Consider the following 124,449-nt stretch of genomic DNA (forward strand, 5'->3'; position numbering starts at 1 on the left):
TCAAGTCCCGTAACACACGGGGACATCGCACAAAAGGGAAATTACTCCTGCGCAAAAAAAAAATGGTGTCTTGTAGGACGTGGGGGTGTTCATCACGTGACCTAATATAATATAATAAAATAATCATCCAATCTAGCAGCTGTTTGTTCTTGTGTCATACACGTTGTTTTTTAATTTCGTAATTCACTTTACAGGGAGATAATAAGGTGAACGCTGAGAACAGACGAATATAAGCTTGTCAATTGGCTACTCGGCGACTAAAATCTGGCCAATAGGCTACTCGGCGAATATAACCTGGCTTTTGTCACTTTCTTTCTGTCCAAAAAAAAGCTGAAATATTTAGGGTAGTCTAATCTAGCTGGTCGTCACGTGGTACGATAGGGTAAGCGATAGGGTAAGCGAGAGGGTAAGCGATAGGGTAAGCGACAGGGTAAGCGATTGGGGTAAGCGAGAGGGTAAGGCGATAGGGTAAGCGATAGGGTAAGTGTTATGACAAGCGATAGGGTAAGAGATAGGGTAAGCGATATGGTAAGCGATAGGGTAAGCGTTTTTAAAATGTGGCTAAAACATCGTGATGTCATTGATCGGGACACCCTACTCCTCATCCCTCCCACGAACACCTTTATAACTGGTCAAAATACCCCCTCCCCAACAACACTTTGTAACGCTACGCTAATGTTAACATACATTTTAATATACGACATATACAACATATTTTCATGTTATAAATCGACCTCTGGAGAATTCACATTCGCTAATATGTCGATCGCCAAATGTGCCAAAATTGTATATTTGTATATATTTTGTGTGTGTGTGTAGACTTGAGTCGAAGTAGTTACATCTTACAAATGTCAATCGTCTCATCCGATTGTCCGTTTTATTTCGATACAATTATTTGAACACCGTTTATCATGTCTAATGCGTCCATTCGCAATTTGAGAATACTATTACTTAAGCCTAATTCTTCGCATATTCAACGAATTTTATAATTTCTCTTTATGTAACCTGATATAATAAAATGTGTACCGTTCTTTTATCCCCAGGCATAAAGGATTTAGAAAAGATTGTCCGGATGGAAAACTGACTTTAGAGGTAGGTCAAAATTTACTTCATAGTACAATCACATCACCTCAAACAAAATTAACGCTTTAAACGCAACTGATATAAAGTTTCCACGCTTGTATGTCCAATATGTTAAAATGTCCACGATTTTATGTCCAATATGTTAAAGCTACCGCGATTGTATGTCCATTATTTTAAAGTTTCCACGATTTTATATCCAATATGTTAAAATTTCCACGATTTTATGTCCCAATATGTTAAAATATCTACGATTGTATGTCCAATATGTTAAAGTTTCCACGACTGTATGTCCAATATGTTAAAATTTCCACGATTGTATGTCCAATATGTTAAAATATCCACGATTGTATGCCCAATATGTTAAAATTTCCACGAACGGTTAAAAAAACAAACAACCCACAACTTACATCAAACACAAATGTTGACTCGCAAGGGAGAGCATCCGACTTCTAATAAAATATCGTTGCCTAATAAGGGAGCTAACTCAATTTTTAGAGGCTCTTGCCCGCGGCACTTTGGTCAATTTAACATAATTAGCCCAATTAGCCCAATTAGTCCAAGGGCTTATGTGTACAGTGTCTCCTGCTCGCCTTCCCCTTAGTATTCACCAATAATAGTCTAGGGAAAGGAAGTTTACTCTTGTCTATTGGGAGATTTTTATTTCCCTATCAGAACTTAAAAAAAAATTAAGTTAAATTATTTGCATCGATTTGAACCCACGGAGGGTGATGTTCTCTTTGTAAGTTTAAAAATTAGTTTAGAATGTTTAAAGTTTCGTGGGTGTAAATACCTTTCTGGTAGTTTTTGACAAAGTGTATGTGTATGTAGCCGATGTTCAGACTTAGATTAAACTGTCGTATCTTTTTTTTTTATTCAAACGTAGATTCTATTTTTGAATTATCGAGCATGAGTATCTAATCGCCGGCTTCCAAATATTAACTCGCTCACTAAATCTCTTACACATTATAACCACCAAGTTAGAAAGGTTCTTTTTTAAAATTTATTTTGAACACTGGCACAGAGGCGTAGCACCCGGTTCCTGCGCCCGGGGCGAACTATACATTTTTGCGCTCCTCTCTCCCATTCTATTTATAGTTATTCCTATGAAAAATCGTCCGTCCCGTCCCTCCTTTTTAAAAAAATATATAGCGCCCCCCCCCCCCCCCAAAGTAAATAAAAAAATAAAATTGGAAAGGTTTGTGGAGCTTCTTACCAGTTACTATCCAATTAGATTTTCTATGTCGGTGCCACAAAATTGATATAGAAAACAGTTAAATCAATGTGAAAAGCCTTGAAGTCGTTTATTTTTTCGTAACTTTTACTGCATATAATGTAATACTTCATCTTAAAGTGAATTTAAAAGCTTATTATTATAAAGGGTTTTCAAATATGTTCTTTATTAACACTCTAAGCGCCAAAACATGGCAACTCTGTAGACCATGAAGTTGATTAACTCTTTATGGACTACATCGTATACCCGTACTGTGCTATGTATGGGCCTGTGACATGTGTGGGGGACGTCTTGTCCCACGGGGTAAGATTAACTATAATTGATCCACCAGCCAAATGACTTAGTTCTAAGTGGAAGTGTTTTTCAGAGTTACCCGACAGTATTTAGCTAATAATATTATTTTGTTGAGCCCAATTTGTAAGAATGGGTTATGTCTTATTTTTAGATTGCAGAAAAAAAGGTCTGTATGATCAATCTATTCTTCCACAAACGATATATCCAGGTCAAACATGTTCTTATACAACCGAGAGCTACAACAAGTTTTTATAAAAACGGGGGCTACAACACGTTTTTATACAAACGAGGGCTACACCATGTTCTTATACAAACTAGGGCTATAACATGTTCCCATTCAAACTAGGGCTACAACATGTTCCCATTCAAACTAGGGCTACAGCATGTTCTTATACAAACGAGGGCTACAAAATGTTTTTATACAAACGAGGGCTACACCATGTTCTTATACAAACTAGGGCTATAACATGTTCCCATTCAAACTAGGGCTACAGCATGTTCCCATTCAAACTAGGGCTACAGCATGTTCCCATTCAAACTAGGGCTACAACATGTTCCCATTCAAACGAGGGCTACAACATGTTCCCATTCAAACGAGGGCTACAACATGTTCCCATTCAAACGAGGGCTACAACATGTTCCCATTCAAACTAGGGCTATAACATGTTCCCATTCAAACGAGGGCTACAACACGTTCTTATACAAATGAGGGCTACAAACTGTTCTTATACAAACGAGGGCTACAACATGTTCCTATACAAACTAGGGCTACAACACGTTTTTATACAAACGAGGGCTACAACATCTTATACAAACGAGGCTACAACACGTTTTTAAACAAACGCAGGCTACAACATCTTCACATACAAACGAGGGCTACAAGTCAAACATGTACTTATACTATAGTATAGTCCAAAATGGGTTAATCGATTTCATTATTAACACTGTAGCCCTATGTTGACGCTTAGAATGTTTATAAAACAGATATTTTTAAAAAAATTATAACCATGATTGAACACATATGACACAAAACATGTTTTGCTAATAATATCTTTAATTTTTCATATCTTTTTTTTCTACAGAAAAAATAATACCTGTGGGTGTTGTTTTTCTATTAATAATTATAAATTTATGAACCGTAAAAGCTATACATTTTATACATTTTAATTTAAATTTTCATAAAATATTTTTAAAATATACGTTTCGTTTTAGTTGAATACTAAATCCAACTAAAACGAAACGAATAGTTTATTATTTTGTACTTATCCAGTTTGGTTGCTTAACTAATCTTTGGGAAAAGTAAAGATACAAATGTCTATTATTAAGTAAACAAAAAAACAAAATAGGTTAAAAGTTAAAAAAATAAAATAAAAAATTTCAGTCGTTAATACGCTGTTAGAGCTTGAAGAGTTTCACTAGAAGAAAAAAAAACGTTAATTTTTTTTAACCCTTTCTCTGAGCCAATTTGATTGGCCCCAATGTGACTCTCTCCCCTCATTGAAGGAAACCCCATAGGGTTAATTGTAGCAGCGAGTAGGGCTTCCATGGGATTGATCCATTTCCGGTTTAGTAAAGGGAGTGACTCGACTCTGTTCTTTGGGTAGGGATGAAAGCAATGTTGTAAAACAAAAGTTATGTAACACTTTTTTATAAAGAACGTAGAAGAAGTTATGGAAACTGAACACACCACGGTAATACAATTTAGTGTATACCACCTCACCAATTAATGTTTTATTTTAAGATGTTGTGGGTATCCTTGAAATAGAATAATAAAGACATAATATATTATTAAATTGTGTAGATCTAAAATGTCCTTTAAATAGATTGTAAAAATAACATTCCTTTAGATTTTTAATGTATATTTTATTGTCAAACGTAAATATAGTAAACTATATAATTTTTTGTCAAAGAATTTCTTTTTTAGCAGTTATCTCAACTTGTTTGATTTACACGATCATCTCCCCTTTATTCCAGCGGTGTTTTGCTACTCTGATATTTGTAGGTCTGTTCCCAGGAGTGTTGCTTCCAGACTTTTTTCTCGAGGGGTGGGGGGGTGGGGGGCATTTGATATTTAATGGGGGGGGGGGCGGACATTGTCTTCTTCTTTAGTGTTGGATTGAGCCTTATCTACAAGAGGGTTGAACTCCAGACTTTTTCGAATTTATCAACCATGACTCGACCACGCCTCCATCACAATTAAGGATACGTGTCAACTGGTTATGCCATTGAGGCCGTTGACTCCGATTTCAGCCTGCTTTTCTTTTTGGATTTGCTTCCATAGCCTTTGTTCAACCAGATCAAACTACAAGGCAGCAGTTATTTGATTTTGGAGTTGCCTCTCCTAGAAGAGTGGCTGTCGAGCCTCATCTGCCCGAGGGTTCGACCTCGAGACTTTTCGGTTTAGCAACCATGAGCTTTACCGACTCGGCCACGCCGACCCCTGGGTTAAAAGTATATATTTTCTATATAAATTCTATTTCGTTCGGGTGTCGATAGACTCCCCCCCCCTCCCCGAGAGATGCCTTGAAGAAACTCTGAATCTCTGTACACCCAAGACTGAGTAGGCAGCCTGAGCCCTTGAAATTATGTCCATATGATCATACTCTAAAACTGGTTTTAACTCTTAAAAGCTCCGCTACTGTCTCATATTTTGTTCGTTAGAATATTTTCTAATCAATTTCACAAAAATCTACGGCTATAGGCCATAACCCCCCCCCCCCCCCTCACCCCCTTTTCCACCCATTGTAGGCTTTGGTCTACTTTTAACGCAATTTTTAAATAATCAACTACATTTTGGGCTATTTCGTCGACACTTTTTGTGTTTGTTTTTTTTTTATTTTGTTTTACGAATACATAAAGTCGAAACATTAAAAAAAAGTTATTTTTAAAAACTGCTTTCATATTCCCAAACAAGTTTTTGTTTTCGTTATACTAACGAAGACTTGTGTTGAAAATTCCGTGTGTTTTCAAAAATAATAGACACTAATACTTGAGCCTTTCCCTTAAGATGGTATAACATTAGTACCAGCAACTCATAGAACACACGTTCAATAAATCCCCATTCTTCCTCGCCACAGTTTGACAACATGGAACTATTTTTTCACGAAACTCTCCGCCGTAACCCTGTTATCCAGCTAAACATTGTTTGGGCGGAGGTATTTTTTGCGTGTGTGCGTGTTGGCTGCGACTGACGTCACGTCCTCTTGTCGCGACATAATGCGCCCCTAATGATGCTCAGTTTTCGCTTTATGTCCTTTATCACGGAAAAGGCACACAAGTCGTGCGGTGCTATTCGACGACTTCACGATATTTTTTTTTAAAGTCACCCCAAACTGACTTCAATAGTGCGACCATTAGGGGCTTTAAAATAAACCCATAGAATTCTGGGTAGCTCATTATTTAAATAAAAAACATTTTTAAAAGCTTTAGAAATACCAGAGGCGTAGCGACCCTTCCCGGCGCCCGGGGACAAACTTTTCGATTTGCACCCCCCTCGAGATTTCGATTTGCACCCCCCTCAAACTTTCGATTTGCACCCCCCTCGAGATTTCGATTTGCCCCCCCCCCCCTCAAACTTTCGATTTGCACCCCCCTCAACCTTTCAATTTATTTTTCCTACCCATTTTGGCGCCCCCTAAGGTCGGCGCCCGGGGACATATGCCCCCCCCCCCGCTACGCTACTGAGAAATACGACTGGTTAAATAAAAAAAAAACAAGTACAACAACATCAAACTCATTTACATCATTTCAAACATAGTGGTTTACAGTGTTCCCATTAGGGAATAAATAAGCTCCAAAGGTTATTACATAAATATATTGAAGATGGATTTACAAATATATACATATGAAAAAACAAATAGGCTGTTTAGACAATTTTTAACAACATGTTATGGACCATGTGTATACAGGGAGGTAATAAATAGTAAGGACTTTCGATTGAAAATTTAAAAAATCGAGCAAGAGGAGGGGGTCAAGGGGGCAAAAAACAATGAAATGGAGGGGGGTATGATAAGGTTTTGGATTTTTTTTGTTTTTCCTCTGAACATTTGTCTGTATTTTTATTGGTAATACCTCGATAGTGTTGTGTTCTATTTATAGCGTGTGAGTTGGTGTGTTGTATTTTTCGAGTCGTCAAAAACCGGATTGGACACTAGTGGTGGGGTGGTTGGGGGTCATGGGGGTAGTAGTGGTAGGGTGGTTGGGGGTCATGGGGGTAGTAGTGGTGGGGTGGTTGGGGGTCATGGGGTACTAGTGGTGGGGTGGTTGGGGGTCATGGGGGTACTAGTGGTGGGGTGGTTGGGGTCATGGGGGTAGTAGTGGTGGGGTGGTTGGGGGTCATGGGGTACTAGTGGTGGGGTGGTTGGGGGTCATGGGGGTACTAGTGGTAGGGTGGTTGGGGTCATGGGGGTAGTAGTGGTGGGGTGGTTGGGGTCATGGGGGTAATAATGGTGGGGTGGTTGGAGGTCATGGGGGTAGTAGTGGTGGGGTGGTTGGGGTCATGGGGGTAATAATGGTGGGGTGGTTGGAGGTCATGGGGGTACTAGTGGTGAGTGGTTGGGGGTCATGGGGGTACTAGTGGTAGGGTGGTTGGGGTCATGGGGGTAGTAGTGGTGAGTGGTTGGGGGTCATGGGGGTAGTAGTGGTGGGGTGGTTGGGGGTCATGGGGGTAGTAGTGGTGGGGTGGTTGGGGGTCATGGGGGTAGTAGTGGTGGGGTGGTTGGGGGTCATGGGGGTAGTAAGGGTTGGGTGGTTGGGGTCATGGGGGTAGTAGTGGTGGGGTGGTTGGGGGTCATGGGGGTAGTAGTGGTGGGGTGGTTGTGGGTCATGGGGGTAGTAGTGGTGGGGTGGTTGGGGGTCATGGGGGTAGTAGTGGTGGGGAGGTTGTGGGTCATCGGGGGTACTAGTGGTGGGGAGGTTGTGGGTCAGGGGGGTAGTAGTGGGTAGGTTGTGGGTCATCGGGGGTACTAGTGGTGGGGAGGTTGTGGGTCATGGGGGTAGTAGTGGTGGGGTGGTTGGGGGTCATGGGGGTAGTAGTGGTGGGGTGGTTGGGGGTCATGGGGGTAGTAGTGGTGGGGTGGTTGGGGGTCATGGGGGTAGTAGTGGTGGGGTGGTTGGGGGTCATGGGGGTAGTAGTGGTGGGGTGGTTGGGGGTCATGGGGGTAGTAGTGGTGGGGAGGTTGGGGGTCATGGGGGTAGTAGTGGTGGGGTGGTTGGGGTTATGGGGTTATAGTGGTGGGGTGGTTGGGGGTCATGGGGGTAGTAGTGGTGGAGTGGTTAGAGTTGTAGTGAGATCGTTGGAGCAGGGAAAGGATTATGGGGTTATAAGGGATGGAGGTCATGGGGGCAGAGGCCGTGGGTCATGATGGTTGGCGAGGCGTGAAGGGAGTGAATATGTGGGTTTAAGACGAGCTAGACGTCAAAAGCAGTGACACGTGACCTAACTGCTGATGTGTTACTATTTATAACGTGTGTTAATGTGCTGTATTTAAAAAAAAACTTAATTTCTTCAAATACTTTGATTTATGTTTTTGATTGCCGTGAGGGGATGTTCGGGTTCCGAGGTTCGAACTTCTGACTTACTGGTTGGCAAGCACTCATACTACCACTCGACTACGCTAACCCCTCACGGTACATTAGAAATCGATCAAAATCGTATTACAAATTTTTTCCCTAAATAGACATATATTCTGATCGAACTAAAAGCTAAAACAAATATTACTGTGTGGTGTTTATGAATACTATCGCACAGGTATGATTCATGTTTCAGAATTGCAGTAAAAAAACAACTAAACCGTTATCTCTACGTCTCTGGCATGTAAAAAAAATTGTAAGAAAAAAAATGTTTTACATTCGACTGTACTTACGGTTAATGTAACAAACAATGAAATGGAGAGAGAGTTAACCTATTTTATATCCAGGGGAGTTAACCATCGAGTTATATCCCTTAAGGGGCGATTTTTTTCCCCCGTTCTTGTGCTACTCGCGAAAGAAAATAGTCTCACATGGTACATTCTGTGGGAGAACTAAGGGAAGATAATTCAGACATCTGCAGATTAATTTCCCTGCTGGATTGTCTCGCCATGTGATGCCACATTTGGCGCTAGAATTTTTTTTTAGTGTCTCTGGAGCTTCATATTACGTTTGCGGAGTTTCTTTCAGGTATCTCTTCATCTGAATGAAGTAGAAAAAATATATAATCTATAGTTCTATACAGTAAATATAGACTTGACCTTGTTTCTGTCCACCCATGCCCCCCCCCAGGAATTTAAGTTCGCCCTCTCTCTCTCCCCCCCCCCCCCCCACCCAGTACAAGTTTTAAATGAGTTCCAGATGTGCTATGTGTTGACAAACTAAGGTGTGTTTCAATTGTGCTATGACAAACTAAGGTGTGTTCTATGTGTGCTGTGTGTTGACAAACTAAGATGTGTTCTATGTGTGCTATGTGTTGACAAATGTGTGTTCCAGATGTGCTATGACAAACTAAGGTGTGTTCCAGGTGTGCTGTGTGTTGACAAACTAAGGTGTGTTCCAGGTGTGCTGTGTGTTGACAAACTAAGGTGTGTTCTAGGTGTGCTGTGTGTAGACACGATACCCATACACAATCAGGTCAAACTTCTTATTGTGGTATATTAGATAAGAGAGTGCTTGAGGGTCCGCTGTGTATCCGTACATAAATAATTAATTATTTCTAGAAACCGTTGAATCAAATGGTGAAGAGGGAAGTTACTGAGGCTGTTGAAACTGGGTTTTATTTATTGTGTTGAGAAGATTTGAAATTGAAAAAGCTTTTAATAGTGTTTGTAATAGTAAAAGTTTTGCTCGAATTAGTTGATGTAGAATTTTTTTTTGAAACTATTCGTCAAATTGTTGTTGAAACTATTGTTGAAAATATTGTTGAATCACTTGTTTAAACTATTGTTGAAACTGTTTGAAACTATTTTTAAATTATTATTGGAAGTAATGTTTAAAATATTGTTGAAACTTTTGTAGATACTGTCTTTTAAACTGTTGTTAAAACTGTTGTTGAAACTATTGTTGAAACTATTGTTGAAACTATTGTTAAAACTATTGTTGAAACTATTGTTGAAACTATTGTTGAAACTATTGTTGAAACTATTGTTGAAACTATTGTTGAAACTATTGTTGAAACTATTGTTGAAACTATTGCTGAAACTATTGTTGAAACTATTGTTGAAACTATTGTTGAAACTATTGTTGAAACTATTGTTGAAACTATTGTTGAAACTATTGTTAAAACTAATGTTCAAACTATTGCTGAAACTATTCATCAAATAGTTGTTGAAACTGTACAAGCTGTTACGCTTAGTGTACTCAAAGTCTAAAACTACAGGAACTTCCCGTTGAGACAAAAGGAACCGTTATATCAGTCACGTTACTCCCTACACTTGGACCAAATGTTCACTTAATTATTCATCATCCGCCCACCCACCTCAGACTCGAGTCTCGGCTCTCGTCCGCTCTCGCCTGCTCTCGTTCACCGCTCGAGATTTACCACTGCGAGATAAATCACAAGGGGAGATAAAAAAACACCGGAAAGCTGAACTGTTCTAAGGTCAGAGTCTAATGGAGTGGCCCATCACAGGGCGATAAGGCCACTGTTGTTGGGGGGGGGGGGGGGGTTGGCCCTGTCCAGCGTGGGCCATATATTACAGGGCGCATCAGCTCCTATCGCGCGATTGAACCTGATCGGTGATAGAGTCGCGACTCTTGTTTGAAACAGTTGTCAGAAATCAATTGTCAGCCACTGCGTTTGGTGCGAGCGGTGGAGGATAATGGAGGGGGCAGACTGGACAGCTTCCAGGGGCCTTGGCGTTTTCAGGGAATAAAAAGTCTTAAGTTTAAGACGAAATATTAAGTAATTTTAATTGGAGAGCCTAAGCCGCCCCTCCCACCCCCACCTCTTGGGCTACTATTTCAACTATGGGGCGACGTGGCCTAAGCGGTAGAGCGCTAGGCTGCTAACCAGAACGTTTCCAATTCGAATCCGGTCCAAATGAGTACAGCTTCCCCGAGTCCATTCAGGTCTGATGGGTACTGAAGAAATTAAATTAATTAAATACCTGTTGAGGGGTCGGCGTGGTCGAGTCGGTAAAGCTCATGGCTGCTAAACCGAAAAAGTCTCGAGTTCGAACCCTCGGGCAGATGAGGCTCGTTAGCTGGGGACAGCCACTCTTCTAGGAGAGACAACTCCAAAATCAAACTACTGCTGCCTTGTAGTTTGTTCTTGGTTGGACAAAGGCTATGGAAGCAAATCCAAAAAGAAAAGCAGGCTAAAATCGGAGCCAATGGCCTCAATGGCGCATAACCAGTTGACACGTAATCCTTAATTGTGATGGAAGCATTGTCGAGTCGGCAAAGCTCATGGTTGATAAATTCGAAAAAAGTCTCGAGTTCGAACCCTCTGGCAGATAAAGCTCGATCCCTCCAAACACTAACAATTAAGAACGAAGAAGAAGAAGAAATAGCTGTGGGCATAGTAAACAGTAAAACTCTAACTGTCAACGTCTTAAATTGTATAATGCATTGTATTAAATATATAATCTAGGTTTGGGAATGTAAAAATGTTCAATCTGTAAATACAGTTTCAGCTCTTGTCGGTGTTTAGTTAAATGCAGTTTACATCCTTCCTCTTCGTTCTTAAGTGAAATATTGAAGGGGAATTCCTCCAACACAATATAGTATTACATGTCAACATGTTTTGTGTCATATTAGCTGCTATTTCAGCCTGGTTTCATTTCTGGATTTGCGTCCATAGCCTTAGTCCAGCAAAAACAACTTGCAAGGCAGCAGTTGTTTGATTTTGGAGTTGTCTCTCCTGGATAGGTTGCTGTCCTCAGCTGTCTAGCCTCGTCTGCCGGGGTTTCGAACTCGCGAGTTTTGAGTTGACAACCATATGCTATCCTGCCCTACCACGCCGTCACTCTAATGTTTAGAAAAGAACATTTATTTCTTGTAACTTTTCTGTCAATTTTGAGATATCATGTTTATTTGAGGAAGTATTTCAAATCGATGTAACTTTTCTGTCAATTTTGAGATATCATGTTTATTTGAGGAAGTATTTCAAATCGATATAACTTTTCTGTCAATTTTGAGATATCATGTTTATTTGAGGAAGTATTTCAAATCGATGTAACTTTTCTGTCAATTTTGATATATCATGTTTATTTGAGGAAGTATTTCAAATCGATGTAACTTTTCTGTCAATTTTGAGATATCCTGTTTATTTGAGGAAGTATTTCAAATCGATATGCCCGATGACGACTGGTAACTGTTTACTTATGCTCAAAGGTCACACATGTATCCGTGTAGAAATAATGTCTTTGTTTTCTTGTGTTATGCAGTGTACTAGTATATCTACTCATCTTTCAAACAACTATAGAGTATTGTAGTACCCATTCATAATCAGGTATTAAAGTACTCATCTTTCACATAACTATAGAGTACTATATTACCTTTAATAATATAATAGTACAGTACTCATTTGTTATTCAACTATAAGTACAATAGTACCCTATTTCTCATTCATTCACTCAGTACTTCAATTCCCACCCTACAACAACTATACAGTTATGTAGTACTCTTATCTTAACTGATATACAGTACTGTAGTACCCATCTTTCATTCAGCTATGCGATACTGTAGGACACAATTTCGTTCAGCTATGCAATACTGTAGTACCCATCACTCATAAATCTGTAGAGTGCTACAAAAACCTCATCGCATGTGCTACCGTGTAGTGCTGAAGTACTCACCATATCAATAATAAGAAAACATCAAGAGTAATGCAGTCTACTTTATGAATAATAACTCATTGACAACAAATATTTATTATCCTAAATATGTTATAGCAGCATTCCATCTTTCCTCACAAACGCAACGACCAACATATATAGCAACCACTACCACAGATAGAAATTACTTCCACAGATAGCAACCACTACCACAGATAGCAACCATTACCACAGATAGCAACCACTACCACAGATAGCAACCACTACCACAGATAGCAACCACTACCACAGATAGCAACCACTACCACAGATAGCAACCACTACCACAGATAGCAACCACTACCACAGATAGCAACCACTACCACAGATAGCAACCACTATCACAGAGAGCAACCACTACCACATATAGCAACCGCTAACACAGATAGCAACCACTACCACAGATTGCAACCACTACCACAGCTAGCAACCGCTAACACAGATAGCAACCTGCACTACCACAGATTGCAACCACTACCGCATTTAGCAACCGCTACCACAGCTAGCAACCACTAACACAGATAGCAATCACTACCACATATAGCAACCACTACCACAGATAGCAACCACTACCACAGATAGCAACCACTCACTCAGGTCGCCAACCTTGGAGATAGAAAAAAAAGGGGAATTACCGATAACTAAAGGTTAATCGGCTGAGCTACCCTGAGCAACCTATGGGGAAAATGTCGCCTGGTCGCCGTTATTAGACTTGTCAATCTAAAACTCGGTTTGGCTCTTTTTATATTATTTTTATCTGGCCATCGACGAGAGATGGATGACTTTCTCTGCTTTTTATAAGGTCGAGAGTTTTGTTAGGGTGGATGGAAACATTGCGTTCATTATATCATCAGCATAGATTTTTGGAGCACTTGTTTTGAGTTGTGACTTGTTTTCTTTGAGATATTTTCTTGCATAACGTCCTTAAACAGCACACCCTTTCGTCTAGCATTAAACCACAAACACTATTTTGTCGGGTATTAAAGCAATACACTAATTCAGTAATACAGCACAGGCTATTGTCTTTGGATCAGCTGTTTCCATTGAGCTTTCATTTAAAACACAAAACAGCTGGGGCTGTGTAGGAAGCCGGGCTGTGTGTTAGTGGAACTTCTCCAAAGAACAATCTGCAAGGCAGCAGTTGGTTTTTTTAGTTTTATCTCCTAGTTGGTCTCTCCTAGTTGGTCTCTCCTAGTTGGGCTTCAGTCAACGATACTCATCAGCCCGAGGTTCCGAACTGGGGACTTGTGTGCGTTAGCGTGTGGGTTATATCCTTTCGCGCCCGACCACGCCGTTCCACTATCTTCTAGTTTTTTTTTTTTTTTTTTTTTTTTTGTTGGTTTTTATTTTATTTTATTTATTTATTTTTTTAATTATTTTTTTTAAATTTATTTATTTAAACAATTTTTTTTTTGCTATAACAAACCTCAATAGACAGCGGAGGTCTTAATTTTTTTTTTTTTTTTTTTTAATACTTTTATTTGCAATTAAAACAAGTACATCAACATCAAATTTTTTAACATAATTTTGAACACCAAATGAAAACGAAAGGTTTTGCAAATGTACATAATGAATATTTACATGATGTCATGTATTTGATAATAAAAAAAAATTGCAAAGGATGACAGTAAAAGGGGTGAAGGTCAAATGAAAGTGTCAGAAGTCTGGGTGGGGAGAGGAAAGGAAATTTTTCAGAGAGGGTCAATGGGACAGTGAAGCATTTTCTATGTAGGGAAACAACTTAAGTTGACTAGTTGAAAGGGTGTTGTAGTGGTCGCATTGAGTTTTCAAAAGGTTGCAGTGTGAAAGATGAGGGGAAAGAGACACGATTTAGAACTTTAAATAAGTTCTGGATATTGATGTTGCGGTGGGTGGTGGGGTCGTTGGAACAGTTAAAGGGATTGTGGGGTTATCATGTCTGGGGGTAAAGTGGATAGAGGGGGAGAGAGGAGGGGGTAGTTTTTATTTTTTTATTTTTATTAATTCAATTGTTTTAAACATATAAATCAGTAATAATAATATATTTGATAGATTTTACATAGCATCAAAGACATGAACCATGAACATCAATTGCATATATAATAATCAAAGGGAAAAAATAAAATGGCATAAGAACTAGATTAAAATAAGGTGTGCAAACTAGGTTTCTCTTCACTACTTAGTTTAGTGTGCTGCGGAGTCAAAAGTTCACACTGTAGCCACCCATGGACAGAAATAGAAACGACTGTAGGAGAAGGGTCTCTGTAATCACGTAATGATCTATCATTCCAAAACTTTCCATGACATAAAATTGACCCTTGGCAATGAGGGCACGCTACCTTGAAATGTCCGCCAGTCCGGTTGAGTGGGGGGGGGGGGGGGGAGTGTGTGTGTGTGTTGGGGGGGGGGATGAGGTGGGTATCTCTTTCTACCATTCAGGTTGTGCCACTATCTTCTAGTGATGTTTAATTTTGTTTTAAATATTTCAATGCATTATTAGAGGTAACTAATAACAAAAATTGTCAGTTTACAACTCTATACAAATAAAGAATTTACGGTAGCTGGTGTTTTCCTATTTAAATTGGAGTCAAATTATAATTTATAAATCTATAAATAATTAATGATTTTGCAAGTATTCTACACGAAATTGATATCTATGTTTAAATAAAATAATAATAAATAAAGAGTTTCATTATTACGATTTGTCACTATTTAATGTTTTTACATTTGTTATCACTTGGAATATTGTGAAAGGTTCTTTCCCCTAGCCTTCATAGAAATTGTAATGGGAAGTAACTAATAAAAGTCAATATTCTTTGTACAAAAGTTTTACTTTCCCACCATTGAAACTTGTGGAAACATATTAAATAATGATGTAGTAAATCATCATATGGATAATAGAATCAATTTGAATATATATATATTTAATATAATATATATATATATATATATATATATATATATATATATATATATATATATATATATATTATATTATATTATATATCCTTAGTCCGACTTCCCTACTTGTCCCTAACGGTCTATCCTAGACTACTACAGTACAGACATCTCGTGGCTTTCCATTAGCTCACAGAGACGCCCCATATCCGTCTCCTCACTCCAGCTATCCGAGTCAGTGTGTCCGTGTCCGAGTGTCTCCAAAGTCTGCCGTCTACCCCTCCTAAAATAGTCCTGTCGAGGTGCAGGGCTCTATGTCCTGACTTAACCTCTCGTACAATAGGGCATTCCCTTACGGCTTTTCCCCACATTTACATACCAGGCCAGGCGATTCAGGTGAGAAGGGGGTGGGGGAGGAAACCTGCTAGCATCAGCAATGACTCAACTAAACTCAACAACAACATCCCACCCTTTGTCTCTTTCACGACCTCCTGCGCCAGTCCGTGTCATCTCTCATTACGGGCTGGCCCGACCACGAAAAACGGCGGTGAACGTCGAGAGTACCCCCATCGATTAATGTTTTGGAACAATCACTTTCAAGAACATTGGCACCAAACGGTTTTATTTATAAAGTAAGAATATTATATTTTCTTCCTATATTCAGCCGAATAGATAAAAGGAATATTAAACTTGTTAAGACGAACATCTTGTAGCATATTCAAACCTGGATTATATATTTAATACAATGCATAATACAATTTAAGACTTGATGATAGATGTAAAAGTTAAGTAAAGTTCCATTTCAAACCTGACTGTCTATAGGGCAAGTGAAGTAGCGTTCACTTGTTTCTGTGACCTCGGCATATGAAGAGATAGTGTGGTCAGCACTATGCCCAGCCGTATGATAGATGAAGTAGAGTTAATTTGATTCTATGCCCAGAACGATTTAATTGATTTATTTTGTTCAGTACAAATTTTAAGCGTATTTTTTCGTCTTCGGTCAAACACTCATCGACTCTTGGAGAACTTGCTTGCTCTCTGTAAAGATCATTTAATTTTATATTAGTGTTTTCTAGTCTACTGGACACAACGCTCTGTAAAGATCAGTCAATTTTATCTTAGTGTTTTCTAGTCTACTAAACACAACGCTCTGTAAAGATCAGTCAATTTTATCTTAGTGTTTTCTAGTCTACTAAACACAACGCTCTGTAAAGATCAGTCAATTTTATCTTAGTGTTTTCTAGTCTACTGGACACAACGCTCTGTAAAGATCAGTCAATTTTATATTAGTGTTTTCTAGTCTACTAAACACAACGCTCTGTAAAGATCAGTCAATTTTATCTTAGTGTTTTCTAGTCTACTGGACACAACGCTCTGTAAAGATCAGTCAATTTTATATTAGTGTTTTCTAGTCTATTAAACACAACGCTCTGTAAAGATCAGTCAATTTTATCTTAGTGTTTTCTAGTCTACTAAACACAACGCTCTGTAAAGATCAGTCAATTTTATCTTAGTGTTTTCTAGTCTACTAAACACAACGCTCTGTAAAGATCAGTCAATTTTATCTTAGTGTTTTCTAGTCTACTAAACACAACGCTCTGTAAAGATCAGTCAATTTTATCTTAGTGTTTTCTAGTCTACTAAATACAACGCTCTGTAAAGATCAGTCAATTTTATCTCAGTGTTTTCTAGTCTACTAAACACAACGCTCTGTAAAGATCAGTCAATTTTATCTTAGTGTTTTCTAGTCTACTAAACACAACGCTCTGTAAAGATCAGTCAATTTTATCTCAGTGTTTTCTAGTCTACTAAACACAACGCTCTGTAAAGATAAGTCAATTTTATCTCAGTGTTTTCTAGTCTACTAAACACAACGCTCTGTAAAGATCAGTCAATTTTATCTTAGTGTTTTCTAGTCTACTAAACACAACGCTCTGTAAAGATCAGTCAATTTTATCTTAGTGTTTTCTAGTCTACTAAACACAACGTTCTGTAAAGATCAGTCAATTTTATCTTAGTGTTTTCTAGTCTACTAAACACAACGCTCTGTAAAGATCAGTCAATTTTATCTTAGTGTTTTCTAGTCTACTAAACACAACGCTCAGTAAAGATCAGTCAATTTTATCTCACAACAGCAATAGAGGTAAAAAAAATGTTTTTTTTGTTCAACTCAACAAATATTTCAAACTATAACAATTTCAACGAAATCCTTTTAAGAAACGCTGCATAAATAATGTTTTCAATGCTTGGCATAGGAGTTGAAATTCTGCGCTGAAAACAATATTGTTGCCATCAGATTATTTTTTATCCTGCTTTCTCTTGGCTTTGTTAATTTTTTTTTTACAAGAAGTGAAACACAATTTTTTTTAGAAGATAATAATATCAGATCATCTGCTTTAACGCTCTCTGACCCCCCACCCCCTCCCACCCCCAAAGGCTGGGAGTAGCACATCTGCTACATTGACAAAGCTACGTCAACGATGAGTAGCCTGTGGCCATAAAAAAAACCCTCACCATCTCTGATTTAACAAAATTTTCCAGCAGGTTTTCCATAAAACAGCTAGCGGATAAATCCTTTTAAGTTGAAAACATACAAGAAACCTAAACGGATTTTCCCGGACAGGCTCGCTTTTGTTTTTAAAAAAAAATATTTAAAAAACATATTTTATATTTCTAGTCGAAATTTAAAAGAGAAAATAATGTTTAAATTTTTACATAAATATAAACACACCCGAGTTTTTTAATATGCTTGTCGTCTCATCTCGTCAACGATATGAAACACATTCATACGATGGATATTATAAATACATAAATACACGTAACATGCCTTCAATTGATTAAAATAGTGGACGCTAAAACTGTAAAGAATTAAAAGATAATTATTAACAATCTCGGTACCGATTCTGCAGGCTTCAGAAACTTTAAGCCTGGCCTAATTGAAGCACGGGGAACCGAGTTGTTTATCTTGCTAGATTAATTTAAGCTTTTTTGTTTTTTTTCTCCAAATGTTTTCATTCTAAATCTTCAATCTGTTTCTATTTCATTAGAATTGATTTCCTTGGCGTCACAGCGCCCTAATAAAACACATAATTAACAAATACCCAATTAACAAAAAAAACAAAACAACAACAACAACAACAACAAAAAAAAACAACAACAACAACAATGTTCTTATTTCGGAGCTCATCCTTCAACTTACTCAAACAGTTGGATATGCTTTAACCAATCACACCGGTGGGATTAGAGTGCGGTGGGTGAGGTAAAGATGGACGGGAGGGGGGGGGGGGTAATTTGGGTTAAGATTTTAAGCCAATTAGCTCGTTTAGAGCGTGGCGTGTCAGATGGTTTGAAGCCATTCATCAAAAAAATTTGTGTGAGTCCTTGACCTGATTTTTTACTTTTTAAAGTGGAGGAGTATGGTGGTTAGTGAGTCTAGGGCGGTTCTCAAACTAGTGTCTATGGTGGTTAGTGAGTCTAGGGCGGTTCTCAAACTAGTGTCTATGGTGGTTAGTGAGTCTAGGGCGGTTCTCAAACTAGTGTCTATGGTGGTTAGTGAGTCTAGGGCGGTTCTCAAACTAGTGTCTATGGTGGTTAGTGAGTCTAGGGCGGTTCTCAAACTAGTGTCTATGGTGGTTAGTGAGTCTAGGGCGGTTCTCAAACTAGTGTCTATGGTGGTTAGTGAGTCTAGGGCGGTTCTCAAACTAGTGTCTATGGTGGTTAGTGAGTCTAGGGCGGTTCTCAAACTAGTGTCTGTGGTGGTTAGTGAGTCTAGGGCGGTTCTCAAACTAGTGTCTGTGGTGGTTAGTGAGTCTAGGGCGGTTCTCAAACTAGTGTCTGTGGTGGTTAGTGAGTCTAGGGCGGTTCTCAAACTAGTGTCTATGGTGGTTAGTGAGTCTAGGGCGGTTCTCAAACTAGTGTCTGTGGTGGTTAGTGAGTCTAGGGCGGTTCTCAAACTAGTGTTTATGGTGGTTAGTGAGTCTAGGGCGGTTCTCAAACTAGTGTCTATGGTGGTTAGTGAGTCTAGGGCGGTTCTCAAACTAGTGTCTATGGTGGTTAGTGAGTCTAGGGCGGTTCTCAAACTAGTGTCTGTGGTGGTTAGTGAGTCTAGGGCGGTTCTCAAACTAGTGTCTGTGGTGGTTAGTGAGTCTAGGGCGGTTCTCAAACTAGTGTCTATGGTGTGTACTGATTCAAGGGCGGTTCTTAAACTAGTGTCTATGGTGTGTACTGATTCAAGGGTGGTTCTCAAACTAGTGTCTAGGTAGTGCTGATTCTCAAAATAGTATAGAGGCTGTGGTGATTCAAGTGTGGTTCTCAAAGTAGTTTCTGTGGCGATTCAAGGGAGGTTCTCAAGATAATGTTTGGGGTGCGGTGATTCAAGGATGGTTCTCAAGATAGTGTAGGGTGAGATTATTCAATTGTGGTTCTCAAAATAATGTCTATGGATATTTAAGGCGGTTCTCAAAATAGTGTGTGGGATGTGATGCTTCAGGGATTGTTCTCAACCTAGTAAGTGTTGTGATGATTCAAGGGTGGTTTTCAAAATAGTGTCTATGGATAATCAAGGCTATTATCAAAATAGTGTGTGTGGTGTTATGCTTCAAGAGTGGTTCTTAAAATAGTGTATGTGGTGTTGAGGTTCTCACGGCCACTACACACGTGTGGTGGTGACTCAAGAAGGTCACGTGGTGATACATTACGGTGATACACTACGGTGAAGTGTGTAGAAAACCAAAGCTGGAGCTCATAATAACCGTATTAAAAAAATTCCAAGGTCGATGTATTAATTAATCTTTAGCCTTCAAGTATTAAAGTTATAATTCTTTTTTTAAAAATGCAATGATTAATTAAGTTAACTTCAAACGTAATACTGTACTTACTTTAAACTGCAAAAAAATCTGCACTAAATTTAATGATATCTAGATTCATCCGTTCTTACACCGAAGAAAATAATTGAAGGCCAACGCGTTTTTATAAACATAATTACATTTAAATAGTTTAAATGTAATATGTTTTAAAATATCTTGATTGATGTGAATAAAAGGTAAACGTTGTTTCTAAGTGCGAGATAGTTGTACAAATTATTTCCTAAATTCATTTTTTTAAAAGAGTGAGAACGAAAGTTATAATTGAATTTTAAAGACATTCAAGTCACTTAAAATTGTTTATGCAATTATCTTCCCTTTGAACCAAACTAAACAATCATCTGATAAACGTAAATTTTCTCTCCTGTCCTGTAAATAGTTTAAATATCATGTAACGGGTGCACTGAACGACACATGGCCCAAATGTTTAGTACCCGAGCGACTCTTCGATAAAATATACAATATTTTCACTTTCTAATTCGTCCTAATGTTAGGGTTTTTTTTAAAGGGGGTTGTATTTAGGTGAGAAAATGTGTTGGGATTAGATATTTAAAATAAAATATTAATTTTGTCGTATACCACGGTGTTTAACGGTTTCCAGCAATTTACCGGTATGTGGTATGTACCAATAGAGCGTGTATTTAATGTAAGGGCATGAGGTCTTGGGTTAACGCAGGTTACTTGTATCATAAATTCACCACTTAAAACTTTTAAAGTTTCTGAACTGGCCTCAAACACGGTGGATTATAACACATCTCACATACATTAATTAATTGCGCAAATCGCGTTTACAAAAAATTGGATCTAGCTTTATAATTTTATAATCACTACTCCTACAGTGTTTCTTCCAGACTTTTTTCTCCAGGGGGGGGGGGGGGGAGCACTTGAAATTTTCGAGGGGGCGGTAGACTTTCTTCGGGGGGGGGGGGGGGGGGGGCGGCGGACACTTTTAAAAGTGTATATTTTCTATATAAATTATATAAATTTCATTTCGTTGGGATGCCTGGAAGAAACTCTGAACTCCTATTTGTAGCCGCCTCGACCAGGCGTCGCACCTGCCTCGGCTGGTGAAACGATAGTTTTCCAAATGTTTTTATTTTCCGCGACTCGCAATATAAACCTATCGAAACTAGATAGACACAGACGCGTCCTAACTACTAGAACCCTAATTCAGGCCTTTCGCGTTCGTTATTGTTAGTTCTACCGCTAGACCACACTGCCCATTGTTTGACTTAATGAATGAGTTAACTGTTATCATATTATATTAGTCATCTTTTATTAAAAATGCACAATGCAACCTGAAAAATAAAAAAAATCAGTGTTTTTTGTTTTTTACATATTAGAGTTAAAATCGAAAAATTATACCTTTGTAAAAAAAGCAACAAAACAATAAATTACAAAGCATACATTAACCCCCCCCCCCCCCCCCCCCCCTTTAAAGACGAAACCAATTCAAATCGCGTGCCTACATGACGTACTACACATCTTGCCCTTATAACATAACCAAGAATCTCGCGTGTGTCGAGCCCTTGTCTTCCCACACACTATGACAGAATCGTTTATCTATTTGCCAGCTAGAGATTTCCATCATTGTCCTTCTCTTACTTGTAATTATAAACACGTTAATGTTTTTAGCTTCTAATTGTCCTAAATTTAAATTAGCGAGTCAAATTGTCATCAATCACGTGACTGGATTTTTAAAAAAAAAGAATTAACGATTTGTACAATTTTACAATTTTTAAAATTAAAATAATTTTTTGGTTGAGAGATGTTGTGGTTGGTTTATAGAGCTTTCTACTGCTAACTGAAAACTTTCGAGTTCGAATCCCAGGTCCGCGTCTATATGAAATCATTGAGTCCACCCAGCTCTGATGGGTACCTGCTTCGCGTTAAGGAAACAAAAGCGACGGCTTAGTGCTGACCACACTTACCCTTCATATACCGAGGTCATTGAAACTCTACTTCACCTATCCCATGTGTGTTGGGCACGATCGAGAAAAGAAGATTTTGATTTCTTACGTGTTGAGTATTGTGGTAAAAACTTTGCATGAGTGTTTTTCATAAAATAAAAAATCCAGTGTTTGAGTATGCAAGTCTAAATAATACATTATTTAAGTAAAATGTACAATTTCGTTTTACTCTGTATGTCAAAACAGATTTCGCTCATTCGGGAAATTTTTCGTTCTGGGAGTGGTGAGTAGTTATTAGATGAGCTATTTTTAGACAGGTCTTGCAAGGGGGATAAATCCCAAACTCCGTGTTTTGACGTGCCTGAAGGTACATCTGTCAGTCAACTGTCATCTTTGGTTCCATCACTGGCAGCAGACGTGTCTACACGCTTCCAACTTTTGCTTCTTTACTGGCAGCAGTTTGTCCATACGCTTCCAACGAATTTGTCCCTGCGACAACATTGAACATCTATCCGAACAACTTATACCTTTTTACGCACCCCCCCCCCCCCAACCCATCTCCATCCACGTTCTACCTACAACATCAAGTATGACGTAACACCCCACCACCACCACCACCACCTCCCCTGTCATTAAAACGCCCCTCCCCTTAACCCATCTCCATCCACGTTCTACCTACAACATCAACTATGACGTAACACAACACCACCACCACCATCCTCACTGTATTTAAGATATCACAGCTCCCACCATTTCTCAATGATTTCACTGACAGCACCTTATTCTTGTCACTACAGCCAATACCATAACCACCTCCCCCACTTCAACTTTACCCCCTGACCCCCACCTTTTACATCTCCCCCTAACCCTACCCCTAGATGCTACAAATACCACAGGAAAATATTATTCTTGGACGAGTAACTATGACTACATATTTGCCAAGTCTGTTTATACACTTAGTAACTGGTAGGTGTGTTTAGTGCCAACAGTACAGCAGGCTTGCCTATATGCACGCTGTTAATTCACCTTAAAGTTCCTATCTAACATAACATAACAGCTGGACGTGGAAAGTTTATTCTTGCTACTTCAAGTAGTCATATCTATCCAGAAATGGCTCTCTAAATACCTTAATACCATATACATTGTAGAATAGCCTTTGAATTAAAACAGTACTGAAACCTGACGTGAAAAAAAATTCTAAGACTCTACAGTCAAAACTCGTAGAGTCAGATTTGAATGAAGTTAGTCTATCTGCTATCATATATATATATATATATATATATATATATATATATATATATATATATATATATATATATATATATATATATATATATATAAATATATGCATATTCTACCTGCTTTGAATCGTATGCTAAAACATGTAAAAATTCCATCGCTTTATCAAAATGATAGACATTCAGTCTATTTAATCATCTTATCTTATTTTCTGTTTGTGTAAAATTCACGTTTGTTAGATAAATGTGATATCTACATTTTCTGGCCTGTTTTTTTGTGGAGCGGTTCCCTTGATTTGGGCCTGTGGCGTCAGTAGGTCAGGTGTCATCCGGTGCAGTAGCATAGTGTATCACCCCCCCCCCCCCCCCTCTTCTTCCCCCGCCCTCCTTGCAACAATTTTGCAAATATCGTTCGGATGTTATTCCTCTCTTCCTAGTATTTTGTTTGTTTAGCTAATATAAACATTGTTTTGACAGTAAACTTTAATTTTTGTCGACCTGGTCTCACACTCCAAATTGTGCCACTAAGTGCGAACCTCCCCCCCCCCCCCATTGAAAACATCATTCGTCCAAAGCTGACGATACATGTTATTTTTTTCAAAGTTGTAATCTTTTTAAAAAAATGTAATGTGAAAAGAGTGCTTCAGTACGACAACGTGTGAAAATAACCATAAGATCATGCAATAATTGCACTGTATTTTTTCAATCACATAATGCAACTGTGGTATAGGTGCCAGTGGCGTCGCTAGGTTGAGTGTCACCCGGTGCGGCACTTCGTAGTGTCACCCCCCCCCCCCCCCAAAAAAAAAAAACAACAAACAATGTGTGTCACTCCCTTGTATAAATGTCGCTGTGTGCTTTAAAGACTATTTAACTTTAATTAATTATTAATGGAACTGGTAAAAAAAGCACATTTCTTCTGTACATTTTGCAATTTTTTTTGCCTTGGTGTCGCCCGCTTAAATGGTGTCACCCGTTGCGGCCCGCACCCCCCGCCCCGCCCTCCCTACGCCTCTAATAGGCGCGCTTCTTGGTGCAATGCACACTGAGGTTAAAGCGTATTTCAACAAATGTTAATCTTCACTCTAAGTACACTGCACATCACAGATAGAGGTAAATGAAAGCACTACGTAATTGATCATTTTTACCGAGATATCAGGGATTTTCACATTTTATATTTAAATAAACCGGGAGTGATCTCCCCTAAACTTTCTCGAATATTCTTATATAAAACAACAGGGGATGGCAACTCGGGCTATAGACATGATTTTTAATCCATTTTAAATACTTAAAGTTTTAGAAATAGAATAAAATCTCGTAGACAAAAGAATTGCACACCAAGTGAACGCCAAATAAAAAAGTGCATAAAAGCGCGCAATATTATTAGTTCTTTAAAAATTTACATTCGTTTTTTGAGAAATCGGAAGTAGCGTAAATTACTACTTCCGGTCAACGGAAATTACTCAAAATTTAACAGAAGGTAGAGAATTAGATCTTTTACTTACATGTGAAATTTCATTTATCTATCTGAAATAGTACTCAAGTTATAGGTTTTTGAAAAATTCAAAGTAAAAAAAGTACCACTTCCGGTTATCGGAAATCGCTCAAAAGTTGATACGGATCTACGATTTTGATAAAATACTTATATATGAAATTTCATGAACCTAGCTGTAACGGTACTCAAGTTATCGTGTTTACACACGGACAGACACACACACACACACAGACACACAGACATACGGACAGAATTGCAAAGCCCAGTTTTCCAGACTGGATAACGCATAAAACCTCTTAATTTTGATAAATCTGGATTGATAATTTTTGCCCGATTAAAATAAGTCCTCTATACTTCGGATGTGATGAAGGACTGAGGTGTAATACGGTGAAAATTGTTAAAATTTCAATTGATTTTTGTGCACGATTACAATACTTTCTCTATACTTCGTATATACGAGAAAGTAAAAACTAAGCAAGTTAGACCCATCCTTACCCCATATAACTGTACACAAGATTTATGCAGTCTATTCTTATAAAAACACTTCTCCCCTATCTATTTTACAATTACAAGACACAATTTTGAGCTTCAATTTATTTTAATTATCTTTAAATGTTTTTTAAAGCTTTTCGCATTTTTCAGTAGAGAAAATGGCTCGTTATATCTTCATTAGGAACAAGCATTTACCGAGTTGAATATAATTAAAACATTTTTCAAGATCACAGTTTTGAAAAAAATGGAAACAAATCTTTGTGATCATTTGGGTTTTTGTTTTACATAATTCATGAATTCAACTATACATCGTTCACGCGAAATAGCTGATGACTTACAAATAAATGTTGTTTGTGTTAGAATCATAATCCCCTATTTCTACCATTCAGGAAACTACTTGAGTCTATTTAACTGGTATCCTTTTACCCCAACTATTCTTTCGCCGCCCCATCTCCTCACCAACTATTGTCCCGCTCCCCTCAAGTGATATACAGTTTATTTATCACCCCCCCCCCCCCACCCACCCACCCCACCCCACCCCAGGTACCAGAATATGAGAACCGTTAATCTAGAATTTTACATGTCTAACCCGCAGTTAAGCCAAAGGGAGATAAATCTAACAGAAATGTATTTTTTACATTGAAACGTTACACCAACAAGTAAAGGTCTATGACGGGCAGGCGGAACTCTTACATAACCAGGCAGCAGACGTGTTGAGATGTTCCAGATGGAGGTGATCGTCTGCTGGAGTTAAGGCACCGCCAACTGGTGTGATTTGTTTTCACTCTCAGACCTTACAGTCGTTACGGTGGATGTTGATTTGTTTTTACAATCTACGTACCACACGTTTGACTAGTACCTTCTCAGTCCTTACAATCGTTACGGTGGATGCTGATTTGTTTTTACAATCACAATCCTACACGTGTGGCTAGCACCATCTCAAACCTTACAATCGTTAAGGTGGATGTTGATTTGTTTTTTACAATCACCGTTTGACTAGTATCTGCCTAGACCTTACAATCGTTAAGGTGGATGTTGATTTGTTTTTACAATCACAATCTTACACGTGTGACTAGTACCATCTCAGACCTTACAATCGTTACGATGGATATTGATTTGTTTTTTGCAATCACCTTACTACACGATTACTAGTACCCTTTCAAACCATACGGCTCATTTTATTTATAACCTCTGTATAGAAAAGAAGTTTGTTGTCTGGATCCCACAGCCCTACCCTCCCAACCCCAACCCAATTCTAATTACTCTTTGATACTTAACAGCCAATCTTATTTTTTAATAACCGCTGTAATAGGAGCAAAGTTTATGGTCGCACCCCCCACCCCCCTACAAATGCTCTCTGCAACCTGACAATCCATCCGGTAGATGATGTTTATTTCTTTGTTTTAAAACCTCTGCTGTTTGGGGGGAAATTTATGGACAGGATGCGCGTCTGTCTTTATTTCCCACATTCACGCCAGGTACTCAAATAGAGCTGGGTGAACTCAGGGACATCCTAAAATGTCCCGGACCTGCTTTTATAAACAGTTTTATCTAATAAGTATTTTGGTAAGATGTTAGTTGTAAAGTGGTATCATCTTTTGGTCAAAGCGGGGTACGGTTTAAATTTGGCTTTAATGATTCTAATATTCAGTTGTTTCAGTTCATGTTTGGTACTTGTGCAGAGGCGTAGCGACCCTTCCCAGCGCCCGGGGACAAACTTTCAATTTAGCGCCCCCCTCGGCAGTGGCGGATTAAGGGGGGTGCTGAGAGGGCTGCAGCCAGGGGCCCCCGATTTTTAGGGGCCCCAAAATTTCCTTTTAAAATCATAGTAGATTTCCCTTTAAAGCTAAATTGTTGGTTTTTTTTTTTAAATACCAATGTATTAATATTCAAGAACACACTTTAGTTTAAATAGCGGTCGAGTTCTGACACATGAGTCTATGATTGACGCCTTTTGAAAAATGCACAGCACTTGAAAGTTTTTAAGTCAGATTGTGTAGCGAGGTGGTAACAAACATTAAAATAATACAAATGTTAGGCATAGGATCTACATGCTGAATTAGGTCTCACTAGCAAGCATCCAGACAAGCAACATTATTGACCCGCCTTAGCAATCAATGAAAAATTGCCTGGCCGTTTTTGCTTACCCACTACACTACTAAGAAATGTATGAAAGATGCTTTACATTTTTGTCATTAGAAATGATGTTTTGGATATTATTTTTTTTTAGGTACAGGATATCCAGATCTAGTTATTTGGATTAAAACTCCTTAGATTAATATCTTAGTTGCCCATCAGGACCTGGTGAGCTTAGGGAATATTAGGTAGAGTTCACATATTTAGTTCTCAAAAAATGAGACATTCTGATCAGTTCTAGATTTATGCCTAGCTTCCTTTAGTAGTTTTAAAATTTGAGACTGATCTAGGTACCCATCTGTGTTTGGTGTTCTTGGATATGAACCTGGGATTAGAGCTCAGGACTTTTGGGTCAGCAGTCGTGCGTTCTACCCCCTATTGTAAACTCGAAACTTTTAATAAAAAAAAATATCTAAATATGCCACAAACAGTTAGGCCTAATTAATTAGCTTGTAATTTCGTTGGCGTCAAGAAAGATTTATCGTAAGAATATAAGAAATCATCAACTTATGGATCTAAAACTTTAGACAATTGTGAAAAAGTGCGGACGGTGTATAGGTGGAGGTGGGGATGGCTTTTGGACATCACATTCATTGAATCATACTCTGTATTGTTTATAACAAAAACAAAGCTGCATAAAAATGTAGACCTAAAAACAAATACGGTAGTACCCGTGTTATTTTAACCCAATTCAATGGATAGTTATGTTGCGGCAAACCTATTTAGGCCCTATAGGGCCTAAATAGGTAACCGACATTTAGGCCTAAATTAGGCCTAGACAGAAACAGGCCAGGGATGGCGTTCTTTAAAGGGCGACTGTGGAAATTCAACTTTCTTGTATGCCTTATAAATGGATGACACCTAAGAGGTTGGAGGCTGGAGGTGTGGTTTTTTGACGCTTATGCCGTGCTTACTAGTTTTATTTGGGCCTAGTTTAGCCTCTGTATGTTATTAATAATTTCTTACATAGAGAGGCTTGAAATTATCTTTTTTCTTTTCGCGTCTGCATGCAAACAAGTGCCAACAGTCTTTATCGTCTGTTCTATAACGACATCATAATATTCTCATGGATATTTATATTTGTTCAATGTTAGTGTGCATTTCCAGCTTTCTCACGCCCAATATAAATTCGTGAATGACTGTTCACTAACTATCGTGACACGGATATACCGGCTGAGTTTGACTCCCATTAGCCAGGGAGGTCAATTCCAACAAACTGGCAAATAGTGGACTGAATCAGTCTCACGAAGGTGTTGGTTTGAAACACTACATGTTGGTCGCTTATTCACGCCCCACCCCCCCGAAGAGATGCCTGAAAGAAACTCTGAACCTAATTGACTGCTTTATAAATTAGCAGTTTTGTAAATATCGGTGTCAAATGTTCCTATAAGTTAAAACAATCCATGATTTTTTTAATATAGTATATATATATATATATATATATATATATATATATATATATATATATATATATATATATATATATATATATATATATATATATATATCAGGGGCCCCCAAAAATTTTAAGCCTGGGGCCCCGCCCAAGCTTAATCCGCCCCTGCCCCTCGGGAGCAAATTTTCGATTTGCACCCCCACTCAAACTTTCGATTTGCACCCACCCCCCTCAATCTTTCGATTTGCACCCCCCACCCCCAAACTATTTATAATTCAAAAATGCAGCTAAAATGACATTTTAATTTGTTTTTACAACCCATTTTGGCGCCCCCTAAGGTCGGCGCCCGGGGACATATGTACCCCCTGCCCCCCCCCCCATCGCTACGCCTCTGTACTTGTGTTAGAGCGAGTTCACATGTAGGTTTGCACCGAAGTTAACGTTTAGATGTATGGATATTATTATGTAGTTATATGATTGGTTTACTACTAGCTAACTCCATTACTTCCCGCCTTCGCCCAACAAGCGTACAGTCTTGTAGGACGTTAATTAACAACTAATTAACCATCCACAATTTAGCCATATTAATAAAATCTTCTACAACTACCCCTAACTTATTTTAAATCACTAGAAAACAAACCCAAAACAACAAAACATACTATATCTGAAACCTTGGTACCCTTAAATTATTACAAGTAGTTGATTGTGTGAAGCACTTTTGCTTATTTTTGCTAAGTAAATCGTAAAGTGTTTTTACCTCACTAAACAAACTATATAAAGTAAACATCGTTGACATTAAAGTCCATTGGTCACCTTCAGAAAATGCACAAAAGAAAGTTTCATAAATATTTTAAAGAAAAACCATTCAAAGTAGGTCGCTTTTAACGTTTATTGTTTCAATTTTAATTGAAAAATATTGATTTTTTTTTCTCTTACTTATTTAACGGAAATGTTTCTTTTTTTTCCCCCCAGGGTTTTACAAAAATCTATCAACAATTTTTCCCGTTCGGCGACCCAAGCAAGTTTGCTAACTTTGTCTTCAACGTCTTTGACGAGAATAAGGTGAGTTCTTCTAGTTCATGTAGTGTTGTTGTTCTCTCCAGTGGCGTAGCCAGGATCGTCTCAAGGGGGGGGGGGGTTCCAATTTTTACCCGGGGACAAACTTTCGATTTGCACCCCCCCCCCTCAAACTTTCGATTTGCACCCCCCCTCAAACTTTCGATTTGCACCCCCCCTCATACTTTTTATATATACCGAGGGGTCTATGGGGGGGGGGGTTATGACCCCCCCTAACCCCCCCCCTGCCTACGCCACTGGTTCTCTCTCCCCTCCCCCCCCCCCCCCCCCCCCCCCGCACAGCCTTCACCTTGGTCATAACACAATTAACTGCTTGTCCCTGAGACTGAACCTAGTCGTAGACAATTCCAGAAAGATCGAGAGAGGAAATAAAAAGTGAGCGGGGTGGGAGAGGAAATAATGATTTAACATAAGCCATTGTTTAACAGTCGAGGTGAGCATCTTTGTATTGACTGGCGTCGCCATTCTCCGGCGAGGTGGTTTAAAAATAAACCTCCCATCATCAGAGCACACAGACGCCGCTTTGTTGTGTTGTGTTACGTGGGCGTTATCCTCCGCTTTTGTTTATTTTCAGATAGACTTTAAGGGAGCCCATACACACACACACATACCACACAAAAATCACGGACACATATAAATATGAATATGAATACTGGATATATATATATATATATATATATATATATATATATATATATATATATATATATATATATATATATATATATATATATATATATCGTTAGGTGACCCGGGGGGTGGGTACTGGGGGGTAATGACCAAGGGGTGTTTGAAATGGAGTAATTGGTCCTGTGAGCAGTGTTTCTACCAGACTTTTTTCTCCGGGGGGGGGGGGGGGGGGAGAGGGGGCACTTGAAATTTTCGGGGGGGGGGGGGGGGGTGAGGGGGGAGGCGGTAGACTTAAAAGTATTTATTTTCTATATAAATTATATAAATTTAATTTCGAAGAGATGCCTGGAAGATACTCTGCCTGTGAGTGATGGCGGGGATATATATATATATATATATATATATATATATATATATATATATATATATATATATATATATATATATATATATATATATACAAAGTGTATATATATATATATATATATATATATATATATATATATATATATATATATATATATATATATATATATATATATATATATATGTGTAACTAGGGGAAGTTACCAAGAGACATAACGTGTTACAGTCTGACGTCACAGTGCAGGTGTTGGCTGATGCCAAGGCGTAATATCTCGGGAAGCGATACGAAAGACGGTCTGTCAACTTTGATGTGACAGGATGCAGGTGGCTTATTAAAATCGGACTGTACGACAGAAGCGGCGTAATTAACAGTCTGATGTAACGATTAGAATCGATTACAATTACGATTATGATAGGACCGAATATGAGTACGATTATGAAGGGGATATAAGGAAGGCGACGGCTGAGCTCAGAAGGTCTCAGAAGGTCTCAGAAAGTCGGTCTGTCTCTCGGAAGGTCTGTCAGTCAGTCCGTCAGTCTCTCTCTCTCAGTGAGTCTGTGTGGCAGTATCCAGTTGGTTATATTGTGTTAAGAAGGACGTTAGACATGTGTATTCAGTTAGATGAAGCCTAGTGAGGACTGTTGGGGGTCCGTTGATTCAGACTATTATTGTGAAACATCTCTCTTGATTCAATATATTATTGTGAAACATTCTTTGATTCATGTAATAAAAGGATCAATAATGAACCTGCATCTTCGAGTATCTATGCTGTGGTCAATGTTGTGTGGAATGAGTGGTTAGACTCGGGAAGGTCACATTTGGCGTTGTCGGCAGGGTAGTCAGAGACTCGTTACATTTGGCGTTGTCGGCAGGATAGACTCGGGGACTCGTTACATTATGGCTCTGCGAGCAGGATAAGTCTCGTTACATTTGGCGCTGCGATCAGGATGAATTCAACGAGACTTGCCGCTTTAGGCACCCATAGTCAACCTAGTTCATAACTGTGTTTAGTGTGTGTGTGAATTCGGACATTCAGGAACAGTGAAAATTGAGGAACGAGGAAAATTTTTTCATACACACACGGTAAGAAAGAACTCTTTTTTTTTACTAAAGGAATAAAATGTCTACTCTGGACGAGAAGCAGACCCATATTGTGGTCCTGCCCAGAGAGTCCCACATTAACAAATTTTACGGGGACGGTGATCCAACTTTAACCAACAGGTTCAGTGAGGAGGTCAAAGCGGCCTGGGCCTCGAGAAACATGTCACCAGAGGAAAGATTAAGACTGCTGATGGGCAGTATAGGAGAGACGGTTAGGGCAGAGGTCAAATGCCACGATAAAACCGTCCAATCAGATCCAGATAAGGTGCTGGATCTAATTATGGAGACCTTTGGGGAGAGACGGTCGGGATCGCAACTGCTATCGGGGTTCGTAGGCTTAAAGCAGAGAATGGCGGAGAGTGTGATGGAGTATTCACACCGAATAAACAGGGCCTTTGATTCGGTAAAGGGCAAAACACCTGACATTGATGTACGCCTACTGAGGGACCAGTTCATCGAGGGGCTAGCAACCCCGATCTTAAGGAGAGAGTTGAAAGAGGAGGTCCACAAAGACCCGCAGTTGACCTTCCTTCAGGTCAGGAACTCAGCGATCCGCAGGTCCGAGGATGAGGACCAATCGAACTGTTCGGTGGACAAAGTCTCGGTGCCGGAACAGAAACAATCCCCACCCACGGGAACCGGCACGGTGGAAACCATGATGGCTCAACTGTTGGCCCACCTGGATAAGGTTAACCAAAGATTGGAGAGGTTGGAAAGCAGGTCAACAGCTGAGAATCAGGAAAAGAACGGGACAAAACAGAGACAGGTTGGACGGCCGCGACCCGCCGGTCCATCGCTCCGGTGGACGGCTGACGGTCGACCAATTTGTTTGTCCTGTTCACAACCCGGACATATGGCACGGTACTGCCAGGGAAACGGTCGTCCTCTGTAAGGCAGGGCCAGGCTACAGAGGGGCGAGGTTATGGCCCAAGAAGCAAAATGATGGGAGTCTGTCCCGAAATGGTGATTACGATTGGGGACATCGCGGTGAAGGCAATTGTGGATACAGGCTCCCAGGTGACGACAATCACGGAAAATTTTTACACCAAATGGATGAAAGGAAAAGACCATAGGTTGAGGTCTGACACATGCATGCGCCTGACGGCAGCTAATGGACTAACCATTCCATACTGTGGTTATTTTCTGGCGGATGTCGTGGTGGCGGGACAGAGGTTGAAGCAGGTTGGGGTGTTCGTTACGAAACACAACCTAGAGACAAATGTGTCAAATATACCTTGCCTGTTGGGCATGAATATTCTTGGCCAGTTGCCAGAATTTCTTACAAATATTGTCGGATCGACCACACCAGGTCGGGGATCCAAGTTGGCCAGGTTTGCCAAGACCAGAGGAAGGATATCAGTCCCGGCAAACACGGTCAAGGCAATCACATTACAAATTGGTGATAGAAGCGTGAATGGTGATGTGATGATAGAACCATGTGGCGCCGCACTGAGGGCAGGCGTCGTGTTACTGCGGACATACACATCAGCGGAAAATGGACTAGTTCAAGGATTAGTGGCAAATGTTTTGGATGAGGAAATTTTTATACCGCCTAATACTCTGGTAGGAGTACCACAGAACGTCGAGGTACAAAGGTCGGCACAGTGCATCGAACTGAGCAATACCAGCAGTAATGAAGTAACAATTAGGTCGGTCAATGTGACGGCCGAGGTGAAGAAAGAGGATGGCCGATCATATACATTCCCGGAAACTGAGGACCCAAAACTAAATGAATTGCTGAATAAGTACAGGGATATATTTGCCTCGTACGAGGGTGATTTGGGTTACACGGAAGTAATAAAACACCAGATACCCTTACTACAAGACAAGCCGGTGGCGCAACCTTATCGAAGATTACCACCGAGTCACTACTCTGCGGTGAAGGCACACCTGAACGATCTACTAAAAAAGGGAATCATTACAACCAGCACTAGCCCGTATGCGGCACCGATAGTAGTGGTAAAAAAGAAGTCAGGGGAGATAAGACTGTGTTGTGATTACCGGAAATTGAACAATATCACAAGAAGGGATGCATTCCCCTTGCCTCGTATTGATGAATGTCTTGATGCGTTGGGGGGAGCAAGATTTTTTTCTACCTTGGATTTGGCTAGTGGCTACCACCAAGTGGCCATGCACCCCAACGATCAACATAAAACTGCATTTATTTCTCCACTGGGACTGTACGAGTGGACCCGTTTGCCGTTTGGTCTAACTAATGCACCTGCTACATTCCAGCGAGTAATGCAGAGTGCTATGAGTGACTTTCTATTTCAAATAATGTTGGTGTACTTGGATGATATACTAGTTTACTCAAAAACTTGGGAGGACCATCTAGAAAGATTAGAACAAGTGTTTCTCCGTCTTAGGGAGATAGGAGTAAAGCTGAACCCAGACAAATGCTGCTTCGGTCTGAAATCGGTACATTTTTTGGGTTACGTGATTTCGTCGGATGGCATCGCCACTGACCCAGATAAAATTGCAGCTGTTAAAGAATGGAAACAGCCAACAACTACGGTAGAGGTCAGATCATTCTTGGGCTTTGCTTCCTATTATAGAAAATTTGTGCCTGGTTTTGCAAAAATTGCCGCACCATTGCATGACTTGGTAAACAAAATGACAAAGAAACACAGTAAGGAGAAAAAGAAAGGTAAAACACAACGGATAGGTGAATTATGGACTGAGGAATGCCTGAACTCGTTTAAGCTATTGAAAAAGGCTTTGACAGAGGCGCCGATATTAGGATACGCAGACTTTGACAAACCATTTCGGCTAGAAATTGACGCCAGCTCTAAAGGTCTGGGAGCTGTGCTATCACAACAACAAAAGCAAGGCTTCAGGGTTATTGCTTATGCCAGTCGAGCTCTGAAGGAATCAGAGAAGAACATGACAAATTACAGCGCCATGAAACTAGAACTTTTGACATTAAAATGGGCTGTGACGGAAAAATTCAGGGACTATCTATTAGGTGCTAAATGTGTGGTATACACTGACAATAACCCCTTGAGTCACCTAAAGACAGCAAAGTTGGGATCCATCGAACAGCGATGGGCAGCAGAATTGGCACTCTTTGACCTAGAGATAAAATATCGCCCGGGGCGGTCCAATGGCAATGCGGACGCCTTATCAAGGAATCCTTACGAGAGACCGGGCGATGAGGAAGAAACGCTGACAGGAATATGTGAGGTCAGAGCGTCAACAGATATCCCTCACGGGGTGCAAGTGAGGCAGAACGGACAGACCGGGGTGGAGCACATTTCCACAGATCCCGGACATATGGACATTAGTGATTTTAGTTGCCTTAATCACAAAGAGATAAGAAATGCCCAGAGAACGGATAGTGGCTTACAGCCGCTGTTGAAACACGTCCAGGAACAAAAATTCCCAGGAAGAAGGGAAAGAGAACAATTTGGTCGAGAAACAAAGAAAATACTGAGTCAGTGGGACCGTCTCAGTATAAAGGATGGTGTTCTCATGCGGAGAATTCATGACCAAATTGATGGGACAATACACCAGGTGGTGGTGCCTGGACAATTACGAGAAGAAGTGCTAAGGTTGGCACATGACAGGGCAGGACACCAGGGTCAGGACAGGACGCACAAAATATTACGACGAAGGTGTTACTGGCCCAATATGGAAATGGAGGTCAAACGCCATTGTGAGGCTTGTGTGAGGTGTCAGCATGCGAAAATGCCAGTTGTCAAAATGAGACAGCCATCGGGACACCTATTAGCGACAAAACCACTAGAGATTGTGGCTATGGACTTTACGTCGTTGGAGCAATCATCGGATGGGACGGAACATGTGTTGGTAATGACTGATGTATTCACCAAATGGACTGTGGCGGTGCCCACACGAGATCAGACTGCCAAAACAGTGGCAAAGGTCTTAATAGAACATTGGTTCATCAAATATGGCATACCAAGACAATTACACTCTGACCAAGGAAGGGCCTTCGAGTCAGAAGTAATTAACCAACTGTGCAGCCACTACGGGATCAACAAATCTAGAACAACCACATTTAATCCGAAAGGAAACGGACAGTGCGAGCGGTTCAACCGCAGCATGCATGATTTGCTGCGTACTCTAGAACCTGAACAGAAAAAACGTTGGCCTGATTTTCTCCCAGAGTTGGTATATCTATACAACTGCACACCCCATGCCACAACCGGCTTTTCGCCATACATGTTGCTGTTCGGACGGGAGGCTCGATTGCCCCTTGACTTGTTCCTAGGAAAAAAGGAGAGTATGACTGGCTCATACACTGCACTGGAATATGTGAATGAACATATGAGACGAATTAGAGAAATGTACAGGGTAGTACAGGAAAGACTAGAACATGAAGCACGGCGAAGGGAACCGCCGGTACAGACAAAGGACCCGCCACTCAAACTGAACGACAGGGTATTACTGCGTAGCCACCCGTTAGGCAGAAACAAAATCCACGACCTCTGGGGACAGGAGATATGGCAAGTCGTGGAGATGCCTAAAGTAGCAGGTGGCCCCTTTAAGATAAGACCCATCGATCACGCCAAACCGGATCGGTGGGCGAATATTGCTCAATTAAAGAAATATTGTCATAGTCAAGGAGAGCAGTTACACACAAGGAAACCCAAGACAATTAGGGAACCGGAAACTATAACGGAAATTCTCATACCCATCCCGGAACCATGTCACCATCAACAGAACAACAGCGACACACAAGGGGAGGATACCGGCAACAAGGAGGATCCCGGTCCCTCCAAAAGCAGAGAGACAGTAGACCATCAGATAAGTGGTCCGCGGAGAAATTTGAGAAACAGAAAGAATACGAAATTTTTTGTCAGCAACCATCAATTCTTTCATGGTCGCGCTGGTATGAAAACAGACTGTTCAAAAAGTCATAAAAGTGAACTGGTGAAGGCACCAAACGAAAAAAGGTGGATGTGAATTCTAGAACTGTTTTGTGTCTGAGGAAGATGATGTAGACACATTGGATATGTGAAATAGGGATAACTGTCAATCTTATACGAATGTGACGACATTGACAGTGAGTGGAACAATGGATTTTTTTTTACGGTGGTGCGATGGACTTTGAAGGACTGCACCTGCCAAGCGTTGTTTGTGGTTGATAACACACAAAAAAAGGCAGGGGTGGATTTAACTAGGGGAAGTTACCAAGAGACATAACGTGTTACAGTCTGACGTCACAGTGCAGGTGTTGGCTGATGCCAAGGCGTAATATCTCGGGAAGCGATACGAAAGACGGTCTGTCAACTTTGATGTGACAGGATGCAGGTGGCTTATTAAAATCGGACTGTACGACAGAAGCGGCGTAATTAACAGTCTGATGTAACGATTAGAATCGATTACAATTACGATTATGATAGGACCGAATATGAGTACGATTATGAAGGGGATATAAGGAAGGCGACGGCTGAGCTCAGAAGGTCTCAGAAGGTCTCAGAAAGTCGGTCTGTCTCTCGGAAGGTCTGTCAGTCAGTCCGTCAGTCTCTCTCTCTCAGTGAGTCTGTGTGGCAGTATCCAGTTGGTTATATTGTGTTAAGAAGGACGTTAGACATGTGTATTCAGTTAGATGAAGCCTAGTGAGGACTGTTGGGGGTCCGTTGATTCAGACTATTATTGTGAAACATCTCTCTTGATTCAATATATTATTGTGAAACATTCTTTGATTCATGTAATAAAAGGATCAATAATGAACCTGCATCTTCGAGTATCTATGCTGTGGTCAATGTTGTGTGGAATGAGTGGTTAGACTCGGGAAGGTCACATTTGGCGTTGTCGGCAGGGTAGTCAGAGACTCGTTACATTTGGCGTTGTCGGCAGGATAGACTCGGGGACTCGTTACATTATGGCTCTGCGAGCAGGATAAGTCTCGTTACATTTGGCGCTGCGATCAGGATGAATTCAACGAGACTTGCCGCTTTAGGCACCCATAGTCAACCTAGTTCATAACTGTGTTTAGTGTGTGTGTGAATTCGGACATTCAGGAACAGTGAAAATTGAGGAACGAGGAAAATTTTTTCATACACACACGGTAAGAAAGAACTCTTTTTTTTTTACTAAAGGAATAAAATGTCTACTCTGGACGAGAAGCAGACCCATATTGTGGTCCTGCCCAGAGAGTCCCACATTAACAAATTTTACGGGGACGGTGATCCAACTTTAACCAACAGGTTCAGTGAGGAGGTCAAAGCGGCCTGGGCCTCGAGAAACATGTCACCAGAGGAAAGATTAAGACTGTTGATGGGCAGTATAGGAGAGACGGTTAGGGCAGAGGTCAAATGCCACGATAAAACCGTCCAATCAGATCCAGATAAGGTGCTGGATCTAATTATGGAGACCTTTGGGGAGAGACGGTCGGGATCGCAACTGCTATCGGGGTTCGTAGGCTTAAAGCAGAGAATGGCGGAGAGTGTGATGGAGTATTCACACCGAATAAACAGGGCCTTTGATTCGGTAAAGGGCAAAACACCTGACATTGATGTACGCCTACTGAGGGACCAGTTCATCGAGGGGCTAGCAACCCCGATCTTAAGGAGAGAGTTGAAAGAGGAGGTCCACAAAGACCCGCAGTTGACCTTCCTTCAGGTCAGGAACTCAGCGATCCGCAGGTCCGAGGATGAGGACCAATCGAACTGTTCGGTGGACAAAGTCTCGGTGCCGGAACAGAAACAATCCCCACCCACGGGAACCGGCACGGTGGAAACCATGATGGCTCAACTGTTGGCCCACCTGGATAAGGTTAACCAAAGATTGGAGAGGTTGGAAAGCAGGTCAACAGCTGAGAATCAGGAAAAGAACGGGACAAAACAGAGACAGGTTGGACGGCCGCGACCCGCCGGTCCATCGCTCCGGTGGACGGCTGACGGTCGACCAATTTGTTTGTCCTGTTCACAACCCGGACATATGGCACGGTACTGCCAGGGAAACGGTCGTCCTCTGTAAGGCAGGGCCAGGCTACAGAGGGGCGAGGTTATGGCCCAAGAAGCAAAATGATGGGAGTCTGTCCCGAAATGGTGATTACGATTGGGGACATCGCGGTGAAGGCAATTGTGGATACAGGCTCCCAGGTGACGACAATCACGGAAAATTTTTACACCAAATGGATGAAAGGAAAAGACCATAGGTTGAGGTCTGACACATGCATGCGCCTGACGGCAGCTAATGGACTAACCATTCCATACTGTGGTTATTTTCTGGCGGATGTCGTGGTGGCGGGACAGAGGTTGAAGCAGGTTGGGGTGTTCGTTACGAAACACAACCTAGAGACAAATGTGTCAAATATACCTTGCCTGTTGGGCATGAATATTCTTGGCCAGTTGCCAGAATTTCTTACAAATATTGTCGGATCGACCACACCAGGTCGGGGATCCAAGTTGGCCAGGTTTGCCAAGACCAGAGGAAGGATATCAGTCCCGGCAAACACGGTCAAGGCAATCACATTACAAATTGGTGATAGAAGCGTGAATGGTGATGTGATGATAGAACCATGTGGCGCCGCACTGAGGGCAGGCGTCGTGTTACTGCGGACATACACATCAGCGGAAAATGGACTAGTTCAAGGATTAGTGGCAAATGTTTTGGATGAGGAAATTTTTATACCGCCTAATACTCTGGTAGGAGTACCACAGAACGTCGAGGTACAAAGGTCGGCACAGTGCATCGAACTGAGCAATACCAGCAGTAATGAAGTAACAATTAGGTCGGTCAATGTGACGGCCGAGGTGAAGAAAGAGGATGGCCGATCATATACATTCCCGGAAACTGAGGACCCAAAACTAAATGAATTGCTGAATAAGTACAGGGATATATTTGCCTCGTACGAGGGTGATTTGGGTTACACGGAAGTAATAAAACACCAGATACCCTTACTACAAGACAAGCCGGTGGCGCAACCTTATCGAAGATTACCACCGAGTCACTACTCTGCGGTGAAGGCACACCTGAACGATCTACTAAAAAAGGGAATCATTACAACCAGCACTAGCCCGTATGCGGCACCGATAATAGTGGTAAAAAAGAAGTCAGGGGAGATAAGACTGTGTTGTGATTACCGGAAATTGAACAATATCACAAGAAGGGATGCATTCCCCTTGCCTCGTATTGATGAATGTCTTGATGCGTTGGGGGGAGCAAGATTTTTTTCTACCTTGGATTTGGCTAGTGGCTACCACCAAGTGGCCATGCACCCCAACGATCAACATAAAACTGCATTTATTTCTCCACTGGGACTGTACGAGTGGACCCGTATGCCGTTTGGTCTAACTAATGCACCTGCTACATTCCAGCGAGTAATGCAGAGTGCTATGAGTGACTTTCTATTTCAAATAATGTTGGTGTACTTGGATGATATACTAGTTTACTCAAAAACTTGGGAGGACCATCTAGAAAGATTAGAACAAGTGTTTCTCCGTCTTAGGGAGATAGGAGTAAAGCTGAACCCAGACAAATGTTGCTTCGGTCTGAAATCGGTACATTTTTTGGGTTACGTGATTTCGTCGGATGGCATCGCCACTGACCCAGATAAAATTGCAGCTGTTAAAGAATGGAAACAGCCAACAACTACGGTAGAGGTCAGATCATTCTTGGGCTTTGCTTCCTATTATAGAAAATTTGTGCCTGGTTTTGCAAAAATTGCCGCACCATTGCATGACTTGGTAAACAAAATGACAAAGAAACACAGTAAGGAGAAAAAGAAAGGTAAAACACAACGGATAGGTGAATTATGGACTGAGGAATGCCTGAACTCGTTTAAGCTATTGAAAAAGGCTTTGACAGAGGCGCCGATATTAGGATACGCAGACTTTGACAAACCATTTCGGCTAGAAATTGACGCCAACTCTAAAGGTCTGGGAGCTGTGCTATCACAACAACAAAAGCAAGGCTTCAGGGTTATTGCTTATGCCAGTCGAGCTCTGAAGGAATCAGAGAAGAACATGACAAATTACAGCGCCATGAAACTAGAACTTTTGACATTAAAATGGGCTGTGACGGAAAAATTCAGGGACTATCTATTAGGTGCTAAATGTGTGGTATACACTGACAATAACCCCTTGAGTCACCTAAAGACAGCAAAGTTGGGATCCATCGAACAGCGATGGGCAGCAGAATTGGCACTCTTTGACCTAGAGATAAAATATCGCCCGGGGCGGTCCAATGGCAATGCGGACGCCTTATCAAGGAATCCTTACGAGAGACCGGGCGATGAGGAAGAAACGCTGACAGGAATATGTGAGGTCAGAGCGTCAACAGATATCCCTCACGGGGTGCAAGTGAGGCAGAACGGACAGACCGGGGTGGAGCACATTTCCACAGATCCCGGACATATGGACATTAGTGATTTTAGTTGCCTTAATCACAAAGAGATAAGAAATGCCCAGAGAACGGATAGTGGCTTACAGCCGCTGTTGAAACACGTCCAGGAACAAAAATTCCCAGGAAGAAGGGAAAGAGAACAATTTGGTCGAGAAACAAAGAAAATACTGAGTCAGTGGGACCGTCTCAGTATAAAGGATGGTGTTCTCATGCGGAGAATTCATGACCAAATTGATGGGACAATACACCAGGTGGTGGTGCCTGGACAATTACGAGAAGAAGTGCTAAAGTTGGCACATGACAGGGCAGGACACCAGGGTCAGGACAGGACGCACAAAATATTACGACGAAGGTGTTACTGGCCCAATATGGAAATGGAGGTCAAACGCCATTGTGAGGCTTGTGTGAGGTGTCAGCATGCGAAAATGCCAGTTGTCAAAATGAGACAGCCATCGGGACACCTATTAGCGACAAAACCACTAGAGATTGTGGCTATGGACTTTACGTCGTTGGAGCAATCATCGGATGGGACGGAACATGTGTTGGTAATGACTGATGTATTCACCAAATGGACTGTGGCGGTGCCCACACGAGATCAGACTGCCAAAACAGTGGCAAAGGTCTTGAACATTGGTTCATCAAATATGGCATACCAAGACAATTACACTCTGACCAAGGAAGGGCCTTCGAGTCAGAAGTAATTAACCAACTGTGCAGCCACTACGGGATCAACAAATCTAGAACAACCACATTTAATCCGAAAGGAAACGGACAGTGCGAGCGGTTCAACCGCAGCATGCATGATTTGCTGCGTACTCTAGAACCTGAACAGAAAAAACGTTGGCCTGATTTTCTCCCAGAGTTGGTATATCTATACAACTGCACACCCCATGCCACAACCGGCTTTTCGCCATACATGTTGCTGTTCGGACGGGAGGCTCGATTGCCCCTTGACTTGTTCCTAGGAAAAAAGGAGAGTATGACTGGCTCATACACTGCACTGGAATATGTGAATGAACATATGAGACGAATTAGAGAAATGTACAGGGTAGTACAGGAAAGACTAGAACATGAAGCACGGCGAAGGGAACCGCCGGTACAGACAAAGGACCCGCCACTCAAACTGAACGACAGGGTATTACTGCGTAGCCACCCGTTAGGCAGAAACAAAATCCACGACCTCTGGGGACAGGAGATATGGCAAGTCGTGGAGATGCCTAAAGTAGCAGGTGGCCCCTTTAAGATAAGACCCATCGATCACGCCAAACCGGATCGGTGGGCGAATATTGCTCAATTAAAGAAATATTGTCATAGTCAAGGAGAGCAGTTACACACAAGGAAACCCAAGACAATTAGGGAACCGGAAACTATAACGGAAATTCTCATACCCATCCCGGAACCATGTCACCATCAACAGAACAACAGCGACACACAAGGGGAGGATACCGGCAACAAGGAGGATCCCGGTCCCTCCAAAAGCAGAGAGACAGTAGACCATCAGATAAGTGGTCCGCGGAGAAATTTGAGAAACAGAAAGAATACGAAATTTTTTGTCAGCAACCATCAATTCTTTCATGGTCGCGCTGGTATGAAAACAGACTGTTCAAAAAGTCATAAAAGTGAACTGGTGAAGGCACCAAACGAAAAAAGGTGGATGTGAATTCTAGAACTGTTTTGTGTCTGAGGAAGATGATGTAGACACATTGGATATGTGAAATAGGGATAACTGTCAATCTTATACGAATGTGACGACATTGACAGTGAGTGGAACAATGGATTTTTTTTTACGGTGGTGCGATGGACTTTGAAGGACTGCACCTGCCAAGCGTTGTTTGTGGTTGATAACACACAAAAAAAGGCAGGGGTGGATTTAACTAGGGGAAGTTACCAAGAGACATAACGTGTTACAGTCTGACGTCACAGTGCAGGTGTTGGCTGATGCCAAGGCGTAATATCTCGGGAAGCGATACGAAAGACGGTCTGTCAACTTTGATGTGACAGGATGCAGGTGGCTTATTAAAATCGGACTGTACGACAGAAGCGGCGTAATTAACAGTCTGATGTAACGATTAGAATCGATTACAATTACGATTATGATAGGACCGAATATGAGTACGATTATGAAGGGGATATAAGGAAGGCGACGGCTGAGCTCAGAAGGTCTCAGAAGGTCTCAGAAAGTCGGTCTGTCTCTCGGAAGGTCTGTCAGTCAGTCCGTCAGTCTCTCTCTCTCAGTGAGTCTGTGTGGCAGTATCCAGTTGGTTATATTGTGTTAAGAAGGACGTTAGACATGTGTATTCAGTTAGATGAAGCCTAGTGAGGACTGTTGGGGGTCCGTTGATTCAGACTATTATTGTGAAACATCTCTCTTGATTCAATATATTATTGTGAAACATTCTTTGATTCATGTAATAAAAGGATCAATAATGAACCTGCATCTTCGAGTATCTATGCTGTGGTCAATGTTGTGTGGAATGAGTGGTTAGACTCGGGAAGGTCACATTTGGCGTTGTCGGCAGGGTAGTCAGAGACTCGTTACATTTGGCGTTGTCGGCAGGATAGACTCGGGGACTCGTTACATTATGGCTCTGCGAGCAGGATAAGTCTCGTTACATTTGGCGCTGCGATCAGGATGAATTCAACGAGACTTGCCGCTTTAGGCACCCATAGTCAACCTAGTTCATAACTGTGTTTAGTGTGTGTGTGAATTCGGACATTCAGGAACAGTGAAAATTGAGGAACGAGGAAAATTTTTTCATACACACACGGTAAGAAAGAACTCTTTTTTTTTTACTAAAGGAATAAAATGTCTACTCTGGACGAGAAGCAGACCCATATTGTGGTCCTGCCCAGAGAGTCCCACATTAACAAATTTTACGGGGACGGTGATCCAACTTTAACCAACAGGTTCAGTGAGGAGGTCAAAGCGGCCTGGGCCTCGAGAAACATGTCACCAGAGGAAAGATTAAGACTGTTGATGGGCAGTATAGGAGAGACGGTTAGGGCAGAGGTCAAATGCCACGATAAAACCGTCCAATCAGATCCAGATAAGGTGCTGGATCTAATTATGGAGACCTTTGGGGAGAGACGGTCGGGATCGCAACTGCTATCGGGGTTCGTAGGCTTAAAGCAGAGAATGGCGGAGAGTGTGATGGAGTATTCACACCGAATAAACAGGGCCTTTGATTCGGTAAAGGGCAAAACACCTGACATTGATGTACGCCTACTGAGGGACCAGTTCATCGAGGGGCTAGCAACCCCGATCTTAAGGAGAGAGTTGAAAGAGGAGGTCCACAAAGACCCGCAGTTGACCTTCCTTCAGGTCAGGAACTCAGCGATCCGCAGGTCCGAGGATGAGGACCAATCGAACTGTTCGGTGGACAAAGTCTCGGTGCCGGAACAGAAACAATCCCCACCCACGGGAACCGGCACGGTGGAAACCATGATGGCTCAACTGTTGGCCCACCTGGATAAGGTTAACCAAAGATTGGAGAGGTTGGAAAGCAGGTCAACAGCTGAGAATCAGGAAAAGAACGGGACAAAACAGAGACAGGTTGGACGGCCGCGACCCGCCGGTCCATCGCTCCGGTGGACGGCTGACGGTCGACCAATTTGTTTGTCCTGTTCACAACCCGGACATATGGCACGGTACTGCCAGGGAAACGGTCGTCCTCTGTAAGGCAGGGCCAGGCTACAGAGGGGCGAGGTTATGGCCCAAGAAGCAAAATGATGGGAGTCTGTCCCGAAATGGTGATTACGATTGGGGACATCGCGGTGAAGGCAATTGTGGATACAGGCTCCCAGGTGACGACAATCACGGAAAATTTTTACACCAAATGGATGAAAGGAAAAGACCATAGGTTGAGGTCTGACACATGCATGCGCCTGACGGCAGCTAATGGACTAACCATTCCATACTGTGGTTATTTTCTGGCGGATGTCGTGGTGGCGGGACAGAGGTTGAAGCAGGTTGGGGTGTTCGTTACGAAACACAACCTAGAGACAAATGTGTCAAATATACCTTGCCTGTTGGGCATGAATATTCTTGGCCAGTTGCCAGAATTTCTTACAAATATTGTCGGATCGACCACACCAGGTCGGGGATCCAAGTTGGCCAGGTTTGCCAAGACCAGAGGAAGGATATCAGTCCCGGCAAACACGGTCAAGGCAATCACATTACAAATTGGTGATAGAAGCGTGAATGGTGATGTGATGATAGAACCATGTGGCGCCGCACTGAGGGCAGGCGTCGTGTTACTGCGGACATACACATCAGCGGAAAATGGACTAGTTCAAGGATTAGTGGCAAATGTTTTGGATGAGGAAATTTTTATACCGCCTAATACTCTGGTAGGAGTACCACAGAACGTCGAGGTACAAAGGTCGGCACAGTGCATCGAACTGAGCAATACCAGCAGTAATGAAGTAACAATTAGGTCGGTCAATGTGACGGCCGAGGTGAAGAAAGAGGATGGCCGATCATATACATTCCCGGAAACTGAGGACCCAAAACTAAATGAATTGCTGAATAAGTACAGGGATATATTTGCCTCGTACGAGGGTGATTTGGGTTACACGGAAGTAATAAAACACCAGATACCCTTACTACAAGACAAGCCGGTGGCGCAACCTTATCGAAGATTACCACCGAGTCACTACTCTGCGGTGAAGGCACACCTGAACGATCTACTAAAAAAGGGAATCATTACAACCAGCACTAGCCCGTATGCGGCACCGATAGTAGTGGTAAAAAAGAAGTCAGGGGAGATAAGACTGTGTTGTGATTACCGGAAATTGAACAATATCACAAGAAGGGATGCATTCCCCTTGCCTCGTATTGATGAATGTCTTGATGCGTTGGGGGGAGCAAGATTTTTTTCTACCTTGGATTTGGCTAGTGGCTACCACCAAGTGGCCATGTACCCCAACGATCAACATAAAACTGCATTTATTTCTCCACTGGGACTGTACGAGTGGACCCGTATGCCGTTTGGTCTAACTAATGCACCTGCTACATTCCAGCGAGTAATGCAGAGTGCTATGAGTGACTTTCTATTTCAAATAATGTTGGTGTACTTGGATGATATACTAGTTTACTCAAAAACTTGGGAGGACCATCTAGAAAGATTAGAACAAGTGTTTCTCCGTCTTAGGGAGATAGGAGTAAAGCTGAACCCAGACAAATGTTGCTTCGGTCTGAAATCGGTACATTTTTTGGGTTACGTGATTTCGTCGGATGGCATCGCCACTGACCCAGATAAAATTGCAGCTGTTAAAGAATGGAAACAGCCAACAACTACGGTAGAGGTCAGATCATTCTTGGGCTTTGCTTCCTATTATAGAAAATTTGTGCCTGGTTTTGCAAAAATTGCCGCACCATTGCATGACTTGGTAAACAAAATGACAAAGAAACACAGTAAGGAGAAAAAGAAAGGTAAAACACAACGGATAGGTGAATTATGGACTGAGGAATGCCTGAACTCGTTTAAGCTATTGAAAAAGGCTTTGACAGAGGCGCCGATATTAGGATACGCAGACTTTGACAAACCATTTCGGCTAGAAATTGACGCCAACTCTAAAGGTCTGGGAGCTGTGCTATCACAACAACAAAAGCAAGGCTTCAGGGTTATTGCTTATGCCAGTCGAGCTCTGAAGGAATCAGAGAAGAACATGACAAATTACAGCGCCATGAAACTAGAACTTTTGACATTAAAATGGGCTGTGACGGAAAAATTCAGGGACTATCTATTAGGTGCTAAATGTGTGGTATACACTGACAATAACCCCTTGAGTCACCTAAAGACAGCAAAGTTGGGATCCATCGAACAGCGATGGGCAGCAGAATTGGCACTCTTTGACCTAGAGATAAAATATCGCCCGGGGCGGTCCAATGGCAATGCGGACGCCTTATCAAGGAATCCTTACGAGAGACCGGGCGATGAGGAAGAAACGCTGACAGGAATATGTGAGGTCAGAGCGTCAACAGATATCCCTCACGGGGTGCAAGTGAGGCAGAACGGACAGACCGGGGTGGAGCACATTTCCACAGATCCCGGACATATGGACATTAGTGATTTTAGTTGCCTTAATCACAAAGAGATAAGAAATGCCCAGAGAACGGATAGTGGCTTACAGCCGCTGTTGAAACACGTCCAGGAACAAAAATTCCCAGGAAGAAGGGAAAGAGAACAATTTGGTCGAGAAACAAAGAAAATACTGAGTCAGTGGGACCGTCTCAGTATAAAGGATGGTGTTCTCATGCGGAGAATTCATGACCAAATTGATGGGACAATACACCAGGTGGTGGTGCCTGGACAATTACGAGAAGAAGTGCTAAAGTTGGCACATGACAGGGCAGGACACCAGGGTCAGGACAGGACGCACAAAATATTACGACGAAGGTGTTACTGGCCCAATATGGAAATAGAGGTCAAACGCCATTGTGAGGCTTGTGTGAGGTGTCAGCATGCGAAAATGCCAGTTGTCAAAATGAGACAGCCATCGGGACACCTATTAGCGACAAAACCACTAGAGATTGTGGCTATGGACTTTACGTCGTTGGAGCAATCATCGGATGGGACGGAACATGTGTTGGTAATGACTGATGTATTCACCAAATGGACTGTGGCGGTGCCCACACGAGATCAGACTGCCAAAACAGTGGCAAAGGTCTTGAACATTGGTTCATCAAATATGGCATACCAAGACAATTACACTCTGACCAAGGAAGGGCCTTCGAGTCAGAAGTAATTAACCAACTGTGCAGCCACTACGGGATCAACAAATCTAGAACAACCACATTTAATCCGAAAGGAAACGGACAGTGCGAGCGGTTCAACCGCAGCATGCATGATTTGCTGCGTACTCTAGAACCTGAACAGAAAAAACGTTGGCCTGATTTTCTCCCAGAGTTGGTATATCTATACAACTGCACACCCCATGCCACAACCGGCTTTTCGCCATACATGTTGCTGTTCGGACGGGAGGCTCGATTGCCCCTTGACTTGTTCCTAGGAAAAAAGGAGAGTATGACTGGCTCATACACTGCACTGGAATATGTGAATGAACATATGAGACGAATTAGAGAAATGTACAGGGTAGTACAGGAAAGACTAGAACATGAAGCACGGCGAAGGGAACCGCCGGTACAGACAAAGGACCCGCCACTCAAACTGAACGACAGGGTATTACTGCGTAGCCACCCGTTAGGCAGAAACAAAATCCACGACCTCTGGGGACAGGAGATATGGCAAGTCGTGGAGATGCCTAAAGTAGCAGGTGGCCCCTTTAAGATAAGACCCATCGATCACGCCAAACCGGATCGGTGGGCGAATATTGCTCAATTAAAGAAATATTGTCATAGTCAAGGAGAGCAGTTACACACAAGGAAACCCAAGACAATTAGGGAACCGGAAACTATAACGGAAATTCTCATACCCATCCCGGAACCATGTCACCATCAACAGAACAACAGCGACACACAAGGGGAGGATACCGGCAACAAGGAGGATCCCGGTCCCTCCAAAAGCAGAGAGACAGTAGACCATCAGATAAGTGGTCCGCGGAGAAATTTGAGAAACAGAAAGAATACGAAATTTTTTGTCAGCAACCATCAATTCTTTCATGGTCGCGCTGGTATGAAAACAGACTGTTCAAAAAGTCATAAAAGTGAACTGGTGAAGGCACCAAACGAAAAAAGGTGGATGTGAATTCTAGAACTGTTTTGTGTCTGAGGAAGATGATGTAGACACATTGGATATGTGAAATAGGGATAACTGTCAATCTTATACGAATGTGACGACATTGACAGTGAGTGGAACAATGGATTTTTTTTTACGGTGGTGCGATGGACTTTGAAGGACTGCACCTGCCAAGCGTTGTTTGTGGTTGATAACACACAAAAAAAGGCAGGGGTGGATTTAACTAGGGGAAGTTACCAAGAGACATAACGTGTTACAGTCTGACGTCACAGTGCAGGTGTTGGCTGATGCCAAGGCGTAATATCTCGGGAAGCGATACGAAAGACGGTCTGTCAACTTTGATGTGACAGGATGCAGGTGGCTTATTAAAATCGGACTGTACGACAGAAGCGGCGTAATTAACAGTCTGATGTAACGATTAGAATCGATTACAATTACGATTATGATAGGACCGAATATGAGTACGATTATGAAGGGGATATAAGGAAGGCGACGGCTGAGCTCAGAAGGTCTCAGAAGGTCTCAGAAAGTCGGTCTGTCTCTCGGAAGGTCTGTCAGTCAGTCCGTCAGTCTCTCTCTCTCAGTGAGTCTGTGTGGCAGTATCCAGTTGGTTATATTGTGTTAAGAAGGACGTTAGACATGTGTATTCAGTTAGATGAAGCCTAGTGAGGACTGTTGGGGGTCCGTTGATTCAGACTATTATTATATATATATATATATATATATATATATATATATATATATAGTTGTATATATATAAAATTTATTTATATATATATATATATATATATATATATATATATATATATATATATATATATCTTAAAAAAATAATTATTTACACGTATATAGACATCTTAATATGTAATTTAAAAAGTTCTTATACTTTTTGTGTCCCCTCCCCCAACATACCCCCTGTTCCTTTCTTCCCCCCCCCCCCATCAACCAGTTGAACTTCACCACTTCTTTACCCACACCGAAAACAATACGACGTCGTAAAGTGCGCTCCTGTTTGGGGCTGACTCGGGTTACGAATCAAAGATGCTTTCGCTTGCATGTAAGTTTAGTCTGACTCACGGTTGGGGGAGGGGGGGGGGGGAGGGGGGAGAGGGGGGGAGATGTTGAGTATCCCTGAAGTGGGGGTTGTCTTGGTAAAAGGAGAATTCCGTGTCTCTGAGGGGAAGTTAAGTGTAGTTGGAGTAGAGTCAAGTAGCAGTGCCAGAGTAGTTACGTAACGCCGAAGGGGAGTTAAGTATCATTTCAAAGGGAGGTATCATTAGGAAGTTATGTGTCATTAAAGGGGAGTAAGTATCACTGAAGGAAAGTGAAGTATGATTAAAGGGAGATAAGTATCTTTGAAGAGCAGTTAAGTATCACTAAAGGGGACGTAAGTACCATTGTAGATTAGATATATTCAATTAAAAGGAGTTAATAATCGTTATAGAGGGTCAAATACCATTTATGGGAATATAGAATTATTATGGGAGGTTAAGTATCATCAAAAAAAAAGTAGGACTATTGGGAATTACGAAGCACTTAATGGGAGAATAGTGGGTAATAAGGGGGTTTAACTATGCATTTATGAATCCTTGAAACAAATAAAAGGGAATTTATAAGAAAACTGTAATATATATATATATATTTAAAACTTTAAAAAGGCTTCAAAACAAAGCTCTATAAATTACCAGTTAAACACTATTGCTGTTAATTAATCTTCTAAAATGTTGCAGTTACTTTATGTATACAAAAACACAAAACATGCACCCAAAATGAAAGTAACAATACCGAATTGTGGAACAGTAGGTTACGTGAAAACGAACAGACAAATAAAGAAAAACATAAGTCAAACATGTGAAAATAAACAGACAATTATACGGAAACAATAAGGATTTACTCTTGAAAACAGACAAATATAGGAAAACATTAGTCTAGCATGTGAAAACAGACAAATATAGGAAAACATTAGTCTAGCATGTGAAAACGAACAGATAAATGTAGGAAAACATTAAGGATTTACTCCTGAAAACAAATATAGGAAAACATTAGTCTAGCATGTGAAAACAGACAAATATAGGAAAACATTAGTCTAGCATGTGAAAACAAACAGATAAATGTAGGAAAACATTAAGGATTTACTCCTGAAAACAAATATAGAAAAACATTAGTCTAGCATGTGAAAACAAACAGATAAATGTAGGAAAACATTAAGGATTTACTCCTGAAAACAAATATAGGAAAACATTAGTCTAGCATGTGAAAACAAACAGATAAATGTAGGAAAACATTAAGGATTTACTCCTGAAAACAAATATAGGAAAACATTAGTCTAGCATGTGAAAACAAACAGATAAATGTAGGAAAACATTAAGGATTTACTCCTGAAAACAAATATAGAAAAACATTACTGACATGAAAACCATCACGTTCTCGGCCCTTTACTCAGACCCCCAGCCGTCTATTCCGACACACGAACGCACGCCTTTAACAAAAAAACACAACAAAACAACAAGTTGGATACTCAGCTAAAAATACTCCCCCCGGCTCCCCACATCCGGGGCCCCCCTGACAGAACGGATACGCCAGTTCCGCTACCTGCCCCTGCGCGTGTTATCTAAGATGGAACGGTTCCAGACATTTCTAACGGTTTGATTTCTCACCTCCATTTAACGCCTCTATTGAAAACCTGTTGATGCCCGGCCAGGTGAGAGAAACTCTAGAACAGGTAGAAATGAGGTGTTTTTTTTTTGAAAGCCGAATGTGTTGACACCGGTAGGATTTATGGGGCACAAGACAATACAAGGTCATTAAGTGGCGGCTATAGGAGGGGGGGGGGTCGGGGGTACCCTAGTTAAGCGCACGGATTTTGTTTTGCATTAATTTATCCAGGCAGTATAAGATTCAAGGCCATTTTCTTTTTCTCTGCATGATGTACACACACACACACACACACACATACACGCACGCACGCACGCGCGCACGCATGCACGCTCGCACGCACGCACACACACACACACACACACACACACACACATATATATTGTTAAATGTTATCACGTGCACGATACAACAAAAGATTACCCCCTGTGCATGGAGTCCATTTCCCACAATCTAAATATTCATGACGAAAGTTCACGGCTGACTCGCTATGGGATGTAGATGGGGTTTTTTTTTATCATCTAGAGTACAGTTGTCCTTTTAAGGCAGTTTTTTTGTCCATTTTTACTTTCTCTTATACGAAGTGTAGAGGAAGTATTGTAATCGTGAAAGAGGATTGAGGAGTTGGGAATTGAAAAAAAAATTATATAAAAAAATGTAAACTGTGAAGGCACTAAGTATGTGGAGGCTTGTGGGATCCCATTCTAATTATGGGACCCTAGGCTGCTGTATGGATACTTGTGGAACCTTAAGCTATAGTGTGGATATTTGTAGGACCCTATTCTTGTGCAGTGTTTCTTCTAGGCGTTTTTCTTCGGGGAGGAGGGGAGGTGGGGGCACTTAAAATATTTGGGGGGGGGGGGGCGGACTAAAATTTCCGGAGGGGGGGAGGCGGACACTGCTAAAAGTATATATTTTCTATATAAATTCCATTTCGTTCGGGGGCGGGGGGGGGGGATGGAGGGGGCTGGAGACTTTCTTTGGGGGAGGGGGGGGGGCTTCGCTCTTCTGTGTGTGGATACTTTTGGGACCCTCTCTGCTTGTGGAACCTTATTCTGCTGTGTGGAAACGTTAGGCTTTATACAGACTGCTCTGTGGATACTTGTAGGACCCTATGCAACTCTGGAAACTAGTGGATACTTGTAGGACCCTATGCAGCTCTGGATACTAGTGGATACTTGTAGGACCCTATGCAGCTCTGGATACTAGTGGATACTTGTAGGACCCTATGCAGCTCTGGATACTAGTGGATACTTTGATACGGTTACCTCGTCAAACATCGATGTTATTAGTTTTATTTTTTTTTCTTCCTTGCTGTTGTATTTTTACATCTGGTGAGGAGGGATGAGGGGGGATGAATTGGGAGGTAGGAAGTGGGAGGTAATGTAAAATGTCCATACTTCAGACCCTTTGATTTTTTATATTACCAGCACTTTCCCTATATTTTTTAAAAAAAAACGTTTCTGAAGTTTTAACGATTTTTAACTGAAATATTGATTCGAAATATTCAACCTAAATAATAATGACTAATTTTTTTGTTAAATATATTTTTTAAAAATTGACAAAGTCTACAAAAATGTGAAGGCAAGTTTTATTTTGTAAAGTCGAGCATTGATTTTTAATCAATTCTTTTTTTAGCATCCTATCGATTTTAAAACATGGCATCCTTGTTTTTTTCCCCCTTTTTTGTTTGTTTTAAACCAAACAATGCTAGCAGATATTTAAAACAAAAATACAATACACATTTTTTTTTAAATCGATTCCCAGTAACCAAACAATACACCCTTTATTATAGCTTCTTCATACAACCCCACTCCCCTAACCATAACCCCCACCACTCCTCCCCCGCACAATACAATCTTGATCCTAACCAAAAATGGTCGTCAGTCTAACACAATTACAGCGTGTTCGTGTGTAGGGGGCGTCACTAAATCAGGCCACGGTTATTAGTTTACAAAATCTCATTGTCTCCCTTTACTGAGCATTATAGGGGAGACAATACGGTGTGTCGCTCAAGGGAGGTAACTTAATTATATTCATGTTACTCAATACCGAAAGAATTATAAATTTTACCTCAAACATTGAAGTTAGAAATCTTGAGGAAGGGAGAAGTTTTATATTTAAAGTTACCCTGAATTATTTAATGGGCTTAAGACATACTTTCATTTTTTTTCTCTGACGCACCGTTAATCTTTTTGAGTCGATATCTTTATTCGGCCATCTTAATTTTTAAAATTTTCAAAAAACTCTCGTCTTCCGCCCCCCCCCCCCTCCCCCGCCCTAACCAAATTGGACCTTAAACGCTAACCTCACTCGATAAAACCACCCATGTTATGGAGTGGCCTAGCGGTAGAGCGCTAACCGAAATTCTCGAGTTCAAATCCAAGTGCATGTCATTACATCGTCCCTAGGTCCGCCTAGCTCTGATGTGTATCTAACTCACGTTAAGAAAAGTAAGCAGGCCTTTACTCACTATACTATATGTATGTGCGTATATATGTATATGTATATTCAGTTGTTTGACATAGCCAAATCCCATATATCTTGACACGTATACATAATGTAATTACGTCAGCTTGTTTAACAATGGGTGTTTTAATAAAATTGGAAGTGTGGGTTTTGGAGCAACCAAACTTGTCTCCGTGTTTAAATATTACAATAGCCAGCCTTAGCTACGTAAGCTTCTTACCTCCTCTTTATATAATCCTTTAACAATGAAAGAGCAAAAAATGAAATATATGGCAACATTATCTGGCGATAATAAAAAAAAATTTCACCGAGGCGTAGAGTGTGAGTAAACAGCCTACATGATTGAGTTCATATATTTCAGATGGTTATGATTTTGAGATATCTCTGGAGTAGAAATGGCGAAATATTTTTGTTGTATGTGTTTTTTGTTTTTTTTTTGTTTTTTTTTTTCCACCGGCAAACTAGCCGCTGTCGTTTAGACAACGTTACCCCCGTCCCCCCCCCCCGTCCCCTCCTTCTCCATCCTCCCCCATCTGTAACGTCTCCGCCATTATTTTCCACCCCACTCCCAATCTTCCCCTACACCAAATTCCCCACCCCCCCCCCACCCACGGGCCGATCAACCCCCCACCCTCAAGCTCACCTTTCTATGATTTGGTAGTGTCACTTATTGTAAACAAAATGATCATAAAAATAAACTTAGTTTAGCGTTTTTTTTTAGTTATCAGGATAGATATCAGCTAGATAAAGTCCAACCCACCTGAATGTGGCTGTTGAATGTTACATCAGTTAAAGCTTGCCAGTTCCTTAACACACAAAAGTACTCGGAAACCCCTTCTAAAATTAGCGCAAATATTTCCGGGAACTCTTCGCGTGTTTCTTCCCATGCTTCACAATCTGACGCACTGGCCTTTAACCTCTGACCCGTGAACTCTCTCAACCATGCATCAAACGTGAAGGCAGACATCTTTATCCTCCGAGCCATTTCTACCTTTTTTTCCTGCGCCCAAAGTTTTGTTTTTATAGCACGATAGTTATGCTTAAATAATTTCCTCATACATTCCAACACCTCCCCGCCCTACCCCCCCCCTTCACACGCCTCCACCCCACCCCCTGTTACACAAACCTTTACCTCACTCACCTACACCGACCCCCACCCCCACCTAAAAATTCCCTCTTTACACGCCCCTCTCTCCCCCATCCATCTCGTGTGGATTTCTTTTTATCCTTTTCAAAACATCCACACCGACAAAAGTATTTTATATCCATTCAAACATCTGGACGACCTACACCCCTACAAAATAAAGCAAGAACAAAAATACATCTCAATCCATAATTCTTTTTTTTTCAGACTCCCAAGTTTATCACGAAAATTTCAACTTTAACACGCATACAATTCACACAAATAATACAACACAATATTTTTACTCAACACGCATACAATTCACACAAATAATACAACACAATATTTTTACTCAACACGCATACAATTCACACAAATAATACAATACACTATTTTTACTCAACACGCATACAATTCACACAAATAATACAACACAATATTTTTACTCAACACGCATACAATTCACACAAATAATACAATACACTATTTTTACTCAACACGCATACAATTCACACAAATAATACAATACAATATTTTTACTCAACACGCATACAATTCACACAAATAATACAATACAATATTTTTACTCAACACGCATACAATTCACACAAATAAGACAATGCACTATTTTTACTCAACACGCATACAATTCACACAAATAATACAATACACTATTTTTACTCAACACGCATACAATTCACACAAATAATACAATACACTATTTTTACTCAACACGCATACAGTTCACACAAATAATACAATACACTATTTTTACTCAACACGCATACAATTCACACAAATAATACAATACACTATTGTCACTCAAAACGCTTACAACTTACACAAATAATTCGAGATTTTAATCTTAACTTCAACTTGCATATAAATCCTACTTCTTCCAGGCATCTCTTCGCCCCCCCCCCCCCCCCCCCCCCCTCCGCCCGCCCGCCCGCCCGAACGAAATTAAATTTATATAGAAAATATATACTTTTAACAGTGTCCCCCCCCCCTAGAAAAAAGTCTGGAAGAAACACTGCCTACAAATAACACAATACGAGATTATAACATCAACACTTATACAACTTCCACAAATAATTCGACGTTTTAACTTTAACACGCATACAACTTCCACTAATATTTCGAGCTTTTAACTTCAACACGCATAAAATTTCCACAGATAATTCGAGATTTTAAGTGCAAAATGCTTATTAATTCCTACAAATTCCTACAAATAACACAATGCGTGATTTTAACATCAACACGCATAAAACCTCCCACAAACAACACAATACAAGATTTAAACATCAATACGCATACAACCTACCACAAATAACACAATACAAGAGTTAAACATCAACCCGCATACAAATCTCACAAACAATTGTCTTTCAATAAAGAAACAACCCGACTCTGGCGGCCTGGGAAAGATTCTCACGGTGAACGATAGATTTCCAACAAGAATTTTTTTAGGTGTGTTTTTTTTTTTGTTTCAGAAGAGTTTCCACAACAAGCATAGCGTCCATTCACCTATACCAACAAGCAATTAGTTTCCTGCCTTTGTATCTAAAAAAAATATATTTTTTTACATGTTTTTTCTCCCCAGGATGGTTTCATCTCATTTAGTGAATTTTTACAAGCGCTTTCTGTGACGTCACGTGGGACGGTGGAGGAAAAATTAAAATGTGAGTAGAAAAATTCTTCAGACGTGGAAGGAAAGGGGGATAATCCTTACAATATAGATCCCAGACCTAAAGGGAGATAATGTAACGAGAAAGTAATTACTTTTTTATTTTTATTTTTAAGAAAGGTAAAAGAAATCTGGAGATGGGTGGGGTGGGGTGGGAAGGGACAGGTGAGTATTCAGGAAGGGGAAAGGATGAAATTACATAGACAGGAACAAAGAGCCGGCCCGAGTTGCTTAGCTAGAAAATATAGCAACGTAACGCTTTGGGGAAAGAAAGCAAGGTCGAGGTCGCTTTACCACGGATACATGAAAAAAGTAGTTTGTCGCATTTGTGTTAAAATGTCTTACACTAAAGTAGAAATAAAATTCTAGTTTCGATTGAAATAAAAAAAAAATGCAGCTTCTTAAAAATAAAAGCCCAAAGCAAAAAGAATATTATTAACCTGAAAATTATATCAGTGGTATTTTTTTATACTTCATTTTATTTCGTATAAATTATTTTTGGCTGCTTAAATTGGTAATTGGCATCTTGTCCGATTTTTTATTTCGTAGTTACCTCCCTTGAAGATCTCGTTATTTCCGCTTTAACCTTTTAATTCAAGATCTATCTGGGAAAAAAGTGAACTTAAATAATGAGGAGAATTTTTAAGCTTCCTGAAAGACGCTCGAAGTCAGTTTCTTTCAGGCTTCTCTTCAGGGGACACTGCCTCCCCCCCCCCCTCCCCGGATCACGCTAACACCCCTTCGCAGAAGAAATCTAAAGAAAAAATATGATTTATATAGAAAACATATTTTTTAACGAGTGTCCCTCCCCCCCCACCCCCGAAAATTTAAGACCAACTACCCCCTACTCAACAAAACTTTAAGAGGCTCCCTCTCCCTGATTGAAATAGCCTCTAGATCTAACTATATATATATATATATATATATATATATATATATATATATATATATATATATATATATATATATATATATATATATATATATATATATATATATATATATATATACATATACATACATAGATACATATGCATAGATACATATACATATATAAATATATATATAAATATATATAAATATATATAAATATATATATATATATAAATATATATATATATATATATATATATATACGTATTTTATTTTGTATTGTTCCAGGGGCATTTAGGCTGTACGACCTTGACAATGATGGCTATATAACACGTGACGAGCTATTAGATATTGTTGATGCAATATACAGGATGGTGGTAAGTCTAGTGTACAGACTATAGTATGGTGGATAGGCGCGCGCACAAAGTAAACAATAGTTACTATGGTAACTGGAATCGACCATTGGCCATATAGAGATGAAGTAGAGTTAGGATGTCAACAGCATGGGAATAGATAGTAAAGTTAAAAAATTATAAGATTCTATTATGTAGAATGAGTAGATAAAGTAGAGTTTTTTTTTGCATGATTTTTGCATATAAAGTGGATTTCTTAGCGAGCCAATTTACCCCGCCACAACCCCACCCCCTTATGCCTGGTATCAATATAAGCTGAGTAGACTCGCTGGTGTACCACATCGACTAATGTGTTACTGTGATTCAACCACTTGACTTTTGTTGAGCTTTACTGCTTGATAACTCGGTACGTTTTTTTACCTTTACAAAACAATGTGACATGACACTTATTGACGTTGTCATCTGAACATGGCAGTTATTGACATTGTCATCTGAACATGACAGTTATTGACATTGTCATCTGAACATGGCAGTTATTGACATTGTCATCTGAACATGGCAGTTATTGACATTGTCATCTGAACATGACAGTTATTGACGTTGTCATCTGAACATGACAGTTATTGACATTGTCATCTGAACATGACACTTATTGACGTTGTCATCTGAACATGACACTTATTGACGTTGTCATCTGAACATGACAGTTATTGACATTGTCATCTGAACATGACAGCTATTGACATTGTCATCTGAACATGACAGTTATTGACATTGTCATCTGAACATGACAGTTATTGACATTGTCATCTGGCAGGGCGAGTCCGTCACTTTACCCGAGGAAGAAAACACGCCAGAGAAAAGGGTCAATAGAATTTTCCAAGTTATGGATAAGGTAGGTCAAAGTTCAAGGGTCATCACAAATGCACTTACGTGTCACCCGCGTATTCGTCATCATTCTGTCTAAACATCAAAACAACTCAAATTATTCTGTCTAAATAGTAAATTTACTCACACCATTTTGTTTAAATATCAAAACAACTCACACCATTTTATTTAGACATGAAAAGACAACCCTTGGATAATACAGTAGCACACGAATGCTCAATTCTGTTAAGTTTGCATAACAATAAAACATAAAACTAACACTTATGATTTTAATTACAATTAACTTAATTAAATAATGAATAAACTCTGCCTTGATGTTAACTCTTATACATTGAATACGCCAGCATAAACGACTACGTAATCTCCAATGTGTAAGTTACATCTTTTAATTACATGTTGCCATAAAAGTTGTTCAGTTTTGTTTCAGTAATAAGAGCGTCTTTTTACGTATATGAAGCAGTTTAGGTTAAAAATGTTATTACATATATTGTTCTGTTTTTGTTTTTTAGTTAATATTTTATTCAAATAGTTCATTAAAAATTTAATAAACTGCTTAATTAAAATGTTTTTATGACAACCGCACACACTAAAGAAAAACAACTGTAAATACTTGAAGTTGACAAGTATGGCTAACTTAACTGTGGCTAACTGTAACTTTCGTAATGATTTTTTTAAGTCAATCAACTGACTTGTAAATACCAAACAAAATAACAACAAATGCGTTTCGCTATTCTGCAATGGGTTTAAAGGGGCAGTATCACCCAGACCAAGGGAGAGAAACAAAACTATGCACCAAAAAAAAAACTATTAGACATACACATGCTAAATTTTCACAGTAGTAGTAACGTGTCTTAACATATAATACAAAAAAAATTGAATAGCAACAAATTTTCTAAAAATTAATGTGTTAGTATTTTAATACATTCTAAATTATTTTGTAAACAATTTACTGAAACCATACATAAAATACTTACAATTTGGTATAAAGTTTTCTTACGTTCGATACAGTTGTTATGACTTTTTGGACAAGTAAAATTATTTTTAAAAAAAAATATATAAATAAATAAATAAAAAAAAAAAAAAAAAAATTAAACACTGAATACAAGATCAAGCCTTTTACTAAATTTCAACATGGCACCCAAGATGAAAAAACCAGCAACCCAACCAGCCTCAGCTCCAGCACCTAAGGAAGCTAAAAAAGAGGAGAAAAAGACTGCACCACCTCCCAAAGTTGATGCAGGAGTAGTGAAAGCTAAAGAAAAAGCACTTAAACATGACAAAAGAAACCGTCAAAATAAGGACATCTGTACATTTCCGTCGTCCAAAAACCCCTAAGCTGCCCAGGGCTCCCAAATATCCACGCAAGAGTGTGAACAAGAGTAACAAACTTGATCAGTATGCACTGATTAAGTACCCTCTGACCACTGAGTCTGCCATGAAAAAAATTGAAGACAACAATACTCTTGTATTTATTGTCGACAAGCGTGCTAACAAGCCCATGATAAAGATGGCTGTCAAGAAACTGTACGATATTGAAGTATCAAAGGTTAATACATTAATTAGGCCTGATTGTGAAAAGAAAGCCTATGTGCACTTGGCTCCAGATTATGATGCCTTAGATGTTGCCAATAAGATTGGAATCATCTAAAGTGGAGTATAACTGCATTAAAATTTGTTCTAAATGTAAAAAAAAAAAAAAAAAAAAAAAAAAAAAAAAAAAAAAAAAAAAAAAAAGTGAAACACTGCGAAAAAGAATCCAAAAGCCCTTATTGCGAGGATTCGGAATCTATATTAACCACTAAACAGCAGTTAAAACGCACCTCAAAAACTGGCATACAAACAACGATGTTTATTGCATCAAGACTCAAACAACGAAGTAACATGTCTGCAGAGACGAAGAGGACTAGTTCAATCAACCATGAAATATAACTGGAATGTTTCAAATGACAACCAACTAACACCACAAGAACTTCAATAATTGTCAACTTTTGTATCAAATCCAAACTTTTTTATTATTTTTATCTGGTTAAAAACTCATTTAAATTGAACTATATATATTTCATTATATGCATTTGTTATATAATTAAAACATTGCCTATTTTTGTAATGTAAATACTTGTTAATTTTAAAAAAAAGTTTTATTAGATTAGTTATAAAAAAAATTTGAAAAATAAAAAAGGGCTTTATATATGAAATTTCTCTTCAAAAAAAAAAATTTCATAAGTCCCTTCATGTTGGTTTGGCTTTGAAAATGTTTCGAAAGTTCTAAATTTGTTGAAATGGAAATCTTGTAGATCCAACGGGAGCTTTTAATGTTATGCATTTCCTTGAGTATTTGCAGCAGGAAGGGCCTAAATATTTCTTAATAAAATTCTTTGGGTACAATTATTTATAAAATATGTTTAGATCATACATTGAATTTCTTTTATGTGCTGTTTTATAGCTCCTTGGAAATAACTATTAGGGTAAAAAAAATATGTGTGTATGTATAATAGTTTTTTTTTTTGGCAAATTTTTTCGTCAATTTTCCATTGTCTGTGTGATACTGCTCCATTAAGTCTTTAAATTACGAAGCCTTATTTACCCGATGCCCTTCGTTTAATTTTAATGTTGTTTTAGTAAGCCGTGACTAAACCCCACATACTAGGATACCATCATGACGTTCCAAGCTGTGTATCTTCTCATAAACGTCTTTACAGTAGAGGCGTGTAGCAATGGGGGGGGGGGGGAGTGGGGGGGGGGGGGGGGGGGGGATTTGTCCCCGGGCGCCGACCTTAGGGGGCGCCAAAATGGGTTGTAAAAACAAGTTAAAATGTCATTTTAGCTGCATTTTTGCAGTTTCGGGGGGGGGGGGGTGCAAATCCAAAGTTTGAGGGGGGGGGGGGGTGGGTGGTGCAAATTGAAAATTTGCTTCCGAGGGGGGCGCCAAATTGAAAGTTTGTCCCCGGACGCCGGGAAAGGTCGCTACGCCTCTGCTTTATAGTATGTATGGGATCAAATCCAGCATAACGTGTACCAAGAACACGTGGTTGTTTAACTGAAAAGTCCCGATTTTAAACCTACGTTCAGATAAGACGTTGCTGGGGGATAGCCAGTGGCGTAACCAGGATCGTCTCATCGGGGGGGGGGGGGGGTTCAAATTTTTACCCCGGGGACAAAATTTTGATTTGCACCCCCCCCCCCCCATCAAAATTTTGATTTGCACCCCCCTCAAACTTTTGATTTGCACCCCTCCCTCAAAATTTCGATTTCCACCCCCCCCCCCCCCTCAAACTTCCGATTTGCAACCCCCCCCCCCTCAAACTTTTGATTTGCACCCCCCCCCCCCCCTCAAAATTTCGATTTGCACCCCCCACATACTTTATATATGTACACCGAGGGGTCTATGGGGGGGGTTATGACCCCCCTAACCCCCCCCCCCCCCTGCCTACGCCACTGGGGATAGCAACTCATCTGGGCGAGAAAAATCCAAAAATAAAACAACTGCTAGCTTGTAGTTTATTCTTGGTTCGAACAAAAGCTATGGAAACGAACCCATTAAAGAAAAGCAGGCTGGAATTTGAGTCAACGACCTGTATGGCGCATAACAGGTTGACACGTAATGCTTAATGTGTTGGAGGAAATCAAGCTTAAAATAACAACTACCTAACAGTTTGCAAAGTCAAAACTACTGAAAAACAGCAATACGTGTTTGCTCACTGTCGGAATTATTGTGGGTGACGACCGGGCTATCAGTACCCTCGCACACCCTGGTGACGCCACAGTTTTTTTCTTCGATCACTGCGCGAAAAAAATTAACTCACAAACAAAAATCATTAGATTTCTAAATATATCAAACCGAGTTTTATTTAAAGGTTATCCTTATTTTGAGTATATTATACCAAAACATTGAAATTAAAATTAATTTTTTTTTTAATTTTCAGAATAAAGATGACCAGTTGACATTTGAAGAATTTCTAGAAGGTTCTAAAGAAGACCCCACCATAATCCAAGCCTTGACGCTGTGTGACTCAGGACAAGCTTAACCTATCACCTTTAACCTTTGCCTTATATTCTATGCCACACTTTTATTTTGTTCACATAAACTCATCTAAACCTTTCCACACTATTCTCCCGTTTTAATCGGAAGTTTTTTTTTTTTTTAAATTGTTTTTATTTTATTTTAAACTAACATTTTTTATGAGAGCTGTGTGTTGATTGGATAAAGCACTACGTCAAATTTATTTTCATTGGATGATTATTTATGTCTTTATTTTCTGAGCTCAACTTAATGCAACATTATTTGTGTTTGTGGTGATTAAAATGAATGCATGTTTTGAATTTCTATCAATTGATTACAAACATTTTATTTAAATATTATAAATGTAATTTTATAAAAATAGAATTCAATAAATTTTTATGGAATTAAACATACAAAATAAAAATTAAGAAAAAAAATTGTGATTTCCGGTGATGCACTTAGATATAACCGTTAGAGAGGCACGTTGATTTTCTTTATGTGTTTGTATAACTTTTTTTTTTTAATAATATTTTAAGATTTTGTGATTTGTTGCCTCTACGTCACGTTTCATTGTAATTATTTCTTAACGAAACAAAAATATAAAGTATGATGCATTGTAAACATGATGGTACAAGATTTGCCGTTGTTGTTCATTCATTGTACACAATTAATTTAGTTTAGACCTGATAAAAGTTTGATCATTCAAAAACTATACTAATTCGCATAGGCTATTTAAAAATACACGCAATTTATGGAAGGTAGTTGCTATTTTTAGTCCTAACTTCTACGGCTATTATGAAACTTTGTGTTTAATCAATTCCTATATTTTTAAATTATGATATAAAAGAAAACAACTCAAGTGCTAGCATTTTTTGAAGTGGTCACATATTTAACAAAACATATCCGTCTAACTTCTCAAAGCATGAGCAACTTTTGTTTTTAGTAATTTAAAACATGTGTAAATGTTTGTTTTTTCAAGTGCACCTACATACGTGTACATTTTTGTGTACATTCAGTAAAAGGGAAAATTTCAAAATGAAACAGATGCTTTATTTAGGCTGGTCTGTATTCCACTGCATGCTAAGGCATGCTGATGAATGCCGAATTTGTATTAATTTTTTAAAGTGCCGCATAGGTTGCCTAAAAAAATCAAATAATCTTTGTTTTTATTGATCTTAAAGTAATTTAACCTATTTATGTGCAGGCTCTGTTCGTCTATTCATTAATTGATCACTGAAAAGTAATTTCTCATAAGGAATAAGTAAATCGAAAGTCTTAAGTTAGGATTTGGAGCTCTAGTCTGTAGAATGTGCCTGAGTCCACCCAACTTTGAAGGGTACCTGACTCACGTTAGGGTGAGTACAGGCGGCTGGGCATAGCTCTGAATACACTAACACCTTGAAACAGATGATGGTGATGATGATGATGATGATGATGATATTGATGATGATGATGCATTTCTTAATGTGTTACATATCAGCAGCATTAATATACTCTAATATGGAAAGTAAACAAACTACACATTGAATTTACAAGGGTTTTAGAATCAATTAGTTTTTAAACTAAAGTATAAAATGTATGTTTAAATGATTATTTGATGCATATACTATCTTTTATATTGCTTTAAAGTATTTACCTTCAAGTAAATATGTGGTTTTCCTGATTATAAATTGTGATTTACACGATTATGGGTCGTCCATAGATTTTGGAAATTTTAAATAAAACTTGGAATACCCCTACTTTTATTTACTCCGTGACTGAACAAAAACATAACATCAACACGGTTTCCCGCCGATATTTTGACCAAAGTTGGTGTTCTTGGTATTGTGTGGGAGATCAGGATATTCAAGTAAAGCGCACCAACCGTCTTCAACTCCACTTGGTAGTATGTCTTACAGGTCGGCGCACGAATAGGTTCTCTGGAGAATCTTTATTAGGCGCCCCTGTGATCATGTAGATTTATTTTATTTTCTGTGGTTATTCACTCAGTCAGGATCGCCTCCCTTAACTATTTCTGTAAGGTGCAAACTAGACGACTTTGATAAAAAATATGTTGGTGTGCTTGTGAGTGGTTGTTTGTGTAAATGATTTCATAATTCACTTTTCACCCTTTTCTGCATTTTAAATTTAATTATATTTAATTGTGTGTTTTCTTTTTTAAAATATTAATGAAAATGTATTCATTCCTTGAAAACGGTGTTGAGTTATATTTAATGGTTTGCTTCTCCTGTGCGAATAAAGGGAAATAACTTTTTATATTCGGAAAAGATAAATAAAACTAGCAGTTACCTCTTTACTTTTTGCGATAAAGTAAAGTATATGTTAATAAATGTTAGCAATTTCTGTAAGCAAGTTATTTATCAAAGAAATGTTATTAAAATCAAAAGGTGATTGATCAGCAATGCATAAAACTATATTCACAAACCTGAAGGAAATTGATTTGTAGTATTTTATATTTCACACATTTCTCGTAGATTTTTAATTTATTCTTTGAAGTTTTCTGGAATGAAAAATAATGAAAAATTGACGCTATTGTAAAATATTTCATATAAATCCTCTGAAGAAAATAAATAAATAAATAAATAACTTCCACTGAAGGTACCCTCGCATACATTTTTTAGAAATATTCTAAAAATCTCTAAAAATGACCGCCTTCTGGAGACAAGTTGGACTAAATTACATAAATTACTCTCAGATATGTGCTAAGTTGTAAGGAGGGTCCACAAAGAACCTCACAAGACAAATGTGTTTGGAAGAGATGACAGTGTCATTAAAACAGCCAAATGGGAAAATGGAAAAATAGTTAAAACAGTTGCAGCACAAGGAAAAGAATAGACTTTTTAGGACAAATTTGTATATGGCAGGGGTCGGCAACCTGCGGCTCGCGAGCCGCATGCGGCTCTTTTGATATCAAGATGCGGCTCTCCAGCTCCTTAAACAAATACTAATAATCTTAATAAAAAAATAAAGTATTTGAAATTTTAAAAAAGTGTTAGTGGCTCTTTAAAACCAGGGAAATTTTGAAAATTTTAACTTTTGGCTCTTCCGCTTCAAAAGGTTGCCGACCCCTGGTATATGGATGTTGAATGGTCGCCACCTTGGATTGCTTGTAGTCATGAATGGGACTTTTTCTTATAGCTAGGTCTGTAAACAATTTTACGGCAAACTTCCAGTTTTCTATTATGTTAATCAATGGAAATTTGTCAGTGTTCTTATGAATGAATGTTTTATTCATATGTATAACAAAATAAAATTATTTAAACAAAATAAAATTAAATATATCGACTTTTAGCAGTGGTCGGCAATTTGCGGCTCGCGAGACGCACGCGGTTCTTTTGATGTCAAGATGCGGCTCTCCAGTTCCGTATTAATTTTTTTTTTATTTTCAAAACTCAACAAATAGTAAAGTAATAGTATACTGTAAAAATAAAAATAACTTTAAACAAAATTTTAAAAAATACAATAAGAATAGGCGGAGTAGAGCGTATATGGATCACTGACAGCCGCTGGGCATTACCAGTGTTTCTTCCAGACCTTTTCCATCCGGGGAGGGGGGCGAACACTGTTAAAAGTATATATCTTCTTTATAAATTCCATTTTGTTCGGGGGGGGGGGGGGTTAGACCCTCTCCGGAGAGGGGGGGGTCGCTCCTGGAAGATACCTGGAAAAAATCTGGGCATTAGACCCAGCTCCACAACTGTGCTGAGGTTAGTTAGCCCAGTGGCAATGGTTCCATGCTTTCCACTACCGAAGTACATACATATGCTAGTGGCTCTTTAAAAATTAGGAAATTTGTAGATTCTAACTTTTGGCTCTTCCGTCTCAAAAGGTTGCGACCCCTGACCTATAGGTAGGAATAATCAAATAACTACAAATAGTAGACCTGGGTCTTATAGAAAAGACCATATAAAGTAGAGTTTCTCTGATCTCGGCACCTTGACCTAAGTCAGCTACCCATCAGAGTTCGAGACCTCAAACGCTCCTTGAGAATTAAACTCAGGACTTTCATGCAGGCAACATTGTGCCCTACCACTCGACTTAAAGTAATACATAAATAAAACACGTCATGTAGTGTAAGCACGCTAAGTTGAGCATTACCTCGTAATAAATTAGTACAGTAAGTACTAAGCTACTCTCTCAGTACATAATTATTTTAAAAGTTAACTAAAAATTGATTTTTACTTTCTAGTATAGAGGAAGTATTGTAATCGTGCACAAAAATCACATGAAATTTTGACAGTTTTCACCGTTTTACACCTCATTACTTCATCACAAACGGAGTATAGGGGACTTATATTAATCCGGTAAAAAATTCTAAATCCAGATTTATCAAAATATTGGCGTTTTATTAGAACTTACGATCCATTGGGCAGATGAAGTAGAGTTCATATGTTTCTTGACCTCGACATATGAAGGAATGATGTGGTCAGCACTGTGCCCAGCCACCTTTACATTCCCCACGAACCCTTCAAGTCCGAACCGAGATCCGAACTCGAGACCTTCGAGTTAACAACCAAACGCTCGACAATGCAACCACGCAGTCTCAAAAGTACATACTATCGCAAGTATTGGAGGAGAACTTCATTAGACAGTAAAGCTGTGATTTCATAAACAAATGTTTCAAGATCTGCTCCCCTGTTCGTCTGTAGTGACAACCCAGCACGAACTAGTAACCCCCCCCCCTCCACACACATACACACAGCGAGGGGGGAGGGGGTATATATGTCCTCGGGCGCCGACTTAGGGGGCGCCTAAATGGGTTGGAAAAACAAATTAAAATGTCAGTTTAGCTGCATTTTTGCATTATAAATAGTTTTAGGGGTGTGTGCAAACTAAAGTTTGAGGGGGGGGGGGGATGCAAATCGAAAGTTTAAGGGGGTGCAAATCAAAAGTTTGAGGGGGGGGGGGGGGGTTGCAAATTTTCAATTTGCTTCCGAGGGGGCGCCAAATTGAAAGTTTGTTTCTGGGCGCCGGGAGAGGTCGCTACGCCTCTGCACACACACATCATGTCTGGTCAAGAAATGGAGACACGCTTTCCTCGGGCAATACAATCCATCCGTATGTAGTCCAAATTTAATACACTAAATAAGATAATCCAACACGATCATGAGGTTGTCGTGGCCGAGTGGTTAAGGCGATAGACTAGAAATCTATTGGGATCTTCCCGCGCAGGTTCGAATCCTGCCGACAACGTATTTTTTTTTTAAAAGCTCTTCCGTACCTAAAACAATATTGGGTTAGGTTACGCTTTTGGACCTTGCGGTCAATAAGAAAGATGAAGTAGAGTTCATGTATTTCTGTGACCTCAGGTTACAAAGAGTCTTTTCAGTTCTATCAATAGTTCAGTGCGTAATCGCCTTTAATTTACGTAGCATTTCAGCCATTCTATAAATTTAGGGACGTGATACGCACTCGAAACTTTTGGATCTTGCTACTACGCTCTAACGTACGACCACCCACGCCTTTTAAAAAGTTTAAGTCTTTTAAATCGCGAATAGGTCATCAGTATCCTTTCACCTGTGTATTACCTGAGTATCACATTTATTTTTGCTGCGCCAGTGGTCGCTTGATTGTGACGTCGACACCGATGCTAATGGGTATGGGTGCTCATAATTTACAAATTAACTAAGACTTTCACAAAACAAACGATTGTCGTGGCTAAGTGGATAAAGGTTATGGGTGCTCATAATTTACAAGTTAAATAATTAGTTAACTAACACGATCATTCATTTAACGGTTGTCGTGGCCGAGTGGTTAAGGCGATAGACTAGAAATCTATTGGGATCTTCCCGCGCAGGTTCGAATCCTGCCGACAACGTCTATTTTTATTATACAAAAACAACTTTTTTTTACCATAACTGTAGGTGCTGGTTGTAAGAAAGATTTACCAAAAGGTCAACCGCTTGATTTTAAAAAAATCAGGACTTCGTCTGAGGTCTTGGCACACATTTAACTCATACTATTCACAATCGGATTTTGTCAGTGTGGACGATAGAACTATTAAGGTTTCGTAGAAAACGCTTATGAAACTGCTCGGGTTCGGTACCTCTAAAAAAGTTTGAGAACCACTGTTATAGATATTACCAATAATATTGTGTCCTTTTTTTTTTGTAACTTCTACCACGCTGTGATCCACGTTTTCTGGAGTCGTACTCTGCATCGTTTGCCTTAGAGCAGGGGTCTCCAAACTACGGCCCGCGGGCCGGATGCGGCCCGCGATGTCCTCTCATCCGGCCCGCTGTGATCTTTTTGTCCACGGAAAAAAACGTTTGTTGGTGATGGCTGAGGAACTTTGCCCAGAAAAATCAAAGACATGCCTGAAAGAAACTGGCCCCGAACTGAAATTTGATAGTTAATGCGGCCCTCGGACTGAAAAGTTTGGAGACCCCTGCCTTAGAGGTTCCACTCGAAGGCCTGTCTGACTCTGGCTACTTTGAATGTGTCCTTCGTCAGTTTAAAACAATTGTTTTCAAATTTCAACATGCAAACTATAGAGAAAACAATGCTACACCCAGCTGTATGGACAACCGACCATAGACAAATATCATAGTATTAAATGTAAACACTTCAAAGCTTTTGCCGGGGGGGGGGGGGGGTGACACAATGAGGTGCTGCTACGGGTGACACCCGACCTAGCGACGCCACTGCATTACCGACTAGATACACCGATAAGATAAAATATATCTCTAGATTAGAAGCGCACATAACTGTCAACTTCATTTGATAATAAAAATATTTACATTGTTTATTCAAGTCGTGTTAAAAATAACAGTTGTCGTGGCCGAGTGGTTAAGGCGATAGACTAGAAATCTATTGGGATCTTCCCGCGCAGGTTCGAATCCTGCCGACAACGTTACCTTCTTTTTTTTAAAACTAAACATATGCATACGTATAGAAGTAAAAATTAAGTGTTAACTACACTCTCGGACCTCACGATCTATAAAGTAGATGGAGTAGATTTCATGTATTTCTGTGACCTCAGTATAGAAACAAAGAGACTGGGTGGTGTTTTCTATCATTAGTGTTATGCCTTCCCGCATTTACGTACCATAACACTTCAGTTAACACAAGAACTCAATGGACTTAGGGCCGTCTCCGGACTCAAGAACGGGATTCGAACACCAAACCAATGGAGTTTACAATTATATGCTCTCACGTCCGACCACGCTTTTATTACGTTCACTATTTTATTCGTTGCTTGCTCCACATATTTTGGAATATAAATTTAACACACTTCCAATTGAGCTGAAATTTGGCACGGCAATAGATCTTGGATGACAATGCAAGGATGTATAGTTTTTAATCTAATTATATAGACCAGGGGTCGGCAACCTGCGGCTCGCGAGCCGCATGCGGCTCTTTTGATATCAAGATGCGGCTCTCCAGCTCCTTGAACAAATACTAATAATCTTAATAAAAAATAAAATATTTGAAATAAAAAAAATGTTAGTGGCTCTTTAAAACCAGGGAAATTTTGAAAATTGTAACTTTTGGCTCTTCCGCTTCAAAAGGTTGCCGAACCCTGATATAGACTAAAAATAAAAGCATGGGTGCTCGGTGATGGAACATAGGTCTTATTTTATAGAACATAAACCTATTAATGAACTTATTATGAAAGGAAGAATATCTTCCATTAGTGAGCGCCCTGGCTTTTATTTTTAGTCATACCAGCGCATAGCTTTTGTAAAGTAAGTTTTTGACTTTTTATTAGGGCCTAGATCTACATTTTTTCATTTGTGAATAATTTTTTTTTTTGTGTGATTTGTGTGAACTTAATAAAAAGCATTTTTCCTTTAAAAAGTATTTTTATGTGAGAATTATTTTGACAGTATTAAGTTTTCAACTTTGATATGGTCTTTAGTTTCCATTGAACTGGGCATTACAGATTTATTTTTGTTCCACCTTTGGTCGCTCGTTTTTGATGTTTCAAAATTACATACATTTAAGAATGTGGTTGTCGTGGCCGAGTGGTTAAGGCGATAGACTAGAAATCTATTGGGATCTTCCCGCGCAGGTTCGAATCCTGCCGACAACGAATATTTTTTTAAGTTAAAATTTGGGGATTTAAGTAATGCTTTACAGATTGATACGCTCCTATATGGAGGGGGAGGGGGGGGGGAGGTGACTGGTGAGCTCTTGAAATTTTCGGGGAGAGGGGGGCGGACCAAAATTTCCGGGGGGGGGGGGGGCACTGTTAATGTGATATATTTTCTTTTTATAAAATTCAAAATCTAGTTCTTTCAAAGAAGAAAATAATGTTATAAATTTAAACTTTCTCGAATATTCTTTTATAAAAAAACAGAGGATGGGAACTCGGGATATAGACATGAATTTTAATCCATTTTAAATACTTAAACTTTTTAAAATAGAATAAAATGTCGTAGAAAAAAGAATTGCACACCTGTGAACGCCAAATAAAACGTGCATAATAGTGCGGAATATTATTTGTACTTTAAAAATTTACATTAGTTTTTGAAAAATCGGAAATATTGTAAATTAGTACTTTCAATCAACGCAAATTTCTCAAAATTTGACAGAAGGTAGAGAATTAGATCTTTTACTTACATGTGAAATTTCATAAATCTATCTAAAATAGTACTCAAGTTATAGGCTTTTTAAAAATTCAAAGTAGAAAAAGTACCACTTCCTATTATCGGAAATCGCTCAAAAGTTGATTAGGATCTACGATTTTGATAAAATACTTATATATGAAATTTCATCAACCTAGCTGTAACGGTACTCAAGTTATCGTGTTTACACACAGGCAGACAGACACACAGACATACGGACAAGATTGCAAAATTATGTTTTTCCGTATCAGTGAGGTGTAAAACGTCGAGATTTGTAAAAATCTCCATTTTTTTTCTTTTTGCACGATTACAATACTTTCTTTACGAGAAAGTAAAAATGTAAACTAACTTTGCAAGAATTTATCAGGACTAATTTTATTTGTGTCGCTAAAAGCTAGTTTTGTAAACTTTTTAATTGGAAACATAAATAATAAACAATCACTTCCTTTTCCGGATTCGTATTAGTATAGTAAAACAAGATCTGGAATAAAATATTAAAAACAGTATTTTCATTCGAGTACTTAGTATTTAGAATTAGCTAGTATTGATCTAGATCCAGTATTCTAGATATTACACGAGTCGTCGCACACAACAGGTTATTACCGTTGCTTAAAATTAGTTTTTTTTAAATTTTAACTGTAAAACTTAAAAATTGGAATAAAAACTAAAATTTAAAAACTGCCTTGTCAGTGGGAGAAAAGTAAAAATGTGTCATGTAGTCATATAGGGACAAATCGGCCCCGTCAAAACGGCCCCGTTAATTTGACCCCGTCAAAATCGACCCCCCACAAAACGACCCAGTCAAAATAGCCCCGTCAACAGGGCCCCGACTTATTGGCTCCCGTCAAATGGGCTCCAGTTATATCGACTCGCGACATATGATATGACATATAGGCCCTAGGTCATTTAGGCTCCCGACAAATGGACTCTTGACATATTGGCTCCCGACAAATAGGCTCAGAACATAATGGCTCCCGACATAAGGGCTCACAACAAATGGGCTCATGACATATTGGCTACCGACAAATGGGCTCCCGACATATTGGCTACCAACAAATGGGCTCCTGACATATTGGCTCCCGACAAATGGGCTCCCGACATATTGGCTCCAGACGAATGAATGGCATGACCACTATTGGCATAAAAGTAACCATTTTGTCCTACCTCCACTACTACTATAACCTCTTTTTAATGCCTGCATGAAATTGTTTTTCATGAACCAACATCAATTCACAAACAAATCAAGCCCTTAACAGCTAAAATCTACCAATTCTAAAATTTTGATGTTTAATTTACAACAGTAAAGATCTGTTGCATAAAAGCGAGCACAGAAGTGAAAATGTATGATATACATGATGTTTACAGGATAACGACATTTTGTTTTGATAACCTACAAGCATACTGGAGGAAGGTACAGCGTGGACCCTTCTCCCCACACACTGAGTTAGAACAGCCTATAACCAACTCAATTATGGAAGTCATAGATAGATGACCCTTAAGTTAAAACATACTATATTTTATAATAGTTAAACTAATATAAAAAAATGGCCTGCCGTTGTATTACTTAAGAGTGTTGGATAAGCTAACTCTAAATATTGATGAAGGGGTCCCACTGGCAGGTGTCATATTCAATGAGACCGCTTTGCCGGGAGACATAGTCTCTACAGAATCGGTATTGTCTGGAGCCAAATTGGCAGGAGCCTTTTTGTCGTGAGCCAAAATGACACTAGCCTTTATGTGGGGAGTCGTGATGGCGGGGGCCGTTTTGTTGAGAAACTAAATGGCGGGAGCCTATTTGTCGGGAGTCGTAATGGCGGGGGCCGTTTTGTGGAAAAAACTAAATGATGGGAGCCTATATGTCGGGAGCCTATTTATCGGGAGCCTTTATGTCCATATGTCGCTGGCCATTTTGATGGGGCTCTTATGTTGGGGGCCATTTTGCCATTGGCCGTTTTGACGCCACACTAGTCATGTAGTAATGTATGCTAGTTAAAATGAAAACCCCTTCGAGTGGTTAGGAGTTGCAGTGTGTGTAATTCTAGATCTCTGTCGTATGAAGTTTGAATTCAGCATAAATTATGTTATATCCTGACCTTTTTGAAATTGTGGTGACAGCTCTTTTAGTTTAGTTAGTTAGGGTCGTCATTAGTTTAGTAGTCAGTTTACTGAGTTTAGTTTATAATTTACTATTTACGAAACATGTTCTGATTTAACAGTGATTTTCGTACCCATACCCATGAACATCTAACAGTTACTTCTTAACAGTTTTGACAAAATTACCACACACAAAAATTCATGTCATAAAAAAAAGTTCTTCTCCTAACATTTTTTGTGTGTTTTGGTTTTGTTTTAATAAACTATGATAAATCTACTTTGCCTTACTCAAAGTGAATGTGAAGCTGTGTTTAAATTAAGCTAAAATGAATTTTAGCTGCGAATAACTAATCTACCTTTTTATTTTTCTTAGGACTTCGATATTCAGATCTTGATCTAGACTTACACTTTACTTTTGCTAGATTTAGATCTAGAATCATATGTGAATGTGTGTTTTCATTAGGCTAGGCCTACCTAAAAATAATTACCTTATCTATTTCTAATAATGATGTTAAAATATTACGAAACAAATTATGCCAAATGGATTAGCTTATCAAGTTTAGCTAAAGCCACATTCTCATTATCATAACTTGGACTTAAACTAATTTCATCTCAAGTATAACAAGAAAAATAGTCTCTCACTTTAAACATAAATCACAATTGTTAGGCCTATAATTAATTGCTATAATTTATGACACTAGATACTGCAGGTAGATCTAATATTTAGTTTTTAAAATTGAAATTTTTATTGTGATCCCATGTTAAAAGGTATAAATTAATTTGTTTTTATTGTGGTGGGCCTAACTAACATAATTTGTGTTCTTCAGTTATGTTTGCGAAGCTCAAGAAAAAGATAGAAAATGAAGGAGGTGCAATCCTTAATTCAGATTCTCCTGGCAAGAGCAGAAGAGATTCAGGTGATATATTTTAATATGACTGCTGTAAAAGTTTTACTTTCAGAAAATGCTACATAAATTGGATGAACATGTTATGATTATTAATAAGTTAATGATTATTATTCCATACTACTTCCATTCAATAATATTAATAATAATATTGGAATATGATTAGTTTTTCCTGGAATTGAATTTTGATTTGTACCTGTGATCATCAAATACTTAAAATAATTTCCCCATATATTAACAGAAAATTGGTTAACAAAATTTGTTTGGTGTAACATACAGTTCTTCTAATTTCATTCTATTTAATTCTATTTAATCTATTTCAGTGACTAGTCTCCCACATGCTGGGTCTTTTCAACATCTAGGCCCATCTCCCCCAGGTAGCATAGCCAGTGAAGATTCATCAGTGAGTTTATTTCATGGACATTTCTTGTTTCTATTTAATTTGCTTTGCAAGTGAATTTTTTTTTTTAAAATGGGCTTTGTTAATGATAAGTAAAACTTATTTTGGTTATGTCCTGATACTTTTTCTTAAATTTGTTGCCTGTTTTATTCTGTGGATAATCCTTTATGACAAGCACTATCATTTATTCTCTAATTACAGACTAACTTTTTGTTGTGTTCATGTTATATGCAGCAGACCTTTTGTCAAAGCAACAATTATAATGTAATTGCCCTGAATCAGTTTAAAGGAGCTAATCATTACACTTGAATCAATAAATTGTTAACTAAGGGATGGCATTCTGTAGGACATCCATGAGGATTTCTGAAAAATATTATCTAGTGTCAGTGAAAGCAATGGTGGCTTTGTCAAGTAATTAATCATAGCCACACAATTCTTACAATGCTGAGTTTAAATTTTCTTCATTCAGACTCTGAATAGCAATAACTAAATGAAAGACTATGTTTCTTAACTTTTAGCAGCTTAAAAGTTTTTTTTTTCTCTAGATGAGGGATGTGATGAACCCAAGAGATGAACTGACCATATTGTTGCAGAGAAAATCTGAGCAGTGTAAGAAACTGGAAGGCAATATTAGTGGTGAGTTTTAGAGCCAGTATTTTCTAAAATAGTACTTTAATCATATCTCTGTTGTGCTCAGGAGGTGTTCATGTTTAATTCAGCAGCATTAAACCCATTTTCCTGATTTAAAATAGCAGGATTGTTTTTTTTTATATGTTGGGTTTATTTGTTTGTTTGAAAATGTATATTTAAATATTTTTGCATATTTAGTTTTCAATATGGATTGTTAAATGTATGTTGTTTGTCAATTTGTTATAGAAAAGAACCCATACATTGATTAGAGCTTATTAGTTTTAAATAAATATACTTTTGCTAAACTTGTTTATAAAATTGTTTTCTCTAGATTTAGCAGCACTGATAAAAGATAAAAGTAAAACAATAGATAAACTTGAACAGACCATCAAACAGCATGAAGAAGGTACTGATTTGTTTACAAATTAAGAATAAAGTATTTCAAAGTTAACATCTCAAGGCAACTAAAGAGTTATTTTGTTTATATATTTAATTTTTTTTTACTGCTAGCAACAAACAAGAAGCTACAGGAGCAGAAAGAAGAGTTTGAAAAGTACAGAGATAAGCTCATTGAAGGCTACCAGAGTGACAAACTAAAACTGGAAAAGGTAGGCTACTCTGTCTTTGGAATTACTATTATTTTTAACTGTGGGTTTTCCCCAAAAAAAAAACATAACCTGCTAAGTATAGCTTTTTTGCTGTTATGCCTAGTAAAAATATTTTAAAGTTGCTATGAAAACAAGCTGAGTATATTTTATATAAAAAACAGAGCCAATAAAAATACTCTGCCTGTCACATTTTCTATTGCATTCATCAAGTGCAACAATGACTTTTTGTTTATCAATCAATCATTTTTAAAAGACAAAATTGCGTACACAATCTGCAAAAAGATTTTTACCAAACCTGAATGATATAATACCATTTATGAAGAAAGATAAAAAAGATCTAGAATAAGGGATAAATAGATGCATTTTATGGAATTTCAAATTTTTTCCAGCTAAAATTTTACACTAAAACCTACCTTTCTGTTTGCAAAAAATATTAAAAAATAAATAGATGCTTCTTATGGAATTTCTAGTTATACTTAATGAAAGCGTAACATTAAAATCTAGCATTCTGTTTGCGAAAAACACTGGAATTAGAATTGAAAATAAACTGACCATCTCTGCAAAGGTAAGATTCGAAGAAGTAAAGTTTGAAAACTTGGCTGATCATGAACATTTCAGGACAAAAGTGAGTTATCCAGGCAATTGGTAGCTGCTGAGCAATACAAAGCCCGTTATTTCAAACGTGAAGAAGAGAATGATGAATTTGAAGGGCTGACCACTCAGGAGTTGGCCAAAGTTAAACATCTGGTACACAGTTCTCTGCCCCTGTATTTATTCCACTTCTGGAGAAAGCTTTTGTCTGTTTACAAAAAAAAAATTGCTTTGTTTTTTTTTTTTAAATATTTTTTTGCTATCAAAGAAGTTTATTTACAGCTTATTTAATTATTACAATTAACATAAGGAAAAATGTATATAGTTAAAGAAATTTTTAAAAATAAAACTAAAACTGAAATATTATTGAAAACGTTAATTATTTATATTTTGGAGGGGAAAGCAAGAATAGTTTTTTGCTAGTATCACTTACCATGATAGTAGTAGTCGACCCTAGCCTTTGAGTTATACTGCAAAATAAAAATAGTAGATGCAGTACGGTATTTCATGTGTCAGTTTTATCAACACTACAAAAATAAAAGCATTCTCCAGCCTATACTGACCCTAAGCATGGCCACCAAAATTAAGCTTGTTAAGGTTTTGGGTTTTGTTGGTGTTTGAAGTTATGACTTGCTTTAGCTAAGCAAACCACTGCAGAGGTGTGTGTTTTATTAAAAAAAAAATGTTTTGTTTCATTTATCAAATTGCTTTGGTTTTGGGTTCAGTTTTTGCATGGTGAGAAATAAATAACTACAGTATAAAAAGATATTTAACTTATTAATATTCCTTGTCTTCTTTGTAGGTACAATATAATTATGGTCTCATTTTTTATAATTGGTTGCCCTTCATTTATTTTACATGGAACTTCTTTAAATTGGATGGTTATTATATAATAAAACGATAGGCTCTCAAAAGTTAGTTTTCAATGTAATATTTTCCCACTACTAACTGCTTTGATATAAGTCAGATTGTTTAGGATATGGCACTGATTATACAACTATCATTTACAATTCACAAATATATGTGAATGTAATAGTTGCCTTGTTATAGCCAGCATGAGATTATAAACCCTCAAAAATGCTCACGTAAACAATTTCAAGACACTAGCACTGTTTTTGCCGACATATAACCCACTGCATGATCTAGTATAGAGATTTGTATGGGTGCTTGGGTTGAAGTTATTTTCATATAGATTTCATTAAGGAGCAAGGATATTTAATTGTTTTAAGTAGAATTAAGTGAAGGTATTAAGGGATATGTTTACATTTAATATTAGAATTTTATTATTTGCATCACTCGTTATGTTGGAGAGTGACTTTGTGTTCAGTTTAAAGATATTAATTAAGTAAATGGTATTTATTTTACTTATAATTAAGTTATAAACATTTTTTCCTCATCTTTGTTTCAATTTAGGTATTGTTGTAATATATTTAAGTGTATCTATGCCTCATTGTCATTTCTCTGGCCGTAATGTTCTTCCCTTGATAATTCTCTGATTGCAATTATTATGTTACCTGACAGCTACTGAACACTGAGGAAATACTGGTCACATGTCGCGCCGACCTGGAGACCAAGACCCGTCAGTGCCACGCGGCTGAGTCGCAGGTGGAGAAGCTGACAGATGAGATAGGACCACTCAGACAGAGGCTGACTGTACTGGAGGCCGACAAGTGAGTAGGTCCCAGTAGTTTAAATATGTCTGCTACAACAATGGGTTAAAAAGACAAGTTAATTTTTATGTGAAAATTATTTTTAAAAAAAACAAATCTAGTTTTTTTTTTGTTTTTTTTTTTTATTTTAAGCATTGGTTTTAATTTTGTAAGCCCTTAAATTAAACAGCATTAGATTAAACCCAATGATATTAATGTGTTTTAATTTGTATACGCATCAGGCCGCAATATATTTATTTTTTTAATTGAAAGTAGAACCTCACGTGTGTTTAAATTGAATTACTATTAATATTTTCTTTTAGTTTGAAATTAAAGGAAGAAAATGGAGAAAGAGCTGAGCTAGTGATCTCCCTTAGCAAGGACAAGTCTGCTTTTGAAAAAAGGCTGGATGAGTTAAATAAAGAAATGCTGGAGGTAGCCCATATTTTAAGAGGCTAAATATTTGATGTCAGATTTTTAAGAATTTTATTTTACCTTGATGCTGAATACTTTCTAACAGATTTTTAAAACAAGAAATATTTCACAAATGTTTTTTAACCATTTCCTAATAATTTTTTTTAAATTAATAGAAAGACACTCAAGTATCAAAACTGCAGGAACAGTTGTCTGACTTGGATGGGGAATACAAAACTTTGATCAGGAACTCAGATCTGCAGAGAAATAAGGTTAATTTTTTTAGAAAAACTTTGTTATAGGTCAAAGCTTAAGTTTAACAATTTAAAAATAAATTATATATTTTTTTAATAAGATGTGGTGATGTTTGACATTAACAAATAAAAACATAAGTTGTTGAAAAGAATTTATTCTACTATAAGCATTTTTAAAATATACAAATTATGTTTGTTTAAAAAGTGTATGGGCATGATTTTCTAATAAATTAGATTTGGGGTATATCATTAATTGTGTTCACCATTAACACTATGAAATTTGCTGTCATAATTGTCTGAATATATTCATGATGAGGCCTTAGCACTTTCTCATGCTGTTCCCCCTGTCACAGACAAGCAAAATGGTCCAAGAGAAAGACGACCAGATTGACACGCTCCAGGAGAGAGTGAAACTTCTGGAACAGAGGATCTCGGACTCCGGCCTATCTGGAGATGACCGCCTGACAGCACTGAGTGCTGAGAGGGACTCCATGGAGCAGAAACTTTCAGAGGCCAGGCAGCAGTTAACCGAGGTCAAGTCGACCTGGAGTGATAAAATCAGCCATCTTGAAGACCAGGTAGGCTTGTACATTTAAACTTCTTATTTACTGTCACGTTACTTACATACAGTGTAATTTGTTCTGATCATTTCTTCTACAAACAACTGTTCCCTATTACATACTGTGTTTAATGCAGTATTTATTATAGAAATCTCATAAATTGTTTTTGGGTCTCATTTAAACAGATGTAACTTGTTGATTTTTGCTAAAAGAATCTTAACTTGACTGCCGTTATTTTGTAAACATGAATAGATTGCTGCGTGTGACTTTTTGCTTCTCTTTTAGGATTTATATTAAAATTTGCCATCCAAATTTAAGGGACATAATTTTTTAAAGTATTGTCATGATAAAATGCATACATGTTTCTCATGTAGATCTCTCACCTGAATGCTAAAATTGTTGAGGATAGTGAAGAGCTAACTAACTACCAAAAGATGACGGAACAAATCAAGACGAGCTTCCATAAACAGGTAACACATACTTTAGCTGAAATTATATAAATATGGCTCATTTTGGCTTGTGAGGCAAAATTATTTTATTTTAATAAAAAAAATTTGAGTCGCACTTATATTTCATTGTGTTATTTTGTTTTTATCACTTATATTTTCACAATATTTTTGGAAGTTAATGATAGTTAAAATGAAATTTTATTTACTTGTATTTTAATTTTGTCATCTGTAGGTTGAAGATTTACGTTCTAAACTTGAAGAGGCTGAAAATCGAGCGTTGGAGAATCTTGAACTTGCCTCATCAAAAGCTAGCCATTATGAGAAACAGGTGGGTCATACTTCAGTAATTTTAGTTTTAATTAGTGGTGCTTATTTACTCAACAGTGGGGTTTTTTTTAATGTTTCTGTTTAAAAATTTTTAGTAAATCTTTAGTAAAGATTATAAAGGATATTCATTTTAACTTTTATAGGATTAAATTATTATTCTATTTTGTATTTACTTGATTTACCTGTTAATTTTTATATTTTTTCCTGTTAAACAGATTGTAGAACTTGAAATGGAATCAGCCAAACAGAAGCAAGGAGCTGAAGAAAATGAGAACTTGTTGCGAGCAAAAATTGGAAGCCTTGAATCCCTTGTGTCAGAGTTGGAAGCTGCTAAACAAAAACTTCAGGAAGAGATGAACTCTAAAATTGTAAGTGGCGTAACTCTATTTTTTAAAATTTTTTCTTATTTTAACACTTTAAAAAATGGTTTTCTTTATCACGCCAATTAGGTTGAATTAAAGTATGTTGTAATTTCATTACAAATTTTATCAGTGCTTTTTAAAATACATTTTAAGGCACATTATGAAGAAAAAATTGCATCCCAATCAGCCACAGAAGCAGCTCTGCAATCTGAAATCAATCAGCTGAAAGAGGAAGTAGACAAGTTGATGGTAAATTTATGTGTTGTATTTAGAAAACTAAAAATTAATTAGATCTAGAACTAGTTAAAATTATGCTTTGTATAGAAATTTATTAGTTAAACCTTGCAACTATATTGTCTTAAAATATGTGCTATTCTGTAACGGTTGATCAAAATACTAATGCCCCCATATTCTGACTATACTATTTGTCTTTGTGTTACTCACAATTTGATCAAAGTGAATTAATTATATACTTTCTTCACACTCAAATATTTATAAAGGGAAGCTATATATGTTTTTTGTTTAAAGCATGACAACTGATTTGATTGGTTGACTGCTGACACTGTTTTGCAAAGTGTGTTGCCAAAAATATATATACCATATTTGGAGTACACTTTCTTTTACTAGGCTGTTATAAGTGGAAAGGATAGTGAAATACAAAGTCTACAGAAACAACAGGCAGAAACGGAAACAACTGCCGCTGAACAGAATAATGTTGTGAGTAAATTTAGCAACAGTGAATGCTGGGAATATTTATTTTAAGGAACATCAACTTTTTCTATTACAAATGCAATCAGTTATTATGAAACTTACATGATTTTATTTTTGGCAGATTTCATCCTTAAAACAACAGCTTGTTGATAAAGAACATGAACTGAAGCAAGTTGAGAAGAATAAAGAAGATCTAGAACAAAACTGGCAGGCTGCTGAAAATGGTATGGCCAGATTTTTAAGTTGTAACATTTTAAATTAATATAAATTTAGACATAGTTTCTACATATTATATTAAAATGTTTTTACCGCATAAAAATATAGTAATTTAGTAATTTATATATTACATAAAAATATTTCCTAAATAAAATTGTAACTTTGTTAAACCTCACTATTTTCATAGCTAAAGGAGATTTGCTGGATAGAAATGCAGAGCTTCACAAACAAATACATTCAATAAAATCAAGCAGCAGTGACACAATTCTGGAGCTGGAGAGAAGCTTAGAGCTGAAGTCAAAAGCCATGGAATCCATGGAGAAATCTGAGAGAAGTCTTAGACAGAGGTTGGAAGCATTAGAAAAACAGGTTAGGAACTTGATTCTTTAGTTGCATATTTTACAGAAAATAAAAAAGAAAACAATTCCATGTGATGTGGTCACTTTTCTAGTTATTTGTTAACTATACATGATGGAATTACCAGTGCAAGTTTGGGAAAAATTCCTTAACTCTTTAAGACCTGAGAAATGTTCTCAGCATTTAGTTTTTTGTCCCATACTTTAATTATGCTCACCTAGCTGGATGATGTTTTCTCTATTTACTCCATTGATTTTCCTAATACAATTTTGTAATCATCTATCTAGGTCATGATATTGGTAGATCAGCCATTTACAGTGGTGTCGATACCAGAATTGATTTTTAGATTTGCTGTTTTTTTTTTAAATTAAAAGTATTTACAAAAACATCAGCATCTAAGCATTGTTAAAGATTTATCAAATTTTTAAAAGAATTTGATCTCAGGTCCTTAATGTAGCAATTCAGCTCTTAGCTTTCGGCATTTTAAAAATTTAGAATTTTATAAAATTGACCACTTTTACAATGAAATAATTTTCTTTATGCAACAGTAAGCTTTGTCACAAATAAAAAAATCGATTGTGTACTCTAAAATATGGTCTTTCCTAAAAAAAAATATTTTATAACAAGATGTAAAAAAATTCACGAGCACTACTTAATGCAACAATTAATTTTTAAATTTCTCCACAGATTGAACTGAATGAAATAATGAAAGCAGAGTCTGGTCTTTACTCAAACAGAATTGAAGAAATGAATGACACCATTGCGTCTTTACAATCACAACTAGCTGAGAAAAACCGGGTATGGGTCAATATCATCTTCCATTTTATAGTCTTAATTTAAACCTTGTTTAGTTATAAAGTTATAAATTGCTTTATTTTTAAAAGCTTTTACTTAAGTTGCCTGTTTGTCTGTGGTTTTGTGTACAAATCTTGTAATTCAGTTTGACCCTTATCTTTAAAACTTTCTAGATTTCCAATAATTACTTAAGAATATATTATTTTCAGTCTAAATAGATATTAAATTAGTCATTATAACAATTCAAAGTTAACTGTTTTCAGTGTCAAACCTGGTGATAACTAGGTAGTAGTGGTCACTCACTTAGCCAGGTGACTTGATGTTCATGACATAGGGTTAAACATGTTTTATTGAACCCTTATGTTGAGTGATTTGTAAGGGAATATTACCAATATGAAGTTGAATAAGGACTTTTTTAGTCATAAGCGTCGGCTGGGAAATAATAATTATAGCAATTGTTTATACAACTTACTTAAGTATCAACTAAGTTAAATCTTTATATTTAAATACTGAAAAGTATAAATTAAAGCGGTATAAAAAAAAACCTTTTAAATAACAAGCTTTAAAATGCTTTAACAATATACTTTGTTTGTTTAAATTAACCATTTTCATAATCTTTTCTATGGTTCAGTAATCTAATGAATACAATCTTTTTGTTTTATTATCATTGTTTTTATATTATTCCTTTAAGAAAAGATTTTGTTTTTAACTTTATATATTTTGTGTACAACTTTCAGACAGTAAAAAAGCAGGAGCAAACGTTAAAAGACTTGCGAACGACTCTCCAGCGTGAATTCAAAGTCCAGTCATTGCCTAACGACGAGGGGCTGGACCAGACAGGCAACAATACTTCATCCACTTCCCCCTCCCTGTCGCGCAGAATAGACAGCTACCAGCAGCAACAGTTCTACCAGCAGAACTCCCACCAACCCAACTCCACCCGCAACAGCTCCTACAACAGCCCGTCTGCCGCTGTGTTAGCAGTTCAGTCTTCGTCAAACACGATGACCCTCACGTCATCATCGTCTTCTGTGCCGTGCGGCGCCACTGATGCGTTAACTGTACACACAACTAATGTGAAGAGAGATTTGGACAAGGATGTGAACTTTTTGTACCTGAAGCATGTGGTCTTAAAATTTATGTTAAGTCGGGAATCTGAGGTATGTTTGTCAATTTTATTTTATTAACTAAAACTGTGTGCCTACAAACAGTAGAGTTCATTGATATGTTGCAAAATTTCATAATTTTAAGTTTAGTATTCTTATGTAAACATCAATATGTCTAGCTGTTTTAGTAGTTCTAGACACTTCCGATTTAATATTACTGGGGTTTTTTATCTTAAAAGGGTAAAGTGGTTTTTAGTTGAATTAAAATATTTAAATTTATTTTAATTTTAAAAACTTCCTTTTAATTCCTTTATAGGCAATACAACTAATTAAAGCTGTTTCTATGCTGCTAAACTTCACTATACAAGAACAGCAACTCATAAAAGACACCTTGGAGTGGAAAATGTCTTGGTTTGGTCACAGACCTCCCCTTGGTAAAGGTCAAACATCAAAGGTCATACCACCAACATTATAGCATTACTTAGCTAGTTTTTATTAAATTAATGTATGTATAGTGTGAAACTTCTATTGCTATCAACCACCAATTGTGAATTTACACAAATAATGGAAGCAAATTGCAACAGGATATTGGTAAATTAGAGTTTGTATTTTAATTTTTAAGTTATTGTTTTACATTAAAATAAATTTTAACTTCTAAATTATGTATGACTTTTTAAAATGCCCTGCAAACTTTTCTGTTTTTTTAAACAGTTTAAAAAGTAAATCCCAATGTGCTATTAGAATCTATTTAATTTATATATTTCATGGCAAGCAAATCTTTGCTCTTGTTTGTTTTTCTGTATTTTTAAAAAAATATTTATTTAAAGACGTCAAAAATGCCAAAACTGTCATGGTTGTGTGGAGGAAGTACAAAGAAATTGTGATAAAATGTATAGAAAACTGTTATAATATTTTTACTGTCACATTACTCATTCAGTTTTTCCAGCAGTTTAAAATCTAGAATTACTTTTACCTTTCTTTCACAATTCTTGGACGATCGTTGAGAGAATTATCTCTAAAAAGTAAAAAGCATTTTGCTTGTACTTAGTTTATTTGTGCATTAAACCACATATTCTATAGAACACAATGATACTAAACCTGTTAAAGCTAAAGTTATTTTAAGAAATATTGTAAAAAAGGTTAAGTGTTTTAAAATTTCCTCAAAAAGTTTTGAAATAAAAATAAATTAATGATTGGAGCATATATTTTCTAATGCTTACTTATCATTAAACTAGTGAATTTTATCTTAACATTTTCTAAAGCCAGTGTAATATTTAACCAGAAAATTACTTTTTTTAAAAATATTCAATATTAATGGGCAATTTTTAAAGGTTTAATTTAGAAATGTGTATCAACTAATTTTATTCAGAAATAATTTAGTTTTTTTTTTCTTTCTAATCATCACCTGAGTACTTTTATTGCATAGATCAATGTAAAATTTCTTTATTTGAATATTCAGAAATCTTTGGAATGATAAAATTACTTTGTACTCACAGGTTGGGATTTTATTTTATATTGTAGGCTAGAATGGCAGTTGTTACTTGAATAAAAAAAAAATTGTAGTGACTATTGACAATAGGCTTGATATTTAAAACATTTATTCCAAGTTTTCCCCTTCTGAATAGATTTTAAATAACAGCTTGGAAGAAGTGGCAAATAAAAGTATTTATATATATGAATTAAGTGTTAGTTAAGATATAAATCCATGTATTTGCATTACAATCATTTACAAACAATTTAGAAGAAGGAGCTTGTATATTTTTGTCATTAACACTTCTATAATTTATTATGTCCTTTTAGTTACCTTCTGGTTGTGAAATATTTTCTTTTTTTATTCTGTCAGAATTTACCTTGGGAGTGAAATGTGTTCACAGTCTAGATGCTTTAACAATTAGATCAGGGGTCTCCAAACTACGGCCCGCGGGCCGGATGCGGCCCGCTTGGTCCTCTCATCCGGCCCGCGGAGATCTTTTTGTCCAAGGAAAAATCGTTTGTTGGTGATAGCTGAGGAACTTTGCCCAGAAAAATCAAAGACATGTCTGGAAGAAACTGGCCCCCGAACTGAAAATTTATAGTTAATGTGTCTCTCTGACTGAAAAGTTTGGAGACCCCTGAATTAGATGAATATCATCCAGACTTTTTTCTTCTGTCAATACAATATTTCAGCTGACATTCAAATTTGCTTCACTTGCTCAAAAAAAACTGGCAACCACTATTTTTAGTGCTTTTTTTCTATTGGATTTTCACAGTAAAAAATTATATTCAGTTTTACTTATTAGCATGTGATTGTCATAGTAGCTACACGAAGCTATTACTTTTTTTTATTGATAATCCACTTGAACTGTTGTAAATAAATATTTTGGGTGTTGGTTTTAATTTTTGTTTTGTTAAAAAAAATGATGTTCACTGCTGCTAACTGCCATGCTTTAAGATAATGCAAGACATAAAACCGTGGTTTGTTTCTATCATTAAGTACAATTGTAAACTATTGTCATTAATAAGGAGAACTTTGTTAATTTGTGTAATATGGTATCCTGTACATAATTTTTACGTGGTCAACCTCATATAGCTGTCATGCTTGTGGTGTGGTTATTCATACACTGTGGTCATTTCTTATAGCCTGGTCATTTTTATGGTGGGGGCATGCTTTAAGCCTGGTCATTATTATATTGCCGTCATGCATATTGTCTGGTCTTTCTGATAGCACTGCATACACTTTGTTACTTGTGTGGGCAAATGCTCCTAACACTGCATTTACACTTGCGACTTGTATATCATGCATGTCTAGAATAAAAACTCACAACAAGTAAGTAGGCCTATACATTTTTCATAGGGAAAAATGTTTTTATTAACACTAACTTGTGAGTTATTTTTTTCTAGACATGTATAGTATAGATAAAAAAAAAATAAACACTCTGATTGATAAATGTGGTGGTAATGTAGTGTAGTATTAACAAGTCTAACCCTGGTGGGTTTTGTGAATATACAGTGGGGTCATTTCTGTTTACAAAATGTGCACAAAGATTCTAGTCATGTGATCTATTGATAATTATTTTTTTTCATTACATGGTGATAATTCTATTTTATATCGGTAATGCACCTACTTTTTGAAATTAAAGAAAAACATTTTTCTTTATATGGTAATTTTACAAATTAACATAACAGTTACATTCAATGAAAATTAATTTGGATACATTTAATTTTTTTAGTTGGGTAGAGACTAGCCAAATTTCTTTATTGCATTTTACTTTTGCTAATTTTAAGCTAAAATTAATATTAAAATTATAGTTAGAATGCACAAGTATAACTTCCTATAACTTTTAAAATTTCTTGGACTATATTCTGTACCTGTGTCTAACCCTAGACTTTGAATAAAAAAGGTGGGCTATAAGCAATTTTATTGAGTTCTAAAGACATGTCCATCACATTTAGACATTATCACTGCTAGTGTTTGTAAAATCTTGAACAGTTTCAAAACAGTATACCATTAATGTTTTAAAAGTTCTTATAAATTTTAATTTTTATAAATTTATGTTTTAAAAATTATTATTTCATTAATGGTTTTGTTTTATTCTTTATGCGCAGTCAGATATATCTTTAATTTTTTGTGCGTGATCTCTTCTACCTATTAATATTAAGCTTAAGTTTTGTTCTAAATTTTTAAAAGTAAAATATTTAATCACTTTCAGACCTTTTTGAATTTTTTTTTATTTACATTAATTGGTTTGCCTCTTGAAGTTTCCCATCATCTATACATTGTAAATGGTTGATTATAATTGTAAATAATTAATGGGTGATGATTTACATGATTTAATGACAATGTTGCAATATATATCACAATTAAACGATGAAAAAAATACAATTGTCTTTATTAAATGAGCACAAAAAGCCCTTTGAGTGTTGTTTTTTTAAATTTATTTATGTATGTTGATACTAATTGTAAATAGTTTACCTGGCAGGATAGACATATTGCAAAAGTGACCCATTGGGACTCAAAGCTAAGAAACTGTACCATCTAAACTTAATTCTAAAGCCCTTCTACACCAAAGGAAACAGCAACTGCTGGTTACATACATTTTCACCACTAGTTATATTGAGTTCTGGCCCCTTGATTTTAGCATGCTAGTTCTTCTCTTTGATTTACATTTTACCAGTAGGGCCTAAAGGATTTAATTCTAATTAAATAAACAATACTATATATATATATATATATATATATATATATATATATATATATATATATATATATGAGGGGGGGTGCAAATCGAAAAGTTTGTCCCCGGGCGCCGGGAAGGGGCGCTACGCTCTGGACAGGTGGTAATTATACGTACGTGTGTGAAAGTTAGAAATTTTGAAAAAAAAATTGAAGCTTGTGATGCAAACATTGAAACTTAAGTTTTTATAGTGAAAACAAACAATTAGGCGGTAAATTTGGGGCTGCAGCCCTATCAGCCCCCCCCCCCCCCCCCCCTTAATCCGCCACTAGTTGCCAGGAACCTTCTGGTCACGATGTACATCAGAGTGAGCCAAATAGAAAGGTGGTAGCAGAAGTAAAAAAAAAACACTTGGGCACTCTTTTATCCATCCATCAACATTAAAAATTTATTCAACCACCACCGCAAAGTTAATATTTTGCATACCTTGTGTATTAAGACTAGATCTACAATTTGTATAAAAACGATCATTTATTCGGTAGAAATATTTTAGTAACAAAGAGTTAAGTTTCAAGTACAAGGGAGGCTACTCTATATATTTAAACACAATTTTAAAAACTAGTTTTGTTTAGACTTTAACCCAGCTCATTCTACAGCCCAGTTTAGTTTGCTACTCTCGTTCTGGGTAAAAAGTAACATAGCAACATGGCTGCTCTAATGAAAAAGGTAATGATTATTAGATCTACTTTTTAGGGTAAACTTTTATGATAAAAGTTATCGAATTGCATGTTCCTTTTACTTTACAGTAAATCTAAAACTTTGTTTTGACTCTAGATCTAGATCTAGCTGACCTGGGTTGAAGGGAAAGAACTCGGGGGGGGGGGGGGGGGGGGGTGTTAGAATAACAGTTTAGACTTAGAGTTTAGAATGCTTATTAATATGAGGTTTAAAATTGATAGTTTAGAATCTAGATTACTTCAAAAGTACAGAATCATCTTGTTTTGTAAAGATTCTAGAATCTGACTAGACTTAGATCTAGATCTAGATCCTAGGTCTAGCTGCTAGCTAGAGTCTAGCTAGTCTAGACTAGATCAAACAAAGTACTTTGGACTCTGCACCCAGGTGTAAATTAATTTGTATTTAAGCAGCATTTAAGAAGAAAAATTGCTGATCTGTGGGGAGGGGAAAGGGAGAATATGTAGGTGTAATAAGTACTAATAAGTGTAATGAATGTAGGCCCTAATAATTTTTATTTTGTATAGGGGCCTATTTTTAATAACTTTAATAATTAATTAGTTAAATTCAGGCATGTCTAGATAAAAATTATTAGGCCCTTCTTGTAATTATTAGTATTTCTAGCATTTTTACAGAAAATGCTTTTGAGGTAGATTATGAATACAACGGAGACAGAAGCCATGAGCATGTAAATAGCTTTATTTGTTAACCGGAAAGAGGACGGAAGTGGCGAGAGAGAACTATTTATAGATAACAACATGTAAGGGACATCACTCAAGATAACAATATAAATATAATACTAATACAGAGAGTGAGTTCCCTTGACCTCACAATTAACTCAATCCATTACATCCCTTTACCCTTAGAACACAATAACACATCTCTCAATAGAACAATTGATAGTATCCTAAAATCACCAATTATATTGTAACATGAACACTATGGTAGATTACATCCTTACAAACAATGCACAATATGCCACAACATAATCAAAATACAAAACAATGATGTCAAAGTCCTTTTGACCTTTAAAATCATAGGTCTAACTTATTTGGGACCTTGATTGTCCTGCTTGACCTTCTCAGTGGCTTCTGATTTGGTGACTCAAGATTCTGACCATCTGGATTCTCTATCTCAGGAGGTCTAGGATTTAAATTATTAACTCCAGAATTTACATTTTCTGACTCCAGACAACTTGGTTCACTCATATCAACAGAACTTGGTTGTGGAACAAACTGAGTTGGTGTGAACTGATCAGGTTTGGTGGGATTGACAGATTCACACTTATTATCTGCACAAGTTATTTTTAACTTTATAAGACACAGGTCCTGTACATTGAACAATTTGACCTGGTATCCATTTTTCCTTTCTCCCATAATTTCTTAGATACACATTCTTATTAACACCAAATTCTCTTTCAATGAATGTCTTGTCATGATTTAATGGAACTATTTTTGAATTGGCATCTGAAAGTATTAAATGGCAAAAATCTTTTTTCTTTTCTTTTGATGTTACCCTTTTAGTTTCTGTAAGTGCTAATGATGTTAGCAAAGTTGTTTGATGATCACATTCCTTCTTACTAATGTATTTGAAATTGCCATATCACCATAATCATTTATTAAGTTACAAATACTTTGTTTAGGCAACTCTGACTGATAATGGACTGCATCTTCTCCATCTTTTATATTATCTTCACAAAGGTTTTTATTTCTTATTTAATATGGCCTTAAGTCATCATTCACAGACTCTTCAGGCCAACCATTCTTACAGTAATCAGATACTTTTATTAAGCACTCATCTTTTTGTGTTTCTCTTTTAATATCATTCACATCTATATTGGAGTTATCCATGATAGTGAAGAGAACAAATACATCTTCTGGTACATAGCTCAGGCTTTGGTTTTTTTTTTTAAAGGTAATCTACTAAGACTATCTGCACTATTCTCAGATCCAGGTTTGTATTTCAATTCATAATTGTATGCAGTTAGTGTGATAGCCCATCTTTGAATTCTTGGTGAGGCATGCTCAGGTAGGGTTTTGTTTTCTCCAAATAAACCTAGCAATGGTTTATGATCTGTAAAGATGGTGAACTTCCTACCAAACAGAAACTTATGAAATTTCTTAACACCAAAAATGATGCCTAAGCCTTCCCTATCTAACTGAGAATAATTTTTCTCAGCCTGGTTCAAAGATCTACTGGCAAAAGCAATGGGTCTGTCACCCTTCTCATCCATATGGGACAAGACTGCTCCTACACCATCTGGTGAAGCATCACATGTTAATATAAGTCTTTTCCCTGGGTCATAGTGAGTTAGTAAGGTGTCAGCAGACAAAGCCTCTTTTGCTGTGTTAAAAGCAGCTTCTTGTTGTTTACCCCAGTGCCAAGTTGCATTTTTCTGTAGCAGCTTGTACAGTGGTGATAGTTTACCAGACAGATTCCCTATGAACCTTGCATAGTAATTTATCAAGCCCAAAAAAGCTCTTAGTTGTTGGGTATTTTCAGGTTTGGGTGCTTCTTTAATGGCTTTTGTTTTCTCAGGTTGAGGTCTGATGCCTTGCTTGCTTAATATATAACCAAGAAAACTAATTTCTGTCAACATGAATTGACATTTATCTTTGTTTATCTTTAAACCTTTTTCACCAACAATTTTTAATACTTTATCTAGTGTTTTAAGATGTTCAGTGTCATTCTTACCAGTTATGTATACATTGTCAAAATAAACACAAACATTTGGAATGTCCTTAAAAATACTGTCCATGACAGCTTGGAAAATTCCAGGGCTAGATGATATGCCAAAACATAGTCTTTCATATTGGTAGAGTCCTTTATGTGTGTTTATTGTCGTATAGACTTTTGAATCTGGATGCAGTTCTAGTTGAGTGTAAGCATGACTAAAGTCTAATTCAGTGAATTTGTCTCCTCCTGCCAAATTCAAAGAAATTTCCTCAATGTTAGGAATAGGGTACCTATTTAGCTCTATTTGCTTATTCAGTGTAGTTTTATAATCTCCACAAATTCTTATAGAACCATCCTTCTTTAACACTGGCACAATGGGTGTCGCCCAATCGGAATAGTCTACCTTCTTTATAATGCCATTAGATTCCAATCTACTTAGCTCATTTTCAATTTTATTCCTCATTGCATAAGGTGGAACTCTAGCTTTGCAGTATCTTGGATTTGTATCTTTAATGCTTAACTTCACTGTTCTATCATTTAGTAAACCTGAATTACCAAAAACACATTTATTTTCAGATATAACTTTATCTAGTGAAGTAAGACTAGATTCTTTTACATTCTTCAATGAACAAATACTCTCCCAATTTAACTTAAGATCACTTAACCAGTTCCTACCTAGTAATGGCGGTCCATTTCCTTCAACCACAAGAAGAGGAAGTTTAACACTTTGACCATTATAACTTACATGAACCATACACTCTCCTATTACCGGAACATTGTCACCAGTGTATGTTGTTAGACACTTGTGACATGGCTGTAGAGGCACTGATCCTCCTGTGACAGCGTCAAAATCTTTCTTTGTTATGACTGTTAGAGATGCTCCAGTGTCAAGTTGGAAGCTGATGCTCTTACCGTTGATATTAACTGGTACATTGATGGGAGCATGACTTATTGATTTCACAGAGAACAGGTTGAAATCCGGCTGCGAATCAGTTTGAGCATTTTCACAGGTAGAGTGGTTCATTGGTTGGGTTAGGTAGTCTTGGTGAGAGTTAACATAGTGCTGCCTTTGGTTGCGGTACTGTCTTGACTGGCTAGATTTAGCAACAGACGAAGACTTTGCAAAGCAGGCCTTGGCAATGTGACCTTGCTTACTGCACTTATAACAAGTTGCTAACTTGAACTTGCACCGATGAGATGCATGGGGACCTTTGCATCGATGACATTTTTGATAATTATTACTAGATTTAGATCTAGGATTTGAACGAGCAGGCTGTTTAGCATAAGTTGGAATGCTCTGATGGGGTTGATGTTTATTGACTAACCTGCTGTTTACTGCATGGATCCCTGAAGGCGTTAGAGATTTCGCCGCATCTGATGACTGCTGGATTGACATTGCAAGTTGTATTGCTTTTTCCAATTTTAGATCTGACTCGAGCAGCAACTTTCTTTGAATATCAGGGCTGTTTACACCTGTCACAAACTTTTCACATAATCTGTCAGACAGCGTTTCTCCGAATTCACAAAATTCACTTAAATGACGTAAAGCAGCAACATATTCTGATATTGACTCGTTTGGTTGACGAGTCCTACCGTCAAATCTAGCTCGACATAGAAACTTTGATGGCACAGGCGCATGGTGGTCTGTTAGCAATTTGCTCAGCTCGTTAAAGCTCTTGGTAGTTAGACTAGCTGGTGCGCATAAGTCTTTTAGTAGCCTAAATTGTTGAGGCCCTATGACTGTTAACAAAATAGCTCTCTTTTTGGCTTCTATCGTCACGTTGTTTGCTTCTAGGTAAAAGCTTAACCTCTCTAGGTAATCTTGAATGATTTCATCATTCGCATCAAATTCTTTTATTTGGCCATACAGCGCCATAATTCTAGAAATAATTAGCTAATAAGCTCTAGCAAACCTCTTTTTTGCGTAAGTAGGTGCTCTTTCTAGTAGATGTTTATCCTTCGTCGCCAAATGAGGTAGATTATGAATACAACGGAGACAGAAGCCATGAGCATGTAAATAGCTTTATTTGTTAACCGGAAAGAGGACGGAAGTGGCGAGAGAGAACTATTTATAGATAACAACATGTAAGGGACATCACTCAAGATAACAATATAAATATAATACTAATACAGAGAGTGAGTTCCCTTGACCTCACAATTAACTCAATCCATTACAGCTTTACTAAAAAGTTTTTTTTTTGCTAGTATCATATCAGTATCTAGATCTAGGTCCTAATGCTAAACTCGCCCGAACCGAGATGCTGGCTCTGGCCTCAACTTAGAAGTACTTAATTATATTCATCATGTTACCCATATTTTTCTGGAGTAAGGGGTTGTCCATAAATAACATCACACTCGTAGGGGGAAGGGGGGGGAGGTAAAAATTGTCCAAAAAAAAGCGTGACGTCATTTATGGATGACCCCTAAGGTACATTTTCACTTGCCCTATGAAAAATATAGTTTAGTTAGAATCTGGGTTAAGGCAGCAGAGTGTCCACCCAGCTCTGAAGGGTACCTAACTCACAGTGAAAGTAAATGTGGCTGGGTACAGGGCTTCATATGCCTAGTTTACAGAAACAGGTGAACTCTTTCTCACTTGACCCATGGACTTTCAGGTTTGAAATGGGAACTTTACTAATTACTATGAATAGTGTAAAGTGTAGACCTATATCGATAATTAATTAAAACATTATTGTCCATCTAGGTCTCTGGCCAGATCAGGCCACTGTTAATGACCACAAGAGCTTTAGGGAACGTAAAGCAAGCTAGTTCTGGAATCTCTTTTGGTAGGTTTTTCTAAACGTGGATCATGTATTTACTGTAAAATGACAAATAGGACATTGTGTAACATATAAACTAATATAAACATAAAGACTAATATTCCTAGGAACATGTCGCTCCACAACAAAACACAACTCTTTTAGTTAGTACCTAAAAATGTTTTTATTAAGATAAATTTTAGGAATCAAATTTTCGATTAGAAAGAATTGTTATCTAAATCCTAAAAATGCTTTACAAAATCATGAAATTAGTGTCTCATCTGTTCCAAAAAGGTGGAATTGAAATATCAAACCATTCCAATATACCTCCAAACAACATGATATGACAACAACCTAATATAATATGACATTATGGCTAATGACCCCACCCCATCACATATTTTTAATGCGCACAAACCCAAAGGGACATAAAAATTTATGGACATGTTACCCTTACATATTAGTAGTTGAGACAAAATTTTAAAAATCTTAATTTATTTTTTTAGATTGAAAAATATTTTTACTAATTATGTGACTTATTTATTTCCATAGAGTTATCCCCTGAAGTTCAAGAGATAAAAAACACAGCCCGGAAATTCGCAAGAGAGGAGATCATTCCCAAAGCAGCTGAGTATGACAGAACAGGGGAAGTAAGTATCTTCTTGCTTTTAACTCAGTAATCCTTCTTGTTCAAGGAACAATTGTTTGGAACTTTTTAGATCATCACCAACTTTACTAAAGGTAGCTGATATACAATGTCAGTCTTCTTAATTTTAAAACTTGAAATCAAGCTATTGAAGCTTAACAAATTTGGTTTTAACTATTCTGTTTAAGTAAATGAAATGTATGAGTAAGTTAGTTTTTAAAAATTCCTGATAAATGATTTTGTATATTAAAAAAAACACATTTGTAACAGTTAAAAGATCATATTCATAAAATCAGTTTTGCTCTTCATTTGCAGTATCCTTGGGACCTTGTAAAGAAGGCGTGGTCACTAGGTTTAATGAATACACATATACCAGCACACTGTGGTGAGTTTCTGTTTACAGTTTAATGTTTTCATAGTTTTATTAAAGTTTTATAGTTTACTGTCTTCAAAGGTTCATTAAAGTTTTACGTTTTACTATATTCATTGTTTCTTTAAATTTTTATAGTTTACTTTGTTTTTAGTTCTATTAAGGTGTTCAAAGTTTCATCTTAGTTTTATTATATAGATTTATGTCATGTTCATAGTTGCATTAAATATATTTTTCAACCTGGTCATATTTCCTTTAAAGTTTTAAACTTTTCTCTGTTCATATGTTTATTAAAGTTACATTACTTATTGTTATTCTTCAAACATATTTAAATTTTTGCTTAGTAGTTTTTTTCATTGAAGTTACATAGTTTATTGTTCTCCTTCTTTAAATGTGGTTTTTTTTTTTTTGACTGAATTTAGTTTTGTTCCTTCTATAACCACTTCAGGTGGCTTGAACCTTGGACTCTTTGAATGTGTAACAATAACAGAAGAATTAGCTTACGGCTGTGCTGGGGTTCAGACTGCTATGGAAGCTAATTCCCTTGGTGTGAGTGTAGTGTAACATTTTAACCACAATATTCTGGGTGTTAAGTAACCAATCTCTGGGTATTGAAATTATTTTATTTGTGTATTACATATTTAAAGATTTTCCTTTTTTTTTTTGTTTTTTTTTAGCTAATGTTTAAGTATTACTATTTGTGTATTGCATATTCAAATATATTCTGTTTTATTTTAGCAAATGCCAGTGATTATAGCAGGCAATGAAGCTCAGCAGAAAAAATATCTGGGAAGGTTAATAGAAGAGCCTTTAATGTGTGTAAGTTGAGCTAACAGTAAGATTATTCTAGCTAAAGCTTGTATTCTGTCATTTAAAATTTTAAAATGGATTTTGGCTTTATTTTGTTTACCAAATCTTAAATTCATGCTTTTAACACATTAAGTCATATGTTATAAAATGTAGAGTCAGAAATTATAAAAAGAACATTCAATGCTGTTTCAATTAATTAAAACATATATTTCAATTTCTTATTTATTGTTTTTTAAGCAAAAGTTTAAAAAACTGATATTTAGTTTGCCTTTCTGGATTCCTCATACTTTGGTACTATTGAAATTTAAAAAAAAAAATGTTGCCAGATATTTGTTACAAAACTATGTTAAAATGTTTTATTTTACCTGATGTGTTTACGTCTAGGCCTACGGTGTGACAGAGCCTGGGGCGGGGTCTGACGTAGCAGGCATTAGGACCAGGGCAGAAAAGAAGGGAGACCACTATGTTTTAAATGGGCAGAAAATGTGGATCACCAATGGAGGTGTGGCCAACTGGTTTTTTGTCCTGGCCAGGACAAGTGCTGACCCCCAGACGTCTGCAGGGAAAGCTTTCACAGGATTTATTGTTGAGGCAAACACACCCGGCGTTACCATAGGAAGAAAGGTAATTTTTAACTGTCTGTAATTTTAAACTGTTGGTAATTGTCTCCATGTTCAGCATTAATTTATAATTCCTTAAGGATTAAATTAAATTTTGTTTTTATGTTCAGCATTAATTTATAATACCTTAAGCATTTAATTAAATTTTGCTAGTTAGTGACTTTAATTATTTGTAGAATGTAATGTTATAAAATGTAGTATTTTGGTGTATCTATATAGGTTTGATTTTTTTAATTTTCACAAAGTTTAGTCATGTTTATTTTTCAAGGGCACTAACTTCATTCTTGAATTGTTTTTCTTTTTGTTACCTTTTATTAGATTTATTTGCAAAAAAATTGTTTTAGTTGTTTTTTGGAATACTTTTTGTGTCCATTTTTGTCTGTTTTAATTTATATTCTATGATAAAATCTTAAATTATTATTGAATTGATACATTGCTCACATTTACAATACATGCAGCACTGTATTAAAAGACGCAAGTTAATTATGATAATGTAAAATAACCATTATAAAAAGAATTGAAATACATAATAATTTACCTTTGTGAAATAGAATACCAACACATTTAACCAAGCTAACATTATGTTTGCCTATTGATAAAGTTATTATTTTGTATAGAAAATATTTATTTTACATTCAGTTAGTTACTGTAAAATTAAAAATTTAACTAGGAAATCAACATGGGACAGAGGTGTTCTGATACAAGGGGAATCACCTTTGAAGATGTACTGGTCCCTAAAGAGGTGAGCAATTTTGTACCTATCCCCCCCCTCCCCCCCCCCCCCCCAGTTATAATAAGATCTATGTAAAATAGTTTTTATGTTATGTATAGAAACTGCACTTTTCTACAAGCAGCTAGTATGTGTTTCTACTGCCCTACCATTAGATAGATATAGCTTAAGTGTTCAAATAGATTTATGCAGTAATGTACAAACATATGATTGAAACAATACTTTTACCATCTCTTTAATTGCAGAATGTGCTGGGTGCAGAGGGCTATGGTTTTAAGATTGCCATGGGTGCATTTGATAAAACAAGACCCCCAGTAAGTTTTTGTTTTTTTGCTTTGTCCAAATCAAAGAAAATATAGTTTTTTCAAGTTATGTTTTTCATTCCATGTTCCACACTCGCTGTTAATCTTAATTCTCATGTAGTAGTACTATTTTTGTCTACATTAATCTGTATATGCAAGAGTTGCATTAGGCAGGGTTGTCTGCCTTTGCCCCTAATTCTGAGCTGACTTGTTTTCCATATATCATTAAATTTAAATAAAATATAAAAAAATTTCATTTTTATTTTTTAAATTAGAAATTGCAAGGTGGGGTTGAAATTAAAGTAAAAATAAAAACATTTTTGAAGTGATTACTTTGATATTCATATAAGCTGTATGATCAGTTTGTTTATATTTATATTAAAAAGTTTTAGTTATAAATCCAAACATGATAAAATTAATTTATCAACAATGTCCTTGCCAATAATATACATAAAAATGCCTTGGTGGAAGCTTTAAGTATTCTTATAATTAATTTTAGGCCAAATTGTCCTTCAATTCTCAGTTAGTACTAACACTGTCTGCTTATATTATCTTAATACTTTCCACATTATCTACTATAGCTACCAGTTTAGTATAGTGAACTTACTCCAGTGTTTTTTATCTGTTGTGTGGTCAGATCACCATATTTTATTATTGTAAAATGTTAGATTAAGCCATTGCATGTTGAGTCCATGTTTTTAATTTGCTAGTATATCTTGTAGGTGGCTGCAGGTGCTGTAGGTCTGGCACAAAGGGCCCTGGATGAAGCCAAAAATTACTCTATGCAAAGAAAAACCATGGGCAAGCTCATCTGTGAGGTAATTTCAATTTACAAAAAAGCTGTTTCATTAAACGTAGCGTTGAAATCTTTTTAATCTCTCATCAGTGACAACAGAGCTCAAAAATCTTTTGAAAATTAAATTGCTGTTTATTTGATTATTTATTTGATTTGATTATTTCTGTTTAGTTATTTGTGGACCAATTTTAGCCAATATTTAGCCAAATTTTGTTTGTACAATTTATCAGTTCTTTTCTAATAATTTATTATTAATTATAATATTTTGGAGATATTCTATTTCTGCTTTGTGAAATATTACCTCAGCATTTGATAATATCTAGTTACTTCAGTAACTTACTACATTTAGTTACTTCAGTAACTTATTACATTCTTTTATCTTTAGTCTTTTAGCAATTCCTAGACATCAAGTTCAAGACACCACAAAAAAAATGATAAAACAAATTCTTCCTTCCCCCTCCCCACAGATTGGCAATTTTTCTTTTTAAATGCTGCTTAAATACAAATTAATTTACACCCGGATGCAGAGTCCAAAGTACTTTGTTACTTTAGTAACTTATTACCTTTTGTTACTTAAGTAACTTATTACATCTGTTTACCCCACTAGTTAAAAAGATTTCATCTTGCTTGATCTTTTTTTAAAGATTGTTTTTTTCCAAACTAAGAATCCTTTTTTGTTAAGTTAAAAAGTGTTATATCTACTTTTGTTGTATGTTAAAATTTGAAAATGTCTTATCTACTTTAATTGTATGTTTGTATGTATGTACCTTTGTCATATGTTGAAATTTAAAAAAAAAAATCTTTTCTACTTTTGTTGAATATTAAAATTTGAAAAAAAATCAAATGTATCGTTGTCGTATGTTGAAATTTAAAGAATATCTTATTGACTTTTGTTGTATGTTAAAATTTGAAAAATGTCATATCTACTTTGACTGAATATCCAGCATCAAGCCGTGGCATTTATGCTGGCTGACATGGCTATCGGGGTGGAAGCTGCACGTCTGTTGGTCCAGAGGTCAGCCTGGGAGATTGACCAGGGCAGGCGCAACACGTACTTCGCTTCCATAGCCAAGGCTTTTGCTGCTGATGTGGCTAACAAGTGTGCAACTGATGCTGTACAGGTGAGTGGTTGTAGTAGGTGTAGGTGGTTGACAGGTGAGTGGTTGTAGTAGATGTAACTGTGCAACTGATGCTGTACAGGTGAGTAGGTGTAGTAGGTGTAGGTGGTTGACAGGTGAGTGGTTGTAGTAGGTGTAGGTGGTTGGCAGGTGAGTGGTTGTAGTAGGTGATTGGCAGGTGCATGGTTGTAGTAGGTGGTTGTCAGGTGAGTGGTTGTAGTAGGTGTAGGTGGTTGGCAGGTGAGTAGGTGTAGGTGGTTGACAGGTGAGTTGTTGTAGTAGCTGTAGGTGTAATGTTGTAGGTGAGTGTGTAGGTGGTTGACAGGCGAGTGGTTGTACCAAGTGTTGTGTTTTTTGACTGTTGTGTGGTTGCATCAGATGTAATGTTTGGGGGGGGGGGGGGGAATTATTAATACTGGAAACAAAATAATAGAATTTTGTTTTTATAATTTTTTAAAATTTGTGCCTCATAATTAGAAATTCCCTATGAATACCCTGGGTGTCAAATGTGTAGAGATTTGAGATATGAGCAGTTAAACCAAGTTATTTTACAGATTTTCTGAAAGAACTAATGCTCTGATAGTATGCCTATATCTAAATAACAACAATAACAAATAAAATGGCAGCCTTGTATTCTAATTACAGAAAGCAAATATTTTAAGCAATTGAATCTGTTTGATGACTTTATTATAATGTTTAGTAAAGTATGTAAAACCTAGCAAAATATCCATACAACATTTTAACTTTGATGTATTGTATTTGTCTGTTGCAGATATTTGGTGGGGCTGGGTTCAACACTGAATACCCAGTGGAGAAATTGATGAGGGACGCCAAAATTTTCCAGGTAAATTAATTAATTTAAAAAATAAAATCTTCTCTTACATGATTGATTGCAATTAGAATGATACTCTGATATACTGCTTCGAAATGGGACTTTATAAAATTATTATCAGAAGAAATGGTCATGGCTAAACATAGAAAGTTGAGTTTTTTATTAAAATATAATTTAACTCTGAATATATTAATTAAGTTTAATTTCCATTCACAAAGGCTTTTTAAAAAAAAAAAGATTTTTTTTCAATTAGGGCTTTCAAATCAAAGCAAAAAAAAATTAGTTGTAGGCCTATATATAAAAGAATATTTAATTGTAATGACCTACACTAAGCTAAAGTACTCTTTCAGTCCTGATTGTCCATATGGCAGATGAAGTAGAGTTCATCTGTCTCTCTGACCTCCACAATTGTAAAGATATGATTAGCATTTAGCAGTGTTTCCTTTCCCTGACTTGAGAACTTAGTAGACTCAGGATGTCTCTACAGACTTAAGACTGTGAATATAACTATAGACATTGTGATCAGTAATCGCACACCCTATCACTCAGTCATGCCGTCATGTACAAATACAATGTGCTTTAATTACCCCATTAGGTTTTTTTAACAATAATTTGTTACTCTGTATTTTCAGATTTACGAAGGCACTGCTCAAATTCAACGTTTGATTATCTCCCGTGAGCTTCTTACCAACAGCAAGTCATAGCCACAGCAAGACAATTAAAGTCCTATAACTGGCTGTATTTTTAAAAATACAAATGGAGTTATGTCCCTTAACAGGAACTTGGGAAAAACAATTTAACTGAATTTTGATATGCTATTTACATGTTAATGAAATCTGTGATTTAAATTTAACTGGAAATGTTTGAAGTTGTTGTAGAATTAATACAAATTACAATTAATACTACTGTTTAATAAATGTTGATGTTTATTGTTATTTTTGTGCTTAAACTGTGCCGAAAAAAAGATTGCCATTTAAATTATTACATTTTTGTACATTTATTTTCTTCCTATATTCATGTTGATCATGGTTATTGTCATGAAATTTTGAATAAATTATTATACACCAACAGTTGCTCATGTCTATGTGTGTGTGAGTATGTGTGTGTGCATGCCTCTGTGTGTATGTGGTGTTGTCTCTGAAATATGTAAAGATTGCAAGATAACTTTTGTCAAAGTGCTAAAGCTAGAGGTAGCCAAGAAAGATGGAATACAAATTTATTTTCTATATCTCTACCACAGGCTAATTTTTTAAGCGTCAGTAGATCCAAGGGCAGTAACTAACGTTTACTTTTCACAAAACCAAACAAAATGATTCAATTTTGTGTTTTGAAACTACTATTCACGACTCAGCTCACCTAAACTAAAGCATAACAGAAAATGTGTCGAAGATGTGAAGCCACCTTAAGGCAGAATCAAACAAACCGCCTCGCTGATTGGCTCTGTAAAGGTCTCAAACGTCACATGTAAATATCAAAGAGTCAAGGTCACTTTTGTGGTTAACTTAAGAAAGAAAACAACTTAGACAATATTTTAACCAGCAACTGTAATTAATTACTTAGCTCTCCTGATGGTAAATTCAAAATGCCTTCATAAAGTGGTTAATCTTTAGCTTAGCATAGCTCTTACCGTGTATAGATAGTCATCGTATGAATGAGTGATAAAATAATTTAGAGTTTCTCTTTTTAAAATCTAACTTCATTTTTTACCACTAGAACAGAGGCGTAGCGATGGGGTGGGGGGGGGGGAGAGGGGGCAGGGGGTACATATGTCCCCGGGCGCCGACCTTAGGGGGCGCCAAAATGGGTTGTAAAAACAAATTAATATGTCATTTTAGCTGCATTTTTGCATTATAAATCGAAAGTTTGAGGGGGGAGGTGCAAATCGAAAGTTTGAGGGGGGGGGGGAGTGCAAATTGAAAATTTGTCCCCGGGCGCCGGGAAGGGTCGCTACGCCTCTGCATTAGAAATACATTAAACATTTACAATTTTTGGCCACCAGTGCTTATTTTCCACTCCCCACCAACAAACATCCCCCCCACCCCCCTTCTAACCAATCTGGAGATTGAATTAGACAGCCGATCCTACACTATTCTCAACGACACTGTCGTTGAGTGGCTTATCAACAGTGTCGGTATATAATAACGCTATAGATTTTTTCTCATTTGATTCTGTCGTTGAGACTCTAATTATAGTTATAAACTGTAAAAACTAGCTAACGGAATAAAACCATTTCGATTAATTAATCGCTTACAATATTTAATATAAGAAAAATTAAACAACAATTCATTTTACAGAGCTAATAATAATTAATATTATAAAAAATGTATCTTCTGTCTTTAAAATTGAAAATTAAATTATTTTTAGCAATATAAATTAATACAGTGGATTGCTGAATTTAATTGTGATCATAGTTATGATTAATTTTAGAGATTGTATGATTAATTTATACACAATTTAGAATTACAGAATATTGATTATTCGGTACAGAAAACATTAGGGTAGAGATTACTAAACGATATAATATAGGATTATGTAATATAGAATATATTAGTATATTATTATAGAATCTAGGCTATACAACAAGTAATACATGATATGATTGCAAAATAGAAAAAATACATAATATAAAAGCCCATTTTTTAATCGAATTTAAGACTCATTTCGTTTACAATATGTTATTACAAATATAAAATTGCAGAATACGTAATAGCTATTTTTATCGAATTTATACATAGAATGTGCTATATAATCTTAAGAACATGATTATGTAGTGGCGTAGGTACAAGGTGTGCCAAGGGGCTATACCCTCCCCCGATATATATATATATATATATATATATATATATATATATATATATATATATATATATATATATATATATATATACATATACATATTTACTGTACTCAAGTAGTACCCCTAACCAGAGGCGTCACAAGGTTGGGGGGCGGGGCTGAGGACTGCGCAAGGTGGCAAAATTTCGGGGGTGACACCATGGCGAAAAATAGCAAAATATATAGAAGAAGTAAGCATTTTGCCAGTTCAATAAATGACTAATGAGAGTTAACTGTACTAATAACTGACTGCAGATAAAAAAAAAATATACAATTAACTGTGCACGTTTAAAAACTATCACCCAGGGGGGGGGGGTGAGGGGAGATGACACAAACTGCAAAATGTACAGGTAAATACATGCTTGTTGAATTTTTGGATAACAGATTTGCTAAGCGACGACCGGAGAGAGGCTGATACCAAAATCTAATATTTTACGATGAAAACAATGCTTTTTTTCACATGAATTAATAGGTGGATTATGTGCAAAATTTGACGCCATTGGGGAAAATGGGAAGTCACCAAATGTAGCAATAAATATATCGATTCTATATATAGATCCCTATATAGGGTATATATACGTAAAAGTAGATAGCGGTTTAATCCCGTTCATCCGCTCGCCATAAAACTTCAGGGGAGGTTTTTTTTTTTTATTTTAACAGGGCGGCGCTCCTGGAGGGTGCAATTTTTCTCTACACAGTTTGTAAAAAACAAAACGGATGCTGTTTGACATCGTTTATCTGAGTGCCGTTAAACTTTCGAGAGTTAATGAAAACACTCACGAGAAGGTTTCTGCAAAAACAAAAATTAAAATTTATTATGGGCGTTTCCCTGGAGGGTGCGATTTTTGTTAATAAACGGCTTGGCGCCTGAAAATCCAGGGCGGCGATAATAAAACTGCATGGGGGCTAAGGTAAAAAAGCAACAACAGGCGCAGCAGCCGGCGCCCCGGATATTACGTAACCCGAAGCGCCCCGTGCTACCATGTGAACACTATGACGCCTACGTTCGTTTTTTTTTTAAATTTATACACTAAAGACACGATGGGCAACAATAATTTTTGACTATATGGAATCAGGCGCGTCTGCCGGCGCCCCGGCAGGATGCGATTTGGCGCCCTGGGATATCCTAAGGTTGTGTTAAAGAGCACTCTACAATATTGACCCTGTGGCACACGACATTCGATGACAATTCGTTTGACCCGGTGCGCCACTGGCTTCGGGAGGAACACTATGAGTTTTAAAAGAGCGCCCTACAGTAGGGAAATATTTTGTCTACTGCACCACTGGCGTGTGGTCTAGCGCCCCTGTGTGGGTCCCTCATAAACACTATTGCGCCTACGTTCGTTTTAAAGAGTGCGATACATTATGGATACAATGGGCTACTGTGTGCGGTAGAATTTGCGCCTCAACAACTATGATGAAAGCAATATAACACCGGCTTTGATTACATTTAAATTGTTTAGATTTACAAATCAATGTCAAGCGTAAAAAAATACGTGATTGCTAATGTAATTATGGAATCCTCTTAAAATATTGCGTCAGTCTCTCTTCTGAGACCGCAGCAACGCGCGGGACGGGTACGCTGGTTTAATATATATTTCTTCTATATAAATAATTCTCTTCATGGATACCATAGAAAACACCAAGCTGTAAGCGCCCCTAGCAGCCCCCTCTCTTTCTCTCTATCCCTACCACCCCCATCCCTACATGGTCTGGTGAGCTGTGGTTCAAGCTAAATGTTTACAATCGTAGAGTCGGGTTTAGTGACAGCTATTAGGGGCAGATAATTTAGTTTGAAACGATTTTAAACTTAGTGGAGGTAACTCAGAGGGGGCTGCTTTCACGAGGAGGGGGGGTAGGATTTTTGGGAAAGGAGGGTGGGGAGGGGGGGGGGGGTTATCGTCCTTAACGAGCTACTGATAGTGTTTTAAAGCAAATATTTTCAGTGGCAGCATTGGTACTGTCGAATTCACAAATTATGAATTACTGAAAAGTAGAAAATGAAACAACTAAATAGCGGCGTATGATAGCGGCTCGTAAAATATAAAACACAGTGTAAATACCTTTGTTATACCTACGGAAAATAATAATATGTAACATGGATTCCTGAAATTTTGCGCTGCTTTAATTTTTAACGTTGGGATCCTCCATCAACATCCATACTCTCCTTTAGTATGTTCAGGCTTTTTTTTCATTTATGGGAAAGGACGATCGGAAAGTGTGACGACACATTTTTGCTTTCATCCGTTATTTCGGGCTTTAAAAGATTGCTTTTGGTATTAATTCATTTATTAACTCAATGTTTATCGAGGTCAGTACATATTATAATAAACCGGGAGTGATCTCCCCTAAACTTTCTCGAATATTCTAATATAACACTACGGGGAATGGCAACTCGGGATATAGACATGATTTTTAATCCATTTTAAATACTTAAACTTTTTAAAATAGAATAAAACCTCGTAGAAAAAAGAATTGCACACCAAGTGAACGTCAAATAAAGATGTGCATAATAGTGCGCAACATTATTAGTACTTTCTAAATTTACGTGCGTTTTTTGAGAAATCGGAAATAGCGTAAATTAGTACTTCCTGTCAACGGAAATTACTCAAAATTGGACAGAAGGTAGAGAATTAGATCTTTTACTTACATGTGAAATTTCATTTATCTATCTGAAATAGTACTCAAGGTATAGGCTTTCGAAAAATTCAAAGTAGAAAAAGTACCACTTTCGGTTATCGGAAATCACTCAAAAGTTTATACGGATCTACGATTTTGATAAAATACTTATATATGAAATTTCATCAACCTAGCTGTAACGGTACTCAAGTAATCGTGTTTACACACAGACACACACACAGACATACGGACAAGATTGCAAAATTATGTTTTTCCGTATCAGTGAGGTGTAAAACGTCGAGATTTGTAAAAAATCTCGATTTTTTTTTTTGCACGATTACAAGACTTTCTCTATACTTCGTATATACGAGAAAGTAAAAATGCAGTTTCAGGGGAACGGCGGAGGGGGTTATGTGTTGAGGTGTGGTGTTTTTAAAGAGAGTGGTGGGGGGGGGGGGAAGCGATCAAGATCTGGCTTTTTGTGAAAATGTGTTACAATTAGAGAAGGGGGGTTGGGTGCAAAATCGTCTGAAGAGTGAGTCTTCGTTAATGGGTGACCACTTTATGATTGTATATTGACGTCACCATCATTTTGGGCGGTGGCTTTATGTGACGATATGTAACGAGAAAAAAGAGGGTTGAGTTAATGGCGTAGGATTTATTTTGCATTTTTTAAGGATACAAATAATAAAAACACTGCTTATTTTGTTTTACATGTGTGACGACATTGTGTTAACCAAATGTATTGAATAGTAGGACTTACAGATTATTAGTTCTCTCCCCCCCTGAAGCAATTACCCCTTGTCATTTACCCCCCGCCAAGGAGGACATCTCCCCCCCCCCCCCCCACGCACACACCTCTTAAGGTACAGCTGGGGTTAGGGTTATGGTTAGGGTTACGACTAGGGTTAGGGTTTGGGTTAGCGTTAGGGCTAGGGTTAGAGTTAGGGTTAGCGTTCTGGCTAAGGTTAAGATTATGGTTAGGGTTACGGCTAGGGTTAGGGTTAGCGTTAGGGCTAGGGTTAGAGTTAGGGCTAGAGTTAGAGTTTGGGCTAGGGCTAGCGTTCGTGCTAAGGTTAGGGTTAGCGTTAGAGTTAGGGCTAGGGTTAGGGCTAGAGTTAGGGTTAGCGTTCGGGCTAAGGTTAGGGTTAGCGTTAGGGCTAAGGTTAGGGCTAGGGTTAGATTCAGAATTAGAGTTAGTGTTATGATCAGGGTTAGGATTAAGGCTAGGATTAGGGTTAGTGTTATGGTCAAGGTTAGGCTGAAACCTAAGTCTAGAGTTGGTTTTGGTTATGTGTTAAGTTTTAGGCTGAGGTGAATGCTTAGGGTTTGGTCATTTTTTTATCGATTAGGATTAAGGAAATACATAGGTATAGAGTTTGAGTTAGGATCATAACTTGAGGCTGGGGGGGGGGGGATTCTCCAGGTGGGTTATTGACAAGGGGTAATTGCCCCGGGGGGTAAATACGGTGGGGGGTCTCCTCCGGGGGGGGGGGATAATTGATGGGGTGGGGGTAATGTCATGTAGCCAGGTCCACTATTAGAAAGCCAAGATTCCAAACTTTGTAGCCTTATGTATGTAGGTAATCTAATCTCATACAAGTTCTTGAAAGCAACATCAAAGACGAGAAATAAGAAGAGCCATCGTTGTCGGCTTATTTAACAGGGAAGTCTTAGTCTAAATCAATCCACGACAATGTCTTTAAGACAATAAACCTTAACTTTGCTTGAAATAACAATATCGTTCTTCATTCAGTCAAACTCAACATTATGGCTTCACTGAACTTTGTCATTGAAATGCATGTGACATGTGTAGTTTGAAATGTGTGTCTGTTAAAATTGTACAGTTGATACCGAATATATCCAGCCTTTTTCTTCTTCGTTCAGCTGCTTTTCTTTCTGGATTTCTTTTCTTATCTTTTGTCAATCCAAGAACAAGTGTTGTATCCCCAAGATAGGTTGCTATGCCCAACTATAGAGCCTCATCTACACGGGAGATTGAACTCAGGACTTCTCGGTTTAGCAACCACGAACTTTACAAGTTCTTGATTTTGGTATTGGCGTGTCAGTTTTCTTCTTTATTTAGTCGACATCTAAAGTTAAACAAAAACAGTTGCCTACCTCAGCAAAAATCAATGTAGGCCAATTATGGCCAGTGTAGCAATTAGCAACATCAAAGTTGATTTGAATTCCATGCAACACTCATTCCATACTTCTCTAGTGTGGAGGTCTTGCTTATTAATATTATCCTGTTTGTTTGATACTTTTCTTTAACTTAATAATATTAACCATAGGCACTTTTTGCCTGGAGTACAAACTGGGTCACAGTATTCTCTGGTAAACAATTAAGTTCTTTTCCAAATATATGCTCAGCTAATAGAAATAGCATTCCTAGATTATTTTTTTTTTTATTTTAAAGGGCTTCAGCTGTTTTAATGTCAACTTGTGCTGGGAATACTATAACTACATACAACCCTTTTCAGCTTTCAATCACTTGCATCTTATGTACAAAGTAAGAAAACCAAATACATCAAATTTTGAGAAATAATTTATTTATGAAACCTGACAATTGCATATAATTATAAAGCCAAACATTAATATATCACGATTATTGCAATTATCACCATTTGCAGATTCTTGTTTAACTATGGTAGATGGAAGTATTAGTTGCCTTTTACATCACTTTTCACTTCCTGAAACAAAACAAAATGATTTTCTTAATCATCCATCTGAAATAATAAAATTAGCAAAAAAAAAAATAATCTTTAGTTTAAATTAGTTTAATACATCAAAACAAAACAAGAAAAAAGTGATTGAATGAGATGAATCATGGCATAGATATCTATAAAATTTTGCTTTAGTGATAAAGGGGGAAAAATTGAAGTTATTTTAAGTGAAACATAAGCTAGAGAAATAAACTATTAGGCCTAATTTAAATAATTTAATTCCTTTCTCCCAAAACACTACATGTATCCTTAAAAAAAGAAAACTTAAAATTTATCAATATTTACCTTGTGTAAAAATTCTTATGTACATCTACTGTATCAGCTTGACGCTCATTAGGTATGCCTAGTTCCTGTTGAGCAGTTAAGACAGATTAAGTAAATAATTCAAATTTGTAAGACAAACCACTAAATGATACTGTTTTATATATATATATATATATATATATATATATATATATATATATATATATATATATATATATATATATATATATATATCCTTCCTGCAAATCAGCATATTTTGCAAAACAAATATTTAAAAAAAATACATAATGATATTGTATCAATCATCACCACTGACTTGGTTTTACTAGGTAAAATATTTTTTAAATACAATATTTATACAAATAAAAATCTATCTCAATCAACATGTTCAAAATAAACCAAAGCAAACTTGTGATAACTTACCTGATTAATGTTTGAGAGGATTCAACCAGTTCTCGCCACTGAAGCAGATTAGATGCATGTGTTATAACACTTGTGATATACTGATTGCCATTTTGTGCACTTTAAGTCCTGGAGATCTATGTTGTAGGCATAGACTGTTAAACCTGGATAGTAATATTATAGAAGTAAATTATATCTAGTATAATATAAATATTTTAAAATATAAATGACACTAAATTATATTTATCATTATTGGAAATAAAAATGGTACAATTAAGTTATAAAAAAAACAAATTATAAAATTTAAAGCAGCTTATTAATAATTGTCATACCTTTTCCTACTTTTATGTCAAATGTAAGAGGTAATAGAGAAAGAACATCTTGTGTCATTTAGTATGCTGTAGTCTTATTACTGGTAAAAATCAGATCTTCCCTTTTTTCTGGATGAACCTGTAAAAGAAAAAGAGAAATTACAACATGGATAAACACAATGAATATCATATCTAATCCTCAACTAGTTATCACCCCAATCCTAACCTCATTTTTTAAAACCAATTTCTAAATATGTTTTCAGAACAAATTTATGTTAAGTCTACCTATTTTAATGTTCAGAATACTAATATTTATCAAAACTACCTCCAGTTGAAATTCAAGATACATTTATAAAAAGTTATTATGACTTTAACTTTGTGTAGTTGTTATTTAGGCTATTTGTTTAATTTATATTATTTAAATTAATATTTCATGCCTTGTTTTAAAAAGATCTACAAGTCTACTTTTGATTTTATGGTATAATCTGATAAAAATTAGGCTGCTACATCTGAAAACTAAGGTCAATGCAAAGACTTCCAAATTAACGATAAGTAGGCTTGTATAGATATTGTATATAATTACTAGCCCAATAGTATTACTCTACGACCAATGTATAGGACTTAATGTATCAGACCTAATTCCTATAATTAGGCCTACTAATCATTAAATAATTAATAGATCTAACAGTAGGATAATTACAATTATGGGCCTTAGCTGACATAGAGAGCTGAATACTTAACTAAACATTTTTAAAAATTATAGTAAGCTAAGTGAGTTGAATTATTTTATTTAGATAGGCCTAGGCTATAATATACTCTATAGCAGTCTATAGCGATAGTCGCAGAGTAGCGTATATCATAAAAATTTCAAATTAAATCTATAAGCAACATTAAGCCTCTGCCTTGTTGCCTAATTAAAAACTAAAGCCTATTAAGCCTTTTCCTAATAAGCCTTTGGCCTAATTTAAATAACAGCCTATATAATAATATATAAATAGGCTAAACTACTTGTAAGACCTAATAGACTAATGACTAAGAGAGTGCTAGGCCCCTTTCCGATATTATATAATAAATGCTTGATCGATATCATAATATCTAACACTGATTACATTAATTTACATAAGGCTATACCATCTTAACTATGGCTAATACTTTTTCTACTAATAAAATAGGCTATCTCTAGTTTAAACTTAGGCCTAATAGTAATTAGTAATTATAATTAAGTAGGCCATTTTATGACATTTATAAAATTTTTAGTAGATGGCCGAGCCTTAAATTTAAATACTAAAATAGATTTAGCATACTATGCCTATTGTTGGTCTAATTAATAATTTATTTTTCATTTAGAATTTTAGATCTCCAAAAGATAGGCCTAGGTCCTAAATAAATTATTTTTATTTTATTGAGCCCGCCTTAATGTATAAGATGTGATGTTTTTTTAATAAAAATAACCCTACACAATACTAGTGATTTAACTAATATCTAGTACTACTTTAGGCCTATTTAATTATTTATTAGTAGGCTGAATAAAATCTAAAGCTATACTTTATTACTATATTTGCCTATTAATCTATAATTAATTTATGTTTTCTTTCAATACATTCATAGTAGATCCTGTGGTACCTCAACATTCTAGTGCCTCGACATACCAGATTTTTTAAATACGAGCAGTTGAGCGAGTAATATTTCGCTTTGAGTTACGCGCAAAATTTGAGATACCGTATTTCACAGTTCATGTAAAAGAAATACCCCCAAAAAGATGCAAATGATTATTTATCGCAGCTATTTAATTATAATAATAAGCGTCTTATTCATATTTGCAGCATTATGAAAGGGAGAAAGAAATAAACTTCCTAAACAAGTTTTATTTTAAGCTACCAGCACATGAAAGTGACTTAAATTAAGCATGGCAAAAAAGAAGAGAAAAGCTGTCACAAAAATTAAGCTAACGTAATAATTTTATTTAGTATTTAGGCCTTACGTTTAAGTCTTAAGTGCTACAATGCTCAGTGAATTTTAGCCATTAATCATTTAATGGCATTAAGTTTAGGAATGATGTGTACTTGTGTAGCTTTAGTATATTTTTAGACCTAAGCCTAAGCTTGTAGATATAGATCTACAAACAATTTGAAATAGAAGAGATTTAAAATTGAGTAGATCCTAAAGGACAGCTATGCCACAGAAATAATTATTAATTATCTTTCTATCTAGTCAATCTAGGAATCTAGACTAGTGCTACTAGAACTAGATCTACTACTGAAAAATTACTAGATTTTCTAGATCTAGATTCTATCATTTACTTTCGACGCACTAGGCATACTTTTAACTTTTTCTCTCTAGTCAATAATGTAGATTTCTAGATCTAAATATAAATCCTGATCTTGTAGATTTGATTTACGTAGGTTTTACATCAGTGTAAATCGTTGATCAAGTAGATCTAGTCTAGATCTGGACTAGGTCTCGTCAAAACAAAATGGCTGGAATATTAGCTTCAAAACACCTACAGTTTATGCTTTCCTAATTGTGGAGAGCATGTTTAATTATTGTTTTATTTTCAACGACAGTGTTGACTGAGAAACCACCAAAGGGTTTTATTCTCAGCGACACAGTCGGAGAGAGGCTCAACGATTCTGTCGTTGAGATGATCCGCATGGGGTGAATTAGAAATATTGTCATGCGCTGTTTCATTACGAACATACTTGCCACATTGGACAGCTGTTATAAATATAATGACATTGTTTTGACAACAAAGGGCAAAACGTTTATAGTGTTAACATTCTCTGAGCTATTTAAACGCAGACCTATAATTTTGTTTACATTTTGTGAACTAATTTAACGCAGACCTGTGTTTAACTTTTTCTGAACTAATTTAACGCAGAGCTTATTGTGTTTACATTTTCTGAACTATTTTAACGCAGAGCTTATATCGTTTACCTGCGGGCTATGCGAGTTCAGAATGAGATTCAAATCTATTAAAGTTGTCCAACCTGTCAAAATAAATAGCTGTATAAATGATGACTAATACGACGTGTCTATACTATAGGCATATTTACTGTAAAAAAAAGTACAAAAAAAATACTCTTTCGAACCTTACGGCTTTTGGGGCAGATGAAGTGGAATTCGCCTGCTTCATTTACGTCGGCATTTGAAGGGATAGCAGCATGATCATTAATGTTAGGTTCGAAAAGGAAACTTCACGTCAAAATCAGTGGTACTTCGCCTGTCTCTGTTACTTCGGCATATGAAAGGATAGAGTAATCAGCACTATAGGGCTGGTAAGTAGGTCACCACCAGTTATGCGGCTCAATAAAACCTGCATGAGCCATAGAACTAGTTGGTGACCTACTTACCAGCCCTATAGCTAGCCGCCTTTACTTTCCCCAATGTGGGTCCGGTACCCATCAGTGCTGCGTGTACATACTGACTTTCATTTAACCGTCGGGCGCTCTAGCAGAGGCGTAGCGACGGGGGACAGGGGAGTACAGATGTCCCCTAGGGGCGCCAAAATGGGTAGGGAAAAAATTTAAAGCTCATTTTAGCTGCAGTTTTTAATTATAAATATAAAAAAAAATATATATTTGGGGGGGGGGGGGGGGGGGCGCCAAATTGAAAGTTGGTCCCCGTGCGCCGGGAGGGGTCGCTACGCCTCTTATGTTATTCCCGCCTGCCCAAAATAAACCAAAGACGTATACGCCAAATTATACAGTAAAATCTGTGTAATTGGATTCATCGCTCGTGTTTTTACAACCCCCACCCCCATCCCATGGCTTCCCACTGCCTACAACAAAGAATATCCCCCCCCCTCCCCCCCACAGAGACACAATCTCATTGTATCCAACCAGCTTAGCAGCAGTGACGCGTTGCTAGGTACAAAAAAAAACCTGTTATTTGGAAATGGAGGATGCCCTCTAATTATTTTCTATTCAACAAACTAAGTTATCTTTGTCCAGTGACGTCATACCACGTCAACGCCCTCCCCTCAATTGTATTGAATTCAACGGGTTGATTTTAACAACGACTTCAACTGGTTAATTTTAACAACGAGTTCATCTGTAGACGTGTAGTACATCTTACCCTACTTCCCATGGTTTAACACACGTCAATGTACTTTTAATGTCATCAACGTATTTTCTTTATCATCGTGTCAACGTGCTCTAGTTCAGCCATTTGTTCACTATCAACTTGTACAGTCTAAATTTTAAATCACACGGGCGTCGATGTGTGAGATAAAGACATGATACCAGGTCTTCTTGTAGTGTTTATTACGGCATCGGTCTTTGTCTGGTTCTTGATCGTAAGGTGACTGGACATAGACTGACACATGGACATTAGACTGACTGGACATTAGACTGACTGGACATTAGAAGGTTACATTCACATATGACTGACACCTTAACATTTGACTTATACCTTAACATTAGACTGACACATGGACATAAGAAGGTTACATTGACATGTGGATGACACCTTAACATCTGACTGACACCTTGACTGACACCCGGACCTTAGATTGGCATCCGGGGCAGTATCTGATTACTTTACGCAGCAGTTAAGGAAAAAAGGCTAAAGCATCTTTCCCTCTAATGTTTTTGTAAATATTATATTTCCTTTATCAACTTTGCACCCCTCCCATTTGTATATAGTTATTCAAGTTGGTACCTCCCCCCTTTCCACGTTGGAAAGGTAGGTGGCGCTTTTTACCAGTAACTATTCTATAACAGCCTAATGCGTTTCTTAAGTCAGGTTGCAATCTATTTTCTCGACTTTGTTTATAACCCTACCCAGGATAAGCTTTTTTTATTTATCTATCTGACCTTCCCACTCACCCTCCCCGAACTTTCAAATATAACTTGCTCAAGTACTTAAGTTGTGTCAGTGTTAAAATATATTTTTTACCTCTACACACCCCTTACAAAAATATTACTTTAAAAAATATGAATAACGCAGTAGCGTAGCGAGGGGGGTGGGGGACGACATATGTCCCCGGGCACCGACCGTAGGGGGCGCCAAAATGGGTTGGAAAAATAAACTGAAAGGTTGAGGGGGGTGCAAATCAAAAGTTTGGGGGGGGGGGTGTGCAAATCGAAATCTTGAGGGGGGGGGGGGTGCAAATGGAAAGTTTGAGGGGGGGGGTGCAAATCGAAAAGTTTGTCCCCGGGCGCCGGGAAGGGTCGCTACGCCTCTGGAATAATGCTAGGCCAAATGATGTTTTTTATAGAAGTAAAGAGGGTCTTCTTAAAAAAAAAAATTCTTAAAATCCAAACAATTCTTAAAAAAAAATTAGTGAAGACTTAAAATGGTTAGTAATGTGATTTATTGTTTTTTATACAGTCAAATATACAGTCAAAGGTATTTAAAACAATACTGTACAAGTCTAATGTTCTATGTAGGCCTTATGTGAACACCAGGTTTGCGAGCATTACGCCTACAGGAAGATCTAGTTTTAAAAAAAAAATCTCGAAAATATTTTTAAAAAAAACTTTCACTGAAATCTGTACACATTGCTGACATTGTTATAGGCAGAATTATTGTGAGGTGTGTTGAAGACAGCAGACGGTAAACGGTTATCTGCCCTTCTAGAGTATTAGTGTTTATTTACAAAACAAAAATACGACTTAAAATGGGTAATTAAAGGAAAACGGATTTTATAATAGCATAAACAAAGATAACAAAATTATAAATCGTAACTTCTAATATAGATTTATTTTTCCTTTATGTATAATCTACACAAAAATGTAGGCAAATTCTTCTAACATCCGCTTTATGACTTTTTCGTCAGTAATTATTTTTAATTTTAAAATTGTACAACAGAATGAATCAGTGTTAAAGCTTAACATTCATTTCCCATCAATTTTAAGTTTTATTTATTTACCACACGTTACCCCATCATTCTTTTAAATAACATAAACCAAAACGTTTTTTTCAACATTAATTCATAAACAAATATTCAAACTGAGATACTTTAACTTTAAAGGATCAACTTCCGTTCTTTGAACGTCAACAGCAATGCTCGTTGGATTCACTGTCCCTCCGCTTCCAGCCGAAGATGAAGTACCCGGTCCCTGCTCCCAGAAACACGGCCAGACAGAGCCAGACGTTGAAGGTCATGACGATGAGCATGAGGCAGTAGGAGACGAAGATCTGGATGATGTGGAGGAACGTCTGCAGGAAGTGACCCCAGTCACAGAATCGGCGTCTGGGGATCGAAATCATACTGGGCGTAACAACGGTTTTATCAGAGGCGTAGCGAGGGGAAGGGGCGGACCGCACCGGGTGACACCACTTAGGGGGGGGGGGGGGGTGACACCAATGCAAAAAATAGTAAAATATATAGAGAAAAATTTGAGGGGGGTGCAAATCGAAAGTTTGAGGATGGGGGGGGGTGCAAATCGAAATTTCGAGGGGGGGGGGGGTGTAATTCGAAAATTGAAAGTTTGTCCCCGGGAAGAGTCGCTACGCCCTTGGAGGTGGGGGGGGGGGGGGGGTGATACCATTAAGTGCCGCACCGGGTGACACCCGACCTCACTACGCCACTGGGTTTTATACAAGTATCAAAATGTGAGGCATTACTTTATCAAAATTTTTTTTTTTTTTTTTTTTTTTACAAATTTCACTGTCGTCTGCAAATCAAACGTATATTAACCAGCGATATGAATATAATAATAAAAAGTTGTTTTTTTCTACAGCAAATGCATTTTGGATCTTTTTGTAGAGATTTATTTTACCAATTTTTTTTTTTTTTTTTTGTGAGAAGGCACCACTACCAAAGTACCAAAACCATCATAGTTAGCCAAATTTTTAATTAAATCTGGATATTTTTAACAAAAAAAAAAAAAAAAAAAAAAACAGCGTCAGATTGGGCAATAGAAAGGAGTAGGTGAACTGAATAATACTGAGTTAGGTACCCATCAGAGCTGGGTGGGCTCAGATACGTGGTGCTGATAAGAATATGGATTCGAACTCGAATCATTCAGGTTAGCAGTCCAACGCTTTACCGCTAGGCCATGCCTATGGCGTGGAGTGGTTGCACCAAATGTAGTTATAAAACTGCAAGTCGTTTATCCAGATGAATAAATAAATGAAGTAAACTGACCCCAGAACTCGAGGTATGACGGGTGACAGCGTGAGAAAAAAATGAAAAAACTTTGAATACTTATCGTAACCAAATCTTACAGATGTCGTAGTATGAAATTTATACATGTAAGGAATAGGTCTACTGTCGTCGGCACAAAAGATAAGTACTCCATTGATAAAAATAATATAATTATTTTTGTATCCAACTCAACAAAAATTTGAAAAAGTCCGTGAACATAAAATGTTACATTTTTACTGGTTTTTTTAATGTGAATCATATTTTAAAATCAAAACTTTTCTTTCATGTATGCAGACTGGTTTTGGGAGGGTGTGGTCGAATAGCAGAGCGCTCAACAGCTAAACTGAAAGTCTAGAGTTCAGATCTCGGACTCAAGTCTGTAGGACGTACCCGATGGGTACCTGATTCACGATAGGTAAAGGCGGCTGGGCATAAGCCGTGGACAAGAGACAGGTGAACTCTACTTCATCTACCCTATGGTTCATCTCGCCCAAAAAGGCGATAATTCATGCATGCTGGTTGTAAAAATATTTTTAACCGCTGTTGTCTGTAATTATCCTAACAAGTAGAGGCGTAACAAGGGGGGGGGGTACATATGTCCACGGGCGCCGACCCTGGGGGCGCCAAAATGGGTTGGAAAAAAAAATTAAAAGCTCATTTTAGCTGCAGTTTTGCATTATAAATATTTAAAAAAATTGAAAGTTTGTCCCCGGGCGCCGGGAAGGGTTGCTACGCCTCTGCTAACAAGGTCATTATAAAATAGCTACCTAGAAGACAAGGAGCTTTTTGACGAGCCTGACTTTTCATCGTTGGACTTGGAAGGATCATCGAAACTTTGGTTGATGATGCCCTTTCTGCTGGCAAAGTTTTTGTCCCTGTTTTGGTAGAGCAGCTCGCGCACAAACTTGATCCCCTCGTAAAAAATGGCGATGGCCCAAACAATAAAGCACGCGCCGATCATCGCTGGGACATTTAAAAAACAAAAATTTGGTAAAAGCCAGGGAACAAAGTGTCTTTTACTGGAGAGTTAACTAAAGTTGATATTTTAATACATGTAAAACAATGCGCATTTTCAAACGTAGGACATAAATCAAATCTATAATATTAGAATTCAAGGGGTTGTCCATAAATGACGTCATAAGAAGGGGTTTCGGATTTTACAGACGATGTGTCGCATGGGAAAGGGGGGGGGGTATGAAAGTGTGACGACAACCTTTTGAGTTTTAGAATTGTATGTTTGAAACTGACTTTAAGCCGTTATTTCGCTTTTTTTAATAAGCTGTTGTTTTGTTAATTGTAAGATAGATTTTTACACCCAATATTGACCGAGCTCAGTGAATATTTTAGAAAGAAATTTTTAAAAACTGAAATTTCAATTTTGAATGGAGTTGGTAATTATAACGTTATTTTAGGGTTGGGTTCTGTCGTTTTGTGATGATGTGTGACAATGAGGTGTGGGGTAAAAATTGACAAAAACGACACTTTTGGATGCTCCCCCCCTCCCCCAATCACGTTTTATAATAATAATTTGGAGGGGTTGTTTTTAAATACTAGAACCGTGGGCTAGACAAAGACATACAGAGTCACAATTTTTCGATACGTCAACTTCTTTGATTATTACAATTACTCTTGGCAAAATGATAACTAATAAATCTTGGGGATGTGGGGGGGGGGGGGGGGTCCCTCCTTCAATCAATGAACGTCGGTTTTTTTTATTCATATAAAAATGTGGCCCAGTCATCCAGTCTTCTATGGTTTTCAATGGGAAGGGGGTCGAGTCAATCATTGTTTGATGTGGAAGGGGGGTTGATTGCGAGTAATAATTATATTCTAGTAGTGTATATTGATGCGAAATATAACTTAATAACGAACAAGGTTTTATTTCAATTGAAAACAAAAGGAGAATGTAAATTTCTTTTCTTAAACAGTAAAAATCAGAGCCAGGAATATATTTTACAGCAATACATTTTATGACTTAATATAACAGAAAAAAAGTCATATTATACAGCAATAAATGACTAAATAAAACAAACAATAAAAACAGAAGTAGATACGCACCTCCTACTGACAAAGTTCTGGTCTGGAAAAACAGGACGTACTCCTGATAGCCGAGATGGTAGTACGACTTCATCATCTGAAATACACGGCATGAATCGTTTAAAGATCTAACACTATACACTAGCAGTACTACGGTAGTTGTTGAATGTTAATGCTAGTGGCGTAGGCAGGGGGGGGTTAGGGGGGGTCAAACCCCCCCATAGACCCCTCGGTATATATATAAAAAGTATGAGGGGGATGCAAATCGAAAGTTTGAGGGGGGGGGGGTGCAAATCGAAAGTTTGTCCCCGGGTAAAAATTGGACCCCCCCCCCTTGAGACGATCCTGGCTACGCCACTGGTTAATGCTGAATAGAATGTTAGCAGTACTACGGTAGTTGTTGAATGTTAATGCTGAATGGAACACTAGCAGTACTACAGTAGTTGTCTCGAGTTCGAATCCGGGTTCAAGTCAGTAGACCGTCCCTGAGTCCACCCAACTCTGATGGGTACCTAACTCACGTTAGGGAAAGTAAAGGCGGCTGGGCATAGCGCTGACCACACTATCTCTTCATATGCCGAGGTCACAGAAACAAGTGAACTCTACTTCACTTGCCCCATAGACCGTCAGGTTTGAAAGGGAAACTTTACTTTAAACTTTATGGTAGTTGTTGAATGTTAATGTTGAATGGAATCCTAGCAGTACTACAGTAGTTCTTGAATGTGAATGCTGAATGGAATACTAGTTACTATCAGCTACAGGTATTTCCTGAATATAAAAACCGAAAATTGAATACGATTTGCTGTGAACACTGAATTATTCCATACATATTATTATTAAAGAAGAAAAATGTTGTTGAAATTTGCCATATCCTCTAATTCTGTTGAAATTCAAAACTACAATGTTGGTTCTAAACATGTTAATTTGGTGATCAACACAGTAGACATATTTAAACAGACTTTAGTTTACATCCTGTTGACACCCCGACTAATATTCCATGGTAGGGCCTACGTGTAATCTCCTCAACCTGAAGTCGTTCCAGACTAATTTAGTTTGTCCGTGGGTTGTAACCCCCCCCCCCTGTTACACCCTTCCCTCCCCCCCTCCCTTCCTCACTGCCGTGTGTCCCAATTGTCCTACTTCTACACAGTGGTAGGGGCCGAGGATGAATCTGTCTTTAATTTTCCAAACATATTTAATATTTTCCTAAATTATGCTAATGATTCATAATTTAATTTTGTACAATTAAATTTCCATGATTAAAGCGACTAGATATCTATCTCGTTTGTTTATTTATAAGAGGTCTTTAACAAAATCACACACAATTCGTGATTATTTTACTTAGACTGTACACGCTATTCCTTTAAGTCGGCCTGTTAAGAATAATCCCTATAATATGCTAGTGAGTATTTACGTTTAATAACGTTTTTAATATAAAAATCGGTCTGTAAAGATTAACCCTTGATTAGCTAGTGGGGGTCTATCTGATTACTATGGCTTCATTTAATTAATGTGTATATAATAGAGAGGGAGATGGAGAAAGATAAATACGCACACTACCCATTCATACACAAAAACACATATACTCACACACTAACACAAACACATACCAATACAAACACTAACATAAATGTATACACATACATACACTAACATAAACACATAGATGCACACACTAACACAAACACATTAAAAAACACACCCTAACACTAACACAAACACACTAACACAAACACACTAACACTCACATAAAGTCAGAGAGAAAAAAAGTGTATCCACTTACGTCATTCATATATCCCATATCCATCCCAGCCATATTATCCATGTTATCCGTGCTCGCTGTTGTCGCCGCCCCAGACCCCATATTCATCCCAGGCATATCCATCATATTCATATCCATTTTTGTCCGTTTCAATCCAAAAATGTCTGCTGTGGACACAAAATGCAAGTCATTTTAAATGTTTAAAAATCTGATCCGTAAACAGATACATGCTTTTATTCTTTGAAAAACACAGGTACCGGATATATATTTTAATTTTAAGTCTAATTTTGTTTACGGATTATTCTCATGCAGGGGCGTAGCAAGGGGGGGGGGGGCGGGGGGTGCGGACCGCACCGGGTGACACCATTTAGGGGGTGACACCAAGGCAAAAAATAGCAAAATATATAGAGAAAAACTTGAGGGGGGTGTGCAAATCGAAAGTTTGAGGGGGGGGGTGCAAATCGAAAACTTGAAAGTTTGTCCCCGGGAAGGGTCGCAACGCCTCTGTGGGGGTGACACCATTAAGTGCCGCACCGGGTGACACCCGACCTCGCTACGCCACTGTTCTCATGTTTAAGGATATGATTAAGTTTAGAATTAAAGGAGGGGTTGCTTCCATATTCCAGATTATACGAGTGGAGTTTATGATTTCATGTATTAAGGATGAGCATTATATTTCAGTATGTATTCGTACCTATTCGTAAAGCTAGGATCAAAGCAATATTACACCACTGCAGTGTGAAGTGATAGATGAAGCTCGTGATTTCTATCACAAATGTAAAATCTGTAGAACAATATGGTTCAGTAACTCTCACATCAGTTAAATGTTACACTGGGATATATTCCTGAAGTCTTTACGAATCTTTTAATTAATAATACATTAATAAAGATATTAAGAGAAATAATAAATTTACATTTTCATGAAGTAGAAAAATATTTGGTATTACAAATATATTGGAAAATATGAGATATTAGTAAATATTAGAAATACATTAGCAGATAATAAAAATACAAAAAGGTCTTAGAAACGTGGATACAAGTGAGACAGGCTTTTGACATATGCAGAGAAAGTCGAAAAATTGAAAATGACAAAAAATTGATAAGAAGAAAACAGAAGATGCTTTTCGGAGAAGATAAATATATCTATAAATAGATCTCTTGGAGTAGTGTGGTCTCGTTCCCAGCACTTCAAGGAAGTAAAAAATGGACGAATGGGACAAGATCTGATATGTTTGAAATCAAACCTTTAGTAGACTTAATGGAATATAAATTAATACTTAACTGAGACAGGTATTCATACCTTTCGTATCTAGTAAACATGTCTACTTATACATTTGTTTCACTTAGTTAATTGTTAAAATTGGAGCCTAGAAAAAGCATTTTCAAATTGTATTTCTTAAGTTCTATTCAAATACCATGATGTACGAACTCGATCAGTGTGTATAGACCAGATCATTATGTACTTTTATTACACAGAAAAGCAAGAATAAGAAAAATAACCATATTACGTTGTAATTCTGAAATCCTCGAAGCTCAAGATAATGTTATGTTTATCTCGTAGGAATTTCTGATAAGGGAAATAATGTTTAAATATTTCTTAGTGAGGTTTTCTTTATGGTACTTATATATATATATATATATATATATATATATATATATATATATATATATATATATATATATATATATATATATATATATATATATATATATATATATATATATATATATATTTATATATATATATAATATGAAATATGAATCGAGATGCTAAAAAGAATTGCCTGTTTAAAAATACTTCTTAAACCCGATACAAAGAAAGATGGGTTCAAGGAGACCATTTATCCTGCCTATACTTTCTGTGTAACCCAAGCCACGGTACCGTGGCTGTATAAAGTAGTGACTATCCTGAGAACTCTCAAATGGCACACGTCAGTAAAGCTTCCAACAAGAGCGTCACATATTAAAAAGGAGTCACACATTATAGAGTTGTTACATATAAGATAGGCGTCACACAACAGTGGAGTCAGTTACAAGACGGGCGTCACACAACAGTGGAGTCAGGTACAAGAAAGATGTCACTTATAAGAAAGAAGTCAAACACAAAAGAAACTACTTACAGCTGGTAAAAAAAAAATCCTCTTATCGAGATAAACTAGTCCAATATTTACAGAGTTCACAAAAAATAAAGTAACCACCACAGCTTAAAGTAAGCCCGCTCAGCAAAATCAAGCGAGCTGTCTTAACTATGATGTCATACCTGTGGCAGGGTCCGAGACGATCCTCTCTGTCACTGCCTGTGACAGGCCTGCAGGTAGTGATAGACTCAGCTGAACGCCGTCAAGCTTGGATTAACCCAGGCTGGTCGTAGGCCCGTGACAAAATAAAATACCACACGTCTAGCGCCGCACTTGTGGTTTATGTGTCGGTAGTTCTGTGCAGGGGCGTAACCTGCGGAAGTGATACAAGAACGAGTCATGAGTTATATGTTTATATATATATATATATATATATATATATATATATATATATATATATATATATATATATATATATATATATATATATTCTTATAGACACACCGGGATTTTTAGCAAGGTCCAATTGTTAGCGGGTATTGAGTAAATAATTAAATGTTAATGCCATTTAAATATGTTGGTGTTTTGTAAACAGTGCTAGATGCGCTAAGTGTAAGTCTTAACGCATGCCTCAAACTCTTATTTTCTGTAGTCTTATATTTCGCATTTGTGTAAGTCTGCCTCAAAATCTATTCTCTGTTGTCTTATATTGTGTATAATGGTTTTATTAGATTTTAGATGAACGAAAAGCCTGCCTCAACATATACTCTCATATGTTGATCATACCTATATGTTAGATGAACGAAAGGTCCATCAGTTACTAACATGTATGCGAACCTCCTTGTATGTTTTTTTTTTTATTAAAGCATTCCACCCCATTGCTTTTTATGTCGACGTAATTTTTTCTGCATTAACTCTATTGTTGTTTTAAAAAAATTAAAAGCGGCATATCAACAACCTCAGATAAGTTGACGTACTACAAGCAGTGTTGGAGATCACTGCACCTTTGCCTTTAAGTCTGCCACAGATCCAGTAGAGAAAACATCACGTGACACCACAGGTGATTGACTTCAAACCTGGTCCTACATTTTTTCAGGTGTTTTTTTATTATTTTTTTATTTTTTTGTACTGCTAAATATCCCTTACGCGGCAAACGAGCCTAGTTTTGAAACATGTTTTTTTTTAAATGGTTGAATAAGAACTTACAATTCAGTTGCTGTTTGCTTTTACACCGAACTAATGAACACATTACTTTGTCCTTAGTGTGTAACTAGCCACCATATGTGCAGACTTTACACAATGAAACTAAACTCCTTCATCGCACAGTTTAAATAATGTTACAATATGTTTCCGTTTTTACCATTAGTAGAACAGAGAAAATCAAATTTGATTTTTTTTAACAATACATTTAAAACATAAAAAACAAAAATTATTTTTCTATTTAATGTATACTCTCTATACATGTCGGATGATTCATACCAATCTTGAAATAGTAATAATCTAAATTAATATGGCAACCCTAATAATATACAGACAAGTTGATAATATTATCACGGCTGAGTAATTACATTCAAACGTTTTAAATAGAAAAAAAATAATTTATTCGTTTAAATAAAGAGCAATTATCATGTAACGTTATAACAGACGAGCGGAAATAATGAAATATGACATGTTTTACTGTAATTCTTATTAAATAAATATTCACAGTGAATGTTATCATTATTTACAACATA

The 124,449-nt window shown here is 37.3% G+C and overlaps 4 protein-coding genes, 1 long non-coding RNA gene and 4 other non-coding genes across 9 annotated transcripts; 7 read left to right on the plus strand and 2 right to left on the minus strand.

Moving 5' to 3' along the window:
- Positions 1 to 1,043: 1,043 nt before the first annotated feature.
- Positions 1,044 to 63,536, plus strand: LOC131927955 (neuronal calcium sensor 1; the record flags this gene model as incomplete). The annotated part of the gene is made up of 7 exons (XM_059283836.1): positions 1,044 to 1,092; positions 29,778 to 29,867; positions 56,846 to 56,924; positions 58,091 to 58,179; positions 58,973 to 59,050; positions 59,388 to 59,414; positions 62,967 to 63,536. Coding segments are annotated over 7 exons (514 nt in total), but the record flags the coding sequence as incomplete, so codon positions are not given.
- A 4,618-nt stretch (positions 63,537 to 68,154) lies between these two features.
- Trnas-aga (transfer RNA serine (anticodon AGA)) lies at positions 68,155 to 68,236 on the plus strand. The gene has a single exon. It is a non-coding gene; the product is annotated as a tRNA-Ser (tRNA).
- A 543-nt stretch (positions 68,237 to 68,779) lies between these two features.
- Trnas-aga (transfer RNA serine (anticodon AGA)) lies at positions 68,780 to 68,861 on the plus strand. Its single transcript has one exon. It is a non-coding gene; the product is annotated as a tRNA-Ser (tRNA).
- Positions 68,862 to 69,814: 953 nt separating this feature from the next.
- Trnas-aga (transfer RNA serine (anticodon AGA)) lies at positions 69,815 to 69,896 on the plus strand. Its single transcript has one exon. It is a non-coding gene; the product is annotated as a tRNA-Ser (tRNA).
- A 1,100-nt stretch (positions 69,897 to 70,996) lies between these two features.
- Trnas-aga (transfer RNA serine (anticodon AGA)) lies at positions 70,997 to 71,078 on the plus strand. Its single transcript has one exon. It is a non-coding gene; the product is annotated as a tRNA-Ser (tRNA).
- A 981-nt stretch (positions 71,079 to 72,059) lies between these two features.
- On the plus strand, positions 72,060 to 87,925 carry LOC131927959 (golgin subfamily A member 1). The gene is made up of 21 exons (XM_059283840.1): positions 72,060 to 72,208; positions 74,535 to 74,624; positions 74,936 to 75,015; positions 75,558 to 75,648; positions 75,974 to 76,048; positions 76,153 to 76,250; positions 76,869 to 76,997; positions 78,363 to 78,511; positions 78,814 to 78,925; positions 79,081 to 79,176; positions 79,512 to 79,736; positions 80,093 to 80,188; positions 80,400 to 80,495; positions 80,710 to 80,862; positions 81,010 to 81,105; positions 81,484 to 81,573; positions 81,689 to 81,791; positions 81,971 to 82,152; positions 82,828 to 82,938; positions 83,673 to 84,095; positions 84,358 to 87,925. The coding sequence occupies exons 2-21, from the start codon at positions 74,537 to 74,539 to the stop codon at positions 84,514 to 84,516; spliced, it is 2,652 nt and encodes an 883-aa protein (XP_059139823.1). The 5' UTR covers positions 72,060 to 72,208; positions 74,535 to 74,536; the 3' UTR covers positions 84,517 to 87,925.
- Positions 87,926 to 88,814: 889 nt separating this feature from the next.
- LOC131927961 (medium-chain specific acyl-CoA dehydrogenase, mitochondrial-like) lies at positions 88,815 to 101,658 on the plus strand. Its single transcript, XM_059283842.1, has 13 exons — positions 88,815 to 88,921; positions 94,311 to 94,392; positions 94,918 to 95,015; positions 95,327 to 95,396; positions 95,830 to 95,930; positions 96,120 to 96,200; positions 96,576 to 96,815; positions 97,482 to 97,553; positions 97,787 to 97,855; positions 98,566 to 98,661; positions 99,584 to 99,760; positions 100,530 to 100,601; positions 101,222 to 101,658. The coding sequence occupies exons 1-13, from the start codon at positions 88,901 to 88,903 to the stop codon at positions 101,291 to 101,293; spliced, it is 1,251 nt and encodes a 416-aa protein (XP_059139825.1). The 5' UTR covers positions 88,815 to 88,900; the 3' UTR covers positions 101,294 to 101,658.
- Positions 101,659 to 108,586: 6,928 nt separating this feature from the next.
- Positions 108,587 to 112,213, minus strand: LOC131927958 (uncharacterized). The gene is made up of 5 exons (XR_009383723.1): positions 112,047 to 112,213; positions 109,768 to 109,885; positions 109,457 to 109,599; positions 109,055 to 109,119; positions 108,587 to 108,736 (listed from the first exon to the last, which is right to left on the minus strand). It is a non-coding gene; the product is annotated as an uncharacterized LOC131927958 (long non-coding RNA).
- Positions 112,214 to 115,195: 2,982 nt separating this feature from the next.
- Positions 115,196 to 120,797, minus strand: LOC131927957 (high affinity copper uptake protein 1-like). The gene is made up of 4 exons (XM_059283839.1): positions 120,660 to 120,797; positions 118,898 to 118,973; positions 117,607 to 117,802; positions 115,196 to 115,942 (listed from the first exon to the last, which is right to left on the minus strand). The coding sequence occupies exons 1-4, from the start codon at positions 120,774 to 120,776 to the stop codon at positions 115,744 to 115,746; spliced, it is 588 nt and encodes a 195-aa protein (XP_059139822.1). The 5' UTR covers positions 120,777 to 120,797; the 3' UTR covers positions 115,196 to 115,743.
- Between the last annotated feature and the right edge of the window lie 3,652 nt (positions 120,798 to 124,449).

The sequence above is a fragment of the Physella acuta genome, unplaced genomic scaffold (assembly GCF_028476545.2).
Source record: "Physella acuta isolate Inbredline_101_S28 unplaced genomic scaffold, ASM2847654v3 ptg001451l, whole genome shotgun sequence".
NCBI lineage: Eukaryota > Metazoa > Mollusca > Gastropoda > Physidae > Physella > Physella acuta.

What these genes read in the sequence shown, in the direction of transcription:
- LOC131927961 (XM_059283842.1), top strand. Translation starts at nt 88,901, where the DNA reads ATGGCTGCTCTAATGAAAAAG. An exon ending in TAGAAGAGCCTTTAATGTGT is followed by an intron (nt 96,201 to 96,575) that starts GTAAGTTGAGCT and finishes GTTTACGTCTAG; the next exon opens with GCCTACGGTGTGACAGAGCC. An exon ending in GTGCAACTGATGCTGTACAG is followed by an intron (nt 99,761 to 100,529) that starts GTGAGTGGTTGT and finishes TGTCTGTTGCAG; the next exon opens with ATATTTGGTGGGGCTGGGTT.
- LOC131927957 (XM_059283839.1), bottom strand. Translation starts at nt 120,776, where the DNA reads ATGGATATGAATATGATGGATATGCCTGGGATGAATATGGGGTCTGGG. An exon ending in ATATGGGATATATGAATGAC is followed by an intron (nt 118,974 to 120,659) that starts GTAAGTGGATAC and finishes CGTGTATTTCAG; the next exon opens with ATGATGAAGTCGTACTACCA. An exon ending in AAAAGCTCCTTGTCTTCTAG is followed by an intron (nt 115,943 to 117,606) that starts GTAGCTATTTTA and finishes TTCGATCCCCAG; the next exon opens with ACGCCGATTCTGTGACTGGG.
- LOC131927959 (XM_059283840.1), top strand. Translation starts at nt 74,537, where the DNA reads ATGTTTGCGAAGCTCAAGAAAAAGATAGAAAATGAAGGAGGTGCAATC. An exon ending in CAAGAGCAGAAGAGATTCAG is followed by an intron (nt 74,625 to 74,935) that starts GTGATATATTTT and finishes AATCTATTTCAG; the next exon opens with TGACTAGTCTCCCACATGCT. An exon ending in AAGAGATGAACTCTAAAATT is followed by an intron (nt 80,863 to 81,009) that starts GTAAGTGGCGTA and finishes ATACATTTTAAG; the next exon opens with GCACATTATGAAGAAAAAAT.